General features: G+C 40.9%; 1 protein-coding gene across 1 annotated transcript; it reads right to left on the bottom strand.

The window, feature by feature from the left end:
• Positions 1 to 19,444: 19,444 nt before the first annotated feature.
• Positions 19,445 to 100,701, bottom strand: ZNF827 (zinc finger protein 827). Its single transcript, XM_059826882.1, has 14 exons — positions 100,599 to 100,701; positions 99,486 to 100,496; positions 94,519 to 94,691; positions 83,854 to 84,337; positions 71,224 to 71,457; positions 56,053 to 56,301; positions 55,289 to 55,346; positions 50,673 to 50,776; positions 30,667 to 30,804; positions 29,000 to 29,171; positions 27,373 to 27,539; positions 24,186 to 24,377; positions 23,915 to 24,092; positions 19,445 to 21,047 (listed from the first exon to the last, which is right to left on the bottom strand). The coding sequence occupies exons 1-14, from the start codon at positions 100,699 to 100,701 to the stop codon at positions 20,240 to 20,242; spliced, it is 4,071 nt and encodes a 1,356-aa protein (XP_059682865.1). The 3' UTR covers positions 19,445 to 20,239.
• Positions 100,702 to 128,175: the final 27,474 nt, after the last annotated feature.

Below are 128,175 nucleotides of genomic sequence, written 5' to 3' on the forward strand. Positions count from 1 at the left end.
AAGTGAACTAGAAGGGATATTGAATGTGTTTGAAAATGATTAGGGATCTGCACTGAATGTAGATATAAATTTTCCCCTTTTTTTTTTTTTGTCTGATCAAACCTGGCAAAGCCTGTAAAATAAGTGCAAAGAGTAAGTTTGTTGTTTCACCTTACTTCTAAACTATAAATTGTTAGTCTAACTGGACAAAGGTTCTTTAGTGACATCACAAACTGCAACAATTAATGTGCCATATGATGTCAGAAGCTTAGACTAGGAGCTTTTACTGTTACTCAGTTGCTTGTCTTTTACTTCTAGATCTAAGTAAGAAACAGCTAAGTATTTGTATACTTTTTCTGCCAAAAATGTTATGTTCCTGAGTCATCTGTAAGCTTGTGGATATTATGTGGAATAATGCCTTGTCAGTCTGCTGGTTTTCTCCTTTCCCCCCTCTCACCTCCACTACTGACTTCTCCTCTGTATCCATACTTCAGGATTCATTGATAGCTGTGAACAGCAGTACAGGTTAACATATTAAAAGGTCGGCACGTGTTTCACAAGCCTGTTATGCTCTGGTGTCCCTCCTCTTCTGAAGTTCAAAGAGAAACTCTGCTGTTCAGCTATCCCAGTCTCATAAAATTCATGGCAAGGACTAATATTGCTGTAATGGCACAATTGAGATCAGATACTCATTCCAGAAAAGGCAGCCACACAAGAAACTGGTTTCTGTCCTATGTGTCATGTCAAAAGCATGGCAAGCGTATGGTATCTGGCAGAGCTCAATCAAGTAAAATAAACCGCAAACTGGAAGGTGAATTATGTTGCAAATATTGCTATTAATTTTCTTTTTAATTGCACAAATCTTAACAAAGTGATCTACCTGGAAATCCTGACTGCTGTCTGAGACTAAGAGGAATGACTTCCCATGCCTTTGCTTGCTGAACAGAGCAAATTTTGTTCACCGAAACAGGGTTTCTTTTTTTTGAGTTGTGAATACGATTTGTCTGTCTGCAGTGAACAACAGCTGCTAATGTTTGATATCTGCAGGATTTGAAACAAGTAGCTGAGGTCACATTCTTAACTTCTGATTTACAGGAGAAGGAGGGAACTTAGGTGAAAATCAAGAAACTTCTAAAAACAGTTTTAGTAAAAGCAAAAAACTTTTTTGCTGTTTATAAGTGATGTGATGCAGAATACCTGACTGGTTCTTTCTGTGTGCAGTGGCAGTAGAACCTGAGTAGATTTGAAAATTAAGGTTTCAAACATTAGAGAAATAAAATACTGTTATCCTTCACCTTTCCTTTTAGCTGTCCATTAGAATGTGACATTCTCTTACAAGCGAAGAAGTGTCTTTAATGTGAGACTCTTTAGTGCTGTCATTTCCACATCTGCAACAACCGGGCCGACCATGCCCACTGTATAGCACTAGCACAAGTAAAAGCCACTGAATGTTTTACTTATGTAGCAAGATTAATTAGTTATTCTGAACTATGACGTGTGGAATAGGGAAGTCCCAGTTTCATGTCTTGCAGGATGCACGTGGCTTTCAGTTTAGCTGCAGACACTGCTCCATACACCTGTTTGCACTGCACACAGTTCCTTGCTGTGCACTTGCTTGTATTGGGAATGCTACCGTTTCTCCATACCCTAACATCAGGAAAGGATGGCATTTGAGCACGTACTGAAGTGTGATTGCATAGGGGTCCTAGAATACAGGCCGCCTGAGTTTTGTCCCATTAGGTGAGTCAGTTTTCCATTTTTAGGGTGGTAAATTTCATATGCAATGAGAGAGGAAATTTCAGAGGGAAACTGCAATAATTAAAATAATCTTGTTTGGTCCACTGCCAACTCTTTCATGTTAGAAAACATTGCTCTGGAGACAATCACAGATCCTGTAAATGAATCTAGTCTGGATAGCTCTCATCTAACACTTTGAACATGTATCCCTTAGTGAGCATCTAAAGTGCAAGGACATTTCCGTGGGACAGTTTGAATGGTTTTGGTTTGATAATTTTTTTTATTTATTGGCTGCTGCTTGAGACTAAGGCTGGACTCAGTGGATCATCAGGTTAGTGTGGCATTTTCTCATCCATCACCCCAAAAGAAAAGATTTTTTACAAGCAAGACTTGTATCACTTACAAAGAAAAATAATTTTGCATTGAAAAGCTGAAATAGAGATTTAAATATTGTACAGGCTGGATAGAATTAGGGCTATTCTTGGTTTTTAGTTTATAAATCTAAAAGCCATAATATTTTCTCTCCTGTGCTTAATCTAGAGTGTTTGTAGTAGAGCATACCAAGCAATGGCAACAGAGAGAAACAAATTGCTACAAATGACAAAGGTAAATCTTTTTATTCTGAAAATTATTCCTCACCCAACTTCTCAGTAACTTCATTTTCTGGATGCTTTTCGATGAAACTGTGACACACACAGAAAACAATTGCTTAGAAAGTTTTCTTAGGACGCCGCTGCTGGAAGGGCAGTGAATGTGACCGGGAACCCGAGGGCTAGCTGGGAGCAGCTGCAGTCCTTACGTCTCAGTTGCAGTACTTAGAGAGAGCCCTTAGATGGTACTGTATAGCAGCGCTCAGCCCTTCCGTACTCTGGTCGGCATCCCGGGTGGTCGCTCCTCTGCAGGGTCAAACTGCATTAGGGATGCGTTTGCCCCAGCTGAAGTTACGCTTTAATGAACTGGTAAAAGGCTTCCATAGCAACTGCCTAATTTCTTGACCCACTGATCCTGGGCTGCTGCTGATAATTAAAATTTTTTCACGAAGTTGTTGGGTAAAAGAAAATTAACTCCAAAAAGTCACATGAATAAGTTGGAGAAACAAAAGTGACCATCAGGGCCTGTGTGTTCACATCAGCATGTCCCACACAAGCCAAAGCTTTCTGCCCAGGAATAGGAAACACCCCACTTTGTTTCTGAAGTGTTATACCTGACCACTTGCTAAGTAATGCATATTCCTGTCCTTTGCTTTCTGTATATCCATGGATCCATAGCCCAGGTCTAAAATTTTGCCATAGTTCAATCTGGAGAACAGGCATAAGCTGTCTCTGGGCACTGTTAATTAAGATCAGTAAATGCGATCTGTCAGTAGAGACATATTAAATATTAAATTCAAACATGGATTTCAATAACTGCTATAATTTAATTCTTATAAAACTTGAATCATGTAATGCTTAAACATCTGTGTCAAATTTATTGCTGTCTGTCTGTCTGTAAAACAAAGTGCTTTTAAATAATAGCTAGAGTTTTTGAGGGCATTTGAGGATCATCATGATGGAAGAACAGTGTTCACCCTGGGAACTTCCTCACGTAAATATGGGTGTGGTGTTGTGGCTTTCAGGTTAAATCTTCCACGCTATGAAATTTGCTTTATTTCTGAAGAATTGGGGATGCAGATTTAGGAATTTGAGTTGTGCTGTCAATTATGAAGGAATTGAAATGGAGTTTCCTCCAGCGGGATGGGTCTCAAGCCATGAAGTAAGTTTTATTTGGAAGCTGTTGGTGAAATTATGAAATGGAGTTATTAGACAACCCTCAAATACTGTATCAGTATCTAGCCTTTTCTTTTGTAGTGAGGCAGGAGAGAAGTGAGATGTTGAAAATAAATTGATCTCTGCCCCTTAGAAAAGAGTTAAGTGATTGTTTTTTTCTAAGTTGGGAGTATAGCCTTCCTCTAGTTTTATTGTGTGCTTATTCACATTCCTGTAATTTGTAAATGGATCAGATTGTTTCCCACCTTTTACCACAATTTGAGGGGGTTAAGCCTGGGAATATTCCGCCAAAGCAAATTAAATAATTCATGTTTTCAGAATGACTTCATTTAGTCATGACTTTTATTTATTTAGAGAGAGTGAGAGAGAAAGAGCTGGTGTTGTTACAGTCTCTGCTCTATTTTTTTAATCTCTGTAACTTCCTATAACCCAACTATTTTTTTTGACCTTTGAAATGTACCAGACTGCATAAAACTTGAGTATCCAATGTGCGTTCTGCTTGTCCCAGTAATTTTCATCCTATGGTCTCTGCATGCTGTTATTTTAGGTGTATCCTTTGCCATTATGTGAGTTGTTAACATTGCTCCGAATTCTGCTGGCATGTAGGTGGGAACAAGTACTGAGCTTTTCTTTCTTGTGTGTTGAGAAACTCTGTAGCTGAAATCACTGACAAGTTAAATGTTACTAGGTAGTGACTTGTAGCCTCAAGCTAGTGGCTATAGGTTCTCACCTGGGAAAAGGGAATCTTGTAGCTCTGCTCAATATGTTCTTCCAGATGCAGCTGAATTTCTGCCGTGTTAAAATCCTTAAGCAGCTGCAGCAATCTGTCACACTGATCTGGCATTTTGCATCCTCAAAGCTCCGCTCAAATATTTGAGCCTAGTAAAGCACTCCACCGAGCTGAGAAGTACGCGAGTGTCACTGCAAATTTACAGGAAAAGAAACAGCCCCTGAGAGGTTAAAGCGACTTTCCGTCATCATGCAAGTCAATGGTGGAGCTGGAATTACAGCTCGGGAGAATCCTGGCTCATGCTACACTACAATGCTGTGGAGAAAGGTCATTTCCCAAAATAGTACAGAAGGTTCCCATTTGTTATTGATAATAGGGCAACAAAGGGCTCTAGATGTATTAATAGGTCTCTGTATAATGTCCTTAATAATACATAATTAGCAACCTTGCAAAATTGGCTACATAGCATTTTTCTGGGGCAGTATCACTTCCACAGTTAGTTTTGTCTACTGAACTCTTGATAGGTATTTTTGTTTTGGCTCTTCTAACACAACTTTATTTAAAGTAAATAGGGGCAAAGTAGGCATCAATAGCCTCCCCATTAACAGTCATGTTAAACTGCATATTCAACTCACCTCTCAGATCAGTACAGCTCCTCTGCTGTGATCAGTACATGTTTGTGGGCAGCAGCTGCAGCACTTTCCTCTGCCCCTTTGAAGCCATTGAGCAGAGCTCTGTCTGCCTGGGGAGAATATAGAGGTGATAGAGGATTTTGGTGGCAACATTTTCCCTGTGTTGTGTGAGACGCAGCCAGCAGTAGCATACCTGGGCAGTGTAGGAGCTGAGGTGCAAGCTTGGGAGCCCACAGAGGTGCCAGATTTGGTGATGGTCTTTAGGCCTTCCAGGGAGGAAGGCAAACCCCATCCTCACCCAGTGGGACAGGGGAGAGAATGCTGAATACTTGTGAAGGGGTTTTCATTGAGATTTGGTCCCAGCCATTCCTCAAATGTCCTCGGGGCTGGAGTATCTGGTAGGTATTGCTGGATCTTGTAGATTTTTTTTTTTAATCTGCCTTTTATAAAATGCTGTTGATCCCCTTTGAACGTATTGGCTTCAGCAGTGTACTTACTGAAACTTCCTGTTTCTTGTTTTACCTCTAAATGAATTATTTGAACTGCTAGATTACTTAGCAAATTCAAAATAGTTGCTGAGTAGTAAGCATGAAGCTTGGCTTTATTTTTTTACTGAGCACCTAGATCTATGCATCTGCAATTGAAAGAACAAAATGGTATTTTCTCTTAGCCAAGTCTGAAAAATTGTGGTGAATAATGGTGGGAAGAACGACATTCATGAAACAAATAGTTATCAAATCAATTTACTCAGCCCTGTTTTGGTTTGAGTTTGGCTGAAGTGTTTCCGAAGAGGCAAACACCCGGGGGGGTGTGGGGGGGAATGGAAAACAAAATGTGTAAGGAAAGTTAAGAAACCAGAGCATGTATAGCATACAGAAATGGCAAGGGTGCTGTTCTCTCATCTTTGTATCTGCAGATATATGTATTTGAATTAACAAAGCAATAGGAGCTTTATGTGCTGCATTTGCTTTTTAATGCTTGTTGGTTGAAGTAATTGGATCTATTGTTGTGGGCATTGGGAATGCCAGCTTGGCTCTTACCGTCACTGACTTGTGAACACGACCTTCTGGAGGTCAAAACACTGGAGAGCTTGCTCTGTTTAATTCTCAGAGGTACCAGTCATAATAGTTATTGCTTTGAAAAAACAATGTAGATGTTCCCTGCCTCTATCTAGTTTGTTGTTTGTACTGAATTGTGGTATGGGTTTTGGTGTTTTGTTTTTTTTTTACTAATTAATCTCTTAACTATTTTTAAGTGGATTCAGATTTTTTGAGGGTTTGTTGTTTGTTTGTTTTTTAAACTGCAATTGAGTTTTCACAACTGAAGTCAGTTAAATAACTGATCAGAGATAGAACTGTAAATGTTAGTCAGTGTTTTTGAGTGATGTTTTGGTACTTGATCAGGCATCCTGCTTCCATTCTTCCTGGTGATCAAGTCAGCCAGGCATAGTCGAACAGTCCCACATAGGAAAAACAGTGTACTTTCAGCTAGAGAGAAAAAAAAATAATCTCTTGTGATTGATGCCAAATGATTCATGGTAAATGCTGATGGCTACATAATTTCAGTGTTGAGTACATCTGCCTTCCCTACTAGGGAACTCCAGAGAGACCTGAGTAAAACATCCTACAAAATAGAGGCAAATGATCTCTTTAGAGTCTCTCAGTTCATGCTCCTGGTCTCACCGTTTGGGCAGTGCGAAGCTTGAATCCTTGTGGCAGAAAGGGAGGTTTCAAGGTCTGTGCGGTTTGTGTTTTCTGGCATCAGATGGTTTAGTGGTTCCTCTTGGTATGAATCCTTTCCAAGAGCCAGGGGAGTTGCTGTCAGTCCTCAACTTCCATCCTACAAACCTGTCAAAACATACAGTATTTTAACACCCAGCATGACATGAAACAACGCATAGATTTTTGTGATCCATCACCAGATCTGCTGGACTTATAGTAAAGCAGTCATGGCATTGGTGATTAGATCGCCTCCTGTAAGGTTCCTGGATGGTTCAGATGGGGATAGTTTTACTTCCTCAGAACTTCTTTATCTCTCCCTAAAAAACCATCACGATACAGCTCCCGTGTTGCCCCTATCAAAGATTCAATTTGAGCTGATTTGAATGTTCTTTTTTTTTTTTTTTAATCCTGGTGAATAGCCTTCTTGCACCACACTGCTCCTTAAAAATGTTCACATTACCAGCTGGAATCTGCATCTGCTATAGGGCTGTGTGGGATCTGTGGGTAGGCTTACTCTGTCTAGGTAGTAGTGATGTTTTTTCTGGAATTAGGAGAGTTTAAACCTCCTTAAAACTGGACTCCTATTTACAACAGATTTGAGTATTTTTATGTCTTGCTAGAGAGCCTTATTTTTTCTCTGCTGTTCTATGGCTTGGTCAGGGAAAGCAGCATGCTGTATATCTGCCTGCACTTGTTTGGAATCGATGCGGTGCACTGCGTGCTGTACTCAGATTTATAGCCAAGGTAAAAAGAACAACCACTTGTTACCATCTTTTTTTTCCCCCCCCTCCTCAATATGTCAAACTGCTCTCTGTTCCTTCAGAATTGTATTGGACTACTCAGAACCAGCGAAAATGTGCTAAAGAAAACAGTGAGCAGAGTCCTAAATCAATTGCCTCATGTCTCATTTTCTTCTGGGTTCTACATTTCTGACTTGTTTTTGACCAGGCCTTTTTCACTGCTTTGTGATGGGCAAGAGCTACTGAGGTTATAAAAGGTTTTGCAGCTGGAGGAGAGAAGATGCAGGGCTGGCAAGATCAAGACTCCTAGCTGTTGTGTAAATATCTTTAAGGGCATAACTTTTTTTGAGAGGCCCGTTTGTGGTTAAGTAGTTCGGGGCATTGCTATTAGTCAGGAAACCCGGGTTCTGTAGCCCCAACAGATTCAAATCCATTTGGATCCTTTCCCCAACCCCTTATTTTTCCTTGATATCATTTGTTTGCATGGTGTGGCCTTGCTAAAACTATCCATCCCTCAATTTTTCCTCCTGCTTATATTGCAAGAGTCTCATGAAGGTTGCAAGAGTCTCACGAAGCTGTATTTCTGCAGTCTTTCTGGCAGTGAATTGTACCGTGTATAGTTCCCATTTTCCTTACTTCTGTCCGTAGATGGAAAGCTCCTAGAGCCAGTGTGAAATTCATGCTACTTTTAATTACTAAGAGCAAAACCCTACTTTTGCAAAGCTCCTCTCTTCCATTTCCTTCCACATGGTATCTTTGCATCACTGTCTTCTGACTCACTTGGCAAAGGCTGACAGACCTCTCTCTAGCCTGAGAGGGCAGGTGGCAGTCCTGGAAGTAAGAGGCACCTGACAGATGCCGCCCTCTTCACCAGTGTTAGATGTGATAAGGGAAAAGGCATTTTTCAGTTGGAGTTAGAAGAGGATCTGCACTACTGCCTCACCCAAAATCCTGACCGTTTCTCTTCAAAAGATGCTGAGCTTCTATCATGCATCTGAGTGGCTGAGTCACAGTATGAAGTCTTTATTTATAGATGTATATAAACAAAAATCAATCTTCCTCTACAAATCGTCAAACTGTATTTCCCAAAAGCTGAAGAATCTGCAGTCCATTAACTCTGGAGTTAACGTGTGAGTCTGAGTCTCTAGAAAAAAGAGCACCTTTTGTTCAGAAAGACATGTTTGTTTTAATTTGGCTGCTGACATGGCTTGTCTGCAGTTTCTTCCTGGAAAAAAAAGAATAAAATACAGCTGTTAAAGTGTTTAAAAAAAAAAAAGTCACTGCGCTGTGGTAATTTAGTGTGTTTGCATTATTTCATATTTTTAGTAAAAAAAAATCCTGTATAGTTGAGGGGATATATGATATAGTGGCAGCACAGACAAAATAATATGTGCAGTCAGGGGATGAGGATGGATAATTACATAAGGTGTTCATCTTCTGACATTATTTGTGCAAGGAAGAGGGTGGATCATTGGAAGCGGGTGCCCTGAGCAGCTGGTATGGCTGTCTGCTGTTCACCTTTCCAGGACGTGGATTTAAATTATGTTGTACTGTTTGATCATAGACAGGAAAAAGGAACCGTATTTTGAATTGGAATTACCTTGAGGTTAACTTCATGCCTTATAAATTAAGAAAAACCAGTTGTTTTGCTTCAGGGCCAGCCTGTGAACCATGGTGGATGCATTCCCCATCTCCTAGTTACACTGCATTAATCTATTTTCTGACACCGCTCGTGTCCAAAATAACTTCCAGGCTCTGCCAGGGCACAGCCGTATTGAGCTTGCTAGTGAGAAAGTGTTGGTTTCGGGTCCTCCTACATCTCTTTGATTAGAGCCTCAAACTTGTGTCTCTCCGTTCCTGGAGAGTTTTATCTCAGGTGTTACCACCTGAGTCTCAGGTCCTCCCTTTAATGACCTGAAGACTGGCTGGGGTCTGGCGCATGCTTGGTTGTCCATTGGTAAGAGAAACTGTGCTCATTATCAAAAACACCACGAGATATGTCAGTGTGGGCAAATGGATGGTGTGCGGACAGGCTGCTGTCCTCTCTTGGGCTATCTCTGCCCAGTCTCCCAGATTGCCTGCTGGAGTTGAAAAGGGTGAGACTTTCTTCCCTGCAGTTTCAGAGCACGTAGCAGTTGTCTCTGGCCTGTGCCCATGGGTGGGAGGTTTCTCTGTGTTCTCCCACCTTCCCGGGAGATCTTTCGAAGACCTTTGAACAGGTGGGAGGGGATCTTTCCTCAAAGGTAGCTTTCTTCATTGGCTGTCCTATTTATTGCCAGGAATGAAAGGGGGAAACAAGGCTACCATCAGAATTCAAGTAGAATGCTTCCTTGGGATGGTGTAAGATTTTAGATTTCACTTGACTGACAATATTAATTGCATTATTGGGTGTCGCAGGTGCTTTTTCCTTTTATGTGAACAGGAAAGAAGTCTTCAGAAAGTCCCCTTACATTACTGGGCCTGTGATGAGAAGATTTGAGGGACTTGGCAGTCTTACTGTAGAAGCAGGATAATTGATTTGTGTTTGTTATGACGCTGCAACTTGTTACAACAAGTGGGCCACCCTCTGCAAGAACAGAGCAAGAGGAGACAAGGTATGTGCAATTCCCTGAGTACTGTTGCGGTGGAAGTTCTCTGGCTTTCAGTGTTTGCACAGTAAATTCAATGTCAACATAGGTACAGACAGCAGGTCTCAGAGGAGTTAGAGGTAAATAGCTTTTCTTTTTGAGGTTTCTAGAAAGAGCTGCAGAGCTAAGGGATTTTTTTTAGTTTTTGGCCTGTCATAAATTGGCAGATGACTTGGGAGGAGGTAGTCCCTGGTCGTTTGGCAGTGCCAGGAGCGAGCTTTGAACCATGCAAGCTTTTCGCAGCTAGGGAACATTCACACCAGAGACTTCAGAGTGCTGGCCTCTCTTTGGCTGCCAGTGACGTTTTTTGGTGATCTACTTTATTTTTACTTGGTCATTAAAAGTAAAAGTTAGGTGTCTAAGTTCCTGTTAGTCTAGCCCAGGAAGCTAAAAAAGTCTCATGGGAAACAAATTTTCTGAACTATACAAAAAAACCCCACCTCACACATTTTGGTTTGGCTCCCTAAATGTGGAGGTTTCTTCTACCACCAAATAAGAGCCTGGATCTTGACAAGCTATTGATTAGGTGACAAAAAACTAATGACAGCACTCATGTGACTTGTGCTGCCAATGGCAAATATAAAAGTTGAGGAACTGGCTATTACAGTGACAGAATGAAAAATCCTGATGGAAAACATCCAGTTTCTAAAGAATGCTCAGAAAAACCTCTCTGTGTAAAGGATTTTGGGAACCAGATCCAAAGCAGTCGGTCAGAACATGGCCAGTAGCACTTATCGTCAGGAACCATGAATTCTGCTGCACAGGAAATTCCTGTGTCTTTTAAAACTTGTCTGACAGCAAAACATCCCACTGGAAGAGACCTCTGAGCAATCACAATTTCTGGATTTTTATTTTTTTTTTTTTAATTCTTCCTTCTTCTGTAGTGTTAGTCAGTAGCGTTCACCCTGAGAGCAGGTTGCTGGCTGGAATTGAGGAATGAATGGGCCGATCTAGCAGGGTCAACCCTTTTACCACATATGGAAGTGAACCGTGAGCAGATCGAGCTTTTCATGTGAGTGGAGAGGGGCAGAGGAGGGTAACAGCGATGATCACAAGTACAAAGTGGCCTCTGCTTGTGGCGAGAGCAAACAGAGTGGGACTGTCCAGCTCATAAAATAGCTTGGGAAAGGCTAATCAGGAACTATTTTTGCAGTGCAAGTAGTGAGGGGGGAATTCAGTGTATCACTGCAGCAAACAAAGTACTTTTTTACATAGTGGATTTACGTATAACTTGTGGAACAACGTGGTGCTGGAGAGCTGAATAGGTTTAAAGAAAAGACCATGTTCGGTGACAACAGGTCGATCCTGCCTCTGTGTCGTAAGTACTTACGTCTCAGGCAGTTGCGTTAGGAAGACATCAGATGTGATGTACTATCGCAGCACCGAAGGGACCTTAGTTAATTAAATAGAGCTTAGAAGAAAACATGAGTGGATTCTTTTTTTCCTGTTAAATTCCTTGTTACGTGAGTTGAGCTGGGCCAGGATACTGGGAATGCCATGGGGGGGGGGGGTGTGTGTCTTTCCAGGTACTTGCGCTACCACAACTGCAACATGCCCATGAAGCAGCTGGAGCTCAGGACCAAGCGAGCGTCGGGCCATTATGTGATGTGTGGGGCCGTTGAGTGTGATGAGACCATCCACCCAGAGCCGAGTACTGCCAAACCCGTACACACTGACGGGCTCACTGTTGTAAAGCAGAGCTGCTGCAACCGAGTTAAAGAAGGTGCTTGCGAGAGCTTTACATGGTAGGTGCGCCCATGTAGATGTGTATAATAACCTTTTGCAGGGCACAGTGGCGTTGTTTTCCTGTGGAAATTGGATGTGAATTAAATTTTATTATGCAATTATTAGCTTTAATAGACTAGCCACAGGACAGTAACAATGTGTGTATCACAAAACGCATTTATCCATAAAATGTGATATCCCAATTTTGGGAAGTGATTAAGTGCACCCTTAATTATATTTCCCTGGTATGAGTGGCTGGAGGATGTTCTTCTTGGCTCTGTCTGTCTTAGAGAAATCCGTTACTTTGAATAAGAATGAAACTTGACTGGTAAAAATGCAGTCTTATCATAGTATCTCCATATAACTGTATCTTACTTATTTTTAATTGAAATGTCAACAGAAAAGATGCAGTGCATATTTTTAAATCACATTAACATTATATTTAGATCTTTCCATTAAGGTCTAGGTATGCAGTCCCATTAAAAATAGGTAGCTAGGTATAAAAACATGAAGACTTAATGCTTGCTTACTAAATATTCAGAGTGCAAACGGGCATCTCTCTGATAACACCTGCAAATAGAGCTATTCTGGTAGGTTTTAAAAGTGTCACTGGCATGAGTGACAGCCACCGATGTATGCATATTATTTCAGAATCGCACTGATGGAGGGAGCAGTCCTGCAACTATTTATCTTTACTTAGATTCCCATGCCATTTAAATTTTTTTCTCAATTTCAGGAAAAAAACCCCTGTGATTTTATTGCTAAAACAACTACTGCTTCTAACTGTAATGGAATGCAATTGTATGCTGTGTGCTGGAAGGGCTAGATATCAGGAAAGTGTTAAGCCCCACAATACAAGAAATGTAAGATATGTATAGTTTATCATAATTTATTTTGCTGGTTATAGCAAGAAATTCTGCATTAATCTACCCACACAGTTTTAGAGAAGTTAGTCCCACAAAGGAAGCCAAATGACTTTTTGCTGTTTCTCTTCAAGCAACGCTTGCTCTCAATACCCAGACGAACTTTGTGTGTTCAACGCTACACGGCGTGAGACATGTGACGGCGTGGAGGTGCCCGAGGCTGGCCCCAGCGCTGCCGGCAGGGCAGCGCTCTGCTCCAGCCCCTAGATCTGGCTTTTTGGCAAATTAGCCAGCGTTGGACATTGCACTGGTTGTGCTGCTGTTGTGGTGTTCAGGCAGAGGGGAGCAGCAAGCCCTTTCTGGGTAGGGGCTAGAGCAGGCTCCTGTGGTTATTATTTGTGGCAAAATGCTTAAGGAGGCAGTGGGAGCAAGCCGGGGGGAAACATGCTCATATTCCTTCATGCAGTTATGCATAAATAGGTTCTAAAGTCCTACTCAGCTATGCATGAGCACGTTAGTTACAGCTTTGACCCTCCCAACTGGCTTCCTGTTAAATCTGTTAAAAAGCAAATTTTTCAGTCTATCGTCTGAATGAGCATTCCAGTCTTAAATAACAGAGAAAGAATCAAGGAAGTATTTAGTATTTTTTTGACCCGTCAGAAAGCGAGGCCTATTTTTGGTTTTGGTCACATTAGGCTGTGCTGCCAACATTGGCATGAAGGTCTAGGGGCTCAGTGATGGAGAACATTTTTCTATTCTTTATTTAAACAGGCAGCTTCCCAGAAGAGTAACAATCCAAAGTTTGCAGTTCCAGTGAAATGCTGTCTGAGAAGTCCTGGAAAAAAAAAAAAAAAAGGTATGTGATAGAAACGAGAGGTTTAAAAAGTAAAAAGTAGAGCAGAACTACATGCAGACAACAGAGGATACTACAGGAACGCAAAGTCTTTTTTCGTTAACTATAGCCTAAATTGGAAGAACTGTTGCTTTTGCAAGGTTTTTTTTTTCAGAGTTGTGCCATATGTTGCATTTTAATCACGGTTGAGGGGGAGAGAAATGGAAAAATTGGAAAAAAACCCCCAACAACAACAAAACGAAGCAAAACCACCTCCTAGCATGGAATGCCCTTGTCCCCATCTTAAAGTAGGGAAGTAGGCTGCAGAGGCTTCACAAGGCTGTAGAGAAGAAGTGCCAGGGTACCACTTTGTGCTCTCCTGCTGTACAGTTGTTGGGAGTTTTTGGTTTGGGTTGGTTTGGTTTTGGCTTTTTTGTTTTAACTTAATGAAACATTTCCAGTTGATGTGTCCCCCTACCCCTGCTACTGCTCAGCTCCAGCTCTAAATTATCTGTTTTTCTTTTCTTTTTTTTTTTTTTTTTCCCCTTTTCTCTTTTAAAATGGTGGGTACTTAAGAGTCATACATGTAAATGAAGCCACTGCCGGGTTGGTCAAAGACAGCTGTTGTGCACATGTGGAAGCACAACAGCTGCAGTTCTGATGTATTGCCTGGTATCTAGCCACTGCATGGCTTCCTAGTATACATAGCGTTATGTTCCCAAGAGCTACGCAGCAATCCCAGTAAAACGCTGGTCTTTGGTTCAGATGTAACCTGTTAACTCAGCCTAGATTTACCAAGACATGGGTGATGTCTGAGCCGTCCCGGCTGGCTCGATGCCAGCAGTGCCGTACTCCAGCCGGTGCGTGCTCCTGAGAGAACAGGCAGCAGGCTGCTCCCTGCAACCTCCCACCGGCGTTTTTTAGGCCAAGCTTTTTAAAAGCGGCTAGTGGATTTGTTTGGTCAAGATGAGTTGCCTTGAAGACACTTGCCTTTTGAGGGCGGGGGCATGGAACTCAGGGCACTAAACCCACCCCATCCCTTTCCCAGGGGCTCCTGCTGGGCACCTGGGCCTCGGCTGCCCCATGTCCAAGGTTAGCTGTCACCTCTGGAGTTTTTAGATGCTTCACAGCAAGTTTCTAAAACTTTGATGCAAAAAACGATGCCTCTTCCCTTGCAGGCTGCTTGAGTGCCTCTGCGATGAGAGGGTGACAGACCACTTACTGCAGCTCCACAGACAGTGTAGTGGTTGGCAGACCTCTGGCTAGGAGTGATTGCACTGGTGTTTTATTAGCTCTCAGAAAATATATAGCAGGGAAGAGGCTGTGCAGGCTCCTGCGTGGCCTGCCTGAGTGCTGACCCTCGGGCCAGAGGCTAGATTGCTTTTACAGCCAGTACTTAACCTTGCTGCTGAGACTTGTCAACAAGAAGGCCAATTAGCAGCAGATATGATGGTGGATAATATAATGCAGAGGTCTGTTTGTTAGGAGCACAACTGATACATTTTTTTAACACAGCATGTATTTTAAAACGTGCCTCTGCATAAATGAGGCCATCCCCTGCAAAAGAAGCCCTCTTTAAAGTCAAGTGTTACAGAAAATTTTGGGGTGGTGGTTTGGGGTTTTTTTCCCCGAAGTCTCTCTTAAGCCTTGTTCTACTGGGCTTATGATGACTATGGCAGGTGTAAGATTATAAGAAATAATTCTGCTTGAAAAAAATGTCCACTTTTACGTTAATTATGCCATATATGGCATATTAAAGAAAATATACATAGCTGCAGAATGAAAAGAGGGCAGTTCTTGGTGTCCTGAGAGGGTCAATACACAAACCGAGATGTTTTCTGTCACCATGCATGTACATTGGTGTATGTATCAGAAGACAGATTAGGGAAAGTTGAGTTAATTGGTTAAAATTGTGCAGGGCTACAAGCATGTTACAGCCACCTGCTGCAGAGGACAGTGGCTCTTTCTTTGTCACATACCAGCATGTGACACTAATACCCCTATTTGGGTGCACATAGGGTTCTTCTGTCAGATGTATGGTTTCTGGTACAGCTAGAGAGGCTGATTGCAAGAGGACGGTTGATGTTTCGGTTGAGACTGGGCCTGAGCTTTTAAACAAAAGTTTACAGTAGGGCTCGAGGGCTGGAGCGACTGCAGGACTTGCACTTAACTGCGAGCTGGCTACTTACGCAGGCAGGATAATTCAGTCCTCTGCTCAGCCCCCTCCTAGAGACATCGAAGCACAGAGCGTGTCGCTTCCAGACAGCCGTGTCCCCCTTCCTCCACCAGCCAAGGTGCTCCTCGACTCCCTGCACCTTCTCTGCTTCTTTTAACTGAACGTTTGAACCTACATTGTAAACCATTGTCTCAATTAAATGAACAGTTACAAGAACTTACAACAGAACTCTAGCAATTCACGCAAGCAGAGGTCAGTTTTAAAACCATCAGGATATAATCAGGGCTTGGTAGATCGATCTCTGAAACACCTTTCAATATTAAAGAATTTGCATGATTGCTGTCTTTTAATTGCTACAATAACAATTTCTGTCTAGTGCCAGAAAACTCCACATAAGAGTATCACTGTCTATTTTCTATTACAGATGTAGTGCAAGAGGAAAGCCCACCTCTTCTTGAGCGTGAGTTACCACCCCTACGGCAAAGCTGGAGCTGCCCTCCCGTCACCTAACTAGTCAGCAACAAAAGGAGGAGCAGTGGATTCAACACGCGCTGTTAACAGCACCAGGTACTCTAACGAGGTACTGAGAGAGGCCTGAAAATTAGTCTCTACACTCCAGTAGAAATAACTGTAAGAATTTTTCAGTTAATTAGACCTTAACACTGCCCTAACTGAGGGCAAAGGGCAATCCACGTGTATTTAATGTTAACGTTAATTTATCTGAGGATAATTTTTATCTAATGGATACCCAGATTTTCTTTTTTCCTTGGTTAGTGTTTAAATACTCCTATTTCCTTTTAGGATGTTCAGTCTCTTTTCTTGCTCAGTGGAGCCAATACTACCTTTGCTTCTTGGAAATTTGTCTGCTCTTAGGGTTTCCTTCTTTAGCCTTCCCTGTGCATTTTAATTATTTCCTTCATCTTTGGGGGAAAAATGTAGCTTTTGCTAAAACGCTGACAAAATGCATACATGATATTTTTACAATTAAAAAAAAAAAATATTTCCACTACAGTCTTTTATTGCACAGTGTTGCTTTATTCACTGTGTAGCTCCTCTTTAAGGAAGGAGTTCTCCTGATTCCATTGGGGCTGCGCCCAAGCAAGCCCACCTTCACCAAACTGCTGTGTAAGGATCTGATTTTTGAGCTGCAGGGCTGAGGCGGGTAGGCTGGAGAGCTCCATCATCCTCACGCCTGAGCAGAGGCATGATCCCCCTTGCAGAACTGACCTGGCAGGTTGGTACAAGTACAGGGCCCACAGGGAGAGTCCTGGAGCCCTCCTAGGAGTGCGTGCTGTATTTCTTCATCAGTAGTGATAACCAGAGCTTTCCTTTTCAGTTTCAGCCCTTGGTAACATCTTACCTTTTTTCTTCATATCTTCTTGTCTTGTAGGAGAATCCTCTCCCCTCCCTCCAAATCAAGCCTAAATCTATTTAAGGTGAAAAAAGAGAGGAAGGAAACCCAAAAAGAAGCAGGAATATAGCCAACCTTTTTAATTAGAGTATATTGGACTTCCAAACTGGATACACTAGAAATTGGCAATGCAACATAAGATGCAAAGGAATATACCGGTTACTGTCAAAATGACCCTGTACAGCCTTATAATGCAAAAAGCTTTATACAATACAAATTTTTATTAATGTACACAAACCTTGACAGAATGATATTTGAACATAATACAAGAAGTACAAAAAAAAAAAAAAAAAGACAGAAGAAAGAAAAAAGTGCTGAGAACTTTAAGTGAATTACCGAATGGAAAAACACGCTAGCTTTCATTAAAGAATGCATAGTGAAAACCAGTATGAAATTACCTTTATGGTGGGGGGGAATTTATCAGAACTGTTGGTCATTAGTCGGTAGGGGGAACCTCTGGAGAACATTCCTTTCTTTAGCCTTGAACTGCAAACCAATTATTTTAATACGCATGAGCTCTGATAAATACTGTATTTTTTTTTCTTAAAAAAATAAAAACCTCCTAACACACTCTTCCTTACAGAGAAAACTTCTATAACTTGCCAGAAAGAATTAACTTATCCTTTCCAAAGTGCCAAACAAATTTCCCAGGTACGTTAAACATGACTATGTCAGATACTGGTGCAGTGGAACATTGTCGAACGCGTGGCGTTCGCAGCTCATTCTTGGAAGTTCCAGCCCTATTTAAACTGCTGTTTGGTTCACATAGTGTCCTACTAATATTCCTACTTCTTCCTCCTAGACAGCTGTACTTCACCTGTCGGTTTGAAAAATAAGCTTTTTGATTTGGAAGTGTTTGCTCGTCTATGGTGGGGTCAGAGATGGATGCATTGGGTGTATTTTAAAGAACTGGTATCGTTTCTGGATGCAGATTGCATATTTCTTGCTGTGGAGATACTCATTTTTTTATGCTTTGAGTATTTTGAGTACTTAACTAATACTATTTTGTCTGTGCCGCGGGGGGGCAGTTACCGGGAGTTCTAATGGAGTAAAGCATGGCAAACAGGGCCCTGAGTTAGTAGGTTGGTTACAAACGTCTATACATACTTGGGAACAGATGGCTTTTCTTTACTGCCTGAGACAGACAGAACTGCCACATGCTCGTTAGAACCAAAACTGTCTGCTGGAATGTAAACAAAATGGTGGGACTTCTCTGTCTTTAATTAATAATTCCAAATGATAACCTGCTACTATTTTGGATATTTCCCCCTTGTGAATAGCTTCCAGTGTGTTCACAGGAGTGCACAGATTAGGATGTCTTCCCGAACAGGAAGAGTTTGGTCATGACAGTGGAGAATGTTTGGCCATCTCAGTGCAAAACAAGGATAGGAAGCTTGCAACTAGGTTAAATGATGCAAGTTCTGCATCAAAAATGTGTCTAAGAGCCCTCGTGGACCAGGAATGCCTTCCTGGGCTGGGGCACTGCTTTAGTGCTGTCGGGAACAAGGGGTTGGCTCCAGCTGGCCTGTCGGCTCCCCCCCCAATCCCACAGCAACGTGCAGTAGAAGTTCCTTCAGGACAGCATGAGGGTGGGTGGATAGCACGTTAGATGTGACTCAGGGCACCTCCTACAGTGGCTTGGCCAAGGGACAGAAAGGGGACTCTGACAAAAGCTAGGTCAGACGTTTCTAATACCTGGTGAAAGACGGCGAGCTCCGAATCCAAGAGACACCATGGAAAACAATAATCCAGTAAGAAAGCATTCCTGTAAGTAAGTCACATGATGATTTTGAAATGTTTCATATTTTATACTTCCAATTTTAATGCGGAGTATTTTTAATCCTGATCTTTCTTCCTGGATATTAAGTTGTCTAAGAAACACGAATCAATTAACAGTCAGTTAGCTTCTCTTACATTAAGATCACTCTTGGCATTTTGAGATTAACAAAGGTTATACAACCAATCCGCATTTGCTTCCTCCTGCAATAAAGTGCTACATATAACATGTCATTTTAATGACCACAAGTAGGAGCGTTAAATAAGTATAAAGTTAGCTTCCTAGAAGTGTACACTCTATCCGCCATTAACAAAAAGGAATAAAGTATTACTAATAACATGGAGGGTATCGATAGGACTGTAGAATTTGCAAGTACAGTTGAAATACCAAGGGTATAAAAGAGAACTGTACGGTTCAAACGGCATCTTTTTATAGCTTTATATTTCAAAGAAGTTACTGGTACCTTTTCAAATAAACAGTCATCTTACCTTCAGCCCACAGATACTTTTTTTTTTTTGCAAGTGAGAAACAAACTAGTGCAAGATTAAAGCACTGTGCAAAACTGCCTTTTTTTTAGTCTGAGTATTTATACCCAGAATTTATCCATACCCTTTTTTTAATCCCCTTGTTGGATTTTTTTTTTCCACCATAGAATTCTAGTTATACAAGTTGTTACTGCAAACTAAAAGGTAACCACTGCATAATACAGTATATATATATATATAATATTTATATGCCCTTTTAAAACAAAAGATGTATGCTATGGCCCGGACATGGGTGTTTGTTACACCTCTGTAACAGTTAAGACTTGGGCCTGCTGTGTGGGTGTGTAGACTGCACACACTGAATATGCATGCGTGTGTGTGTGTACATACACACGCTTGTCATTGTCACACTCTCATTCTGCAGTGCTGAAAGCAACTTTTTCCTCATCAGTTCTACCCCAAATCCTCAAACCTTGACAACTGAGTACAAGGCATCAAAACAGCACCGAAATAATACATCAATCCACCCTGAACCAGGCGTTACTCCTTCCACAACTCTACAGTTCAGGGGGAGATGGAGGGAAGGGAGGGAGCAAGTGTGTGAAAAGGGGAAAAGAATAGTAATTAAATAAGCCAATACAAGGGATGTGCAAAAGCAATGTCATGGCACGCTACAGGCAGACTCTCCTTCACGCACCCGCACGCACACAAAGCCCAAAAATAAAATGCATCAATATGTAATCTTACAAGTGCTGATTGCCATTAAGGACACTCTTCTTCAGCTTAACAAGACAAAATAGTTTCTTAGATAAGAGTACTGGGAACATGCCTCTGAAGGTAGAAGTATGCAGTAGGTCACCTCCTGAAGATTTAATAAAGCAGCTTTCATGTCAATGCAATAAGTATACACACAGAGCCATTTTCTAAACCTTACTAACGATATAGTACAAGTGTTCATTACCTTTTCGGTCTACGTTTTGCAGCAATGTATACCTGCTGGGTTTGTTGGGGTATTTTTGGTACAGAATGTAACTGCCCTCAGACAGTTTCTGCCCTTTCTGTTAGTCCAAGGTAGGCAAGGAAGGAGTGTTTAGGTGAAGAGGCACCTCCCGGTGCAGTCTGAGGTCTGGGTGGATGGAATGTTAGATCATAGTGGTTTTTGGGGAAAAACATTGTTAAAGGAATAAGGTGGGCAAACTCCGAGTTCCAGTATTTATCAAAGCACAGGGAAGTGCCGTTGATGGCCAAGGCTTTCACTGCCAAGTTTGGCTCTGCCCCGCTGCCCTGCGCAGCTGACATAGCCACTGTTTGCAGAGCCTGGGAGGCAGACATAACTGAGAGGGGTGACAGGAGGTTTCTGGAGCTGTGCACTGGTAGGAGTGGACTGGCTTCCTTGGAGGTTGAATACTGGCCCTTCTTCTCCTCTTCGGAGCAGTCCCCGTTCTGGTGCTTCTTCACGTGGCGGCTGAAGACAAAAGGGTGGGTAGTCTTGAACAGGCACTCGTCGCAGCTGAAAGTCTGGCGCGGAGCATGCTTCAGTTTCTTGTGCAAGTTGAGATTGTCTTTGCGTTTGCAGCTGTAGCTGCACTGGTCACAGTGAAAAGGGCGCTCACCGGTGTGGACACGCACGTGTTCAATCAGCTTGTTGGCGGTCTTGGACAGGTAGCCACACTGGTCGCACTTGTAATGGTTGCCAAGGCGGTGTTCTCGGATGTGCATCTCCAGCTCCAGCTGATTTGCTTTCACTGTCTGGCAGATCCGACACTTGTACTCCATCTTGTAGTGAGTCTTCAGGTGGCACTCCATTGCTGCGGGGCGGTTAGTGGAGTAGATGCAGAATGGGCACCTGGCAACACAGCAAGGAAGGGCAGGGACAGAGAAAAAGAGAAGTCACTCAGCTTGAAGACCTGCGTTACTGGTTTAACCCTGTCATTCAGCCCCTCTCTGACCTGCTAAAGGGGGGAAAAAAAGGCACTTAGTCCTCCCTGTAAAGCCTCTTTAGAATATTCGGTTCACCTTGACACATCTCTACTTAGAGGAGGTTTGCCCATTTCATGGCAGTAGAGCTCACGCATTCCTAGGAAAACACTGATTCACGCTGAAGGAGCATCCCTTTAAACTTCTGGCTTACCTTGATGGGGAAGTTTCTGCAAAGCAGGCCGGGTAGTGCAGAGTGGGTGACTGATTCACAGGTACTTTGTGTAACGACATTCCTAGTGTTTGCACGAAGTCACTTTGGCCATTTTTTCCATTAAGAAGTGGTTTAAAGTGAGTGTTTACAGATGAGTATGAAAGCAGCTGTTTAAGTAAAGATGGAATAAACTTGTAATACCACATGTACAGCAAAAGCTTAGGAAATTCCTTTTATGTGACCTTGAACAATAAGCTTGCTGGGTATCCTGCTAGGAGCAGCTGAAAGCCAGTCTGTTGGGATGATTTGTAGGGATTCCCATTTCTGGGAGATGAGCTAGCCGTGCTCAAAGGGGGTGTGTGTTTGGCAGTGTTTGCCTACAGCCGCCTCTGCCACGGCAGGAATTGTTCCTGTGTGGGAACAGGATGTGGGCTCCGCTTACTCACAGCAGTAAGCGTCCGGACCGGGGTGGACGTGGCAAAGGGCCTCACCCCTGGTTCCTGGACCAGGAAGGGCTGAGAATGCTGGAGGAGGGAATCTTGAAAGCTTGGAAGAAAGCCTGAGCTGAACAGGCCTGGGCACCAACAAACCCACAACACACTCGCTTTTGCTTTATGTAGCTGAGACGAAGTTGGTGAGGACAGCTACCTTGCCCGGGATCTCTGCTGTATTAAACAAAGCACACTCCCCTCCAGATCTAACTGGTGAGCTAAAAGAGCAGGTCTAGACAAAAAGATACAACTAAGGCACCCAGCTGCTGTCTTACAGACGTCTCCACCTGCCACTGATCTGTGTTCACTGTTTAGCGGGTCTGCCAACTGTGTTCTAGCATTTCAGATAATTTCTAAGCAGAGATCCTCTCTTCCCATGTGTGTTTTCCCTTGCTACAACTGGTTGCACATACAGGTTTAATATTAATCTACCTGCTCATCAAGAGACTTTTGAGCACAGTGAGTAATACAGGAGGACAAATGGATACTAAAACATCCAGACACTTTTCCTGATGCACATCAAGTCCTCTGATCCAGAGAGGGAGCCTGGCATTGAGGCTGCTAAAGTGAGTAGCTCTATTGCAACAGAGGACTCAGCTGTCTATGCACACATACCTCTCCTGGGCTGGGTGCTCTCTGGATCAGAATCTCAGATTTTGACCTGGAGCTGGAGGAATCATGTTTTTTTCTCTTCCCCCACAGCAAACAGGAGACAGAAAAATACAATTTACTTAGATCTCTTCAGGCTCTTCTGGATGCCTTAAAAAAAAAAAAAATCAGAGCTTTTTCTTAGGTGCAGCTTGCAAGGTACCTAATTATTACTTGAGTTGGGCAGGAATAACTTATGTAGCCTGAGAAGCCCATTCTGTCAGGAAGGTCTGAGTCATAGGTCATGGTTTTCCCGTGTTAAATAGAACAGATTCTGTGCAGCTTAAACCCAAAGTGCATTAGACAACTGGTCTGTACGTCCAAGACAGACATCCCGTCGTTCTGGCACACTACTTTCTCAGTCTGGTCTTCTTCCAAGATTCAGTCGTCACATCTCAAGTGACCACAGATCCCAGTTCATGGAACTACTGAGCTGGAGACCAGACGCTGCCTGGCAAACAGAACCAGTTTTCAAAAACAGCAGTGCAAACTGATAGAGCTACTCGTGGTAACATTAAATGTGGCGTGCTCGTCACGTGACAGTTACAGTGCACTGAAAACATTAGTTTGCTTAGCAAGAGCAACAGAAGCAGGGAGTCCTGTGCTGAACCCTAGCTGAGCTCGAAGTGGTTCCAGCCGCTTTTCCTGCAGCAGCTGGAACAGAGACCAGGGACATGCATCTTGCATAACGTCGCATTGCCCACCCACAGAGAGCAAGCATATGGCCCCAGCAGTCACTCCTTCCCTCAGGGGTCTAACTTTGACATAAGGGCACGCTCATTCTCTAGAAACACCGCTCTGCACCAACAGACCTTAAAGGACACCACGTTAGCCAAAGGGCTTTTTTCTTAAAAGAGTGTATTACTCATTACACATTAATTTATACAAGAGTGATCATTCTGGGGCACGCAAACCAAAGCAGAAAGCATCAAAGTTATTAATTCTTGGAGAGGACTGACTTTGCATTAGAGTCCACAAAGATTATAACCTTTAAGGTTATAACTTCATACCTAGTTGCAGAGACTGTACAGGGTTTAGTTTCTTCGAGCCAGGTGCAGAACGGAGCCTGTGCTGTGTGCTCTCCTCTGCTCTGGTGCCTCAAAAAAACCCCCTCTTAGTTTGCCAGCGCCTCTGCGTAGTGCTGCCTCATTCTCTGTAGGACCCATCACATACTGTCTCCTATTTGACTTGAAAAGGGAAAGGACCATAGTTCGTTACAGCTCCAAGACCGGTGGATACTACATCTGCTGCTAGGTTACCGATCTGCTGTAATGATGCAAGCCTACACTAAAGGACTTGCCTTGGGTCATCTACATAAAAGGAAGCCCCAAATCTGGATTATCAGACATTTAACTAACCCTTTCTAACTGACTTCCTTTCGCCCTATCCCACAGTATTAGAGGTGCTTAACACAGTAAAAGTTTGTGTACTTGCTTTCCTTACTTGAGCCCACCGGTGGGGACAGTGTGGCATTTCTTGTGCTCCAGTAACTGTTCAGGTGTCTTCATGAACTTGTGGCACACATCACACTCAAACATCCGTGTGATCAGGTGGATTTGCAGATGGCGCTCAAACATATTTTTTGTTTTGCAGACGAAGTTACAGAAAACACATTCAAAGCCTGAAAAATAAACCAGGAAAACATATTCGTTACATCGTGGCCAGATCGACTGCATAGAAGGTGACAGTTTGTATTTATTTAACGGTGTTTTACCTTTCTCTGACTTCTCTTCAGTGTTCACTGAGGTCTGACTACCAGGCACTACAGAAATGACTAGCAGGTTGTTTGAACCCTTGTTTTTGGGGGTTATATCTGCCTCCTCTTTGCTGTTGGCAGAGTCGCTCAGTGCTGACAGCGAAGACGAAGATGGACTGTTCGATTCACTGGGTGTCTTCCTCTCTTCAGCTGAAAAACAGAAATAAAGAGCAATAACTAGTACAGCAGATTAGACGGAATCTCAATGATCCTGTTTTAAATTTCAGGAAAAATATTTAAAGTTAACTCAAACATGCTTATAAACAGGTCTGAAATTAATTGATCTGTTAAGAAATCACCGTTGCACCTCCTTCCTTTTTATTAGTGTTTACAGCAGTACATCTCTCAGTTTATCCTAGAATGGAATCTGTCTGTAACGGTAGTGGAAAGGAAGCATGCAACTCTGCCTCATTACCAGTCTGAAAAAATCTCAAGAAAACACTTTGCTTAGCTCAGAGTTCAAAAACAATGAAGAACTCGTCACTTAGAAAGAAAACAGAGCTTCTGTAGGTTTGGGGTATGGAAACCAAAAGCACCTACTGGTCCAAGCTAAACTTCCCCCACCTTTCTGTTTATGTGGGTCCAGTGGGTAAATCTGGGAGAATAATCTCACTCACTGTACTGAGGAGCATCCTCAGTAATGATTGTAAGAGCTAGTGGCATGGTCTCAAGATTTATCTGGTTTTATTAGGACCTCTTACTGAAGATAATTAATTAAAAAAAACCCCATTATTTAACTGGATCTAAAGCTGAAGCCCATCAGAGTTTCCTTATGTGTGCAATAAATGTATGAAGTTCAAATCCCAAACCCTATCACACACTAGAAATGAACAAGCGTGAGAGTTCTCATATGAGAACTGCCATGAGCCAACGAGGCAAGGGTGGGCAAATTATTACTTCTCACCTATGTCTTGGTTTAATCAGAGCTGTGTTAAAAAGAGACTTTACTAAAGCTTCATATTCTCTATGTGATAAAGTCCCCTGATGAAGGCCTCTGCAAACACCAGTACCTCTGTGCCTAGCTTTAAACTGATGAGCGGCACCTTTAAGTCTAAGATAAAAATGTAGGAATGCGCTAATGAAATCTGATGACCCGAGCTGTCAATAGGGAGGATGACTGGGATATCATATAGAAAGATTCACTGACCTTGGGGACCAGAGTAATAGAAATGGAATGAAATTTAATAGTACAGAATACAAGGTTATGACCTGAAGGGCCAGTAACAAGAATTTTTGCTACAAATGAGGAGTGCTTAAGTTGGAAACAGTAAAGGAAAACAAAAGAAGAATTTGAGCAGAACATGGGATGAATATGAGCAGTCAGTGTGGGGGAGCCTTCAAGGAAAGTAAATATGATCACAGAATGTTATTGTGTGAGCTATTCCCAGTAGCTGCTGCTGTTTTACACTGCCACCACTACTTATTTCATTTCAGCGTTGTACAGCTGTAATTGTATATGTCGAGAGCAGGGGTTCTAACAAGAACATATGCAGGGAGGGATTGGTACAGTGAGAAAACTGTGTTTCATATAAGAAAAGGCTCAATGTACACTGAGAGGGGAGAGGGTTGTTCTCCATAAATATACTAAGGGAATAAATACAGTGGAAGGAGGGAAGAAAGGTGGAGGGAGCAAGAGGTGGACTGCCATTTCAGATCAAGGACAGTTCTGGCACAAGAACAACGTGTGTGTATTCTGATTATCAGTAAAATACACAATGGAAATTTTAAAAAGGTCCCTAATCTTTAATGCAGGAAAATCTGCAGCTGCCTGTCTGTAGAAGTAGTTGGTTTAAAACAATTATACTTGTTTGAAAACATAGGCCAACATCCTTACAAACAGGCCTTTTATGACTTGGTAACATCACAGGATAAGGGACTGGAGTCTAGTGACCCAGAAAATCCATTCTATTCTTTACTCCCTGTATTTGCCATATGTGTAAGCATTTGGCTGAATTGCCTGCTGAATGGCTCAGTTTGACAGGGTGAAGGAAGAACAAGGGGGTTTTTTTGTTTTTAAAAGACAAGCAGCAGCTCCAATCTTTTAGCCACGATAGGAGGATACAGTAGAGCCCAGCTCAGTTTTGAGCTCCAATGCAAGCTTTTCACGTGGCTATGGGTGGCATTTCTCATTTGCCTTGACTTCCTATGGATGAAGTGGAGTTAGATGCAAACACCTCAGATAGCAGGGAGCAGTACTGAGAGCTATGCTGGCATAGAGTCCCTTGAGAGCTTCCCAGTAGTTTGTATTTCTGTAGTTACATTTAACTTCTGTATCTGTGAGCACAAACAACTACATTCTTCTCTCCCTTCTCCTTCTCCTCCCCTCCCTGTTTTCCCAATTTTATTCCTGGTAGGACAGGAAAAGCAATTTAGCAATGGAAAAATTGTGCTGGATGCAATTCAGGTTCAGTATTGTCAACACAATTGTTAGTAGTTTGTGGCAGCAAAATGCTTCTGCCTGGTCTTATATGAGAAATTAATTAAAAGGATTCTCATTTTCTTCTCCTTAAATTATGCCAAGACTTCATTAGTTGGACTAAGCATATGGAGCTTGTTTGAAAACTGCTATTGCTCTTATCTTTGGCTATTAAGTGAACAGGACCAGGGAGAGAACACATGAGTTGTTCTACTAATTAATATAAGGTTACATTTATGGTATTGCTGAATCACAGTGTCCACTAGACATCAGCGTGAAATTCCAAACTGATAGACTGTGGAGGCAAAAACACTGAAGAGCAAAGCTCAACGTATTGTGTATTTCAAACTTACAGCCAGGTATGCACAATTAGCACTCAAAGTCACCTTATCGTCACTGAAGTCAAACCAGGATTTTGGTGAAATAGTAAACCTGTCAGAAAAACAAACGAAGTATGCTGACTTCACCAGGGGAGGGGATTTGGGGGGATAAGAGGAACAGGAAGAAGGAGGGCGAAGTAGTCCTTCATTTATTTTGCTAAGCTTGAAAATTGATCTGCACTACCAGATTATTTGCCTGGCTGGAATCCAATTCACTTCAACTTTGAGAGATCAGGCCTTAATTAGCAAGCGTTTCAGTGAAAGTAGAGTGCTAATGGGAAGTGGGAAGGTTGCACCTAAAAAGCAAGGAAGAGAGAGATCACTGCAGCTGGGAGAGAGGGATCATCACCTGTGTGCTTGCTGCTGACATGAGCCTTCATATCTGCCTCTTCCATAGTGACAAAGTCGCATGCTGTGCAGCAAATGGAGAACATCCACTGCTCTTTATCCACGTGGAGGGACATATGACTGACAAACTGGACATTCATCTCCGTCTCAAACCCACACACATGACAGCTGCAGGCAGGAGGGAATTCAAGAGTAAGAAACGTTAAAAAACAAACCACAAACAGAAGCATATTGCCTTTCCCTGAATTTGCAAGAAAAAAAACTCACTGCACAGATTTCTTCTCTTTCTCACTACAAAATGCTTTTGTCTGCTGAACTGCCTTTGAACTGATGGCCATGCCAACGTGATTAAGGGCAGGCACAACGCAACAGTCCTGTACATGCTATAATGACGCTAAATAATCATAAAGTTAATTAAAAACTACAGATTCCAGATGCTGCGCATCACCTAGCTGATTCCTTTGGGCAATAAGAGGCATTGCAGCTTTGCCAAGATGTTTAGTACAGCTGATACACTGACAAACGGAGAGCTTGCTGCACACTCCAGGAGTTGTTTTCAAGCCCTGGAATGGTTCCCATGCCAAACTGGGATCTTGTGCAAAACTGCCTGGCAGTTTCAGTGTAAGCAAGTAAAAATGGGTTCAAACATTTCTTATGCTTGACTGGAAGACAGCAGCTATGCAAATAATTAGCAGGGATACAGATTTCACAGCCAGTGCATAAACAGAGCGATACTGAGAGGCGATGGAAAGGACCCTTTAATTTAACTTTCTTTGCAGAGTCCTCCTCTTGCTTTGATTAGGCCATTAACATTTAAAACAAGCCAAAAACATTTAAAAAGGCATATACTCTAGGGCACTGTTTTGCTTTCCCAGGGGGATGGACTAGATAATCTAATCCAGCAGGTCTCATTTATTTCTTACTTCTATGATTTTGTAATTAAATCTGCTCTTGGCACTTTGACTAAAAGTAAGAGTGATTTGGTAATCTGCTTGGGCACTGGAGTGCATATCGCAGTTTGCAGAGCGCACAACAAGGAGACTGTCCAAATATCCATTTTATCTGGGCAATTCCTTTTAATTTTTCAGGCAAATTCTCCTCAAGGTTTTCTTTTTTTTCATTGTGTTGGTCACTGAATGTATATACCTCTAGCAAATGGAGGAAATGTGTATATCGATAAAACAATTCTTATTACGCTTTACTATTTGATTTCATAGATTTGGCTGAAAACAATGAAGCTGTCAGAGGCAACTGGAAGCATAGTGCGTTAGATTTGCCGTGAATCTGTGTACACGATGGGATGTTTCCAAACACAACACTTAAACGAACACTGCATAAAAAGTTAAAGAGGCTTCTAAGAGTCCATCTGCCTCACAAAGCCATTTAAAAAAAAAAAAAAAACCCACACCAAACCCCAGAGTCTTTCCCAATGGCTAGCCAAGTCAAACAGCATGAGGCAGCCAGCTGGGTTTTGCTGCTTAGCCTAAGTCAGATATGGGCAAGACGAATACTTTTATCGCAGTTCCACCCTGCAACATCAGAAGGGTGGCCCTGTAACGTGTCCTTAGCAGGGAGATAAGACATTTGGATTCCAGCGTCTGGTGCACAGCCCTGGTCTGGGTCCTCACCTGTAGTAATAAGGGTGCTTCTTTCCATCGCTGCCTTCAGAAGTGACAGCGCTGACAATGTCCTCCGTGTCTGTACTCACCAGCTTCACAGAATGGACGGTCAGGTGCTGGTTCAGATTAGCACGGCACTTAGCAGCATAGGGGCACAAGTGGCATTTGTATTTTCTCTCTTCTGAAAAAGAAACAGAAAACTTTAAATGTATACTTCATTTTGAAGCAAACTATTTTTAAAACTGCCAGTAACCAAATACGCATTCCTTTGGGTTTCTCCAAGCAGCTTTCAGAATGAGGTACTTCGGAAGCTCGACAATTTTGGAAACGTATAGGAGTTCACAGCAATTACTCAGAAAAAAACTAATTTGGAGGTAGTCTAGGGCTAGTTTTTTTCACTTGCTCTACCATTTGTAGTCAGATAATATAAAACGTTATAAACTGGAAAACTGGGGCAACTGCTGCTCTGAGGGCTGCAGCAGAGCCAGTAGAGAAACGGGTCAACAATCTACAACTACTTCCTTTACCTAGCATCTTTTATTTGATTTTTGGGTCCAGTTATTCTTGAGGTTGCCCATGTGATCATTTGCAGAGAGTTGACGGTTGATGATTTTGTATTAAAATCTGAGGGTGGGGAGGAAAGGGAACACAAACTAAGGAAAAAACCTCACTCGAAGAACAGTTGAAGAAATGAAACAAATTGATCATGAATTTCTGATGCTTCACAACTTGAACAATTTAAAATAATTTTTATTTTAAATTAAACATTTCTAAATCCTGGCAACACATTTTTTGTACGTGCCAGGCTTTATTTTGCAAAGAGTTGATTAAAATAACCAAACATTATGTCAGCTTTTGCAACCTTTCCCTCTCAGGAGCTGCTGCTCTAAATTTGAAATATAATGCTACAAGTGTTAGGGGAAAGGCATTCAATAGAGCAGCTTAGGACTAAGAAAACCCCACAACACCTCGGAATAGAGCATTTGGACCTTTTCAACATGGGTCTACCAGACGGTACAACATATGCTGGCATTATACCAACAATATTTTTCAGCACTGCATCAGAAATTCTTGCTTTCAACTCTTATTTTGTGCAGTGCACCTCAGCAGCCTGACAAGGTGCCTCTTCCATATAAAAACTCTGCCAATCTGAGTTGATTTAAAGCTGCTTCACTTTAAGAAAGTTGGTAAAGGGTAGAACAGTTCCAGGAAGAACTGGATGATGAGAGCAAAGATGAATGACACATACTAAATTCTTTCAGTTTCACCAGATTTGAAACACCAAGGCCAAATCTTTCGTTGTTCAGTGACATTTAAAACACTTATCAGGTGAATGTCAGAAAGGCTGTGCCTTCTCTTCAGAGCTCCCATTAACAGGCTTGGTTAACCAGCTAGTATCTACAGGCTGGTCTACTGGAACCTGGACAAACTTGAATTTACACATTTTGTAAAGATAAATTACAAGTAGGCTGTAAAGTAATAAAATGTTAGTTAACTCCCTGAACACCACTGACATTCTGTCCTGTTTCTGCGCTTGGCTCTGCTCTAAGTGCAAGGAGCCGAGGATGGCTCACACACTCTTCTGCTTACCTGCTTCCCCCTCCCCTTAAACAAACCACGACGAACACACAGATTTCCTCAGTGCTGCAACAAGCAACCACAAAGCATCAGCTTACCTGTGTGCAGCGAGAGATGCCGGGACAGAGTCTGCTGTCGACCAAACACTTTTCCACACACGTCACAGGGAAAGAGCTGGTCATTAAATTTCCAAGATGGTAATCCATTTCCCACTTCCAGCCCCAGCTTTTCTGTTTCTATGCCAAAAACCACATAAACAGAAAATCGTATTTTAAGAACTCTGAGGACTTGCAGATTTCATTCAATAGAGTCCTGTAGGTGTCATATAAAATGCAACACCTCAGCCGCATGCTGTGTGATCTGGCACATGAGTTCATATAAAAAGGAAACTCCCAATGATGGAAAGGAAATTAATCTTTCATACAGCATCTTTCATACACACTCTGAAGCAGAACACTTAGTCAAAGCGTTCTAGACATAGACATAGTCAAAGAGTTAAACCAGATTATGTAAAGAGAGAAAGTTAAGAGTGAGCAGGGCAAGCATTAACCTCTAATTCTGTTTTTGTGGACACACCACTCCTTTGGCTTTTTCAATCACTCACCTTTGCCTGGTGCATGAAGAAGGCCTGGTCTGAGATGGTGGGCTATTTTACACTGGATTATTATTCACGGCTGAAGGAAGATTTCCAAACCTTTTCTATTCTACTGACGCAGGGATTTTTGCTATGTGAGCAGTCTTACATTGAAGGAGAACAGAAGATTGCTCAAACAAACCAAGAGGACACAGCACACCAATGAGTGGGTGGCATCCGGGGTAAGCTCAACCTAGCACCTGCTGTCCTCAGGCATCAAAATCCCCAGCAGCTTACCGGGCCATCCATTGAAAAACTGAGACCCAGAGCGAGCCATTATCTTTGAAGAAGTGTGTTTAATTGTTTCAGGAACAGAGAGAGTGCCATACAAAAAAGAAACTCCACACAGCATAAAACACAGACATGAAGCCACTCTGTAAGGAAGTGGAGAGAAAAGGACTGGGAATGAAGAAGAGAAGAAAAGGTACGCAGCGCTTCAAGAAGTTAAAAGCACGGCCAGTTTTGATCTGGACAGAAGGGAACAGAGAGCCGATGGGGACTGGGGATAGCAGTGATAATACTTAGCTCAATAAGAGAAACAGTATCAGCAAATCTTTATACAAAGAAATACTCTACTGTTGCCTGAGGAGAAGGGACTGCTGTTGTAAGAGGTGCACAAAACTGGAAGGGTACTCAGCAGCTTTCCAAATACAACAGCCAGTGGCGAGGGGGTTTGGTTTAAAGACTTACTTCTGGTAAAAGACCTTCTGTTTCCACTGGAATGAAAGATGCAACATGCATCTAAACCGACATCGCCTGTGGGATTGCTGCCCAGAACTAGCTCCACCAATGCACGTGTGCATGCCATGATGGAGGAAAACCATTTGGCTGGGATTTTCAGGTAAACAGTAGGAGAGGAGCTGAGGACAGGAGTACAGAAACACCTTATTGAGTGTAAGTTACTATCGTGGAGGTTGGCACAAACCAGTAAAATCTTCATCCAATGAAGCACTGAGGAATAAACACCCTCCTTGTACAGGCAGCCCCTCACTGACAGAGTCACCTACCACAGCAAATTTGGCTGCCATGTCTGAAAGAGTCTCTCCTTCACAGATAGGTATCCAGATGGCTCCACTGTGGTTTAGGCAAAGAGCTGTCAAATAGTGTAGTTAATTTAAGCAATAATAAAAACAATGCCTCATTTGGGGCAGAGATTTCACATAGCAATCTCAGCAAGTTTAGAGATGGTCATACTTGCCAGCCCCTTTTCAGCTGCTGTTACTTTCTCCTGTGACCCTGTAATATGTGCAGTATTCAGCACACTAGAGGAATTATGAGGCACCTCTGAGTGCTACCACCCAACAACACATTTTTCTTAAAAGAATTTCTAATTGGAGAACAAGTTCTGCCTATTCAAAATAGTCATTTTATTAAATTAAAAAGGGAGACCCCCCCCATCCCCTAAGGGCTGTAAGTGACCTATAACCTCCAAGAACTTCAATAAAGAATGATTCTTTTTGTTACTATCTTTGAGTTCAAAACAATGGAAAAATCTGACTCTGTACTAATGCTACAGATATTTTAGCTGAGCTTTTTGAGTACATAATCAAAACAGTGCTTCAAAAGAGGAATATGGTAATAATTATAAGAGAAGGTCACAAGGGTGTAGGTTGCTTCAATATGGTCACAACAAAAATGAATTAATTGGGACACATACCAAACAAGCAGGCTGAATTAAGTAAATAAGTCTCTTAACAATTCACTTCAGCATTAGTCATCAGCCCTCTTTTATCTCTTAAGAAGAAGAAATATAATAGCCTCTTCCCTATGGTGGATTTATAGCTATCAGTTCTGGGAAGCTCATAGGAAGCTGGAAAAATATCAGCTTTCTGATTATCTTGAGGTGGTGAAAGCTATTCCCTTGCAAAGCAGCTGCATGTTTTTCATTGATGCAAAAGAGGATACTGTAGGTGTTTTGAAAGTACTTCTATTTAAAGATTTATTCATGGAGTCTTAACTACAGTGCTTCTTTCTTCTCTTTCGACTGAGTCGTCTCTCTGTAGCAAAATGCCTTTTCTATTCAGCAAGCTGCTTAGCTTGTTCATGGCAAACCAGAGTTGGTCTCTGGTGCAACAAAAGCCTCAGCACTTTGTGGAAGATTTCTCAGCTCAAAGGGAAACCACCTACTTCCACCCACCTTACCCTCTGGGCAGCTTTGTCTGCAGCCTGGAAACTGGAGCTCTGCGTCCATACAGTGGTCCAGAAATCTTCCCAGAGCATACCCAGCAACTGACCTTGCCAGTGACCTGAAGAATTAGGTAAGTCAACATCCGCATTCAATCCTTGGGCTCTGTCTCTAATTAATGCCGGGGAAGGTGTTTTCTGTGAAGTGAGTACAAGTCCAGTGACTCTGAGACCATAATACTGGTTTGTGCACAGCATTCTCTGTGTGTCCCAAAGCACTCTACCAAGACAGTCAGCATCGTTATTCTTTAAGAATACCTTACATAGCGGCCAGGAAGAAGATGGTCCGAGACCAACTAATGTTAAATAATAAATCACCATTGTGAGAGATGTCCCACAGAAGTCCATCTTTCACCATGACATCCCTATACTAAAATGAAGAAAAAAAGAAAAAACCCAAAAGGACTTGATATAAGATTTCTGCTTTAAACGAATACTCCACAGCAAATTCCAAAACTTCTATGTTAGAAAAGCATACATGACAAAATAATATTGAAATTACTAAATAAATAATAGACTCCATTTCTGTATGGGTTTTGGAGTTTAAAACAAAATATGCTTAGTAAAAAGGAAGGCCTCCAAGTTGTAAGTAACAGAAAGATTAAGACACAGTATATTACAGGCTAGTGATAAAATTATTTTGAAATAGTTTTGCATAGAAGTCTTAAGAGCTAAAAATTTTATGTAAAGGTAAAAATTCTTAATGAAATTTAGTGAAATACATCTTTATGGACACCTTTCCTGCCCTTCTGCTTCACCTGGTATCATTCCCCTACTAGCCCCAAGTCAACTTCATAACGAGTAGCTGTGTAAAGCTGATCATCCAAGATGGGGTTAGAAACTGCTGGGACCGTCACCATCTGTTATTTTCCCTGAGATGAGGATAAGGTGGACATCAACAGCAGAAATATTGTGGCAAATATTTCTGGCAAACAAAGCCCAGCAGCTTGAGAGAGTTACTATTTACCCCTTTCCTAAGCTGTTGGGCATAATTCTGAACATGTATGTATTTTCAGTTTTCTCATTTAGTGATTAATTTTTTTTCTCTTATCCTCAAACTGGTAATATCAATATGGAGAATGCATTAACCACCCCTTCTGAAAAGCCTTTAACCTGACTTTTGTCAAGAAATGCTGAGAGGATGCCATATCTGGTTGAAGCTGTAACTGAAGAAGAGAACAAAGTGTGACCTGAATACATAAGTAACTGTCTAGAGTCACCAAATCAGCCTTGTGACTGCTAGTAGCTGTCACGCACAAAAAGTTCCCCAGGGACTGGCTTTGGACTCTGATATGTGGTACTTTGATTACTTATTTTCTTTTACTTAGCTTACATATTTTTCAATTAGTGCTTCACAGTGGTTTATACTACATCATGTTCTAATCTGTTGTTCAATGCCATGCCTACCTTTGTATCTTTATACTAATAACTGAAAGAATGAAACCACTATTTAACAGAAAAAGACAAAGCTAAGAAAACAAACAAAGTATGCTGAAGTGTCATTTAAAGAAGATAAACTCATATGTGTAACCTTTGCTGGTTTGCTGTCTGCTCTCACATCATATAACTCACTCAACCAGATGCTTCTCTGTTTCATCTTCACACCTCCATAGACCTCAGAAGCAACAAAATCCACAAGGGCAGGTCCTTATGGGCACATGGAATCCTACAGATATAAATTAAATAGCTTGTCCTTTGCAATAAGTATTCCTTAAAGAGGTGGAAGTGAGAGGTGCTGATGAGTCTTAACAAGGAAGGTCAAAATTTGTTATCTCTCCATTCTTGTGGAAGTGTATGTCATATTTATACTTTGGGTTATTCAGACAGTTTGACACCACACAGGCGGTCCAGAAGAAATCAGGTAAGTAATTTTGAAAATGAAATTAATAGAAATCCTGTGAAGGGAGAAAATAGAAAGTGGTGGTTAGACTATTTTCAGTCAATCCTGCTTGCAAGCCAAATGCGATGAAGAAAACAAGTTAGATGTCTAGAGGATCTGGTGACAGAATAGCCATCCTGGGTGAGGCTGAGAGCGAAGAGGGAGACATGGCCAAACTCATAACAGGAGGTGAACTGGGAAAAGGTAGATGATAGCTAATACAGAAAAAGAGGAAAGGAAGTGCGCAGTACCTCCCTCCTCATACTCCAGGGGATAAAACTTGATGCAAAGAATATGAGATGCAGAAGGAAGCTCCCATGGGAGAATGCATTTAAAAAATTCCACTAAACCAGAACATGAATAAACTGACTGAGAAACAGTGCTGGACAAGGTAACCAGGTTTCTATGAGCTCGTGGCAAGAGGATGAACACTACCAGTAGTGCAGATGTCTCACAGCAAGGCACCTCACTTTGCTCTGAAAGACTTAGGACATTAAATAGTTATCAGATAACTTTTGGTTACTACCAGCCTGAAATGGATTGCTGCTAGACTCTCCTTTGCGATCTTTCAAGCACCCCACATTTACCCAAAAGGTAAATATACTGTACACAGCTCTATATGAATGTCTCAAAAACTTGTTCCATTTGTAAGGTTGTTTCTGTTTTGTTATGTCTAAAAGACAAGAAGTTCAATAAAATATTTATTCAGAAACAAGGAATTCAGGTCAGGCAATCATGCAAACACTGCTTTAAAAACATTTATTTGGTCAAAAAAATTTTCTTTCCTTCTTCTGTCATAATATTCATCTATGTTATTATAATGTCTTCCTACTTTCTGCAGTGTCCCTATCATCAAAGCGGCATTTATTGCTTTGGAGCCTTCCACTTACATGTTCATCTACCACCTCTGGCAAGCACACTGTATTTAAAAATTGAGAACTGCTTTTGTGAAATATGTAATTAAGGCTCTGCTGCAAGCTTGTTTGCTGAAAGCCTGTGAAAGGCTCGCAAGCTCAAAAATATACTGACTATATGAAATTACAGTGCTCCAAATACTATATATCTTACTGCCTTCCCAACTTACTTTCACATAGGTTTTATTTGTAGCACCAGAATTCTTATTTCTAATAAGTCAGTTAAACAGTGGAATCCCTCCAGATACTGTAGTTCCCAAGTAAGATATGTCTTGCGACTTATCTAAGGTATCTGTGATCCTGAGTGGCCCTGCAGTCTTCATTTGTCACCACCAGCATCACAGCAACCTCTCTGGTCTTCTTTTAGGATGTATCTTTTACTGTAAGCAGACTCATCCGCTATTAGCCAGCGATAAGCAGCTGCTTTTCTGGCATAAAAATTTTCTGTATTCCCCACAAAAATAAAAAGTAGTAAGAAAACTTTTTAAAAAAAAAAACCAACTCAAGCTGCAGCTGAAATTGCAAGCTGGTTTGCCTAACCGCTTTGTGGTGGGTTTTTTAATGCCCTTTTGTAGCAATTAAAAGCAGTCAGTGCTGTCCCCTCTAATACCAATTCAGGGGCATCTCTCTGGACAAACCCAAGTCCCCTTGCGAGTGTGGCGGGCTGGCCAGAGGGGAGCTTGCCCCAGCCTGGGAGCCATCTAGCACTGGCAGCAGAGCCCTGTGCCAAGCTAGCGTGTTCAAAGCGTGAGCAAAGAAAGGGTCTATGTAGCCGTGCTCTCAGTCACAACATGCATCAGGTGTGAGAAGTTATTCGGAGGGATTTAATAATACTCTAATAAGAAAAAATAAAAATTAACACAAAATTATTGCTCAAAGAAAAGAACCCTAGTTCCACTTGTGAGGGGGACATGTACTTTTTGTTTCCTAAGTCCTGAAAAACTGCACATAATCAGGCAGTCTGAATGACAGAACAACTGCACAGAGGAAGCAGAGAAAGTCTCCTTGCTAAATAAAAAACTTTACCAACTAGTGCTCTTATTTTTTTCTCAAACGCTTTTGCAAATATCTAACATTACTATGCAGTATGGTAAAAAGCAGTAATGTTATGATAATTTAAAGTCCTTGATATGGAAGCAAATAGAACCCAAGTGATTTTTATGTATCAGTAGCATGGTGCATAAGTTGCTTTTTCTGAAAACATCAGCCATGAAAGTTGGAAATACTTCAATAAAGAGCTTGCATGACCCACAAAAAGAAACATTGCTATTGTGCACGGAAGTATTCCAAATGTGCAATGATGGGCAACAACACTTGAAAAGGTCACTGAGAAGTAATAAAGATGTCGAAGTTTGTGAAAAGAATAAAAACAAATAAAAGATGAACGTTAAAGATGCCTACATAGAGGAACATGCGAAAACAGTGAAGCCCACTTCACTGCTAAGACGGAACCCATTGCTCAAAAATGTCAGAAGCAGGGTGAGAAAAACAAAACCTGAGTCAGAGCAAAGACAAGGTAGGGACACACGGACTTCAGAACACGAGGCCACTCCCCACCTTCTACCTTTGTATCGAAACTAGCACCTATTTTAACTTCACTTATACAACAGAAGACTTCTGAGTAAACAGTGAGTCTTATGATGACCTTCATCTCCATTATAAAGCTTTGAGATTTGCCTTTGTTGTCTGTATTAAGCTCAAAACATAAGAAACAACCAAGAAGAGAGAAAATCCCCAGTTCAAAACTTAAATCAGACTATGTACATTCTGTGCAAGCTGGCTGGAGTTGCAGATTTCTAAGGAACCCTAAAGTTGCAATAATGTTGCAGTCATTTCTTGACAATTATTTTTAAAACACATACACTATGACATCAAGTTGAGGATAACCTTGGGCAACACCCTCTATTCCCCCCAACTGGTATTATCGACTGTGCTGCTTTAGCAAAAAGCATAAATAGGATTGTCTTGGTGCTAACTTCATTCCTTACACAATAAGAAAGAATGGAACAATGTAAAATTCCTGACATATGCAAAGTAAGGCCCTGAGCTGTGAATTTACTGGCCAAAAAGAAGTAGTCATGGAAGAGTCCCTGTAGCTCACTGCACAGGCTCCAGGAGTTCCTCAATCATTCAGTTACCACAGTGAAGAAGTTTGGTTTCATGACTATAGATGAAATAATGCAATATGGCCCAGATGGAAACTGGTTTATTTTTTTCACTGAGGGAGTTAAGACATTGCAAGAAAGGGATAGGCAGCACCAACAAATCCGCTCCCCAAAAGTGTTTTTAAAAGCTTACCTGATCATTGTTGGCCAAGAGAACAATCAGTCCTTTCAGCAGCAAAGAGCTCCATCATCATAACTCTATTTTTTTGCTTGTTTAGAAATAATAGCTACTGTAAATAAAAGTGAAATTCTGCATCTATTGTCAAAGAAAAACCTGATAATGTGCTTTCTGTTATCTTTGCACAATGTCTTTTATTTCAATATAGTGCTAGAATATCCTCCTGAAAATATCTTCATGACAACTGTAAGATGTGCTGTAATGAATTTACATAAGCTCTGTCTAATTCGCTCCCAAGCAGGTGGCCCTCACATTTAGCTCAACCATTTACGCTCCTCGTAACATTTATTTTGGCTGCTGCAACACTGAGTTCATACGAACTTATGAAAGTATAATTTGCTCCTGTTGTTATTTTTACACCACAATTAATTGATTTCCATGATGCCAATAGGTTTCTACCCTTTTAATTTCTTTCCTACGATTCTGCTTAAGACACACTTCCTAAGAAACCCTCTTAAAAAATCACTCGGAGACATTTGCGCATGTTTAGCACCACTATGGTGTATGTACAAATTTTCCTTTTTATCTTTTGGTTTTGTCACTGTGCCAATTTATCCTTGCAAGTCCACCTGAAATAGGGGATTTCTTTCATAGAGAGAAGGTAATAAGATGTCTAGGGCAGAGGCTAACACTAGTGCTTCCCCCTCCAGAATTCAGTTACAAATAAAGACAAATTGGCCTTTAGACTACATTTTTCTTTTCAGCCTTCTGCATCCTTTTTAGTGAGGCAAAAACTGCTGTACTAGAGAAACTGTAAGCTGGTGACCAGAAACCTCAGTGGGGGAATGCACAATAAAGCCCCAAATGCAGACTGAGTCCCTCTTCCTGAGCTAACTGAATTAAACCAAAAGAGTCAAAACTAGATGAAAGTAACTGCGAACATTCGCCCAGATCCACCTTTCCGTGTTTCAGCAAGCTGCCAGGGAAAGGCAGTACCCTTCACAGTACGTGGTTGCTGTTGCTGCTGTAAAAGAAAACGTTCTTACTGCTTTTATTGCAGATTCCCCAAATGATAAGCAGTGAATCTGCCATTTCCTTGACGCCCTTAACTCTTATTTTAAGAGATTTACCTCTCTCCTTGCTCTCTCTCTCTCTTATCACAAGCACACACATCTACCTGCAAACCATCCTCTCTTTCCTTCTGCACTACTCTCCCATCTGCCTTCTCCTTGGGTTGCATTTGCAGGGCACCAGGCAGCACCACGACTGCCCCAAACTCAGCTGAAACACCCAGAAACCAGTAGGGCAAATTTGTACCCTGACTGAAATCATACTGTAGAAGAAAAAAAATTTCTCCTCACCTTTGCTTAGATTAGTTTTAAACAATGGTCTTTTTGTATCTATCTATCTATATATCTCTGTCCAAATAGCCTGATGAATTTTGCATTTAATTTACTCTTAGGCAGACAAATATTGTAGAAGACAACCTTGTACAAGATAAGATAGGCGAGGACTGGATAGTCCCAAGGTAACTCTAAAAAGAAATGTCACGAATGATGTGTTCCAATTCCTTTTGCAGAGCGAGAAAAGTAATTTTAAAACCTCTCTTTCTATTTCATGTTGAGCTTGTATTTGGAAGAGTTTCATGTTCAGGAAAAAGTCTGACTCAATGCTGATGCTCACTTTAGAAAAGATTCTGATATTAAGAAAGACAAAAGAGGATATGAAACTATAGATGGGTTTGAATAAGATACAGAGTCTAAAACACGGCATGGTGAGTATTTATAAAACAAAAGCCTCATCTATCAAGTCTTTTTCAAGAGGTTATTTAATGGCCATTATAGCTTTGCTACTGAATTTATATCACAGAATTAGAGCTGGAAGGGACCTCAGGAGGCCGTCTTGTCTCTCCCTCACCCAGCGGCACACTGGCCACACACCAAACATCCCCGTCAGTCCTGACAGATGCTTGTCTAATGTATTTTTTTAAAAACCCTCCTGTGACAGAGGTTCCACGGCCTCCTGTGACAGTTGTACCAGTGCAAAACCACCCCACTGCTAGAAAGTTTTACTTGGTGTTTAACTTAAATCTCCTCTGCTGTCATTTAAGCCTGTGTTCCTTATTCTGCTCACATGAACATAGGCAAGGTTTATTCTTTTTCTCTCAAAGCCATCATTTTACATATTTGAATACCATTATCATGTCTCCCCTCTTTTCTTCTCCAGACTAAATAAACACAAATTCTTCAACCTTTATGCACAGCTCATGTTTTCTAAACCTCTGACCACCACTGTCCTCCACGTTGTTCTTGGATTACAGAGCCCAAAATTGAATTCAGGGCTCCAGCTGTAAAGCAGGATTACCACATATGCCTTACAGACAACATTCCCGACATCTCAGCCGGATGTTTGCCCTTTCTGCAATGCGTACAACGTCAGTTCTACATACAATGTCTGACCAAAACTAATCCAGATCCCCCCCTTAAATTGCGCTGCCTTGGGCATTCATCCCTCCCCTTTCTTTGTGGCACTCATCATTCCCCCAGGCACAGAATTTTGTCCTCACTAAATTGGCTAGTATTTTCCAGACTCTTTCTTCAATTCCTCAAGACAAGACTGAACTCTAATTCTGTCCTCTGAAGTCCTGATGGCACCTCCATCCATGGTGTCACCAGGACATTTAATAAACATGCTTTCTCTTCCATCATCCACGACATTAATAAAAGGACTGATTAATACCAGAGCAAGCACAGACCCTTGCAGAACCCTACGTGGTCCCTGGGGTTTGACAGCTACACTTAACCACTTAATCATAGCTGTACCTACTCTCTGCTTCCCTGCTTACTATGAACATATTGTGGGAGGCAGCGCCAAAAGACTCGCTCAACTCAAGAGGTGAAGTTTCTTTAAGGAGCTGGCAACAACTATTGTTAGGCTTCTCTCCATACAAATCTCCAAATTGGTTACAGTTGTCCTTCCTGAAGCCAACTGCTGTTATTTTGCTGTTTTCCCTTCTTCCTTCCCTAAAAACCACATTCTATCACTTCATGGTCATTCTTCACCAAGTTGCTGTCTGTCACCTGCAACAAAACACAGGTCCCAAGAACTTGCCGGACAGCCTTGTGTTGGCCTGAATTCACTTGCCAGCAGAAGACAAGGTAGGCAAAATCCCACATTTCTCATTCTGGACTTTGGATGAGTGCAGCTGCTCAGGAAGCCCTTCTTAAATTTGACCTCCACTTGTGTTACATGTTTATTTAAAAATATTGATAGCGACAATTATTTTAATTTTTAAAAAAAAACACTTGCTGTTGAATAACTATTAAAGACTCAGAAAACATATCCAAAAAATGACAGATGCCAAAACCTGCCCCGATTGAAAGGGTAAAAAACCCAATTTCTAAGTTTTATTTTTCCATGTGGGATTAAACAGTTAACTTTGGCCATTTTGCTTGGGATTTGATGTCGGTGATACTTCTTAACAGCTTTTGGTTTGCTGGGTTTAATGAATGGGGTCTAGTTTGGGTTTATTCTGAATGAAACCAGAAGGTATTTGTCCTGAGTGAAATTAATTTGTTCTTCTGTCCTTTAGCATGAGGTTGATCCTGCTTTAGGAGGAACAAACATAAAAGGGAAATGAAATAAAAATAAATATTTTTGCCTGTATGAAAAGACTGCACAGTATTAGAGGCAAAAAAAGTTACCCTGCATAAGGCAGCCCATAATACAAGGATCACAAATTTTCAGATGTCAAGTGCCTGTCAAGACAGCCATTAAACATGGACCCGAATGTGTATTTTTCTGTTTGTCTATTTTAATTAACACCTTTCATCTTGAAGGTCCTGTAAATAATTGGCAAAATAATTAGTGCAGTGACTTCACAAGGAAAAGAAGTGAACTCTGTATGCCCATAACAATTCATGCCAAGTCCTGCTCTTTAGCATGCGTTGTGTTGAGAGAGAGACTGGCCAGTTCACCAGGAGTTTCACGTGTTCCTCAGAAGGATCTGATCACATTCCCCTTAGCTGCTGTGGGAATGGCCAATAAATACTGATTGTTGAGAAAAATTAAAACATACAACTATGCACATGCTGCACACTTCACTCATTGTACTGTAGCCAAAGAATGCACCGTGCATCTTTGAGCAAGAGGCGATTTGCTGATTTGAAATGGTCTGTTCTGCATAATGATATTTTCAGTTCTGAAAGGGACTTTGTTAGTTATGAAGACTGTGTGGCTGCTCAGGACACAGTCACTATTACCATTATCACAGATCTGCAACACACATGCACTAGATGCAAACCTGTTTGGCAGCAGACTCAGAAAAAGCTGCAAGGGAAATGTAATGCTGTAATCAGTTGCAGCCGCGTTGGTTATGATCCTATTAAATGAACCAGAAATTTGGAACCTTCTGCTCGATGACTGTAGTGCAAAGCGGTTGTCAAGGCAGCTGGGTGCATAGCGAAAGAAGGCTGCACCCAGGCAGTCGATCATGGGAATCTGAAGGCAGGATGCGATAGATAAAAAACATGCTAGAGCCAGAACCACTGTCACACAGTTTAGCACTGAATTATGTTGAACAAATTCTGCAAAATCTGTCTTGCTTTGGAGAACTATGCCAAGCACGGCCCACTTCTTTAGCAGTCCAACTACCTCACCTTTCTAGAATAACTTTCCACAATGTGCTAGCTATCTGTCTTTTGCTATCAGACTTCGGAGAGCAACCACGATGGCTGACAGTCCCTAGCCTTCTAGGGAGTGCAAAGACAGAGAATGTACACCAGTCCATGTGTACCCAAAAGACATTCTTTTTCTGTGAAGAATGAAAGTAAAATGCACGTTGGAGATAAGAAACTGAAATCAGTTACTCAAATCAATCTGCCACTCTGTCACAAAAATTTTCCTATCGTCTATGAAGCTGTCATACAGGTTGGACTCTCCAGTATTCTTTTTCATGCATCTGCATGGATTTTTACACAAACATACACATGCACATACATGCATACACATACACAAAAAGAAGAGTATCTGGTTGAATCTTACCCCAGAGAGGTACTGGAAGAGGAATAAAATTGAATGGGTGCTTTTGAGGACCAAGAGAATCAGATTTTGCAAGGCTTAGCGAGTACCTACCATTGAGTTCTCCAGGCAGCGATGACAGCAGTGTGGCATCTACCTCCAGCACCGCTTTCAACAAGCACATTTCGCAGAAATACTGAGATAGAAATGAACAGCAGGAGCAAGTGCCTGATAGAGCATGCCTTGCGTAGTGAATTAAGTGCCACTCTACACTTCTCCACCCTGCCAGGAAGCCAATAGGGGTCAGGCACTCTCATCATCAAGAAACTGAAGGGGATATCTAATGTCCTGGGTGGGCAGAGCTCATAACTCAGACCAAAACTGAAAGCAAATAAAATGACTGTAAGCACTAATAATGGGATAAAGCAGGGGAAAAAAAATGCACTGTCTAAGTCAATTCACGTGCGCATGCACTCCCTCTGCAACTATATTGTCAATAAAAATTGCTGTTCCATCACAGGGACAGAAACCGCTACCATGATCTTGAAATATGCTTTTAGACTTTCAAAGAAGTCCGAAGTCTGGCAAATATGATTAAGGGATTGGAGCATCTGTCATACAAGGAGAGCCTGAGAGAGCTAGGACTGTTCAGTCTGGATAAGAGAAGGCTTGGTAGGATCTTTCCAATCTGTATAAATACCTGATGCGGGGGAATAAGAAGGTGAAGCCAGGCTCTTCTCAGTGATGCCCAGTGGAGAGGAGGCTAGGGCACAAATTATAACACAGGAAATTCCATTTAAATGTAAGACAACACTTCTTTAACTGTGAGTGTGGTCAAACACTGGCACAGGTTGCCCAGAGAGTCTCCATCCCTGGAGATGGTCAAAACCTGACTGGACACAGTCTTGAGCAACAGTCTGACTCTGCTCTGAGGAAGGGGGTAGAACTAGACTTCCTACCTCAACCATTCTGTGATTCTCTCAAAAATAATAATCCACAGGTTCTGCTGTCCTGAATGAATTAGAAATCAATTGCTTGTAATTGTGCTCTTAACCCCTAGCTTTCCTTTACAAATTCTAGCATTTAGGACTGTGAAGAAAGCCTTCCTAACGTAAACAGAGGGTTACCCACAATGTGAAGTTAGAGGCTTTTTGGCAGATGTAAGCAAACAACTACCATAAGAAGGTGTGAATTGTTCTAATTAACTCCATGGGTACATAGCTGGGAAGCTATACAAGGACAATTTAAGTGCCAGCATTTCGTTGCTGATCATAGCAGAAATTCGCAGCAGAAATCCTCAGGGCTTGTGCGTTTTACAGTCCCCTAAGGCCTAAGGGCATTTTCCAGGGTGACAGAAGTGCCAACAGTCCCCTACGCAGAAATCAAACCCTCCAGGTGTCCCTTCATTTCTGCAGTGCAGTTACAGTGGTCTCAGGGACAATGTAAGATAAGTTAAAAGTAGGAAGTCAGAGCACAGGAGACCAGAATCAAGCACAAATACTGCTGGAAAATAATATATATGAATAAGCATGTCTGCAGGTTGAACCAAAAGAGCTTTTGCTATCTACTTTCTAGATGCTTTAAGCCACACAAAATGACAACATCAAGAGGTATATTGACCTTACAGTGTCTTTAAAAAGGGAATAGGAAGGAAGACACACGCAAAATACTTCATACTAAAGAATGTGGTATCTGTGCAACATGAACAGCTTGATTATTTATCATGTTCAAGTTAAAACTCTAAACCCTCAGGAGGTATTTTTCAACTACAGTCACAGAAGAAAGTAAACAAGATTAAGCGTGGTCACAGCCACGTCAAACTCACACAAATGCTGAAATTTCACGTGGCTGAAAGATACAGCCTTGCCTTCACCCTGCTTACATCCCAACATTCCCACAAACCATTAGGAAAAAAAGATTAGTTCCCTACTTCCCCTGATCCAGCTTACAGCATGGCCACACAAATGTTAGTACTGCTGTGTTGGAGAATGTGCAAAGACGAGGCCCGGGGAGCAGGCAGATTTTCCCCTTTAAGTATATTAAAGCTACAGTGGAATTACTGCTTACAGCAAAGAAGTAGAAGGGTGTGAGTATGAACAGTAACAGGAGAAACATGTACAACTCCTGAAGAGTCCTGCAGTTCCAAACATACGGGAATCTTTGTTACACATATTACCTTAGTTCAATAAACATAAATATGGGATAATGCCACTAATTACGTCATCAATAAAAATACAACTGACAGTACCAAAATCCAAAATTTTTGCACTATGTTTCCAGTTTTCTACTGAACTAAGTATCATGCTACTGATTCAGTATTGGCTTCTGGACATTTCTGAAGAAGCCTGGCCTATCTGTCATCTTACAGGTCAGTAAAGAGTGTGGAGACAAGTGACAGAAGAGGCTTTGATGCATTTTCAAAAAGGCACTTGAGGACAGAAGCTTTATTGGCTTTATTTCATTGAAATAAATAACACTGGTAAATTTAGCTCTGGCATCAATGGACAAAATTTAAAAAGCCAGGGCTATTCATGGACTACAACTCCCCAAAACCTACATCCTCCAGTTCCAAATACTATTTTGGCCATGTGAAATTAACTTACCACAATCAAAATTACAGTTTTGCAAGTAGTAGTAAATTTTCACAAAAAGATGGAATTTTTTTTAAATTTTATTTTTAAATTTAATCTTCTACAGATGAGATTGTTTCAATATTTGGCACTGTCATATAAATGAAGGAGAATACCAGGTCCTCGTTGAATAGGAGACAAAATAATGAAATACTATTATAATACACACAGATACACATAGAGAAAAAATACTCCCAAAAACCCATGGCTGGAGTTTTCACCTATGTTAATGAACTGACCGGAAAAGGAATAGTGAATATCACTCATCTGGATTTCATGAAGGCAGGTTTGATTTACAGAATGAGGCAGTGAGATAGTAGAAAACTATTAAAACACATTAAAGATTGGCTAGGGGTCAGGAACACCAGCATAAGATCAAGTTTTAAATTTATCTAGCAATCTGGATTGAACTATATAGTCTGACATAAAACTAAACTCTATTCTGTCAAAAGAAGAGTCTCATAAAACAGAAGATAAAAATGCCCTTTTAAAGACACTGTTTAAAATGAAAATTTTCATTTCTTCTCTCTACCTTTTGCTAGGCCAAAAAAGGTCATTTTGCTATTCTTATAGGGGAAAGCTGAAATTATTGAATTGTTTTGGATATGACTTTGTATTAGATATTGCTTTGATACTATGGTAATTTTTGAGCGAAGTGTGTTTGATTGATGTGGACATCAATACTACTGTATTTTATTTCCATTTTTGAGTAAAAATGAGCTTATTTGGACAGTAATAGTAATACAAAAAAGCATACTGTAACTACAACTAACTTTGTATGGTTATTAACATAAAAAATACCTTAAAAAGGAAGGGAAACAGTTCCCCAAATCTATCTAATACTTTTGAACTACGTACTTTAGGAAACTACTTTCTTCCCTGCTCAGAATATTAAGAATTCATCACAGATTATCAGGGAGTTACCGTGACTTCTGCAGGGCTGTGACAGCTGTTGGAGATTCATTGTCATTTTCTTGGGTACCAGACGTAAAAGCTGCTGCATGAGAATCACTTCTCCTGCCTGTGATACTGCTGCTGATCAGGGTTACTTCACCTTTATTTCAGGCCAAATCCATCACTATGTCATTATTTATTTAGGGTTTTTTTTCTCCAGTAAATGCCCCGATCAGTGCATTGCTCTCACACATCTTTTAATAAGTCTTTCCTAATTATTTCATAATCCTTGGAGGATCTTATATACTCAATGCCCAAGATTGCTCTTCCTCTTAAATACCTGATCTTGCAATTTTCTTATAAACTGGCTGTGAAGAGAAGTGGTTTGTGCTGAGGAGGCCACTAAGCTGAAGTCTTAAGGACTGAACTTTGGATCAATCATATTTAAAAATCCTCTTTAATAGCTTCAACACAAAAAAAACCCCAGTATTGCATCAATGAAAGCAATATCATCAATATGCAGGAATTTCAGAATATTAAAGAAATTATCTTGAGAGCTACCGTAACAAGTGAAACAATTCAAATTACAAGGTCATGTGCCTAGAAAGTAGGAACAAGAATTTCTGTTGCATGCTGAAGTCATCAGGTGAAATTGTAAAGGAAAAGAAAAACATGTTCCTATTTGATTAGCGAATGAACTGAGAATCATCAGCATGTTGTAGTTACAAAGACTGTGATTAATCAGGAGAGGCATTTCCAATATACATGAAGAAAATTGCATGCCGCTAAAAAAGTCATTGGTAAGACCTCCTGTGAAATAGCATATATTTGCAGAAATACTCATATTTGCAGAAATTAATTTCCCTAAACAGAGGCAGAAAAAGGCTATGATGTTGGTCAGGAAATGGAAACTCTATAATACTAACAGATGTTGGCTGGCTTACTTTTCCAAAATGAAGACAAGATTGAGAGGATGTAAGATGGCACATCAGATGGTGAACATCACAAGGGAGAAGAATTATCAGAGTTGAAGGTAGAACTTGCTGTGAATAAATTCAGGCTGAAAAGAGAGCGGTCCCAGCCCTTCAAAGGGGTGAGCTTCTGAAACAGTGTCCTCATACAAATAATAAGGACAACAGGTTTAAGATGGATCTTGATAATGAATGAGATTACGTAATGTTGTTACCTATTATAGAAAAGAATTGAATTTGACATGAGATATCTTACTGTCCTATGTTCCTGTCACTTTTCGCAATTCCTCTGCAGCTAGGGTGCCAAGACGTCTGCAGACAGAAAGTTGGCAGGAAGATACAACCGCCCATATTGGTGCTCTCTTAGAAAGAAGCATTATGTACATGGGGTTCCACCAAGGCCACCCAGACCACCTGGCAGTGAAGGCTTCCTCATACCACCCTGCCTGCCTGAGTCACCCCTGGTCACAGAAAGCCAGCACAGAGCAGCAGCTCAGATCCCAGGCTTGTTCATCAGACTCTGCTAGCTGTGGTGACAGTGGCACGGAGTCATATTTTTGGATATGGGCACTGCTTAATGAACACTCTTGGCCATTAGCCGTTAATCTGCTTGGATCTCAGTTGATGACTTGAAGATGACACTGGACTGGGAATTTCCTGTCATTTTCTTATGCTGTTCTTTTCTACTTCTTACTGTCCTGTTTCAGGGATGAAGTAACCCAAAACAAATCTCAGGTGATGGCACACATACCATTTATCCATGGGACACCACATACACATTTCAACAGAATTTTGTTACATCCTGTTGACCTTTACAATTGTTTCTCACAGTTCCTTTATGCTACTCTCTGCAGGGATAAAGTTTCTTCTGAGCTATCCATAGCATTATATAGACTATTTCTTCTTGCAAGACTGAAACTAGTAGGAAATCTACCTGTGGGTATTCTGCTGTTCTTTTACATGAATATCACATTTGTAAGCGATTAAAAATTTAAATCACATTCCTAGTGCTACTGTGAAGTTGCAACTTCAAGTCCAAGAATTTATTATGAAGCTGAGAAAAATCAACATATTTGGAATGATAGGGTTGTTCCTAAAATAAAAATGAAGCAGAAACTGGCATTTTTGATTTTCAGTATACATGCTGCTATTACATATCAGAGTCTTATAATCACAGAGCAATGTGTATTACAACACACAGACCTATCAAGGTAATACTTATATTCCATAAGGCAGAATATGGAGCAACATAAACATACAAACCCCAGTTCCTCAGAAGCCATTCTAACACTCCAGAATGTCCTAACCAACTAGATACTTTACATCTTCTAAGCAGAAGATTAAAACATGTCACCAAAACCCATCCACAGTTTTAGTGGCCTCACTTAAAATGAAGTCTTACAGAGAATTAAAATTCTTATACATTCATCTTGGTGTGATGTAAGAGTATTGCTGCTAGAGGCCATGTCCTCTGAGGTATTGAGCATTGCCTGAGGAGTCTAAGAGCTCTCGTCTTTCATCTGGGTATATGAATATTCCATGTTATGCCAAGGTCAAAAGCCAGGACTGAAGTGCTAACTTGGTTTACATTTTAATACTTAAAAGCACCACACCTGATCTGGTTCTCCTCGCCCCAAGTTACAAAATCCACTACTTCCTTGCAAAAGTGCGGCTGAGGCTAGCCTGAAGACCCTTGTCCTTATGCTACAAATTTTCTTCTTCCTGCTATGCATATTTACCCTTAGACAACATCTAGCTCTTAACCTCATCTGCTACTTCACAAGTTGTCAAACGACTATTCAAACATTAAAAAAATGAAGGGTCTGTTAAGTTGTAAATTAAATGACAGTCTATAGCTGAAAATTAGCAGTAACGTGCCCAAAACTTTATTGATTGCTAAGAAAAGGTGAATAACCCCCCCTATGCTGGCTGTGTAATTACTGACCTTTAGAACCCAAGAGCTATTAATTTAAGAACAGATAGCAGTGAACTAGCAAACGAGTTATTTTGCAACAGGACAGTAAAGGCACGTATCAAGTTTTTGCACATGTTCAGTGCCACCTTGAATAGTATTGTTACATGCCTGTATTTTCCGTTTTAATGCAGAATATAACCCAAGCTAGATCTGGAGATAAACTGCCTGTCAACTAGTTCAGAAGATCAGTGGGAACGTACCCACAGATACTGAGGCCTTTCAGGACGTTTTAAGAACTCCACATCTTTCCAAAAAGGCTTCTAAATTACTGTTAAAGGCAGGAAAATTGTATTGCCAAGCTCAGCCACTCTGATACATGTACTGCAAACATTTCATCTATATTCCGAGAGATAGAGATGGAAATGGCCAGTAACAGGAGAATAGCAGACAGTAATGCAACATCAGTAAAGTTCTTTACTTACGGGAGACACACATACAAAAAACCCCACCTCTGTTAATACTGCTGAGTTTAATCTGTTATAGACTCTTGTACAATTCATGGAAATAGGAGTTTAACGACTATTAATATAAATGCTTCAGCAATATTTAATTTTTTTTTCTTTTTCTTCTTAATAATAAGCACTTACTGTGATGGAGAGATAGATGCCTTTTGACAAAGCAAACTACATTTTAAGAGCATTGGTCAAGTGGTGGAGTTTACAGTAAGAAAATTTTTAAAAAATACATTAACTGGAATTAATGAAAGAAAAAGGTATCTGACCTGGTGCAGATGTCCTTCCATGAAGGGCAGTTTCATTAGGCAGGAGATCCTTCGAGTTGGAAGTGAATGGTGATTGTCTAAATGTGTCTTCAGAAAAGAAAGGGCTATAGGAAAAAATAAGACGTCTAGCAGTTAACAGAAGAAGTAAATACGATTTTTGACCTTAACATCTTAAAATTATAACAAATACCATCTTGTTAATAGCCCTGTTTCATTTACAGAATTCATGCTGAAAGATATGCAGACCGTGAGGCAAGGTGTGGAGAAGAGGCATGCTTTAGTAAAATTGCATCTCAGAGTGAAAACTGAAGTCCTCCCAAAAGGCTTTTTTCAACATCTCAGATATGCTATATCACAATACAATATGGATCATTAAAATTAATGCTTCAAAAATTTGTATTCTACTGTCATATCTGGAGATATTAGTCAATAATCTGAGGTATATAGCAATTATTTTTAAAACAAAACTTTTCAAATTTTAGGTTAAGATGCTGAATAGTTCTCTTTTGACATGGCATTCCATGAATGAAATTAACTCCATGAGTTTGGTTTTTAAAGCAGGAAACAGTTCATATAAGCTAACTGAATGGTGAGTTCCCAAAGAGTATTAAGTGTAAAAATCATCAGTTACTTGACTCCAAAAAGCACAGCATGCTTTGGTTTTAATTAACAGGCAGTAAAAAGTAAATTTCAATAGTGAATCAGCATTTCTGTCAAAGTATTTTTTTTTCTGCTCAATTAAAGATCATAACAGAAACAAGAATTCCTTGTCTACAGTACAGACAGACATCAGTAAGAGGTACGTCAAAAAATTCAAAATGGAAGAGGACAGTCTTTCTTGGAAAACTGTTTTCTAAGGCAGTGTATTCCATCTGCATGCAAACTATCAATTTCTTCTAAACAAAACAGGAGTTACATTAAATCTGATCTTTCTCATGTTGAGAATCCTTAACAGGCTGGTGTATAGTAGGTATTTTAAAGGTGCAGGTCAGGAGACCAGCTAATTTCTGCAGCATGTTCTTATTCAGTAACAAAATCCAGGAATCTTTTCAGGATAAGGAGTGTAGTACGAGGTCTTACGAAGCGTTGCACAGCAGGTACTCCACACCTAGAGAGTATGGGCCAGCAGCACCAAGTTGACCTTACCAGTCCAGATACACAAGGTGTCAGTCTAAACACCGGCACTTGCCTAATTTTTCCCTTATAGAGTTTTTCTGCAGAGAGTGAACAAGTTGTTCTCCACTGAGTCACTTGTATTCTTAGTCAGATCTCTTCTGCCTTTGGGAAACTTGCTGAGAATTAGTTAACTTGATCAGGTAACACTTTTGGCAATCACGTTATTTACTTTCTTATTAAGTTTTTTGGCCATTATTCATTTTGTGCTGTTCCATCTGTGACAGTTAATGGGATATTTTGGTATTTCTACAGAAGTTTGAGCATAACCAGTCAACATCAGGTTGTGCTGGAGGGTAAGGCATGAATCTGCCCCAAACCTGAACAGCTCAGTGTACGCAGATAGCTGAAAAATGCATAATACTCAAGAAAACAAACGATCAGGATAAAGCAAAACAGCTCCAGCCCACATGTGCAAAAGTTGAGTTTTTCCAAGACTCACACTCCTTCTCAGGGGTGACATAATATAAAACAGACTGACACTGTATAAAAATATGGCATCATTTATTGCAACATTCCTCTCACGGGTTTAATAATTATTTGAAAGGAAAACACCAATAAAAAAAAGTTTTATTACTGTTGTAACTCTTCAAAATCTTGTAATCCACTCAGGTTTCCATGTTGACCTGCCTGCTTGTGCCTTAGATTCAGTCACTGGGACACTGCTGGTTCTAAGCAAAATGGATGATGCAGAGCTCATCTGTTTCAGGCTAGGCCACGTTATCATGAGCAGGTTGCTGTTGAAGGCTGCATTGTGTTGTGTCCCAAGGATTTCCCTCTCCACCATCGGCCTCCGGTGAATTACAGAACCATCCCTGGATACCTCTTTTCTGCCTTCCTCTAGAATGACAGTTGAGTCTTGTCAGTGTCAGCCCTGTTATTATTTTTGTGTCAGCAGATAAGTCCTCCAATTCCCAGTGCAAAGCATGGAGGGAGAAGCTCCTGCTTCATAGTTAGAAACTACATAAATTGTTCTCAATCACTGCACGAAGTCCCTTCTGATGAAAATTAAGCTTTAACATTTTTTTCTGACTGCACTTTTCCAGTTTTATGGCTACACAGTTCTCTAGATGAAAGAAACTTATCTTGGCATCTTACACTGGCGTACTCACTTCCAGATCATTTGCTTCTCCACTTTCTGTCTTCATCTCACAGATGGCAGGCTCTACCATCTCACTCAGCCATTGAACTGTGAGGAATCCTTGCCAGTTTCAGCTGCTTAAGCAAAGTCATATGGAAGTATATGCTCGCAAAGTCCAGGAATACTCACAGGAGGAATAGCAACAGATAGGCGACAGTTAGAAATGTTAATAGGGAATAAGACAGCAAAAAGTGCTTGCGTACCCCATCTTGCTGGGCTTTGCTGATTTAAGACTCTCACCAGTGACACAACTTAATGTCTCTGCTCCCCAGCTACTCACAGGTGGACAGCACTGACCTCACCTTGGCTCTCTGCAGCTGTCAGCAAACTTCACATAACAATTGTGCTTCAAATGCCTTTCTGTCATTACTCCAGATGCAGGTTTGTGAGCCAAACTGCAACACTACACGTTTTCTTAATGCAGTCTTAGTGCCTCTATCCTCCACTAGCTGCTCCACCACATTCTGGTTTGGAGAAGGCGTCATACCCTTACCAGTAAAGACTTCCAGCTGTTTGTTTGGTTTTGGGTGGGGTTTTTTTGGCAAGGTCTTTCAAGTCAATCTGAACTCGCAGGATTTAGTAGAGTGACTCATTCATGTCTTCTTCTATTGATAGATAGGCAAGATAAGAAAAGCACCCGGAAGAACTGAATCAGGCACTCAGCATTTCATGCCCTGATGGGTAGCAGCAATTATCAGGACTTCTCAGTAAAACTCAGTGCAAGTTTGATAACAGCTAACTGTGCTACCCTCTTAAAAGGTGGCAGCCAGAAGAAGAAGTTATCTTTGAACTGTCCTCAACCTTTCCAGTTTGAATTATCTCTGATAGATCCAAAAGTAGCTCTGGATTCTCACACCAGTCCTGCCGGTAACACCATGAGACATTGAAATCTATTTTCAACTACTTGTCACACCCTCCCTGCAATGCACACTGGATGGTTAATGAATAATTGGACAATATGTGCATTTATGTCTGTATGTATCTCTCAGGCTTATGCTTTTTAAGTAGTCACGGGAAGGCTATGCAGGCTGCATATCCCACAAATTCCCGAACTAGCAAATATGGAAAGCATTCACAGTAGCCAGAAGTTAAAAGCTCAATTTAATTATCTTTCAACTTGTAATATCAAAAAGTCCCTAATGTACATTTACTGAGCTGGTCAGTTTATTAAAAACAAATTATTTATTTATTAGCGTTACCACAAATGAATGGGATAGGCCTAGGAATTTAAGAACAACATATTTTAAAGAACTTCTCTTCTGCAACTGAAATGCTTTTCAATTTCTGTCTGGACAAATTTGTCTTAGTTAACAGGCACTGAACATGCTAGGAACTTCTGTAGAATGGGGCTGCAGAGGCACAGAAGGTCTCACTCTATCTTTGAAGGAACACTTTGTCACTTCTGTGTGCTCAGTCCAACCCATCCACGCTGGCTAGGGAGCTTTCAGGTAGGAAATAAATGTACCCTTGTCCCCAAGGTTTGGTGAGAGCTGAAGTGGGTATCAAAGATTTAAGTTTTAGACTTGGCAGCCAGTTCCTGCCTACTCCTCACCATGGGCGCCTACTAAGTTTTTATCAATTCTAGCTACCACTTATTACATAAGAGCTTTGAATTTTCCCATAGGGACACCTCACTTTGCTGCTCACGTATATGTAAACAACTCGTGGGCTTGTTCCCAGCCACAATAGTGTAAAATGCATATTTCTTTAACAGCACATGCTATAATTGAATCATGTTTTTAATTCCTGCATAACTTCATTTATTGTATTAATGTGACTGTAAGCTTTAACAAATGTTTCATTAGCATTGTCTTACCATCTGACTTTTAAAAATTCATCTCTAGAAGGCATTGAGATGATAGAAATACTAAACTGAAATTTTATTAAAGAAATCCAAGTTTGACAGAAGACAATCAAAATCACCTCTTCTTACATTGGTCCATGTCTTAAAATCCAGTTGTCAGTCTGTTCTTCCCTCAAGCACTGCATGTACTATGCAGTTTCTTTTAAGTTTCAGTTTTTGTAGAGAAAAAATAGAAAAAAAAATTCTTAAAATGATGTGTGAATACCTGATCAGAGGAGAACAGTCATTTTGGCCCAAAGGCCTTTTGTCTCATGAACTCTAAGCAGTCAGATCTATAGGTGTAATTTTTCAGATATAGGTTACATTACTCATGAAAATATCTTACACTTGTAATAGCAGGTCGCATTTGCAGGAGACAGACACATATGAGTTCACAAGGCAAAATGCAGCAATGCCATTTACACTACAGCTTTGCAGATAACAATAGACTGTACTCACCTGGCTGTAGTTCTGATGGCATTATCTTTATTGTGGTTGTGCTCTTTGCTCACCTTTTCTGCAGAGGAACATACATGTTCTTTTATGATTAACATACATCATATTTTCCCTATCAGGTTTTATTCGGTAGAACTATTTTAATGCTTTCTCATAACAGCATAATCCAGAGTAATTTAGGGTAAATGGTTACAGCATGATTAGAGAATGGGCATGACTTTATTTAAACTAACACCCAACAAATTTTTTCAGCTTCATATTTCAGTTTTAGTGCTCCATGCAAACCGTGCAATACAAGCATTCATTAAACACAGTGCTGATATCATTGCCTTTATGTAATAGCTTAGGTTCACCTTCTTTGTCAAGGGAAATAGACAGTGTAGCCCCAGGAGCACTGCATGCTGCAGCCACTGGCCACTTACGCCAGTAACTGCCATCTCTATGTTCCCCTGTACTCCAAGGCCTGGATCAAACAGTTGTCACAAATTATTTAATTAGCTTTCAAAAATACAGGAGTTGAACTCTGGCTTTTCCAATTCAGTTCGAATATTGTGAACCTGACCTGACTGTCACAGTGCTCTAAAGCATATGCTAACTGTGGGGAACATTTGGCAAGGCTTTTGCGTTTCAAATGTGAGGGTAGAAGGGCTCTAACTCCTATTATTTTTCAGCCTTAGCAATCTCACGCTTTCATAGCACCTTAATGGTTATACACAATCTCTTTTTGTTCTTTATATTCAACTATCGACTATTTCCACTGCTTTTACCTGATAACTGGAAGAGCAGCTCGGATGCCATCTTCACTGATATATCTTGGCTGAATAGATTTCTTTCTGGGAGCACACGACCTTCTGGTGCCTTCTGTATGTGTTCACTAATGTCTCGCCCTAATAAAGTGCTGTAGCCAACATTTTGGCTGGGTTGGCTGGGTGACACTGAAGCCTGCGAATCATGAATGTCAACTTCCATTGGTTCTTCCTTTATCTTTACCATCTGGGTTTCTTTGTAACTTTCAGCTGCAAATATGTATTTAAAAAATAAACAACGACCACAGTTATTTAATTAGGCTACAATTTTTCAGAGTACTCAAAGCAGGAATCACGATTACTAAAGTTATAATCTGTATACCATATCACTGCAAACGGTAAAGGAAGCAAGCAGCTGACTGCTACGGTATTATTCTGGGGGTATAAATAGAAGCAATGTCTTGAAAACAATTTTTCAAACTAGAGATCAGCAAACAGTTGCATATTTGTAAATATGAGAGTTATATCACTTTCTGTGCATACTGGGTGATCACACACCAGTTAGAGAAGTTTTGTTTTTATTTATTAAATGAAGTTGCAGCTACACACCAGCTCTCCAAAGGTGGGCACTGAAGATCTCTTACGAACTCTAAATTACTCTTTATCAGCAGAAGTACCAGCACAGACAGTCAGAAGTATTGGTACGGGAATAGGGGTGAAGGAGGAAACCTCATCTGCTCCTCTTCCGCACTCTTTCTCTTTTACGGAAAATTCCAGACAACTATGTGAAGAACCAGTTTGTTATACCTGCCTATGCTTTCAAGATGAGAGGAGTATTCTGGGGCCCATACTTTTCTAAAGTCTGATTTTGTAACAAGCATAGATATTCCCTCATACGTTACACGATCCAATAACCTTAATGACCAGTTTCTGTAAGTCCATATCCTTCCCTCCTTGCCTTCCTTCTCCAGTGTCCTAGGTCTAGCAAACAAAACCATAGTCTAGAAGCCAATTTGTAGTTCGCTTTCTACACTTGAGATTCCCCGTGTGCTCCTGAATGCTCTGGTTTGGCTGCAAGGTAAGTGATCATTTTTTCTTCAGAATAAAAGCTCTGAAATATCAAAATCAAGGCTCCAAGGTGATTTGCCTACCACACCCCAAATACCTATACAGCCCTTTTGATTCAGATTTTCTGCCGTGAAAAAGAGAAGTTGAAGACCTGTAGAAGACCTGTAGAATGTATTCTCAATTTATTTTCAGAGAAAGAGGATGAGGTTTTTTAATGATTTTCATTCAGAGTGCTCCTGAAAGGACACTGGTATCATGTCAGAACTGCCCAACCAGTTGTTGTCTTTGCTGGCTGGATGCTGACCAGACACTCCAGAAACAGGCAGCCTAAGACAGGCAATATGCCTGGGAGAATCAAGAAAATAATTAAATGCATGAACACAGTTAAATACCAGAAGGGCCATCCAGATAAGGAATCATTCCAACAAAAATATGTACATGGGATTTATTAATTTTGCCTAAACCTGTACACATAGTTCTGGTACAAGTCAAGACACTGAAAACCTTAAGGAAAATTGCTTCTGTTTACTCATGATTAGCACATGCCCTAAATTGTCGCCTATGCAGCCTCCACAGCTGGAGTCAAGGGAAAGTGTGAGTTTGAATTGCTCAGACATTATCAGCCAAAGGAGGAAAATGCAACCCTAGCACCTAAGGAAAGAGGCCGTGGTAGAGGGTAGGGACAGGCACACTGCAGCACACAGAGCCAGAGAAGCAGAGAGCTTAGATGCCAAGTGGATTAGGACCTCAGAGAGCAGTCTGGTCCTTGGTCCAGACTGGGGGGATGTCATCAGGTCTGTGACCATGGCCCAGCATGTTAACTGGTGCAGAGAGGGGCTGGCCATCCTGATGGCATCGGGTCACTGATGGAGGCACTCTGCACAATGAGTTTCCTCACATGGAAGTTTCCTTGTCATCTGTCAAATTTTACTTCTTAGAAGGCTCTGACAAATAAATGAACACCAGTTCGTAAGAAAAAGCCCAAACACAAACAGTATTTTCTATTAACTTTGAGTCAGAGAGAAGAAAAGAGGGAGGGGGAGTTGAATCCACTAACTTCACTTGATAAATTAATCTGTTGCTGCTCTCTCTGTTTTTCGCCTCCTCTCTAACTCACATACAAATGTGTCAGCCTCATAGATTTTATTCCAAGTGTCAATGTTTCAAACACCACCAGGCCTTTTGTTTTCAATTACCCAATATTACAATGAATCTCAGAGGCACCAAAGCATGGTTCAGTCATCCCTGGTAACACCCTCAAGCTAGTCAACTGGTTGGTGTCATCTTGTAGTCTCTAGCCAAAGACGAACAGAATCCCTTTAAGCACTCCACATGAAATTAAACTGATGTGTGTCACCAACAGAATCCCTTTAGCATTCCACATGAAATTAAACTGATGTGTGTTGCCAAGACCTTTTCATTCTCCTGGTTTCTGTCTCTCCCCACATTCCTGTTGTTCTTTAATGGAGAAAAAGTGGCTTTGCTGCCTACAGCTCTTTAAAAAAAAAAATTTAAAAAATCGAAGCCGGGAGATAAAAGCCACTTGGATATGTTCCAGGAACGATTTACATGAAGTGCTTTCTGTCTTTTCTTATGACATTTCTTGACCTTTAAAAGAAACATATAAATGTTGATAAAAATCTTTACCATCTACAATCCACCAGATAAATTTCAGACTTTGGAAATTTTCATAGTGAATTCTCAACTGAAGACAAGTCAGAAATACCATACAATGCCTTTTTTGTCCTGTTAGGCAGATTTTTCTTTTTCTCATTTTTTATTTAAAACTCCCATTAGCCTCTTATTATAAAACCACAGAACATTGCCATCTGGGTTGAAAAGTGTAAAAATAGCATGCTGTGCATTGAAAGTGAACACAGAACAGCAAAGGAACGCATCAGGTAACACTGTCAGTCAAAAGCTCAGGTAACTCAGCAAACAAATGAGTTCCTCAGTTGTCTGACACCGAGCTCTGCACCCAGCTGCCAAATTTAGGTGCAGAGTCAAGCTGACCTTTGCTGCTCTCTCTGCTTTTAAAATATTCTTTCTATTTCTGTTCCTGCTCCACACAGTTTAATTCCCTGTCCTGCACGTGCTTTTGAATCAGACAAACTGATACAACCCCAACTAAGGCAAGAGTCGAGCAATACCGATGACCTCTCCCTCACAATCAGCTAGCACTCAAATTGCCCTAACTAAATTTACATATTTGATCATTTCCTTTGACCTTTATCTTCCCAGCTGCACCCTTTCAATATGACAGAATGTCCCTGCCAAATATGAATCCTGTCATACTCTGATCCCCAAAAGCTAGCACACACAGAAGACAGAAGGAGGGTCTCTATGGTAATTTTACAAGAGCTAACGAAAGGGAAACACAGTCAGTCTGTCCCATGAGCAGCAATCACAGACATACAACCCAGCTGTACTAGATCTTCTGCTGGTGAAAGACTGTAATTAAGCTTATGCCCATACCCATCTCACCATACAGGCAGTCAAATTGTAACTTCTTGAAGATTATTTTCCCTTCTGTGCTACAGACAGTTAATTTGTGGAGTAAGGTGATACTCCTTATTTCCTTACATAGGTATCTCACACAGTCACAGCGCAGCTAAAGTTTTTCAAGTCAAGGACTGGTATACCAAAAGGTCTCCTGGTTCAAATAATTTAAATCATGATAGTTTTGGCTTTTTTCCACTTTTGCATTTCTCCTTGAGTAGATGGGCTAAGTTGAATAAACTGCGATGTATCAGAATACAAAGTGATATAATATGAGAGTAATTTTCTTCATGCCAGATTTTTATAAAAGTACAGTCATCTCATTCCTAGCAAAAATCAGTGGGGGATAAAGACTCAAGTAGCTTTAAAGTACCAAGACCACGATCTCCTAAACATGGTCTGCTATTCATTCAAAACTAACCTGGATGAAGCTCAGAACAACAGCACAGCAGTGAACATTGCTCGTCTGGCAGAAGATGAACTAAATCACCTAATACTCCTTTTTCTGCTGTTAACTTTGTGATACGGAACCAGCTTAACAAAATAAGAGAAAATTATTGCATACATGGATGTACTACCATCAAGACACAGAGATGCTGTTTCTTCACAAAGCAGTATAACTTTTAATCAGCTTATCTATAAAAGCCCCAGTGAACTTCATCCTATTCACATCGAGTGAGACAATTTTCCACATCAGATATGATAAATGCAGTATTGGACAGGCTTGTTCCAGGAGGAAGTAATTTCTTCCACAGCTTTCAGGTTCTCTGGCATTCACAAGTGCAGGGAATTGCAAAGTAGTGGCACTTGCTAAAAAAACCAAACACAACAGAAACAGAACAATACTTGTGCTACCTAAAACTCAGGGTATGGCATTCATCCCCGAAGGCTGGACAGTGTCACCTCAAGAAGACGTAGCAGTAAGAGTACCTCTGAAATTTACCCTTAGACAACGCCTCTCTACAGCCTAGCACACAGATTGCTAAGTTTTAGAAAGAGCTTATTCAAGCTACTTCTCTCAGAAAGTTGGGACTACCACAATCCAACATAAGTTGTGCACAAGTCAGCAATGTGCCCTTGTGGCAACCAAGGCCAACCATATTCTGGGCCGTGTTATCAAACCTGTAGCTATCAGGTAGAGGGAGGAGATTCTTACCCTCCATTCTGCGCTTATGAGACTGCACTTAGAGTACTGTGCCCAATTTGGGGCTCCCCAGTACAGGATAGACACCTACATCCTGGAGCATATTCAGTGGAAGTCTACCAAGATAGTTAGGGGGCTGCTGCAAGACATAAGAGGAGAACACAGCTAAGAGAACTGGGTTTGTTCAGCCTTAAGAAAACAACACTAAGGGAACATTTTATTGCTGTCGACAACTCTCTAAGGTCTAAAGGGAAGGTATAGAGAAGCTAGAGTCAGACTTCTCTCAGAAATGCACAGTGATAGCACAAGAGTTGACAGGCAAGAAAGAAGGGGTGGAGGCGTTGCACTCTACATCAAGAAATGGATAGAGTGTGAAGAGCTGTGTCTGAAGAATAGCCACAAGCAGGTTGAAAGGTTATGGATAAGAATTGGAGACCGAGGCAACAAAGGGAACCTTGTGGTTGGTGTCTACTACAGGCTGCCCAATCAAGGGGAACTTATTGACAAAGTCAATAGTAGCTGGAGTACCAGCTAGAGGAGGCATCGCGCTCGCTGGCTCTCATCCTGCTGGGGGACTTCAATCACCCCAACACCTGTTAGAAAAGTAGCATGGCGAGCTGTAGGCAATCCAGGAGGCTCCTGGAGTGCATTGAGGATAACTTCTTAAGCCAGGAAATAGACAGCCCTACCAGAGGGGATGCGATACTGGACCTGATGGTCACCAACACAAGCAACCTAATAAATGACATCAAGATTGGAGGCAGCCTGGGCTGCAGCGATCATGCACTGGTGGAGTTCCCAGTCCTGAGGGATATGGGTCAGGTGAAGAGTAAAAGTCAGGACCCTGAATTTTAAGAAAGCAAACTTCCAGCTCTTCAAGCAGTTAGTCAATAGGACCCCCTGGGAAACTACCTGCAGGGACAAGGGAGCAGAACAGTGCTGGCAGATCTTTAAGGACGCTTTCTGTAGAGCACAAGAGCTCTCAATCCCCAGGTGTAAGAAATCAGGAAAGGAAGGCAAGAGACCAGCATGGATGAGTGGAGACCTGCTGATCAAACTAAAGGGCAAAAAGGAAATGCACAGGCAGTGGAAGCAGGGACAGGTATCCTGGGAAGAGTACAGGGACACTGCCCAGTTGTGTAGGGACAGGGTCAGGAAGGCCAAGGTGTGGCTGGAGCTGAACTTGGCCAGGGACACAAAGCATAGTATGAAGGGCTTCTACAGGTATGTCAGCCAGAAAAGGAAGGCCAAAGAAAGCATACCCCCGCAATGAACATGACTGGCAAACTGGTAACAACAGATGAGGAGAAGGCTGAGGTACTCAACAACTTTTTTCCCCTCAGTCTTCACTGGCAACCTTTCTTCCCACACCTCTCGAGTGGATGGACCGCAAGACACAGACTGGGGGAGCAAAGTCCCTCCCGCTGTAAGAGAAGATCAGGTTTGTGACCACCCGAGGAACCTGAACATACACAAGTCTGTGGGACCTAACGAGATGCATCCCAGAGTCCTGATGGACTGAGTCTGGTTGGCTGATGTAGTTGCCAAGACACTCTCCACAATACTTGAAAAGTCATGGCAGTCAGGTGAAGTGCCTGGTGACTGGAAAAAGGGAAACGTTGCACCCATTTTTAAAGAGGGTAGAAAGGAGGACCCTGGGAACTACTGACCTGTCAGCCTCACCTCTGTGCCCGAGAAGATCATGGAACAGATCCTCCTAGAAGCTACGCTAAGGCACATGGAGGACAGGGAAGTGATTTGAGACAGCCAGCATGGCTTCACCAAGGGCAAGTCCTGCCTGCCCAACCTAGTGGCCTTCTATGATGGAGAGACTACATCAGTGGACAAGGGAAGAGCTACAGATGTTGTCTATCTGCAATTCTGTAAGGCCTTTGACACGGTCCGCCACAACATCCTTCTCTCAAAATTGGAGAGATATGGATTTGATGGGTGGACTGTTTGGTAGATGAGGAAGAGATTGGATGGTTGCATCCAGAGGGTAGTGGTCAACAGCTCAATGTCCAGATGGAGATCAGTGATGAGTGGTGTCCCTCAGGGGTCCACGTTGGGACAAGTACTGTTTAATATCTTCATCAATGACATAGACAGCGGGATCAAGTGCACCTTCAGCAAATTTGCAGACGACACCAAGCTGAGTGGCACGGTTGACACCTCTGAGGGACGGGATGCCATCCAGAGGGACCTGGACAAGCTCAAGAAGTGTGAACCTCATGAGGTTCAACAAGGCCAAGTGCAAGGTCCTGCACCTGGGTCAGGGCAATCCCCAGCATCAATACAGGCTGGGGGATGAAGGGATTAAGAGCAGCCCTGCTGAGAAGGACTTGGGGATACTGGTGGATGAAAAGCTGAACATGAGCCAGCAACGTGCACTCACAGCCCAGAAAGCCAACCGTATCCTGGGCTGCATCAAAAGAAGCGTGGCCAGCAGGTTGAGGGAGGTGATTCTGCCCCTCTACTCTGCTCTGGTGAGACCCCACCTGCAGTACTGCATCCAGCTCTGGAGTCCTCAGCACAGGAAAGACATGGACCTGTTGGAGCACGTCCAGAGGAGGGCCACAGAAATGATCAGAGGAATGGAACACCTCTCCTACGAAGAAAGGCTGAGAGAGTTAGGGTTTGTTCAGCCTAGAGAAGAGAAGGCTCCAGAAAGACCTTATTGCAGCCTTTCAGTACTTAGAGGGGGCTTATAAGAAAGATGGGGACAAACCTTTTAGCAGGGTCTTTTGCAATAGGACAAGGGATAATGGTTTTACATTAAAAGAGTGTAGATTTAGACTAGATATAAGGAAGAAGTGTTTTACAACGAGGATGGTGAAACACTGGAACAGGTTGCCCAGAGAGGTGGTAAATGCCCCATGCCTGGAAACATTCAAGATCAGGCTGGACGGGGCTCTGAGGAACCTGATCTAGTTGAAGATGTCCCTGCTCATTGTAGGGGGCTTGGACTAGATGACCTTCAAAGGTCTCTTCCAACCCAAACTATTCTATGATTCTATGCAGCACTCACCTGCTGTAGATGGGACACACTGAACATGCTCTTCTAATGTAGCACAGTCTGCTTTTTACTTTGTTTGAGATGAAAGTCAAAATCAAGTGCACAGATTTAATACAAAACACAAGTCATGCAGTAAATATTGGTTTTGCTGATACAATAGCTGTTCAATGCCTTTCCATTGCTGAAATCAAATTAATCCTTTTTAAATCACCCATGCTTCTTCCAACCATTTTATTTAAAACTTCACCCTGCAACTAAAATTCCAAGTTGCTCATATTTGCTGAAATGCCCATCAGCTTTACAAATGAACTTTATGAATCAACTTAGAAAAGAAAGCCTTTCCCATATGTCTCACAAATTGGACTCATGTACCAGTTTTCACAATTAAGCAGACAGGGGTAACTAGTGGGTCAACTTGTACCAACTTCAAAAGCTTTCAGCATGGAGAATCAGGCATTTTTTTATGCTAATTGTTCTGATTTGCTAGAAATAAACATGCCCTAAACCAGCTTAAATAAAACCTCAGAGGTAGGGAACAGTTGGCGAGCCCTGAAGGTTCTGCTACAGAGACACAACAAGTAACATCTGATGTTCCCAGGGCACTGTGCTTGATGCTTTATTTTGTTAGTATTTTTTTCAAACTGCTGTTTTATATAAGACAATGTCAATGGGACTTGAATCAATGTAACAGGATCCTGCATTAAAAAAAAATTATAAAACGGCTCACATTTGTTAAAGTGGAACCTCTGAACTCCCATGTTATAGAATTTGCAACTACAGGCTTATTTTCACAAAAATGCAAGCCAACGTAAAAAAAAAAAGTAGCAAATTAAAGCAATAGACTAATTTGAGTTGTGATATGCATCTGCTGCTCCTTCCATTTAAATGGTTGGATTATGGTGCTTACCTGAAAGACTCTACTTGCAGAACACAGCCAACCCGTCAAAACATAGATCAAGAAGAATTTGATATAAAAGGTCTACATGTGCAGTGAATTGTTATTTTACAACATGTTCCAATCTACACAAGTCTTGCAGTTCAAGAAGATTCTAGTCTAGCATTTCTGCAGCAAGCTGTACCTTTGCAGAGAGCCTGGCTCCAGTTCTCCTGTCTTTACAAGGTGACTCTCCAAAGGCAAGGGCGACTGCAAGAGGCCCTTCTGCAAATACTGTGCATCCACAATCCCCTGACACTTTGAAAGAAAGTGACATGCCCACTTCCCATAGCTTTGTGGCCACTCCCACCTGGCTTAACAACATCAAGGAACAGCAGTAAAGCAAAGGATCGGGGGGGTTGTTTAAACTCTTTAGTGAAAATTCCTAAAAAATAAAATAAAATAAAATAAATCCAGAACACCAAAAGAAGCACATTTGAACCACAAACATTATGATTTATTATTATTCCAAATTATCTAATCTTTTAAATTTACATGGTTTTTGTTAAGCGTCAAGATTACCCTGATATGAAAAAAAGGAAGAAGATTAATTGCAATAACTTAGAGGTATAGTATAGCATCTACTGAATTAAAAGCTAGGCTCTGTTATAAGGTACTTGTTTTTCCATGATTTTTGTTATTTTGTGGTTTGGGGTTTTTTTAAAGATCTGTAGGGGAAAAAAAAAACCTTAGACTTTGCAGACTTCTATACTTCCCACCCTATAGTCCTGTGAATGGGCAGTATTTTTTTCTCATTTTTCCTGCTTTTGGGTTTAGACATTAATGTTGTCATGAAACATGGCAAAGCCCATCAATAGGTAAGAATCCATTACAACTAGTTGAGTTCTTTTGGGATTATCTTATTATGCAGATGTCATGGAAAAGCTTATTAAACTGAATGAACATACCATGGCCTGATACGAACTTCATGTAGCACAGCATTGGCAGGAGAGTCTCAAAATCTTGAAAAAAATCTGGAACCTGACACATTGAAATAATAAATCCAGCTATCTAGAAACTTGCTTCTTTTTCTATACTGTAATTAAAACACAGCTTCACTCTAACCATTCACAATCCATTTAACATTTCTGTTTTTAAAAAAAAACAAACAAAAAAACCCCACCACACAGGATTTAATCCAGTAATGTGACTTGCCATGGCTTGCCATCTCTCTAGTTCCTACCAAGAGAAAGTCTTATTTCGGGTCACACACGTCCCGTCCCTGCTTACCTTTCTGGGCTTCTACAGAAGCATCTGCTGCTGCCCAGAGCTTCCTAATGAGCTATTTAGAGAACAAGGAACAAAAGACTTCCTTGTATTTTCACTCCTTTGCCCATTATCAAGGGTCTCTAAGCAGGGATGAAAGCACTCTTGACAGCTCCCCTGCAATCTAGGTATGGAGACTCTTACGAGATCCTGACAACAGCTATCTCCAAAGACAGCAGCCTAGCTCCATACAAGCGCTTCCCAGAACAGTCCACAAAGTTATGAAAAAGAAATATATAGGAAGGTTAGCTTCTCTGTCCCCCACCTCACCCAAAGAATGTAGTAATGTATTTTTTCTTCACCATAGTAACAACAAGCCAAAAGACTGGCAACGCAACCCACTAAACCTGAAAAGATTTTGTCCCTGCTAAGAAGAATAGCTTACTAGCCATGGATTTGTTTTTGTTGTCAATTCACATTGCTGATGACAGCCAAGCATAAAGCCACCCAAGCCTTAAAATGAGGTAAATTTGACACCAGCTGTCCAGCCATACACGCATAGATAGCACTCCTAGTTAGCAAACTTTTTAAACTGGTATTGTTATTTAGTTCCTCTGGAAGTCTGTGCTGTTGTGACTGGACTGGTTTTGGCATGAGCAAATTTAAAGCCTTCTCAGATAGTCCTTCCTCTCACTGTGCCCTAATGCACAATGTGCCGTTTTTGGAAACGGGAGTAGTATTGAGGTGTTCTTGCCTTCATCTTATGCTGGAATTGTACTATCATTCTCTTTTCTTTTTCTTCCTCTTTTTAAATAGAAGTTCTAATCCATGTGGTTTCAGTTAAATGTAAGATATAGTGTCAAAAAAATTAACTACAAGGCATGAAATAGGAAATTAGCATAAATGTTTTCAGGTGGATAAAGACTTAATGAAAAAAGGGAAAAAAACACCAAACCCTTGCAATAACCAGTTGTGCTGAGAGAGGAATTGTCATATAATTAGGTGATAATAAATGGAGTTGATCAAGAATGTTTTTGGAATCAATTGTATGCAACATTTTACTTCATGACCTTGGCACAAAAAGTAAGTATGCACTAATTGCATCTGCTGATAACCCAAAATTATGACACGTTGTTTGTACTGGGGAATTGGTGTGTTATAAGAAAAACTGTGTGAACCGAGGAATGAAGTGCAAAAAGTCCAAAGGAACTGAATAATACAAAGGTCATGCATTTGCTAGTGATAACAAGGATATCTGCAATACACAGGGAACTGATCCACTGAAAAAAAAAAAAAAAAAAAGAGAGGAGGAAAATAACCTGAGTTACTACTGAAATGCAAAATGACTACATTTCACAAATAAGATATAGCTGAAATAAAGGCAAATGTGATTCAGACAACATTTCCAGGAAAGACGGGGACATACTAATGTCATAGTTCAAGGCACCAAGGTAAAATATTACTTATAGAAGGCTAGTACCTGGAATAGATTTTATACACCTCCAGCTATGTGTTCATTTTTGGACAAGAAGGCAAAACACTATAAGCTTCTGGAAGGTAATACACATGCAAAACATATTAGCAGCATGACTATTTCAACGGAAAATGAGTTTTTAGACTCAAACATCAGCATGTAAACGCAAACATTTATTTTAAATTTCAGTCTCCTCTGAAACCTACCTTTGAATTTACAAGACTGAGCGTATAAAACTGACCAGGGATCACTGGGTGCACCACTTAATTAAACATTTTGAGAAATAAATTAGCTTTTCCATGAAAGAGAGCTGGTAAGAATGTAAAAAAACCTGGTTCAGATGTATTTGAAATACATTATTTCCATTTCTTATAAGTGATTTTGTTCAACATTTAATAGGAATTTAAAACATTGCAGGGATGGCACCCTCCCAAACAGAGATGAAAGTGATTTGCCCCACTCTGCTATCTGCTCAAATCTGTTTGCTTACCATTGGATCTAGACTCAGTCAAGACTTAGTAATGGACAGAATTCACAGCTCACCTTTGTACATTTGTAGAAAGCATGGTAGTAATTTTCTGTTCTTCTGTAAAATGTAGGTTGAAGGTCTGCACTGAGGCCCTAACTTTGCCTGTTAACCCCCAAAAACCATTTCTTCCAAATGGCATTTCATTTATTTTTAAATAGAAGATCAGTTCTTAGTGAAAATAAAATTTCTTATCTGGATGGAAATGGGTTCTGCCTAGATATGCCCAAGAGACATTAGCCTTCTTAGCTTGAATAATCCTTTGGAAGAAGTGTGACTAGGTATCAAATTTGTGAACTGTGAGGTAGAAGATCTGAATCCAAGTGGGACACAGTGGAGAAAAAAAATGGTATAAAAGGGCATAACATCTCCAGATAAGGTCCAATTCCACCAAAGTAATATTCAGGGTAAGAGCCTGACCTTAAACACTGGTTGTGGCTGCTAGAAGCATGCAAGTGTCCTGACAGCTTTTTAGCTTAATGAGAAAAGAGAGAATCTTGTGTAGTAGAACTAAAATAGACAGCTGTGGGTGTGATTTTTCTCTTGTTTCTGTTCATCTACCTCTACAATGACAACTAGTAAATGTTCTGTTAATGTTCTACCACCGTAAAATATATTTATTCTTCTAAATTTTTCTAGCTTTAGAGTAGTTTCTGAGCAGCTGACAAGTCCCTCCATTATAGGGGCTGGTGATTCGCAGCAAGTTTCTCTTACAGTATGTACCAGCTCAAACTAGGCTCCAGAGCTGGAAAGACCTTCCACTACACTGTACAAGCCCAGCTAAGAGCTAGCAACACAGCATCTCTGGGAAAAGAGATTTCCCAGTGAAAAATATAATATAAACCAGTGTATCCTTTACATGAAAGGAGACAGCAAGGTGTATGCCTAAATCACAAGAGGCTCCCATGAGGCTGCAAGAAACGGCAATATTATTGCTCAGGGGATAACAGAAGCATGTATGTCAGGAATGCAGAAAGCAAAATATTACTGTGTCGGAAATCCCTTGCTGAATTTGTATGCAGTGCAGGTTTTGGTAATTAGTATTACACAGAAGAAAGTGAAAATAACAAGGCAAGGATGTAATCCATTCAGTCTTTACCAAGAACATATAAAGTCCGGAAGGACCTGACTTAAACACAATTATATAATATATCAAATCTAATAAGGGCACTTGACTGAAGATTTCCCACAGACAATAGAACATCCAGACATACTCATTCCCTTCCTTTTTTTTTTTTTCCCCCCTCCTTCCAGTATCAGGAAAAGGAGGAAGTTTGTTCTTGTTTTCACTTTATTCTGAAGAAGTGGCTTATAATTGTTTCTAAATCACCAAAAACAGAGTGCAGATTTGCTTAAGATAAGCTGGGAAGTCAATAGCGATCTCAGAATATTCTACCAGATAAAGTAAACATTAAAAAAAACATTAAAGAGGCTATTGATCTTAGCTATTCCTCTTATATTTGTCTTACATTAAACTGTATCTTAGTGTTTTCCTCCTTTGTAGTTTCTGCCTTAGATGGTAATTCAGAAAAGTGCAAGTTGAAAACAGTGTATGTGATAGACTTGATATAACCCCACCCACTGGCTGATTCAGGAATACCAACTGCAGCAATACCAACCGAATAAATCCTAGAGTAATTCTTTACTTTCTAATCTACGGATTAACCAGAAAGACCACTATCAGCTAAAACTGCCTAATCACTGAGAGATCATAAGAGAAATGTTAAACTAGTGTATTACTTACTACAACCTTTAAAGGCTGGGATTTCCTGACAGAAGTGACTGAAGACTTGACCAAGATTTTGTACATGCCAGATTTCACTCATATGAACAGATATTTAAGGCACAAATATTCTAATATAATAGTCTGTAATAGAACTATTTAAACACAGCCTGCTAGTTCTGAATTCAAGATTCACAGTCAAGAATCCTAGTGTCTCTGAAGTACTTGAAAAATCATTAAGTTACGGAGCTCTTTCTTTATGAAAATAGTTATATAAATTTATATGCACCAAGAAAAATGAAGTCACGGGTTAACATGCATTAGGCTGTAAAGTTATGTCACCAGAACACCATACTCGAACCAGTTACTAGCAGCAACAGTGCACTATATCAATAACCAAATGGTTAGTATTGAGGAGTCTGAAAAATTGGGAAACTTCTGCTCTGATCAGCTTTTGTACCTGGGAAGCACTTTTTGCACCATTAACAGGGAAGGCTTGCAAATAAATGAATCAAATTCTTCTGCAAATTATAGTGTGCAGGTATGAACAGGAGTGAATCAATTATATGTTAGAATTTATGGGGGAGATCCTAGTCAGTTAAAGTCTTTTAGGTACAAATTTCAGCTCAAATTCAATGTTGACAGTATCCAATCAAGCCAAATAATTTCAGGTAGGTTTGGCAGGGATCTTGGAAGTTACTAAACTTGTAAGCATTTCCACTGGCACCTCTTGCGTGACTTTGGCATACTTAAAAAGTAAGTCTTGTCCAGTTTTGGAGAAGACTTAAAAACTAACTGATCCAGTTTAGGTACGGAAGTACCAAACCCAGCCTCCCAGACTGACTGTCACGTCTCAGTCCTAAAAATTGACGTCTATTAGAAGTTCAAAGCCTTTTCATCATTCGCTCAACCTGTTCCCAGCAGGGAGAATTCAACCCTTTTACTTTCCCTTAAAGTTAAACCTCGATTCTGACAGTTAGACAAAGCATAATTAGTGGAATATACATTTTTGTTTGACTCCCTCCAGCTGTAACAGTACATATGTGTATACACATGCATGCTGTCTAGTTGTCTGGCAGAAGGATGTATCACTAAGGCAATGTAGGCAAGTTCAAGTGGTCTCCCTAACAGCAGAAAGCTGGCTCAGCTTACATTATGTTTTAACAGTCTATCTTATAATTCTGAGTACAAGATACTGTCAGAAAAAAATAAAAGGCTTTAAAAGTCATCATTTATAAAGCTGTATCAGGTACAGTTCAGTACAGACACACATTCTTATGATGTTAATGAAGTGACACATGTGAATAAATTGGTACTAACATGTTTTGGTACATTTTAAAAATTACATCTAAAAGCTTTAAGGCATCATTTCTTTTGACTTATCCCACAGTCATTAATTTGAAAACCAGAGCACAGATAATTAGATACTATGGCGACGGACCAAACTGAGATGTCTTTTGTATATGAACCTGTGTAGACAGACCTTTTCAATCATTCCTTCGCTTCCTACTAAAGCTAAACATTCCTTCTGCAAGGTAACCCTGCTAGCATACATGAAAAAAAAAAATTAAGAAGTTGAATATTATTAAATTAAACATCTACCTGAGAGCTTCATAAGGAGCTCAGATGCTGCCTTGACTGACATGTCCTGCCTCATCACATTTGCCTGTGCTTCCTGTGGCTTGAGTTTCTCCTCAGGGATGTTTGGAGCTGAGGCTTCGGGTTCCTGGCTGAACACATAGCTGGACTGAGACAAGGCTGAACTTGCAGTTTCTTCATCCTTAGGCTCCTCTTTCACTTTAAATTTAGGAGTCAATGGCTCTTTTTGATTTGCAGCTGTCAAGAGAAGGAAAGAAGTGAGACTTAATGAGGTATGTAATATAAAAACATAGAGCAGCTAGTAACAGGAAGAAACCATAACCTGAGAAATGCTAGAGCAGGTACTGGAAGCAAGCATGTCAAACAGTATTCAAAGATGCTTCAAGAGGTAAACAAACTTCTGCATCTTTTGTACAAAGGGACAGTTTTGAAACACAAAAACTGCATGTACCAGAGCTCAAGAAACTATCCTCTCCTCTTACTTTTTTGCCCCTACTCCTCCTAAAAGCATTCCCCTGGTCATTGGTTTGTAGGTCTTCTATAGGCTTGATGGAAGTTTAAAACATCATTTCACATAAGGGCAAATTTGGCAAAGCCCATGGGTACTACGTTTTGAGTTCTTAGATCATGGAAAAGAGGCAAGAGACAAAGAGCAGAAAGACAGGAAACCTAAGAGGGCAGTAAAAGGGAAAAGAACAGCAAATTCTTAGGTCCTAAAAGTTGGTATTGGTTAAGAAAGAAAATAGAGGGATTTTCAGAAGACAGCTCTGCACTGGAAGATGCTATTAGAGCACTGTTCCAGGTTCTGCATCCATAAAAAAGAAAGAGCAAGTTTAAAATAATCCTTTCAGATGCTCCATATAAGCAGCTGCACAGCCTCAGAGCAGGGTACGGAGACCTTGGGGCTCCTTAAAATCTACACACTGAACAATGTTGTTCTTGAAGGGTCTTTCTGATACCCCTTGACAGCAGTAGAGCCTTTGCACTGCATTTGGTTGAAGGGATAAAACCAAGAACGCCTCTTAAACAATACTTCCAAACTCAAGCAATATAAATTCACAGGCAGACTGCTTGACAAACAGGAGGCTAAAGAAGTTGCACTATTTTTCAGCAGCTCTTGTTACAATTCTTTATGTTTGACCATTAAGAGATGCTTCCTTCCCTGTCTCTTAGTGGCTTTTTCCTATTCAAAATTTCACTTTAAATTCCCGGCAACACACAGCAGATTACTTATTCAGTGCCCCAAACCTTGATGACCTTATCCTCTTTCTCACGTCTCTAAAACTCCGTCTCCACAAACGTGAAAGATAGAGCATCATCCCCATTTTGTTATCTTTCTAAACTCTCTCACCATTTACCCCACTACCTCTCCTACATACTTTCCTCCTTCCACATGACAATCCCCTGCCTACCCTCATGACTTTTGCAGATGAGTTCTGTCAAATATCACTCAGACCACCTAAGAAGGATGTACCCCACCACCCCTTTCACAGACTGCAGCAGGGCATTAGAAGCCAACGTGCATTGCTTGCTGCAGGGAGCTGTTTGTTTTACAAACCCATTACATGAACAGGAAAAGCTGAGGAGCTGCTATATCACAGGGATGGTAATATCCAACCGAAAGGGCAGGGTACTAACAGGCCAAATCAACCCAACAAAATCTGGCAATGTTCACCTGCTTAAGCCCTTGGTCTACTTTCTCCTTCGCTTCACTGCTTCTTACCTACTCTCCAGGTCCTCGCTTCCCTGGCTTATTTCCTCAGATACTCTCCTTCTCAGCAGTTCCCCCAAAATCTGGCACCTAGAGAATCTGAAGTCCTGCATCCCACTGTGAAGTGCTCACCATCTCCCAGAGACCTCAACCCTAAAATATGGGGTACAATTGCCATCTTTATCGCAAATAGACGTCCGTTTGCTACTTCGAGCTTTGCTCATTTCCACACAATCCATTGTTTTGTGGTTTTCTTTGTGTTAGGTTTTTTTTTTATTTATTTTATTTTTTAAAGCTACTACATTACCCTGTAACACAACACTTAAATCTTTTCAGTTTATATTCCAGGGATGTTTGATTTTTCTCCTTTCGTATTGGTTGGCAAGCCATTACGAAAGAACAAGATTAAAGCAAGTGGTATAAACAGTGTGCACATAAGCAGCATGTACATACACATTGGTGCTACTCACTACTTCAGAAATTAAATTACCTTATATGTGTAATTTTTAATATGACCTAAAAGCACTTTTACCAGTATTAGGAATGGCTTTTTCCTTTTTAAAAAAAGAGCAAAAGTAGAAATATGAAACATTAAAGCATACTTTAATTCATCAAAATACAGGTTTAAGGCTCTCAAACCAATCTTAACTTTACCAAGGTACTTACAAAAGGAAAAAAAAAACCATCTATCTTCTTTATCCAGGCCTGCACCTTTCTAGCTCAGTCTATTCTGGGGTTTGACCTGGGGTGATGAATGGTCACCTAAAAAAAAAAAAACCCCACCCAAACCTTCTATGCCACACTACTTTCCGCATTCCTTCTCTTTTAAAACATGTCACTCTAGCTGCTACTGATATGAAAAATACCTCCACCAGGAGCTGAGTACAGCTGATAGAGAGCATTCTGCCTGAACTTTCAGAGAACCTGGAGAAAAAATTCTTTTGAATTTATTCATTTCAAGAAGTTATTAATTCAAATTGTCCCAGAAAATAAAGGAAACACGAGTCTGAGTGAAGAGGTAAGGAAGACCCACTGAGAACAATCATCAACCTGTGAAGCCAGCTGTGTTTCCACCCATGAACCAGGGCAGAAAAAGAACCAGGTAGAGGAAGCACTGTAGACCAGGTTAGCATAAACTTTTACCATTTAAAATACAGAGGTGATATTAAACTCACATACATAGATCAGTGTAAGTTTGCAACCATACACCGTAGTCCATTACAAGCCAGGTTAAGAACAATGTAAAAACAACCATACACAAATAGAATCACTAACAAAACTCATATAATATCACAGCCTTAAACTAGGAACTTTTTTCAGAGTCAGGCGCTATAGTATGCAGTGGCAGATGCCTTATGGATTCCCCTGCCACAAGAAGGAGGATCAAAGGGGGCGCTTTTGGGAGAAATTAGCATTTATTAAACCCTTTTATCACCAAGCCAAAACTCAACAGCCAATTTGACCCAATCCAAGGGCAGGTGTCAAGTGGTACCTCTGTGCTCTTCATTCCAGAGTATTCTCAAACTCTACTGAGATGAAGCCAAGTTCTAATAGCTCAGAGAACCAAAAATTCGAGGTAGGTCACATCAGAGTTTAAATAGTTTCATGATAGCGACACACACAGAATGACTTGAGCAGGGCATCCATCATCAAGTTTCCCTCCTTTCCTATGTCTCACTTTCCCTTTCTCTCCCAACCCCACGCATTAGCTCTCCTACTGTGACAGCACATGCTGCTATAAGCCACTGCTCCCTCACACTTCTGAGCCACCACCCACGACAACAATGGTAAAACTATGTTGAAAACAAATCTACTAGCACAACATCAGCCATAATCTAAACGAGCTCTTCATGAGATCTGTATACTCAGTTTGTCCCCGTGTGTCTACAAGACATCACCTATCAGAAATATAATCCATGGTCAGGGTCCCACAATCCAGAAGAAGTCCTGAAGATGTGCATTTGGCAGTATTACATGAAGGGGAAAAGAAACCCAGGCTACTGTTCTTACCTATGTTGCTGGTTCTGCCTACTCTAGCCACTTTGCTTTGGACAGAAGATAGAATTAATAAATTAGGAAAGAAGGGGTGTTTATTTCTTTAATTAACTGACAGCACATTCTTTGAACTGACCACGCTTTCCAAAAATCAAACATTTTAATTGTAGACAAATCACAAAAATAGAAGAGTTATTTACCTCATTTTTCTTCCCCCAGAAAACAAAAAGAAATAAAATCAGACCACTATTGGGTTGGTTTCAACCCAATTTCTTCAGTTAATGGGGCTTTTGCTTCAATTAATGGGGCTTTTACTCTTTCTTGAAATATACTAAAGCAGATTCCAAGGTAAACGAAGCCTAAATAGAAGGACAAATTAAAAAAGCGGGAGGTTGTCCAGTCTATCAGATCCATACATTAAAGCTAGAGGAAAAAAAACCCCATCCAAACCCCAAAAAACAAATGACCCCAAAACCAAGAAAAATCCCCACCACTCTTGCCTCTGTCCCATCTTGGATCCACAATTATGGGCAAAATTGCTAACACATGGGAAACAGCAACTATAATGCATCCATTAGTCATATTAGGGAGAACAATAAACAGATGTAAGAGAAAACATCACAAATAAGGGAAATAAAAGTTGACTCAGACCAGTTTTTAAAAAACCCTATGATTGAGGATTCTTTTAAAAATTAGAACTAGACAAGGATTAAAAAGATCATGTTGAAGTCTGTTAAAGTATATTTGAACTACAAAATTATTACTCTCCAGAAGGAACAACATCTTCTATCTGCATACAAAAATAGATACACATACATATATACTTAATTTGTATTTAATTTACATTCATTCTGAACTGCAATGAGAACAGGCTGAAGGATGTGTTGCCTGCAGACTGAATCCAAAAAACCCAGCAATTTAATTTTGAAATACACAGCGAGGAAAAAAAAAAAACCCACCCAGCAAACAGAACCAACAGACAGCAGTCTCTCAAGCAGGGTTGATAATTCTCCATTTGTTCCATTCCATATCCAGAAAAAAACAGATCAAAGAAGATTCCAGACTGCTGATTTTTATCTTCCTGGCAACTGGAATAATTTGATCCATTTGGCAAAAGTAGATAATGAAAGTTATAACACTTTCCTCAAACTGCCAAATGCCACAAGAAAACCTTTGGGCATCTGCCACTAACCTGAAACACTCTGATAGAAGCTGCTAACTGCATCAGTCTACTTACGAGGATTTCTAAATGCTCAAGATGTTTATAATTGAAAGAGGAAAAATGGGCTGATTACTTCAAGCAAAGCTCCATGTTACAAGTCACAATCAGCAAGGAGTTGGTCACCGTTCCATCTGTCTGAGCAAAGAACATGAGAAAGAAAAAAGAATCCACAACAAAAATACTGCCACAAAAGAGGCCACGAGAAAAAGCATCTACAGAGTCTGGGTCAAAAGGAACTGTGATGAAAATACCACAGTACATCACTGCACCATCATAATATTTTACAAGCGATGCCTAACTACAGCTACAAAGATGAGAGAGAGCAAGCCAGTCATTGGCTGAGGGTAAAGGGGAAAGTGAGGACACATTCCAAAAGGCAGTGCAAATTGAACTGGTCTCCTTGAGATCTTGCAGGAAAATCTCCCTTTTTGATTCTCCTCAGAGCCACCACAGCAAGAGAACCATGGCATGACTTCTACCTGAACAAGAAAGGGCAGTGTTTTATCTGGGTCCTACTGGAGCTAGAGCATCCGAATGACACAGGGAGCCTTCCATTCCAGGTGGTAACTTGTGAGCTGTGGTGGTTAAAAGAAACCAAGGACCTTTGACAGATCAGTTCCACAGTATTTGGAAGACACATTTCCCCAACGCTGGGCATCATCACCCTGAAGGCAGCTGCAGTCAATAGAAGGTATGACTTGAGTCTTCTGCTATTTTCACTCCAGTAATTGAAATGTGCAGGTAGGTGTTGGCATTCTGCATGGAGACTATGGCTTATATTTGATGACATTCAAGAACTGAGCAAGGGGTACAAACACTGCAGAAGAAGCCACCGGTGAGCTAATTGCTTTGCAAGAAAAATCTATGCAACCTGTTGGAGAATCTCCAGACTAAAATCCAATTGGGCTGATAAATTATGTTCAACTTACTAAACATAGAGGCTGTCTGCACTGTAAGTGGCCCAAAAGGAGAAATACCATTCTTCTGGCAGGACAGTCTAGCTGGTCTCTCATTTCTTTTTAGTGCCTTCTGCCCTGGAGTATTAATCTGTCCCTGAGCACCTCATGCTACCTAATCCTCCTGAGTGTGCTAACTCAATTACAACTCATTTTCAAAGCCCTCTACTCTGCCCTCAGCTAAATAAACTAACCTATAGGGCTCCAAGGAAGAGGATGGGAACTATCAATGAAAAAGCTACTTATGACTCAAGGGCACTCAGTATTAAAACATTTCTTTTTATCAAAGCAGTGGAGCGGCAGAATAGACAATCATGAGAAGTATGACGATGCCAAGACTTTCCACCTCCGGGCTTCCAAAGATGACTTAAAATATAAGGTCTTCCAAACCATCTTGCTTAAGTATGTTAAAAATGCGTAAGCAGAGGTTAAGAATAGGCCAGCTAACTATCCTGCTCTTCTCTAAAGCTGCTTTGCATTTAAGGAGCTGCAGTCAAGCAAAATGAGACACAGCACTGGAGAACAACCAGTCCTGCTACTGCCCCCTCAAAATTTCACAATGTTCTAGTCCAAGTGGAATGGAGGAATTAGGCAAATTGCTAAGGCACCTGTAGGACCACACATCCTCCCCATGCCCCAAGGCATCTGTTATACAACCAAAGTCCCACCTGCTAAACAAGGTTGTAATATCTGCCAAGACCATCTTCTCCTTTCTGGGTAAAAATCAAAATAACAGCAGAATAGGTAAAATTCTGGGGGAGGACAGTGAAAGGAGCAGAGGGAAATTTGTTGCCGATAGGAAAGAATTGTTTGTAGCATGGAAATTTCTTCTCTCTACAAAGGAACAGAAACAGAGAAGGAGAGAAACACCACCAGACTGACCTTTATATTTGTTTAAGAAAACAACAAACAAAAAAACAATCAGAGATGACTGAACTAACAATGTCTTCAATTCCCATTTTGGATAGACGTGACAGAAAGGCTCATGAGCTAGGACTTCTGCTCAGAGTAATGGTGTAATCAGGGAAGCAAAAGAGACATCAGTCTAGTCTAGTCTTATACTCCAAGTACAAGAGTTTGTGCAGATATTAAAACTAAATTGTAAGCACAGAGCTGGTCCAGAATCATATTCATGTCTTCTTTTAAGTTGCCTAGGGCTGAGCACACAAAAAAGCAGTTTGTTATCCTGCATTTTAAATGACTGAATTAGAACAGAGTTTACACTACTTTATCTTGCTAAATTCTACGTATTCCTTCAAGGTGTAAACCACGATGGGTAAGATTTTAAGGATGTGGGGAAATTGTGGATGTAAGACTAGCAGTTGCTGAAAAGAGATTATAAGGGTGGTGATATATCAGTGGCAAAGATTACTACAAGCTTTTATTTGCCCAAGTTTGAATTAGCCATGCTATTTGCCCCTTCTCAGTTTTATTTTAAATTAAAGGTCTATATGGAAATTATGAAAATGTGAATCTGGAGAGACACTTCAAAGAGACATCTTGATGAAATCAGGGGTATTTACACTGACAGCAGCATTATGGAATTCACAGTATTTTTAAATTAAGGATATGGCTCAATAATTGCCAGTCCTGTGCGCTTACATATTCTAATTGAAATTATACATTCTGGCATAAACTATGAATCCTAACTATAGGCAGCATGGTCTTTTCTTTGGAAGTTGCTACACATATACATCAATTATGCCAATTTAATTGGACATGCTTTTAATTTATTAAAAACAACTGTTTGAAGAGTTCAAGCCAGTCAGTTCAGCACTGTCAATGGCAAATGTGAAAAAATTTCAGATTACTTGTGTTACCTTTAAGGAATGCAGTAATTTTCAAGAGCCAAACAGAACAAATCATCTAAGTGATTACTTACCTTATCTACTAATATTTTGTATGTAGCTGTCTGATGATTTACTATTTCATTATTCCATTAATGGAATCAGCTAATAAAACATGAATGCAAAGTCCAAGTACTTCGGACAGTCACCAAAATCTCATGGTGGCATTATTTTCCAAAATAAAGATTTGTCTCCTTACACAATAGTGACAGCAGATACGACTTGAACTGGGAGAAAACATAGTTTCTCATTTGTTTATCAGGGCCAGCCCCAAACCCTCAGCATGTTATCTCTCCTTCCTCCTCTCTATTTTAAAGTTTTTCCATGAAAGTAACTTGGGGAACATAAAAAGAACTGCAGAAGCAGGGCACACTTGATAATATACACTGTCACAAGATGAAGAGCTGTGCTTTCTAGAGTAATGCACTTGGTGAACATGGAGAGGTGGGGGAGAGAGGCCAGCAATGAAGTATGCTTTACAATTACTGTTTCCACACAGAATTCCTTTGAGATCAATAGTGCAAGAATCCCATTCATTTTGATGGGATTCATTTATTTTCGAATGTTATGAAAAGTAACTGCAGCACATAACATAGGCACAGTAATAACTTCACTAGAGTATACCAGCCATTGTAATTTAGATCACTGTGAAAGCTGGTTTTTATTACAAAAGAAAACAAGCCTTAGAAGTGGGTAGAAGGATATCAGTATTTAAAGACATATGTTGTATAATGTCTGCCACTGAAACCTTTGAAATAGGAAAAGCAAATACTCTGCAAATTAAGATATGAATGCAGTTACAAAGTTTCAATGTGGAATTAATGGACTGGGGGAAGAAAATATTCTGGCAAAGCACTGATCCAACAAAGTACTCGGGCAACTTAAAGCATACAAGCAGTCCTACTGAAATAAGAGGGGGAAGATTTGAAGGTAAAAACATGCCCATGCTTAAATATTCTTCTGTTTATATGTGAAGAGTCATCTGCTAATTGTCTTTACAAACAATAACCCTTTCCGAATTTAAATAAAATTTCAGAGAACCCTTCTAAATTTCTTGTGAATTTAAAAGCATCTCCTACATTAAACTAGGACCTAGAGAATGGAATGTGGAAAAAATTTCAAGATTTGTTCTTATTTTTAGATTTACATTTGGTGATTTGTGTTATGCCTTATTTCATAAAACATGTAACTAACAATCTTTCTGGCAAGCAATGGCACAAAATTAAGGCTGAAGGGATCTCAAAACGTCACCCACACCAACATTTCTCAACCTCTTTAAATCTAAAGCTCCCCTAAGCCTTTTTGAAAAAAATTCAAAGGCCATTTTGAGGAGTGTCATCACAATTCATTTCTGGCCCATTCGAAATCAGGTCTCACTTTGAACATCTGTAAATTTTTTCCCCACTTTGCTTCTCTACAGCTCGCTGCTTGTTTTTGTTCAGCTGAAATTTCTTACAACTGCTTCTGATGTCCTATGGTTTACTGACTGAGATACACAGATCTAGTCCATCCTACTGCCTAATATGTGATCAACCGTATCTGACAGGTAGTTACCTAACCTGTTTTTAAAGGCATCTCCAGTGCCTCTGGCACTGGATGCCAGATGCCTCTGGCATCTCCAGTGCCAGAGATGCCACAATTTCTCCAGCCAAACTATCATAAAGGTTTAACTACTTCAAATTTTGGAAAGATTTTCCTAATGCCAACTTAAACCCTACAGCGATATAAACCTGTTATTTTTTGTCCTAATTATGGTTAATCACCAACAGATTATTTCCTTCTCCCCACGACAAACTTTTAAATGCATTAAAGGCTTATTAATGACGCTCCTTAGTCTTCCCTATAGGCTTCACAACCTCACTCCCTTTTATCCATCCTCACTGGACATGTTTTCTAAACCTCCAGTCATGTCTGCTGCTCTCCTTTGAAGTCTTTCCAACTGCCCGCACTCTTCATAAACAACAGTGCCAAAACCTTGGACTTCAGCAAGACTGAGAAGTGCAGGACTGTTTCTCTCTGTATACATTCCAGTACAATGACCGCCTTTTTAGCACCACTATGACATTGTTAACTCCTGTTCCTTTCCCACAGAACTGTTACCTACCTAGTTGTTGCAGGTTTTGTATTTATGACTGTGAACTACTTTCAATGTACTGTTGTCCAACCATCTGATATCCACTTCATCTAGACTAGAAAGGTACTGCATTGCACAATCAGAAATAATACTGAGAGTCAAGATTATATAAATGCTTATTAAGATTCAATTTTAAAATTCATAATAGTTAATAAACACCAATTTTGTACTTTCACCCTAGGTGCAACTGTTAAACTTCTGGAAACTGTAACTCTTAGGTCTGAAGGGAGACAAGCACTCCTCTGAGTCAAAACCTTGGAAAAAGAAAAGGCTGAAACTGCACAGAAATGAAAACCATCAGGTCCTGAGGTCTCCCATGAAACTGAAAGCATACAAACTGACACCAACCAAGAAGAAAAGGAGCAATAAACATTTGCAAGCAAAAATAAATGTTCATTGACACCATCAATATTCAATAAGAATAAATGCCAAATTCTAAAAGTCTATGTATCTATCTACTGCTTCTTTCTTAGCCACAAGGCCTGTCAGAGAAGAAAATTAGATTGTTTTGACATAATTTGGTCTCGACAAATCTGTGTTGGCTGTTACAATTGGCATATACAATTTGAGATGTCAAAAGATTTATATCATTGAAAAGGTAGGGCCAATAATTGAAGTTCTGATGGGCCTAACAAGAGAGTGTCGTAATAAAGAAATCACTCAAAGGAACTTGGTTCAGCACAGCAAGCAGTCAAAAAAATGCAGCTAATACTTAGCCAACTTGCTAAGAGAGAATCACTTCTACTCTAAATTTATGCACACTGTATGGAGGAAAGCACGAGCTAAATGTATATAACACAATATAAATCTCAGGAGAAAAGAAATTCCTTTCCTTTTAACATTGCTCTTCTTGTATAGTAAACTTGGTGACTGGCAGTACATTTTCATCCAAATATGCACACATACAAAATTACAGATACATCTCACTCCCCCAGTGACTTTATAGCATGTTGCTAGGTAACAGTGCATACAAGTCAGGTTTCAAGACCTTTAGTAAGTCACCATAAAATAACTGCATAGGCCTTTTGCATGAATAATGTACATTTGTATCCTTTTTCTGAAGCCAATAGATCAGACATAGAAAACATGACCGTCTGCCAAACTGTAAAGAGGTCCCCATCAGCTGCTACCTGAAAAACAACACATGAAAATGTTGTATGTTTTCTCAGCTTTCAGGCTTTCCCCCCCTTCTCCTGCTTTCTCCTTTCATTCTTGATACATGCAGCCGTCATGAGCACTACCACCTACCAGGTCAGTACAGTCGGTCTGTAGAGCCACTTAGTACACACTTAGTGCAAGCCATATTTAAGATAGACATCAGAATGACAACATATACGGGACAGCTGTCAGACAACATAAAAAATGGATTTCATATAGAGTCCAAATTTGAAACGCAAATAAAAAAATGTACAAGTGATAAACTGTACAAGCAAATCAAAACAGACTCATTCTCATTAATTTTTTGTTGGTCATAATAATAAATTATATAATTTTTTATTATTTTTTTTTTTTAAGGGGAGGTTTCTGTGGCTTCTTCCAACTCGCACAGCAAACCATTTGTGCCAGCCCATTTCATCTCCTGCTTGTCCTCAGCTCTTTTCCATTTTCCTGGTTGGCTCCATGAAGCCTCAGGCTTGATTTTTTGTGTTTAACCATACTACCCAATTCCCCACAGAACTGCGATTCCAGAGATACAAAGGTCTGGGCAGATGAGGACAGCAAGCCTTTCCAAAATAAATGGCTGCAGTTTCACCAAGGCAATGTCATTAGGACACAGCTAATTCCTTAGTTCACCTGACAATAACATTTGCTAAAATGCAACTTATATTCCATTTAACGGAAAAAGGTGACCAATTATTCTCTATTGAAAAGGGTATCTTCTATATCAAAAGTCTAAAACTTGTCATATGGACTGCCATCTCCTTGTGAAACAGAAGTTTCTTCAGTGACATTTTTCCTGACTTCTTTCTCTTTAAAAATTAAAGGCTAATTTTGAAAAAGTTTACTATAGAACATTCCCCCAGCATGTCCACAGTTCTGAAGCGTTCACTCAAATCAATAAAAGAGCACATAAAATATAACAGATTCACCCTAAACACATCCTCCGCTTCAGAGTCTCACGTATGAATATCATTCTTACAGCAATAATCTGATAGTGAAGGAAAACACAATAAACACATGCTTTGCATTAGATAAGGATTTCAATTAAAATAGTAAAAAAATTTAAAAGCTGTTCATGAATCTCTAGGACTACCTTTTTTTTTTTTAAGTGTTAAGAAACGCGGTAACATTCATACTTCACAAATATTTACTAGTTAGACCTCAAATACTACTCTGAAAGGATGGTGACCAATGCTTTATTGGTCTTATTTAATAGATGGGTAAAGGCAGAGAACTTAAGAGCTGAATTTTCTAACATACTGGGCACTTGCGACCCTCTGTGATTTCAAACCACAACTACAGGTATTCAGCATGCCTGGAAAGCACACCAAATGAGATTTGTGAAGGTAATTGTCAGTGAACACGAAAGCCTGGATAAAAAGTTCTCACTCCCAATCCCAGCAATTAAACAGCAAAATCCCTCTCTTTTCTCACCATTTCCCCTCTTCCCTCCATCACGCACCTCTCCTTATCAAAAGAAACAAGAAATTGTGAGTTAAGAAGTTGCAATGTTTTTCTCCATGCAATCCATGACTTAGCAAACCCAAGGCAAAGTGTTTCTTAGCCCATAAAGGAGCAGCTGATGCTGCTGCTTGCTGCTCAATTACCTGATAGCTTCATAAGAAAATCTGATGCCATCTTCACCGAGATGTCTTGGCTGAATAGTGCTGATGCTGTATTAGCCACAAAGTCAGAGGAGTCTTTCAGCTTTGTGTTGTTGGGGGCTCTGTCAACAGTGCTAAGAGCAAAAGGTGCAGCTGAGATGCCATTGTCATCTTTGGGCTCTTCTTTCACTAGTAAAGGTGGAATACCTCCACTAGGCTGCCCAGCCACATCAGGTGTTTTAGATACAGATGCTGATCCTGTAAGGTCAGGTCCACCTCCTTCCCTCTGTGGTCCCGGGCAGGAGTCACTATTTAACTGTGGTGAACCCTTCACCTCAGTTTCTGGTATTTCCTCCTTCACTTTGGATTCTGTCCTGAGGAAATGTTGATGGCAACGCATGTGGAGTTTCAGGCTAAAGTGGCGGGAGGAGGTAAAAGGGCATAGCTGACATTGAAAGGTCTCACCCCTGTCTTGGTGCTGATGAACCTGGTTCAAGAGGTGAAAGATAAAAGCATATATTAAGCAAAACAGTTTACTAGCATTATAGAAATCTCAACTCTACACTTCTCACACCATTTAAAAAAAAAGAAAAGTTAATTAATGGGTGAACTCTTCATTCTGAGCACTTGGAAAGAGAAGAGGTCAGGCACTAAGAACAGTAGGATTCTTTCACACGTAAGTCAAAGAACAAACATCAGACTCAACAAAAAAAAAATTCACAAACATTTGTTTCTGCAGCGTGGAAATTATGAAGTCTGCTTTGGATCAAACAGTCCTCACAACTGGACCCTGATGACGTGTCAGTGCATAAAAAGACTTCCAAGCTACAACTAGTAGCTTTCTTGAGTAAAAAACAAACAAACAAAAAAACCCGCTATCTATTACGTGTTCTGTAAGCATGATCATTCTGTGCAACCTCATAAATAACATTTGCTCAGAGCAACCCAGCAAAACACCAACCTGCATAGCAACGTCCGTCATCAATTCATGTATCATTAGAGTAAAAACACAGCACCTGGCAATACCAAGGCACTATTGAAACAGTTTGTTGCAAATTAATTCTACCAGAAAATAAATAGCTCTGTTTTGATAAAACAGAAACATGGAGAGATGGTGTTTGCCATTTATTCTATTTTATCAGTCAATCATTAGATCACAGTTAATCTTACTGTCATCATATTTTGACTACAGGCTTTTTCTCATAGAGACTACATGTTCCAGTATGACTACAATGCCTAGTACCATCAGGCCTGGTCCTATTTACCTTTTAAAGAGAACTCTACCCATCCATCCATATGTAATGGTTTACGTATTATTTAGACAGACTCATTAATATAAACTATATACATTATACAATCTCTTGTTTAACACAGTACTCGCGAAAGAGAAGGAATAATTGAGCCCAGAATAATAGTGGCAGGTATATTGAAAAGTTTTTTCCCTATAGCTTTGTAAATGAATTTTAAATCCTGACAGTAGCACTCTGGGCTACTCCCTGCAGAAAGACTGGCAAATACATACATTTTTTCCTTACTAATTGATGAACATACGATCAGAACAAACTGGCACCAGACTGAGCTCCACACATTCATTTTCACTTGTGACTCGAGTTGGTTGGAAACATTTCAGTGAGACAGATTTTTGTTAGAAAATGGCAATTTGTTGAACACAAAATATTTCACCTGAAACATGGAGAGGTTTGATGAACTCTTGGCAAATGAGGCATGATTCCCCTACCCTACTGAGTGGCACTCTACCCCCTGCTCCCTGGGCTTGGCTCAGAAGCAGCCAGCTGTGCCAGGGATCCAAGGCTCACTGCTGTAGCCTGGGAGTCCAAAAGCCCTTAGAGCTCCAACTCTAATCAAAGCTCAGCTCTACACCAGGGAGCCTGGAAAACCTTGCTTTAGCTAAGGCTTTCAGCACTTTCCAGTTTCCTGCAGAGCTGAGATCGAGATCCCGAGAGTCCTGATGCAGATGCTGCAGAGCTCTGAGTTAACAGTAGCATTTCCCAAACAGACGTTTGTCAAAATTCGGGCTGGAGTTTCCCATGGTTGTAGATTTGGCCAGATTCATTTTTCCATATAGTAAGAGGAACTCAGTCCCAAGCTCCTATCCAGCATTCCCAGCTCTACATACACAGGACCTGAATTCAGGTCTGCTAAAATGGGAAGCTGGGAGACGTCCCTCTTTTAGCCCTTTTTACATTCAGTGAAGACATATTTCATTAGTGCTGTATAACTTTTCATTCAGTAGTTCTTCAAGGGCTCTGGAGATTAGGTATTAAACAAACAGATAGCAAGAGAGAATTTCTCTTGGCCAGCTTCTTTACAGAATGACATTCTCAGTATCGTATAAACATGACATTTACAGACAAAGTAATTGTGGAATCTTAAAATTGCAGCTGATAACAAAAAAAAAAATTGGAAGCTAATGTTAACCTAAGACAGTTTTAAAACAACAACGTTGCAGAAGAATAGCAGCACAATGAATTCTAAATATTAACAGGTGACAGCAGAAATGCCAACCAGATTGCCTGTCTACGCTACTGGAAACAGGATGGTCTGTGAGCACAGCAGTATGTAAGCAGTCTTCTTCATGAAGAGCACCAAGATGTACTAATGGTAGCAAGCACTCTCACCATGGCAACTTTATCTCTCACACCCACTGAGATTCTGTGTGCCAGGGTTTCTCTCCAGGATCCCCTTCAATCAACATTTCCCTGCCTACATATTTAACCACTTCTTCTAGAGGGCCCTTATCACAATCATCAATATGATGCCTTCTGAAGGCTGTCACTGCTGCAGTTGGGTGGCAAAGTGTGTGGGAGCCCACCTTCTCTTCCCAGGAGCACGGCATGCTACCCCTGCAATATCTTTTGAGAATGGATGAGAATAGCAGGACCGATTCATCAGATTTGGATTTTTCTCCTGCCCAAAGACAACAGCAGCATCACTAATGGATTTCTCATAAAATAAAGTACGTTTATAACTTCCAGCCAAGGAATGACAGAATTCAAACCCACATATTTAGAGTTTTGAAAGAAAGAATTTTAGATCTACCAAAAAAAAAAAAAATATATATATATGAAACAACATGAAACCCAATATTTAGCTCCCAATGTCCTGGGTCCAGTCCCACCATAAGACTGTTTTTCTTTTTAATTCTCAAAAATAAACAACAATATTTATTTAAAAATTTGAACAGTATTAGAAATTAAGAATTAAAGTCCCTTTAAAGAAAAACTATCGCTTATTTTCTCATTCGACAGCAGCTGGAAGAGCCAAGTATTGCCATTCTATGCTATTCGGAGAGAAAAGTCAAGGCAGCAACTACTTGCTGCAGAAAAAGAAACAAGAAACCCTGTAGAGCTACACAGAAAGCCACAGGGGAGATCCAGGTCACGCAATGTTACAAGTCCAAAAAGCTGCCTTCTCCCTCCATGAGACAGGGAATGGCTCTTACACTATGCTAGTGCTACCCAAGCCATCAGATGTCCTCTTTAGACTCAACTAGGGCTGTCACTGCAAGAACCACAGGCAGGAGGAGACAAGAGGGCAGCTGACAGGTTTTCTCCGAAGTCCCACCCTGAGCCAGCTGCTGCTAGATTTGGATCTCTCTGAATTATGCTGCAACAAACCACAGTGCACAACCTGTTCATAGAGAATGGTTCTTTCAAAATCCCATAAAACTACTGTTTGACTTATGTCAGAAACATTTAAGGACTTCTACCTTCTGAGTTTATTTCATTTAACCATGGATATTCTCCTTGACCGTGCAAAGTATTTGTATCATCTTTATTTTAACCCTACAGTCTTCCCACTCTCAAACAATATTTCGTGGCTCTACAGTTTTTCCAGTGTGTGCTTGGCATGACATACGCAATAATTTTCAACAGAACTATTCACTCCTTACAAACTTTAGGCCTAGTTTGAGGACTTGGGTACAAATTATCTATTGGTCGAATTATTTTTTTTTTATTTGTTTCTTTCAGTTTATTTTGCTGCCTCCTCGTTCTTACGTTACAAGAAAGGAAAAAAGAAGCCGTTCAATTTATCTTATCACATGCGTTATTTTGGTCACACCTCCTTTCTATACCTGGCAGTCCCATTCTTTTCAGCTTCTTTCTTCAAAGGGAGCTCTTGCCATCCCACACTAATCATTTTCATTGCCAGCTTTTAAAATCCCTTCTATTTCAGATACATCTTTTTGATGCTGTGACCAGAAGTGAATATTTTAAGTGGCAGCATATTGTATGTTAATAATAATGTTATAATATTTTCAGTGTTATTTCTGTTTTATTCTACAGACATTCAAATATCTAATGTACTTTTTAACCACTGCTGTGCATGCCAAGAAAAGATTTTCATTGAACTGCCTACAATGATGCTCAGATACGTTCTCTGAGTAGTTACAGTTCATTATATCAGACAGCCAGGTGCATAATTAGACTCTTGTTTCCAAGGTGCAGTACCTTGTATTTGTCAACAATAACTTCATTTGCCCCCTTGTTTATCTGTCAGCCAGCCTCTTTTTACTCCCTTTCAAGCTTTGCCTTTTCTAATCTTGCTTCATGCACGTAAGGTTGTATTGTCTACTATTCTCTTACCCACAGTCATAATTTTGTGCAGATCACATTTGCTAAAATATGCACAATTCCACTTTTAGTAATGGAATACCCCTCTGTTAGCCTTTTGTCATGCTTAAAATTGCTAATTCCTTCCTACCCTTTGTTTTACTGTCTCTTGGTGAATTTCTAATTTGCCATAGCACATCACAATCCGTAATTTATTTGGCAGCTTCTCAGTGAGAAGTTTTGCCAAAGGCTTTTTTAAAGACCCAAATAAATTTCAACTAATTCATAAGTCCATGATTTTTCTGACATGCTCAAAACATTTTAGTAGAAGAACACATGATTTTCTTTTACAGAAACCACGTCCCTATTGTATCACATCATTCATATCATTGTATTGTTTTCTGTTACATTTTTTGTTGACATACTAACATTTCTGGTATCATAAGCAGTTTCTTAAATCATCTTTTCATACTTAAAAGCAACATCCCTGCTGACTTACCAGCCAATTTAAGTCATGGGAAGTACACACTGGCCCGTACAGAGGTACCACAGTGACAAATACAAGTGATACCACCTAAGAGGGTACAATGGGGAGTAGGGGTGAGGGAAACAGTGCCACAGGTATGTCCTGCAATTTTGTAGTACTGGTGAGGTAGATCTTTTCTTTTCCCCTTCCTTAAAGTTGGGGTAATGCTTTGCATCGACTCTCCCTTCTAGCTATGAGGCACCGGAAGGGAAGGATTGGCATTCACCTTTCTTTTGTGGGACTTAACAGGTTTTTTTGGTTATTATTTTTCAAACACTCAGAATAAAAGGAAATGTTTTTTCTGAGAACCTTCATCCCTAAGCAAAATCAGAACATAAGGGGGTTGGGGTGCTGAATCCGTTCACTGCTATATTTGCTTCTGGCTACTCAATCTTTACTTACTTTCTGTGACATAATTATCACTTTTTTCTTTGCCTACTATAGGTTTTATTTTTCTCACCAACTTTCAAGGGGATTAACATTTCAATGAGGGGCATCTGTTTAAGCAACTACCACAACCAACAACTACTACAACCTGGCCATTGAGCCATACCTGCCTACCCACTGATATTTTCTGTTTGGGTTTGTTGTTTGTTTTTTTTTTTTAAATCTCTTTTAGTAAAATACCACCTTCTGCAGCTGCATTTGAGTACACTTGAGAGGTCTCCATTTTGCATCTATCATGTCCCCTCTGCTTTTTCATTTCATGCTCTTTTCTGACAAGTCCCCTCACTTTTAAAATGTTGCACTTTCAAAAGTTTAGTGCTACAGTGCTAGTTTTGATATGAACCGCCCCCTCAGGACATGTACATTATTTGTACAGTGTTTTCTTTTTGAAACTATTTCCTTGCTTTGCTTGAAAGCAAAGGAAAAAAAAAAAAAGCTTCTCTGCAGGGCTGGACTGGACTAGGTGTTCTAAAGAAAATACTTTCTTTTTTTCTTTAAGGTTTAAGGTATCAATGTATTTCCTGTCTTATCCTTGTCTCATATGCAAAAAGTGACAAGATTAAAAGGCAGATATTTGAAGTCGCTTGTGGTACCTGTCTGAGACTCAGGGCACAGATTTCGCTTGTTGAAAAGCTGTGCAAGTTTGCACTACCTCCCCTTGGCTGAGGGAATCACAGGCAGCTCCCAGGGCTCTTTAAGGTTAGCTTAAATCAAACTAAACAAAACACCCTCCCATAAAACACAGTCAACCTCCTTCTCCCAATATGGTGAAGACGGTCTAAAACAACCTGTCTTATACTTCTCCAAAATGGATTAGGAATGCTTATTCAGTTGTCTGACCCTAGCTGAGGAAGAAAGAGGGAAAAGCAAATCACAAAGGGGTAGTGAGCCCCTGGCTACATTCTTCAGGGCCTTTCCTTATTCCCACTATCATGTAATTAATAGCCTCTCCCTAATCAGGAGGCTGATTATAATCCTCTTCATATTACACAGGAATATTAATCTGAGATCTCACTACATGGTCCCTCTTCATAAGCAACAGAAGCAGGAAGATCCCGTGGTTGAGTATCACATGGCCTGCCTGCCATTTCATCTAACTTTTCTGTTAAGCTTAATCTTCCCTTTCCTCTTTTTCTGTCATACCATCATTCTTCAGCACATGTTCACAATGCCAACCTTCTTTTCCACTGCTAGAAGAGCTGGCTCACCCATTTCTGCCTTATGTCTATATAGCAGCTCAAGGAACATTTACAGATATTATTTTTGGCCATATGCTCCTCTTCCTCATTCCCCCTTCCAAGTGCTCAGGCTAATATCCCGTTGCTTTCTTGGAACATATCTGTATGATCTCACAGCCTATCTGTCCACCAATTGCTGAGGAATATATGTGCATGATCCAAAGACACCAATTGGCCAAAGTCTGACTGATGCTTGTGGTATTGCTCTGAGGTAAATTTAATCCCTCTTTCCCTACCAGGAAAACCAGAAAAGCCTGAATACATCTTGCTGAATTACACCACCCCTTTCCATTGCTTTCTGCAGAAGTAGCACATAAGATACTCTCTCTCTCAAGAAGAAAACAACATATTCCAACTGAATATATGTTTAGATAAACCAAGAGAAGGACTCAAGCATAACCTTGCTACCCCCAGATTCCTGGGAATAAGGGCCAAAACTTGTGGTTATGCATGTCCTACAATTTGTCTCCAAAACAGACTAATAAAACTCCGTACTGTGTCTATTTTAGGATTTTTCTAAGGTGCCTGTCCCTGTGGAAGCTAAATGCCATATAACAATTGCAGATAACACTGTGTGTCTTAAAAGGCGGTGTACTCAGCCTCCCTTGTTCATTGTGTGTCTGTGTGGAAACTTTCCTTCTGCTTCCCTTCTTGCCTTTCACTTCCTTGCCTCCAGTTGTGAGTTGGTCCTGGCAAAGTGCCCTTACTGGAAGAACACTTCATCAACATGGTGGGTAGCACATGAAGATCTGAATATGGTCAGGACGGGAATCAATCCAGCTCTCTATTAAGATTTTCTCTAGCAGGGGACAAGACACCAAAAATGTTGGCAATGTTGTATTGTTTGATATGTTATAATTACCATAAACTTACACAGTATTTATATTATATAGTTATTATTCGTTAACCTAAAGATACACACAATAAGGAAGGCCCATATGGACACACACAAACCACTTATGGAAATTAAATCTCTAAATAACCAGTTTCAATGGAAAATGCCTACAAGAACCTAGAAAAAAGAGGAGGTGCTTCAGCGCATGGCTATGCTGCCTAGGAGGAAACAAAGACAACACTATTAGATTTTGAGGACTGCAGCCGGACAAAACAGCTCAGCAGGTTTTGCCTGTCATCCTTATCAATAGAACACAAAACCTGAAAACCGAAGAGTAGCATAAAGGAAAAAAGCTTGGCTTGTGATAGCATCCTAGAATAAAAATTGGCTTATAATGAATGACAAACACCAGCCTAGTACCCTAATTTTGAGTAGTCTTTTTGGATTTGAAAAACGTGTCTTCACCTGTAGCCGCAGTTGACTCATGGGGAGGGTGAGAGGGGTGGAGAGCTAGAGGCAGCTCTACCTTCGTGGGTTTTCTGCCAGGAAGGAGATAAGGCCAGGTAGCTCCCAAAGGATCCTAGGACAACGAAGAGAACTGAAACATCCAACTGGCATAACCAGAACGCTGCATTCTAAGTAGCTCCCAGCTGTGCTGTACCATTTCTGATGTGTATTCATTCAATTTTGAACACTGTTGGCTTATATAAGTGTCAGTTATTATAATCTCATACTTATTTACATACAGATTTAAAAGCAGCACTTTTTTTACAATGAGAAAATAAATCCGATATTTCTTCTTTTCAATCTTGTTATCAATTTGTATTTTCACCAAAGGGAATTCAAATTATGTCTGACACTGTTGGACACAGGACTAACATGCCCCTACCTCATTCACCTGCTTCAATTTTGATGTGATAGAAAATATTTTTGTGAACAGCCTACTCAATTGAGAAAAGTGTATGAAACCCACTGAAATTAAGGTAAAACAATATCTTGCAGATTCTTGTGCTTGTGATTCTTTACATCTATCTATAAGACTATAACAAGGACAAAAAGACCAAATACATGCCATCTAGTTTTGTAAGACAATTGCCTTCATCTTAAATAGGGAGCCATTTTACCAGCAAAGACCACTGAGTCCATCATGACCTGCATGACCGGACTGCATTGACTGAGGAGACTTCAGATCTTATCTCCATAGTAAGGCTAAAGGAGGCTGTAATCTCTTAAGTTGTGTCAAGCAGCTCTGGGTCCGACTATGACCTCAATGATGTCTAACTGAACATTACTTGGTAATAATTACTATATTACAAAATAATTAACACTATATGTTACATGTTTGTACAAGGGAACTGTTTTAAGATGACATGGGCTCAGTTAATGAAGGGGTTTATGTTAGGTGGGAAGCAGAAAAGAGCACAAGGGCTTCAGATAGCCATCAATTTGATAGCACACACAGACAGTGAAGAAGTCCCTAATTTTCTCCAACATCCTACCTGTGACCACCTATGGAAATAACTATGCCAAAAAGGAAGCGATAAGCCCTCAACCTGCAAATAATAATTCCAAAAAGGCGAAAAAAAGCAGCGAACAAGAAATTCTGCAAGGAATAATAGGGATGTCCTTTACAAAGCAGGGGACAACAACAGGTTTTTGCCAGGGAATAGAAAGCTTTTAGGTGATGCATGCTTCTGTGCAGGCTATCAACAACCGAAAACAAAAAACCTTTCTTATCATGCTGTGTTCCCATTCTTTCTACTCATCTACTTGGGATGGTCATTTGTGCCCTCTAGTCAACATGGAACACCCAGTCCTAAAAGAAAGAGCCATAAACACCAAACCTACTTGTACCTGATAAGGATTAGCATGATACACCAAGGATGCCTAGGAATAGGGCATTGATCCACAGCAGGAGTGTTAAGGGAGGAGCCTTCAGACTTTAGGGGGATGATTTCAGACTAGCAAAGACCTGAAATACAGCAAGATCTACTGTTGTAATCAGTGGAATCACCTGAATCATTTACACTGAAGTGAATAGTTACTTGGGTGTAAGCAAGGTTAGACTCCTGTCTCGTGATCCCAGATTCTGCAATAGCATATATAAAAGCTGAACAGGCAGTTCTGTCCCCCTCCACACCAGTCTGGTACTCTGTTACACACATTTGTATAAAACAGACAACATACTAACTATAATAAATCATTTCACTGTTATTATAAAACTCAACTGCATTAACAAGGGAAACTTTTTGCATTTCAACTTCTTCATCCATGGGCTAATGGGACAAGGTACCATTTTTACTTCACCAAGCATGTTCTACAGTTTGCAAGACCAGGCAGCAGGCACTTTGTATGTTGCAACAACGTAGTACTTCAGCTAAGCAGACAGAGAGTTTCTTTACATTTTTGTATTTCCATATCAACACAGATGTTGCTTCCTTCAAAAGGTCATCTTCAGTTTGAGCCTAAAACTTAGGCACGCTTTAAACTTAATGGAAACACTTGAAAACAAAACATTACAGTATAATCTGTCATTCATTTTGGTTTGGATGCTTCACTGCTGAAGTGCCTGCAGTTAAAAACCACAGCAAGAAAAAAGTTAAAACTGCAGGCCTGTCTGTAGAAAGTAATGGAGAGATCCCTGCTAGTGCTGGCCGAGCTGGTATGCCCACCTAGGGTGATGCAATGGCATGCAGAAATACTAGCTGGCATCCTGAAAAGCAGCACTGCTGTGTTTGCATGGTGTCGCATCTCGGCTAAGGTCCCTGCTTCTGGTGGTTCCAGGTCCAGAACTAAATCAGTCATCGACAGCTTCTGCTGCACCAAGTTGACATAATCCAAGGCACTTTCCACATTGCATAAAATGGAAAGGCAAGCAAGGGAAAAAAGTTATTTCTTTCTCTTTTTATGGTCTCTTTATTTAAATAAAGGCATCATTAGTAGTACAACTAGAGAAATTTTGTTCTTGCAAATGCAAAAGGTTTGTTACACTATCATTTTTTGATTGATGATTCAAGTGTTTTGATTGTCAGTAAACACTTCCCTTACCTTCATGTGTGATTTGAGATTGTCCTTGCGTGCACAGCGAAATGGACAGAGTGGACACTGATGACTTTTCAAACCTGTATGAATCACCATGTGCCGTTTCCAGTAACTCTTCCTCTTTATAACCAAACCACAGATCGGACACTGGAAAGGTTTTCCTCCCTCTTCTTCTGAGGCTTAGCAGAAGGGGGAAGAAAAAGAGAGGATCCTTTACAGCCACTTGTCGAATACTTTCCCCTTGTAAACATACTCAAGATACCATTTTTCAATGCTAGAATTTCATCTGCAAAGAGACACATCAGTTAAACAACAACATGTACCAAAAATTTCAGTTCCGTTCCCCGCCCCCCCTGCCAAGTATCCCTTTTCCCCTTAATCTAGTTATTCTCCCTCTAAGAAAGGTCACCATAATTTATAAAGGTTAATGTCCCAAACATCCTTTGGCTAATCAGTAGGGAATGCTACTCTACCTCACCTGGTCCTAACGTTCCTTATAATTTAACTGAACTGAGATGGATGTCTCTCATAATCATCACTTTGCAGCTTCATTTCCTATCAAAGGCTGGTTGTAGTAGGGTATGGAAAATATGCTTAACTGTTAAAAAATGATCCATTTCCATATCTGATGGTTAGCCAGAAGGGGAGCAGGATAGAAAGCATATCCACAACCTAATTGAAAAGCATGCTGGTATTGCATATCAGATATATTTAACTCCAGAAGTGAATAACTTCAGAACTTCTGCTGCTGAAATTGTTTAGTTATGGCTTGAGCAGATGCTGCTGCAACTTCAGCCATCGCGGGTCTTTGAGTCGTGGGTTTCCTTCTCTAGTTGCCAGAGCTTTAAATCTACTGCCTTCCTAAATGTTTGCACTCTGCTTTACTGCCCAATTCACCTAAGATAAGAAAAGGATTTGGTGGCTTTTATCAGACAAATATGGTTAGTCTACTGAGTGTGGAACCATCGCAAGATTAAGGAAAGAGAAACTCCTTGCTGCTGACTTTACACAACTAACCATCCATTCATCCTCTCACCACTATTTCCTCTGCTTATTATAAAGAAAGGCCTAGTATTACCGTGGAATTGGAAGCCTTTTTTGTCACTGTAAAAGACAGACTATTTTCAAATATCCAGAGCTCAGCAATGTGCATCCTGCTATTTAAAAATTCTCTCAAAATATTTAATCTCATTATTATCAGTTATTTCCTACTGATAAGGATATAGTAAACATCAAATTCCCTTGATGAGGAACTAAGTGATAAAAACCACCAGAAAGATTTGTCATATCCTAAAATATAATCTTTGCTATTAGGTAGGAAACAAAACCACCATAATTCAACTGATTAGGTAGTCATTATGTAAGTACAAAAAAGGACACATTGTCAAAGCATGCACTTCTGCAAATTCAGAAATTCTCCTTGTGAAATATTCTATCACACTCAACATATTATCAAATTGTGCCCCTCTAAACAGTAAGCCAAAACCAATGCTATAATTGCTATAATAATAATATATAATACATAATAATATATAATTGTGTTTCAGTTTTTAAATATCTTTACTTACTTCTTCAGAAAAGGCAGGAGAGAGACAAACCACAGAAAAAAATATATTGGTAGCATTTTTACCTATCATTTCTTTTCTTTCTATCAAATCTTTTCTCCAGCCTCTGGTTATCATCACAAAGGATCCAGAAAAGAAATGAGTAATAAGCCGTTACCTGTTTTCCACCCCACTAAAAATAAATCTGCAAACAAGATGGATCAATAGTAATTTAGCACATTACAAAATATGCAAAGAACTGGACTGAATGCATGTGACTTCGCCAATAACAATGACAATTAATGGTACACAGGAATTATGTCTCCAAAGCTGAACTATGTTAGCTCTTTACTACACTACATAAACCTCAGCATAAGAAAGAAAATTATGGGCTTCAGCTTTCCTTCATTTATACTGATGTCAATTTTATGTCACATGGTGTCAATTAGTTGGAAAGAGTGACTCCAGTGAGGAGACAATCAGCCAGTGCTTCCCAAAGAAGCTTCAGGAACAAAATTGCAAGCATCACAGGCAAAAGGTTACACCAAACAAGGATTCAGTCTTCTTTTAGTAAGAAGGGTCTGCCACCCACGCTCTTTCAAAAACGGTATCAGAACTTTAACACGTTTCATCCGAAACGTGATGCGCGAGCATTTTATAAAATTGGCAATATTAACAGATTGATAGAAAAGTTGTACAGTCTTCTACAGTCTTCTCTGTACCACTTTACTATAACCTATGCAAGTAACGATTAGGTCCACCAAACCTGACATGCAGTTTCAGAGGTGATTACGCTCTGATAAGCCATGGCTCCAGCTTCTTGCCTGAAATAATTCTGAGCAAATAGCCCAATATGGTGGACAAAAGAGCAGCAGACACACTCTTGTTATTAACTTATTCCCCCTTAAATAGCCTCCATCTTTGCTGTTCCTTACTTGTCGACATCTAATTAATCTCACTGAGTATTGATCTCATAACCAAAGCTAGATGTTGCTGGTGGGTAAGTGAATCAGGTTCGTAACAACAAAGCAAACTCACCAGTGCCTTAAAAGTTCAAAGTGTGAGAGAGGGAAAAAAACACCTCTCAAGCTATGCCTACTGGAAAAAGATGTCTCGCTCTGGGAACAAGACAAAAAAAAAAAAAGTCTCAAGGAGCAATCAGACAGACACAAAAAGATAAAACATTATAAAATGAAATACTATTTTTTGCCTTTAGTGCCATAATGTCGTAGGTGCAAAAGGAATCAGGAATGTGTGACATTTATTTTCATGGCAAATATACATGCTCAGCTGCCCTACTCAACTTCTACAGAAGCAAAGTCTTCAATCAAAGGTCACTAAACAGTGACCTGTTTTTGCAAGCTGCATTTCTCTATGGCTGAAGGAATCCAGGATTCTGGCTATCCATAATCAACATCCAGATATGCTAACCAACAGCTTGCTTTTTATTTTCAGTTGGTTAATTATTTAGAAAGGAAAAACTTAATAGCATATCAGAAAATGGACTTAAAGAACTTTTGTTATGAAGATTGCACTGTAAAGTTTGCTTGGATGCCAACTGGCATTGGCCCAGTGCGTATGAACTGAAAGGAAACACCCTTCCTCTTGGGATACTAGTCCCATATATTATAAAAAATGAATAGTTATTCCTTGGTTACCAAGGACCTGAGGCAGTCAGCCCCCATTGTTATCTTTTAGCAGCACAGTATGCTTGGCCTTCAGTGAAGAGAATAGTTGCTAGGAATTTGCTGCATCAGAGCTAGTTTATAAAGTGCCAGTACTACCAGCAGACTTGCGTGCTGGTACAGAGCACTCCCCTAGTACAAGCTGCACAGACAAATCCCACAGTTTGTTGGTCAAATGCAGAACCTGGATTTTACTACAACCATTTACTTCTCCCCAGGAAAAACTTATGATGTGAACAGCTTTTTCTCCAGCAGGAAAGAAACTAATAACTTCAAATAAATTTTAACCTTACTCCTTTTCTATACATTGCTGCCTTTCTTATATGAAGGGCAGTCTTCATAGTCTTCTACATTAAATTAACACCACAGTCACACTGGTGTGGCCAGGGTGGGTACTCCTATTCCCACACAAAAGGACCTTTTCTTGGTTTAGCTTATGTTACTCCAAAAAGGACTTCATCTAAACTAATGAAAACCTTAGGCCAGACCCATGCCAAGAATAGACTGCCACTTTAATTGCCTTGGCAAAACACACCAGCAAAGCATTTGTAGAACACATGTAACTCAGAGCAAAAAACTGGTACCAGCTGCACCTCATCACATCCCTCCCCCTCCTCTTCCGAGGGAGGAACAAGCATGGCTGTCCATCCAATAGCTATGAGGTTTTACCAAGACCTGCACAGGGACAGATCAGACCTCATAATATCCCTAAACAAAGAGGCTAGGTCAGAAAGAAGGCAGTGCAATTATACAACATCCATGTCAGGCTTCACGTCTGTAAACTGGCTTGCTACACCTGTACAGTCAAGCTAGTATTCCTGATAAAACCCAGCCTGATAAAGCTGAAATAAATACTGAACCACTTCGTGCATCTTGTGGAGATAGCTGACATGCTTCCTTCCCCTCTGCAGCAGAACACCACTCCAGGGAGAACACTGACGACACCTGAAGCTGTATGTTCTACCAGAAATGTGAACTTTTTATAGAAAGAGATGAAAGAAACCTTATTTTTCCTTAGTTTGAAGATGGATCATTTAAATTTCCCTGCATGGCTTGCCAGTTCTTGAAAGCTTTTGTTACCCAGATTGTTTCTTCTTATTCCCTGTAAGCCTGATTCCTTGACTGCCGACAGCTGGAACTGGTGGAGGGAAGTCAGGAGTGTAAAATGGTTCTTGTTGAGCAAATCAGAAAAATGCAGTTCGCTCTTTTTTTTAATGACAAAGGATTGTAAAATACCGAACTGCTGCAAAAAATTTTAATGAAAAGTGGCAACATAATAATATACTCTGGTAAATTAGGACAGGGTAGTAAGCGATTATACAAAAGTCCATTTGTGACAGAGACAGCAGGAGGGAGAATTCTCCCTTGTCCAGTATTTCAAAAGCACTAGTTTTATACATGCTCACTGATACCATGAGCTCCCTAACAGGGATTCTTTGATCTTCTCCATTAAATATTTTTTGTGGACTTATTCTGAACTTGGTAAGAAGGAAAAATACCACTGTATGGAATTAAAAAAAAAAGTACTGAACTATACACTTGTATCTTTCAAATATGGAAACATTTGTGACAGTTTGGTCTTCAAGTGGTATTTTAAAAAGCTCTTCTGTTGTTTACCTAAAGTACTTATTTCTTATTCTTGTAATACATGGAATCAAACCAAATCCAGACCCATTGAAGAGATATTATATAAGCCTATAGCAAAACAAATCATTCTACTTAGTGGATGAAACTGTAGCCATACCTGTACTAGTGGGTTTGGACGCTCTTCCCTTAGGGACTGGCAGTAACAATAATTCCAAAGACTGTGGTGGAGTTGCTTTCTCTTGCTTCATCTCTGAAAGCTGCAGGGGTTCCTCTGCAACCAGTGATTTCTTCTTCTCAGCCAACAGGCTGCCTGCAGCCCTTGCAGCAACCTCCTTGAGAAGGGCAGCTGAAGAGGTCATAGAAGCCAGAGAAAGGAAAGAACTAGCCGGAGGCAGGTGCTCCTGCCCAGGAGTCATGCTTCTTTCACTCACTTTCTTAGATAAAGCTGCTAACGTGGAGCTGGCTGACTGAGAACTAAAAGGTGAGGAAAAGGATTCAAATCTTATAGTGTCTTCAGTCCTTGAAAGAGATTTGTCCTGCAGAACAGCATTGGCTGCAGCTTTCAGTTTCAGGATAGCTGAATCAGGGGACAAACCACAGGTGGTGGTTGAGTTTGGCAACCACTTACCTTGATTCCATATAAAGTGACTACCTGCATTGTATTGGTCACTTTGTTCCTGTTTCTCAGCAAGCTTTCTGGCAAGAACACTTAGCTGCTGGGCATGATGAGCAGGTGGAGAGAAGGAGATATTTGAGCCAAGATTTACGGGGGACTCGACTCTGCCATTGACTGTAACAGCAGCATCCAGCTTGAGGGAGCCAGCCTCCAGTAGCCGCCTCAGGTTACTACTCAGTGGCTTATTTGGACCAGGAGGTTCTTCTTCACACAGAGATGACACATCAGGAGAAAGGTGCTCTTTGCTCTGTAATGTGTCTCTTAGTGCCTCATTTTCAATGGATCCCAGCTCCACTGTGTTACTGCTAGGAGTTGCACTTCCCAAAGAAGTATCTGGGGAAGTGGACTGCTCTTGGATCCTGTCCTCAAGAGACAACTTAAAGTTCTCCTGGACTTCGCCATATGACGCTTCTGAAGGAGTTTCTGAAGAATTTCCAAACCAGCGCTCTTCTTCACTGAGTTCACCTTCCACTTCTTCCTGTCTGGTACCATCTGTGTGGAACCAAGAACAACACTATTATTCCCAAATCTGCATAAAATAAATTCTTAGCATGAAGTATGCCTGGCCTCTGCATGACCCTCCTGAATAGTCACCTAACATCCCCCTGGAGTGCATGGACTTGGCATCAGCCTGGACTGAGTGACCAGGAAAAGGTTTTTTGAAAATGAATAAGTCTTTCTTTGAAGGCAAAATCATGACAAGTCTGTCATCTTTCAGTCAGCATAAATAAACCAGCTAAAAATGCAACAATACAAGTACACATAATATATATTCATATATTGCAAATATTTCATTATCAGTATAGTCTGGACATCCTGAAAAATATTATAAACTCTGTGGTATAAAGCAGGGATTTAACAGGCCCAGAAATCACTGGATGCTTGTGTCTTTGTACAGCTAGCACAGGCAAGCCTTCAAAAGCGGATCAGGTGTGTAACTACTCAAAGTAGTTTCTTCCAGTGACTTTAAATCTCAGCCCAATCCTGCAGTGACCCCTATCTAAAATAAAATAAAATTTGTACTGATAATACACAATTCATTCCCAAATAGCTGAAATGACTAATACATGAATACAGGCTAAAGCTCTCATCTCTCCAACTATTTGGGAAAGGAATATCATACACACAAAACTAATCTTCGGGTTTTTTTCTTCTTATATAGACACTACTTGCTTGCCATTTGCTTTTCAGTCTTCATTAATGATAAAGTTTTAAAGACCATCCTAAACTAAACTCAGTTTAGCTGAAAAGAAAAAACAAACAAAGCATTTGTCTGAACACAGTTAGTTACATTTTCTCCTCTCCAGAAACTGCAACACATCTAGTGTCTCCTGAGACCTAACTGATAGTGTTTAAAGCACTGTGACCCTAGATTGCTCTTCTTCCCGATAGGTATTCAAAGTCATACAGACATGACCAAGACTTTTTTTTCAGATCTTGCTGGCCAATCAGAACGTAGTTAAGAACAACAGCAATGCTAGAATTAAATTCATGTTATCTTCTCTTGCCAGATACCTCTCACATTCCTTGCTTTTAGACTCAATGTTCCAAGCTACAAAAGAATCTTTGTAATCATACCACAGCAAACAAAAAGATTTAATATAACCCTCCACTGACATTCTTGAAATAAGCCTACATGATATGTACTGTATCTATGATCATGTATTATCCCCAGATTCCCTATTTAATTCCAGCAAATTACAAAACTTGGAGAGAAGTTGATTAATAAAAACTTAGATTTATATTATTGCTTTGATCCAATGAATTTAAGGAGGAAAAACCCAGCCAAATGTATCATGAGTGTAGAGATACAAACATATGCTCTGAAAGCAATGATTTTTTTGTGTGTGTGTGTTGTACAGAATATGAGGAATAGTCTCTCACAGTAAGTTCCTTTTACTCAAAACCCTTTGGAAAAAAATCACCAAGGTTTTATGAGCCCACAATAAAACCACTCAGTTATCTTAGAGTAGTAATTCAAGCAGAAGAGGGCTAGCATCTTTCCTATTCAAAACAAACAAAACCCACGCAAAACACAAAGCACTTATCTAAAATTATTTTGATATTATCCAAGTTCACATCACAGACACAGCAAGATTAACAATAACATGTGCATAATGGCCTATACTACGCACATTCAAATAAAGAAGATACATGCTAATCAGTTGAGCCAGCACTTATGCAGGTTAAAGGAGAACTGAAAGTATTCCCTTTTCACCCTGTGAACATTAAAAAGTAACTTAAGGCATGTCTGTACAGTTGGGTGCACTCAGACGAAAGATCTGTCCACTCATCCCCGATGCAAGCAAGTTCTGGACTGGAAGCCAAAAAAGCATCTTACTGGCACTTTGCCTGAACTGATACACCAAGAGCAGGTCACATCCTCTGGGACACAGCCTAGAGTTGACACCACTACACAGCTTCTGAGCCAGAGCTAGCCTGCATCTTACCACCTACATCCATATGTCTGCTTACATCCGTCTGTGTTAAAACAACCCCTTCTCTCCCCTGCAAACCCTACTTTCTGTGTCTCTGCTCCCCCCATCCATAAATAGGGAGGGATAATTGCATTTCCCTTCACTCAGCAAGTCATCCAAAAATTACAGTTTGAGAGATATTTAAGTGTAAATGGTCACAAGAGGAAATGGGAACCCCCAAACTTCTCTGTTCCTTGTCGTGTACCTCAATTTCTTAATATTGATACATTTCCTAGTCGCAACCAGCCTTTAAAATACTAGTTAAATAATGCTGTTTTACAAATCTCTCAATCTTGTTCATCCTACTTGCACTGGAAATGAATTATTCCTTCTCACCTGCACCAGTTTTTGCTCTAATGATAAAAGTAATGTCCCGCATGTATTTTCACTATCTATCCCTCCTCTCTAAAGCTGACATCTCAGCGAACACTCATAGCTGAGTGTAGGTGTAGCTGAGGAACAGGACAATGGTATTTGAAGTTGATGTTAAGGATGCGGGGAAAGAAACTACACCTGCTATGGCATAGCTGCAATACAGCTTTCTTTGACAGTAACACAACTACACTATGCCTGGAACCAAAAAAAAAAGGTAGCAATAGTAGGAGAGATAGAAACAGGACATGGATTGCCTTGCTTTTTCCAGACACGCACATTCTCCATTGGTCTTGCGTATATGAAGAGCAGTCACCAACATTTTATTGACAGGGAGCAGCAGGAGTGCAGCACTCTTCATTTAAAGGCTTGCTACCAAGTCCAGAATTTCCCTCCTCTTTGGGTAACGCAGTGAGAGCTCCCCCTCCTGTTGCTAGTCTACCTGTAACCACACAAGCACTCTCAAATCTCCAAGCGGTCTCCATAACAAAGGGCAAATTTCCTTTGCAGCATCTCTATCCCAAAAGCCAGATGGATTTTTTTTCCACCAGTGCAGTTTCTTTCTGTACCCAGAAACCAGACCTCTAACTGCTGACATGGTTCTAATTTTCCTCTTCTCAGTAATTCCCTCAGTTGCTGCAGTATCAAGTCTGCTGCATTTTAAGGCTGTAAGGCTAATGCTGAAAAAGCCAGCATCAGTGCCTTATCATGAGCTCAGTCAAGCCTTCTTTTAAACAGTAGTGCATTGGTTTAGAAGCGTAACGGTGAAGCCTGGCAATTTCATTTCTAAGCAAAGTTCCCATTCAAGGCCTTCAGGGCAGGATTTTAATCCACATTGACTTATGAGCCTGTGAGTTTGAATAAGCTTGAGGACTCCAGGAGAAATCAGCCAATCCACCAACTTTCCTGTGATTTCAAATGAAATAAAACCTTCCCTCAGAACTCAGAGGATTCATGGGACACCCAGACCAGGTTTGTCTGAAACAGGAGCCAACCTCCGTGGAGAAATTTCAGCCGTATTTCACATCTGTGGCAGAAGATCTGCATGACATGTTTTTCCATTCTCTCGCAACACAGCTAAGGAGCTCCAGTGAGAAGCCCTTGAAAGCTAGGAATAGAAATGTAATACCACATTTAAATTTCTTCTCTCCACCACAAACATACCATAGTTTGTTATTACATAATTACTTATGAACGTTAAGCTACTGGCATTTCATTTCTATTGCAGCCTGAAATGCTAAACATGGCTAAGAAACAACAAGGAAGTTGCAAAGCAGGAAGGGGTAACTTCAGAATTAGAGGCAAATTCTCACTGACTTCATTTGCAACAAGACCTGGCTGGGAATCTCGCCAATTTTTACCAAGTAACCACTCATCAGATTGCCTCTTCTCAACATGATTCAAGAGTCAAGACTTGTCAATGCTTCTCCTTCCTGATTTCCATGGCAGTTCTGGAAGGAGAACTGCTTCCCAAACCATTTGCCACTGGCAGAGGCTAGTGGAAGTTACAGGTGTCCTACATGCTTTGGGACTACCCCATCACACAGCGCCCAGGAGCCTCACACAAGTACTTCCCACTCCTGTCAGCGAAGACAGAAGGCACCAACGTGCTGTTGGGCGACTGCTGCCACTGATGTAGCCCAAAATCAAACAACCTCTGGCAAAATCACAAATGTGTGCAGAAGCACTGTTTGAAGAAGTGCCAGTTTCCCTCGCTCGCCCACCCATCTGCTTGTTTTCAAATATGGAGAAGTTCTGTTTCCTCTTCAAGAGATCTGTTTGACAGACAAATCTTCTTGATCCCAAAGTATGTTATTTCACTTTGTGAGCATCCGCCCTTTTACTTAGATTAGTGATTAGAATTTGACCCTGATATCAACAAAAATGTAAATATTAACTTGCCCAAACTACTTATATCTGAAAACTGAAAAAGACAAACATGTTTGTCGATTTATATACTGAGCCACCCAATTCAAATGCTGGAAATTTTAACTGTACGCAATGTAATGTACACATGTCATTCCTGAAAATGGCAAGTGGGACATGATCCACAGTTCCACTTTGTAGGACTTGGAGTGGAGAAATATGAATGTAGCAGGCTAGATCTAGAAACAGTCTGTGCAGCACACGGAGAAGGGAAGAGTCTCCAAGTTGCGGCACTGACTGACAAAACACGGGCAGTGAAAACATGATCGAAAGAACAACATCTGGACCACCAGAGATTACCTGAGAAGAGGCTACAGCTAAGGAACCCACCGCAAAGAGACTGAATTTTCATGCTAAGAGGGACAAAATTTCACTTTAATCATTCAGTGCAATGAGTAAATTAAAGAACTTCAATACAGAATTAATATTGCAAATCCATATGTTACAGTGATATAAAACATATGGAAATTGCAGTTATGGGGTTACAGAATGAAAATTAAAACAAATACAAAAGTAGGCAGAAGTCAAATCATTTCAAAGAAATGCACACAGGAAAATTGTTGATAAGATAAATTAGGTAAGATTGCCCTAACTTTAGCAGTTACATTTCAAGAAAAATCTGGGAATCTACAGGACCAGGATTTAAAGGGATAGGAGAGCCAAACCTCATTTTTAGTATCTTGATATCAAGTATCTTGATCTATATAAGGATTTCAGATATGATCATTCAAGTTTGTGTCAGTCTAAATAAAGTTACAATTGCATTTGTTGGCTATTTGGCACCCAGGTCATCTTCCTAATTTGTTGCCCCAACAACTTACATTATTCCATCTCTAACACCTATCATAAACAATTCTCTGTATTATCTTATACTAAACACTATACCTAAGCCTACTGAAAGAGCTAGGATTAAGTGATAGGTTTACACCAGGGAACTGAGGAGCTCTGCAAAGATACCTAAAGAATTTAAAAGGATGCATTAAACTTAAATGAAGCAGTAAGCCATCCATAAAGAGTTCTGAGGAAACACAAACTGACTCAGATGAGCAATCAGTTTAAGACCAAGTAAATAGGCAGATGCATCAAAAATAAGGCAGAGGCAACACCTGAGCAACCTAGAACTTAGCCTCATGTGACTTTTATCAAAAATAGCAGGAAAAAGGGGAGTGAATGAAGAGAAGCAGCAGCTGACAACTGAGAAGGCATGGACAACTGTAAAGGCATTTAACTAGTCATGGCCAAGGAAGAGGTGAGACAGATTGTAAACTCGTGCGCTCATATTTGGCCTCCAGGATGGCTTCCCATGTCCTACTCCCTCCTGTCGGCTTTCTTGGAACCTTCAAACAAGGATTAGGGATCAGGCCACAGGCCAAAATTCGCTCTTCTGGCAGTCCGTTTCAGAATACCCTCTCTTTACAGGTGCTGTAACCCAGGTTCTATCATGACTGTTACCATCAGCATCATATCCGAATAAGAGGAGTTTGCCATCACATGATGCCTGCACATTCAAGAAGAGAACACAGGCGCACGTCGTCTCCATCTTAGCACTGTGACAGTCAGCCAACTTATGCCCTTTAGAACTGGAATACAGAAGGATGCTCACCTCCTTCAGCCAAACCCAGTAAGTACCACTGGCACAGAAGCCTTGAAATTTGCCAGAGACTGGTTGCTAGCCACCCTGGGCAGAACAGTTTTAGTGGAACAAAGAAAGCAGAAGCCATACTGGAGAAGCTCCAGGATGAAATTAGAGGAGAGGAACTTGAAGTCCTAACTGTAAAAGGTACATTCAGTGCGAACTACCAGCCACAAAAGTGTCACATCAGAATTTAGTGCAGACCAGATAGTACAGAGGAGAAAAGAATGAAGGAGCTAAGGACTGAATACAGTAGGTACACAGTGTACATAAGTTTACCTAAAGGTACGTGCCTCATTTTAGCAATGGTAAAAAATAATTACAAGAGATCACTTGCTAGTATCACATCACTTTCTAATTCCCATTGTCTCTGGGTGTCACCTTCACACAAACCCTTGCTGGTTCCACAACCAGGTACTATAGAAAGCAGCATGCACAGGCCTAAAATTGGCAGTCATATCTGGGAAGTCTATTCCATGATATCCTATATAAATTGCTCAGTCTAGCTGCCTACAAACTACCCTTTTTGTATTCAGGCTGGTTTTTAAGTTTTTAAAATAAAAAAGAGTGAATGCCATTTCCTTGGGTTGAACAACCTTTGCAGGTACCCACGCCCACCAGACCATGTGGACGTGTGTGCTGTAAGACTGCCCCAGAGAAGCTCTGCACACCGTGGACTGACACCCCACAGGCTCTACCTCTAAAGAGCACTTACAGCCACATCTGATTAGACTATACATCCAGAGCCACAGCAATGCTGATTTTCCCATAGGGATGCTTGCAAGAAAATCATGATTTTAATAAAGACACAAAGGCCTGTCTTAACTCCTTTTATTATATCAACAGCAGCAAATAAAACTTAAAAGTCACAGTTACATAAACAGTCATGTGCTAGAACGCCCTCAGTCCCCCGTTTTCCCTTCATGATTTCTGTGACCTATAATAGGTAAGCAGCACAGGAAGTCACTGTCCTCTTTGAATGGAATTTCTGGCTCGCTCACTTATCAACGGGATGATTATTCAACTCTTGACCTCCTCACAAAATGGTTTAGCAGTGTTGCTGGTGCTTGAACCGAATTTCTCTACTGCAGGCTGACCTAGAGAGAGCAGCACAGCTGCAAGAAGAAACTGCCAAAAAGCCATAGCTCTTCTGTTCTGTCCTTCTCCCCTGTGTTTAAGATGTGTGAAAATACTCACACAATTAGACAGGCAAAGAAGCCCTAGGTAGGAGCCTGTATTTCATCTCCACATTTTCTAAAATAATGATTTTCCTAACTGGAGGGAAGGAGAAGAGGGGAAAAGAAAAGCACTGCTTTTAAAGACAAGGCATATATCCTTTACTTTTATCCCTAACTTAAAGTGACTTTGAAAAAATCCACTTTACAAGAAAACCCCAGAATATTCAACTAGCAATTTCTCCAGTACTGCCTTTTTTAAAAAAGGGCTCCAAGATGAACAAGATTAGAGAAAGTTAATTACCTTGTGGTAACTGTAACTCTTCAAGATGCTTTGCCCATATGCACAAACAACTGTGAATGTGCAGAAGTACCATGCATTCAGGTTTGCCAACTGCTAAACAACCACAGAAGGTCAAAATGCATGTAGAGCACCTCAGTTTCCTCTCAAAGGCAAAATACAGGTGTGATGGACTCTTCCAAGGAAGAAGGAAGCAGGATGGATTACTGAAAAAGCTTGTGACAGACAATATAAAACTGCCTTTATTTCCTTTCCCTCAAAGAGGAAGAATTTTGTGGTAGATGGGAAACAGAGACAATGGCCTTTTATTTTCAGCCACAAGCCCCAGAATAAATGTGTCAAGTGGGTTTCACTACCTGTCAGAAAGATCCTCCTTTTACTAGCTAAGTGTCCATGCAAGAGGACAGAAATACCTGGTTTCTCCTCAGGTGAGCTGTCACTACTTGATGAAGGTTCTCAGGGCTGTTGACGGACCACAAGACAGCACCTTATAGTGACAACAAGTCTGATCTCCCCCAAAACACATTCTTCAAAAGATAACTCCTAGTACAATGGATGTTTGACATCTTGCCTCCAAGAAAGGTTAACTATTATTCTGTCCTAGGCAAGACGTTATAGTTAGTAACTGTGGGATCAGTGTTTGAGGAGTGTTGCTTCCACTGGGACTCAGAGATTTTAAGCACCGAATGAACAGGCATTGCCTCAGAGTGCAATTAGAAGACACTGTTAAGATGACAAAAGCTCAAGACCGACAGAAGTGGTGGTCCTGTGCCCTCACTTCTATTTGCTCTGTTTTTTGGCTGCTTGGTGAGCCAATTTCAACTCACTAATCTGGCAGAAAACTACTCGCTCTGCCAAGAAATCAGAACAAAACTGATGTGAAGGAGGCAGGAACGGGGAAGCACAAGGAGTCAACAATCTGAGCCATCTATCTCCTGAGGTCTTTTGGGGTGCAGAGCATATCACATCTTGTCAATGAAAAACACCAGAGGATTCTCCCTCCCATCCCAAACCTCAACAAAGTACTACACCTCTCAGGGAAGAGCTGACTCTTGCAGTCAGGATGGCCACAGCAGTCAATATCACGCAGGCTGCTTTAGAAACCTTATCTGGGACATCTGTGGCTGGATTGGCCACCATAGACTCTTCTGATACTAATTAAAAAAACCCTTCTCTAGAATTGGTTGGCAGCGTCTTCCTGGGAAAAGAAAAGTCCTAAAGACCCAGAAATATTATCTTAACAGTGAGGCCCAGTAATCAGCAATCCTGAAAAGTAGGTGGGCAGAGCAGTGTGTCTTACAGTGTAATGTGTATGCATAACAATGTTATATTGTTAACTATATATAGTTAACATATATACACACACTATATATATACATATATATAGTATATGCATATAATAATATATGTATAACATTTGTCTCACTACAATTCAGAATTACTTTGTTCTAGCTGGATTTTGCCACTGTTTGAGGCTCAGTGAGCTGAAGTACTTGAGGTATGTGCATGAAACAGAATGGAACATACACGGCCTTAGAGGAGGGAAATATTTTTGAAGACCATTTCTCAAGCAGTACACCACAAAAGAGCATCCTACACAAAAAGTTTTCATCAGCTGACTTCACCAATACCTAGAACTCCTGGAGAGAAGCTAGACAAACACAGTTGATTTTTATGATTGAGGTTTTCAGAAGAAACAAATATTGCTGAAGTCAGCTTATGCTACAAAGGCTCGAGAGTAGCCCCAAGACAGATTCATGAAGCACATAAAGTGTCAGTATAACAATAGAAAATCATGTTCCTTACAAAACATATTTTATGGTACCGATGTTTTTTTTGTAACACTTTTATGGAGACTGAGCCATAGCCTGCCTTATTGAAAGTTTTTTCCACAGGCCCTCATGAACATCCTATAATAACGTATAGTTGAGTTTGGGCACACCTTTCATAAAGCACAAGATAGTGATCAGACTGATTTATACACTAAAGGAATATGGCCAATTGAAAACCTGAAATCTGTACATTAACATATCAAAGGAGTACACCTCTTTTGCCTGATGAAAACAGAGAATACGATAAACCATTTGCTATAAAACCAAACACTTCTTTAGGCAGCAACTTCTGAGCCAGATTCAAGTCCCTTATCAGGAATTTCAGGCTCCTCTGGGGCTTTTAAAACCAGCTATGATATCAGATTAAGACTCTGATAGAGTATTACAAATTTAAGGACAAACTAAACATGCGGGAGATCAACTGTTACTCCCACAGCTCTATTTGAAATGGGAATCAGCTTTAACAATCTTTGATGGTTCAAGTGGTCCATATGCAAGTCTAACCCGGAGAGATTCCCTGCCCCTGGAGTGGTAGTGTATCATTTACATCGGCGCACATTTATCACTGTGGGCTCACTTACATGTTAAGTTCAGTACAGTGATTAGAAATTCTACCTTTTCTTAGTGTTATAAGGAAGTTTTAAAACTCCTTAAAATGAACTTTGCTTATTCATTTGTTTTGCGCTAGATAGACGTCTATGGCAATAGGCCGTTGTGGTGAGAAAGTATCAAATACCAAAAGGTAATAGGGATGCTGGCACCTCCAACTTATGAAGAGTTAAACATTATTCTCAAGACTTCTATTATCCTTAGCATACAGAGTCAAGACCTATCATCTCAGCCTACTTCATAAAAGAGGGGAAATATTTTAAGATTTCCCACCATGGGCCTTCATTAGAAATTAAACCCTCAACAATTCTAGCAAACAATTTGGAAAAGCTGGCTACAGCCGGAAGATGTCTAAATGAAGGAACTTAGTTTCCAATCTAGATCACATCATTGTGGGAGATAATGACATGAATACCAAGTGGTCAATACAGGATTCCATAATATTTTAAAGCCATTCTTGAATGACAATTAAATCCACAAATGAGATGTTATTCCTTTGGCAGGTCATTAATGAAATCTTCTTTGAAAAGTTGCTTACAGAACACAGAACTAGTGTCTCTATTAGGAAATTCTAAGCAGAAATACAAAACTGCCTTATCTTAAACATAGTCTATCTGCAAACCAGAGGCTCAATTACTCATTTTCAAATGGCTACTTGCTTTGCAGTAGTTCAACTCTAGGTCATAGTCTTCTATTGTATATTTGAGGTAGAAGATATCAAAATACAGATTTTTTTATTTTTTTTTCTGATGAGATCTCAGGCTGCAATTATCCCTGACTTACAAAAGAAAAAGACAGAAGGAAGGAAAACTATGGTCAGACTAGACAATCACTATGAGCTCAAGCAGTGAAGTAACTCAGTACTCTCAATCTATCATCATACAATTCTGTTTAGGTGTTATGGAAGGCAAGATCCATTCACTTGGACAATTCTGCTTGAGAAAATGGAAAGATCATAGTATGTTATTAAGAGATCTAAAAGAAAAAAGCAGAATAACAACCTCAGTTCTTTATACCTTTCATCCCTTAAAAGGCAACAGATTTCAAGAAAGGAGGTGGGCACATGTGAATGATCATGGAACTAGACAAAAATTTGACCTATGACCTGGAATAAAAGGCTCAGAAATAAAGGAAAATTATCCATTTTCACAGAGGTAAGCCTCTGCCTTGAACAGCTCAAGTAAGACCAGCAGAATTTCTTTTGGCGTAGCCTACAATGGATTTTGGTGCTGTGATGATCAGTCTCCAAGACAAAGACTAAGCATAAGACATGGTTTAGAGAATCTATCTGCTGACTGGATGGCTCAAGGTATTTTAAAGTGATTACATTCTTCTTGGATGTCAGTGGTATCCACAAGGCTTTGGCAGACACCAGAAGAAAATTGGGAGAAGCACCCTTAACGGTATCACTTTTATGTAGCGAACACTCCCCAAGAAAAGAAGCCTCCATAGCAAGACTGAAGTAAGGCATTAAGCATGAATAGTACGATTTCTTATATCCCATTTTGTATGATCTAGGTGCCAAAAAAGGCAGGAAAGCTTTGCTTTCTAATCTTCATTTAACTTGGTAACAAATAAAATTGGTGGTCCACTCTATTTTGTATACCTATATTCTCTGTTTTTCAGCTACATCTATAAACTGCCTGCTCTTATTCAATGCCTTCATAAGCTAACAATTCATCTTAATTAAGGCCTGCACCTGACCTGCCACCTCCCCAGAACTGGCTGCAGTGATAGCTGTCTCAACTCTTTACTGCAACAAAATGCATCTTCATTACCTGAAATGCACTGCAAGCCTCAGCACAGTCACAACCCCAACAGTAAAAAGTAGGCACAAGAATCCTCACATGTTCCTCACAATTTACAGCAGCCAAGAATAAAGTGATCTGTTTATGCTATAGATTATTGTAACACTGATTTACCCTCAATACATGCAACTCATTTTAGTGTGGCTAGTCATTTAAAACTGACAGGGTCACCACAGCAACATGGTTTTAGTCCCCCTTGCAGTTGGAAAGGAAGCAGATGAGAAGTTGCAAGTGTCAATTCAGCTGGCAAAAGGGGCTGACTAAAGTGAGAAAAGTGTTCAAACATGCCACTTTGTTGCATACACACAATTTGCAATAAAAATAAATAACTCCCTGATCACAATTGCAATTCAGCATTATGGCCTGGGAGTGGCCGTAAGTTTACAAAAACTTCTCACATTACCTGAAAGACTGAAATTGATCTAAAATCTCCAGGAAAGAGCCATAAATCACCTATGCTCTGAGCTGTGCTGTGCAGGACAATTCCAAACTTTCCTAGGGGACAAACCACTGACCAAAAGGCTTATCAAGACACCAAAACCAGGATCGTGCCCTTAAGCAATCCAGAGTAAATTTACCATAGCTACCACGATGTATCAGAAAAAATTGTCTGCTGAGGTTGATAAATCGGTCAATTACCTGCTTTCTTGACTTTTATTCTTATGTAAATGTTTTCATCCTTACATTACCAGTACCTATGAGAAGACGATTTGTACATTGCCAAAACCAACTATTTAAATTACTAGCAAATCTTTCATTACTATATAAAAGATTACAATAGGTTTATTTAAAGAAGGTTTCTAAAGACCAAAGTGATAGCTCCAGAAAATAAAGCTCCCTTGCTGTCTGTCATTATTTGAGGCCGCTGTCTCCATGTTTACTCTTGCTCTGTGCACGACTCTCAGTGCTCCCTCAGCCCACCTGAATGCCACAGCAAGAGTACCTGCTGTCCTTCCATTGATACCCCCTGCACGGCTGAGCATATACACAGGGCATGAAGTTCTCAGCCTCCCCTTGGCTCCTCCTATGAAGTCCAAACCACCTTCCTCCCCAAGGCACGCCCTCCTCCCTCCCCCCCCAAAAAATAGGAAGAAATCATTAACATACAGAGGAAGGTAAAGACAAGCAAATACTGACTTCATCTTCAAGGTGGAGATGCTTTAGTGCCCCTGGTGGGAATCTAAAGAACAGCCCAATCCTCACAGGTGCCAGGAGAGGATGGGAAAACCACAGAAGGCCGTCGTCCTTGCCCGTGAGCTTGTTTGGGCTCAAAATGGAATATCAAATCTATGGCAAGGTCGATGCGCATGATCTCAGGTAAAATTTCCCTTTCCATGCTTCCTCTTTCACTGGTAATAGCAAGAGATCTCCAGAAAAGGAGAACATAAAATACCTGACTAAACACAGAAGCTGAAACCAAAAGGATGCTATACCATCCTTCTTTCTCTACACACAGAAGTTATTAAATACAAAGGACTGTGCAATAGATCTGGTTTCCTGTATCTCTTCAAAGGCATAGTCAAATTTTGGAATTGAGCAGTGGAGAATTCCCACTAGGGTTTGTACAGGGACAGACTAATGTAAGCCCAGCATAGCTTCAATACTTGAGGAAAGCTCATTAGAAGGTTTCAGCAGCACTGTAAAAACATACAGCAACACCCAGCACATATCTAGTCACTTCAAGGAGCATGTTTTCCATCTTTTTCCCGCTTACCTCTGTTCCTCTGAGGGACAACTGCTCTACAGATGCACAACCTCAACCATTGTTACCTTGGTTTCCCTGAGAAACTGCCAAGTGCATCTTTCCTACCAGACATCTAATTAGAATACAGGCTCTCTTTCAGGCTGAAACTATCTTTTCGTTGGGTCACACATGCCAAGGCAGCAGACTGACTCCCTGGCTTGTACTGTTATGCACTATACAAAAACAATCAAGGAGAAGGAAACAATATTTCCTTGTCTCTCTCATGCACAAGGTAATCCTTGAGAGCACTTTCTGATGTCTAATCACTACTGTAGAAAACAGAAGTCCAGGAAACACTCAGCTGAAAGAGTAATCAGAAGTCCTACAGAAGAACACGGTATTTCTGATCTGCTTTTTCCATGACTACTGGCTCTAATTTCCCAAGCCAGGCCAACCATGTCAGAGATAACACAAATGGCAACCTTCACTTTTCCTCTTCTCTCCAATGGATTAAAGGCATGCTGTGTCTTCTCTTGAACCAGTTCCAAATAATTTCTCATTCTATTAACTTCTGAAACTGCCAGTAGTCTTCAGGGAGTGACATTGATAAAGTAGTGATGTTACCAAAATGAAAAATGGATACTTCTCTACTTTCCTACCTTTCCTGACCAACCTTCTCCAGCTGGTCTAGAAAACTTACCATAAATACTGACTGGCAAAGGGTGAAAAAACAGAAGAATTATCAATGATAAAAGCAGTGATTACATCACAAGTAGTTTTGAGAGAAAGAGAAAAAGGAAGAAAACTAGTCCTTATCAGTATAGTAGCATTACACAAGGATTAAAGCTGAAAAAAAAGCTGTCTGAGAAGCTCTCCCAATAGGTGTGAAGAATCTCAGACGAGAACTTCCTGTTGAGCCACAGGAAAAAAGAAAAAAACAGAACTCAAAAAAGCCGGAGATTTCACATCTTTAAACTGTCCTGCCGAGCCTCCAAGCATCCCCACAAACATCATACAACCCCAACAGCTCTGTCATTGCAGTCTAGAACTCTCGGACTCAAAAACTGTTCCAAGGAACACAGTTGCAACTTACAGCACCAGTAAAATAGCAAGAGAAAAATTCGTGCTTGCCAAAGGGAGGTTTTCATCTCCTGAGCACAAAGTTAACCCAGCTAGCTTCTAAGGAAGGAAGGAAGAACACAGCCTCTCTCTCTATCTCTCTGTCTCTTTATTGGTGCAGGAGGCTGGCTGGCTGCTTTTCTTATAAAGCACATATTGGAGATTGAAAAACTGTCAAAAGTGGTTGCATTTGCCTGTCTTGATGATATGATGTACTGTTGTACATTCTGACCTATGCTTACTTCGACTTTTTTGGTCAGCTCGTTATTTCCTTCTCTGAGCACGAGTAAGACATCTCAAGTTCCCAACAGCCTCAGTGGCATTCTGGCAAACGCAATTCATTCCACTCAATTTGGAAGAATTGCTACCGCTACATATTCAATAATCCAGACACTTCTGTTCAGTTTATGCATAAGGCCAGGTTCTCTCTTGTGTGACGTGAGCATTTGGCAAAGGAGGAACACAGCATGAACCTTTACAGCACTCCGATTCTCCCTCGTGTTTTCTAACTTAGACTCAGCCTGGAGACTGGCTTATCAGCAGCAGCTGGAAATGGCTGTTAACTAGTAATAACTAGATCTGAGTGTGTTCCAGCTGTGGCTTCATCTCTGACCCTTTCCATCTCTGATTCACAGTCTATTCTAAGTTGCAGTGATACAAAGATGTATGAAACAACAGTATTACTTCTCTCCTAGGAACATCCCCATGCAATGAGAATCCCTGTCTGGGAAGGCCAAGGCAATTTCCATAACATTTGCATCACCCTAGCAGCACAAGGGAGATCAGAGGAAGGCTGCAAAGCTGGCCCATTGCTGACAATAAACATTAAGTCCTAGTTTAACAACAATGTTAAGTGGAACTCAGTGAAGTCATCTTAAATTATTCTAAATATTGAAGTTGGAAAGGTAGTGACAGCAAATACTGTGAACTTTCTTTCCCTTTCATTAAAATACAGAAAGAGAAAACCCCACACTAACCACTCAAAACATTGATTCTTAGAAAAAAACCTTTAAAATATATGGAATTGTTGCTTCAGAACACATTTATGAAGGTTGTTCCAGTGATCAGTAAAGTAAAAGAAACAACAAAATCAACTAGAAATCCCTATATCACCCTAATATGTAGGCTGCAATAAACAAAACATGGGAAACCAGATCAAGCTGCTACAGTGCCTTTAATTATCCCTATTGTGTTTACAACCTCTATCAAGGAGTCACAAAGTGAAGGGAGGAGCTCACAAACCATATGTATGGCAATATTCAACCATAGCAGGTGACATCAGACCAGCGTACCTACTTTAACAAAGATCTCCTTTGTTTTTGACTAGTTTCTATTTATTTTTACTATATGCAGCTTCTCCTGCTCTATTTGTGGTAAATAATGTGCTCCTGATTTACCATTTTACTCTGCCCCATTACTCAACTGAGGTGGTTTACGCACATTAGCTTTCCAACTGCCTCAGAAACAAAAGGTTTAGGTTTCAGACACTGAAATTATTCCTTCCTATAAGTGTCACAGGAATCTAGTTCCCTATAATTTAATTTTTTCCTCTCTCCCAAAGTCAGATTAAAACATGGCAAATTATATTCTCTGTGTTTCTAATTCCTCCCACAAGGACGATATTATGGTAATGTATCTAAGGGAAGCTTCAAGAAATGTTTGTTTTGTCGTGCTGTGTTTGCTACCAAAGACAGCTGCTTTTTCTGCCCCTGAGAGGATTGCTTGGGGTTAACAAGCAAAGCCAAATAAGAGAGGATTAGGAAGTTACTCTTAGAGGTAGGCGAACACAGGGAAGCAGACCTTTCCATGTGGAACAGGCACCCTTCACTCCTAGACACACTGTTTAAGGCACTGCTTGAGCTTTCAACCTTAAGAAAAGTCAGAGGTCACATAATTAATGTGCAAGCACTGAATAAAAAGTAGACATTCCTCAAACCTTATCATATTTTAAAGAGGTTTAGGATTCTGTGCCAAGCTCCTGGTACAAGAAACTAATGCTATGGATACTTAGGGCACAGACACAGGATAAATGACAGCAACCTGTTTCTACATTCTGCCTAAAAATCCACCTAAAATTCAGATGCAGAGGAATAGCTAGAAGCAAAGGGGAAGTTTCATGTTCGTGTCCACTCCATTGCTGGTTTTTCTGCTGAACAAACAAACAAGTGTGCCAAAGGCAGTGGGATTTGATTTTATTTTTTCAAAGTGCATTTCTTGGCTGAAAATTCTGTGGGCTTTACCAACACTTTTTATGCAGGCCAGTAAATGTCTTCAAAGACAACAACTCTGATTCTCATGAGAATATGTCTATACTAAATAACGCAGTGCTATGTAGTGATATCTGAGCCAGCTTGAGTATACCCACAAGTATTATAGCTGAATTAACCTGGGTAGACTGCTGTGATAACTGCCTCCAGTACACAAGGTAGCTTATTTAGAGCTTGCTTTGTTATCTCAATGTGGCACAGCACTGTGCAGGAAGACAATATAAACAATTATGGTGAAGTCTATTTAGACCTTATGGGCAATGTAAAAGTACCTCAAGGTGGGCAGAAGAGCCCCCTTCAGAGTTATTCACTGTGCAAAGAACTCCCTTTGGCAACGCAGAATTGACAAAAGGATTATGTCAGCCCTTCCTTTCCAGAGCAAGGAGCAGGGGGAGAGCCTGGGGGCAACAGAAATTAGAGCAGCTCTAAGCTGTTATGCTTACACTGGTGCCCGAGAAGGGCTCTTCATGGGCTCAAAGTGCTAGGTAGATAAGGGGAGGTTCGGCGCCAAACACAGGTAAAGAAATGGGTCCTCAGTCACTAGTTGCCAGGTCTAGATTTGGCACCGTGGTCTATAAGGGGAGAGACTCTGGCCGTGCTTCAGGAAAGCAAGCAAACACAAACAGCTACACCACCAGCTGCTATCTAAATCCACTGCCTGCCACCCTCTCTGTTCCTTACTTAATTTTCACTGCATGATCATCTAGCTGTGAAGATCTGTTCTGATTTTAATTTTTGAGGGTTTTTTTTTTTTGAGATGAGTAATTATTTGTACTACTACACAAGTCAAAGTGATGTCTAGAAGTAAATTGTAAAGAATTTATGTTCATTAATGAAGTCACATGTGGGGATCACTCATTAAGCTAAATACACACTTGTTAAAGCCATCAAGACTTTTAATGCATTTTTCTAAAACTTACTTGCTATTTATTTTTAAGAATTCACCAGAATTCTCATTTTTGCCCTGATATAGCACCTTATAAATTTCTAACAGGCACCAAAATTCAGGATATGTCCAAAACATTCACTTAAAATAGGAAGCTGTAATTTTAAAGTAAGCTTGTCCCAAATCTTCTCCCTTACAGAAACTTTCAGATAAAACTTAAGACCGTGCAGGGAAGAATTCTTTGTACCTGCATAGAAAGCCCCGCAATAGAGGAAAACCACATGCAAACCCCAGGTGAGGGCCAGCAGAGCTACAAACCCTTCCTGAGGAAGGGAATCCCTAGAGGTAGCACCACGCAGAATTCAAATGGATGATGACAGTAGCTTGCTCTGAGTTGCTTCAAAAATTTTATTTCTACCCTAGTGAGAGAGCATCCCAAATAAAAGAAATTAAACAGTGCAGATGTTTGGAACCTAATTTCGCTTTCTGAAACTCCTGATTAAACTACTCATTACAAGACCTCTACCACCTGGTAACCCTTTCATTTTTAACACAATTTATTCTAAACAGCAGCTAAATTATCAGTCTTGCATAAAAACATCTCTCTCAGTCTACTGTACTATCAACACTAGTCATTCTTCCCCCCCAGCTTCCATCCCTACTGCCTAAGTACCGAAAAGAACAAGGGAAAGGACTATTTATGCAGCCCAGGTTTTCTCTCCTTACTCAAAAGGATGTTTCTCAAAAAAATCCCCTATAACTCTTTCATGGTTCCAAATTAATCAAACTTGGACTCTGTGAATTCTTAACCTGTAAAACAGAACAGGCTTCTCTTAGAGTTAGGCTTAACTTGGGATTCTACTACTCGGTGTAATTACACCACAAGCAGGAAATCCCTTGAAAGGCAGGAGAAACTTTAAGGAATAGAGCTAACTAGTAAGCCGACAGGTTCAGATTGAGCCTGCAAAATATTTGGAGTCTAGACCAAAGAGGACACCAGCCTGTAAACGCTACTGAAGGTACGTGAGGAAAAAAGAAATTGCCTTTGGGAGCATAACACGTCCATAATTGTGACCCTAAGTTAGTCTGTAAAAAAGAAAAACTAAAAGACAAGCTCTCATGTGAACTTATGGATACATATTGCTGAATCTTTCATTAAAGTAGCCACAATGCAGTCTGTATGTGCAGAACCAATACTGACTGTACCCTGCAGCACACATCCTTTCAACTGAAGTATGGGTCAAGTCTGAGTTTTATTATTTAACTACATTTTTTAAAAAAATCCTTGGAGAAAGAGATATTATCCCCCTTTTTGAGGTGTGTTCTTTTTTTCCTTAAGCTCAATATCATTTATTATCCTTCATGCCCATATCATTTATTATTCTTCATAGAAAACATTTTTTTAGAGTGGAATAAAAAGTTTTACTTTGGGGGCAGAAAGAGAGAGGAAGAGAATCCTCCCCACCCCCTTGAAAACTGGATTCTATTACATACTGCTAGCTACTTTGTCGTCCAGACTTTTTGCTATTATTACTTTTGTAAAACACGTGATACTTTACCCTCCACGCATCCTGAAGGGTTTTGTACACACAAACCTAAATGATACAAATCACGTACCATGAATAGCAAACTACGCAACAAAAAAATGGTATACTAGAAACAGGTCAAAACATTATTTAGAAGATACACTCTTCAAGCATGACTCTGGAGTAGTTTAACAGCTGTAACAGTCAAAGGATTCCAGGCATAAGCCATATTAGCTCTCCCTAACCATCGAACTAATGTCTATATTATGATTTCTTTGCAATGTGAAAAGAAAAAAGTCCTCTATACGGTGCTTTACGACAAATCATGCCTTGTGAAGCTTCATGTTAGAAACCCTTTTAACTTCCAAAAAGTCCTCTTTTGTAGGTCATGCTCTCATTATCTTGCTCTGGGATCTGGTCTGATTAAATTATAGGAAATTACTAATACTTCACTTTGAACAGCCAGCTCCTCCTGGCTCTTCTTTTTTTTTCTAAACTTAATTCCTCCTACTCCTGCCTTCTTACATATGAAAAAGACAACAATCACTCTGTTACAAAGATTAAGTCATACTCTTTCTTCATCCGTTTTAAAATTCAAAAGTAAAAATGCATTCTGTCTGTATGTTCTTACATTTCCCATTCCACTGCTCTACCTGCACGTTTTCCTGTTTCGCCAACTAAAAAGTTTGTGGTTTTGTTCTACAATCTTTTGCACCCCCCATTCCCTCTAAAATCTAATTCAAAAGATCCTAAAGACTTAAATAGCTTAATGAGCACAACACTTACTCTTTGGGAGTCTGATTTAGACTCCAGTGTGATTTGTTCATATTTTGTACTATCAGACAACACTAAGACATAGTCTACCACGGAATGGCTTTAGACATTGATCATTGAATGATTTATACAAGTGACTTAGTTTGTATAATGCAAAAAAAAAAAAAAAAAAAAAGCCATAGACATTTAAAGAGGCAGAGACTTTACATGTCAGAAAGAATCCCCATAAAGGGAGAAGGTATTTCTGAAAAGTCTATGACGACTTTGCTATCATAAGAGGGACAAAATAAGAACAGTGTTTTCAGGTGGAGTAATGTGGATGCTACTCCATCCACCAAAAGGCTGCTGTTCATTTGAGAGGTTCATTACAGTACCACCAGGACAACCGTGATGATAGCAATGAAATTATTAACCTAATCATACTAAGAATCGTAATTTTCCCTACATGGATCCTCTTGTTGACAATGAGCTATATCATGATCCCCGCAGTGGTAAGAGGTTAAAAATAGTAAATAGAAAATATGTTAAAAGCTTCCCCTTGTACATGCAATGTCTGCTAGTAAGGTAATAAACTCTACTAAAAGAGAAAGACTCCTGTTCCTGGCAAAAGCCTTTTGTCTTTGAGGCAACTCTTGAATGCCGAATGATGGTAAAGGCTTTTCTGACATTGGAAAGTCTTTTGAAAAACCCATCCAACACATCCTCTTTTGCTATCAGAAAGTATCAAATGAAGCAAGCTGCAGAAATAAAAAAAGAAAGAAGCTCTAAATCACTGTTAATTTACTTGTTTGACAGCATATTCTTTACACTCTGATGATATAATCCAGCAATAAAAAACAATATAATAAAAAGCTTCACAGAGTTTAAGGGGTTTTTTTACTGTATAGAAACAGCTGAACACTTCAACACAGTATCTGGAATACCTAACACTATACCTGACCATGAAAGCAAGAAGAGTTATGCTCCCTCATTGTCACATATCTAGCTTTTGATATTGAAACTAATATTGTATCAATTCTGTATCTCCCCCTTTAACAAAATAAATCCAACAGAAAATACCATTGCAGTTTGTCCTACATTAAACACATTCTTCAGAAAGTAGTAGTACTTCAAACTTCTCAATGTAGCATTAATTCTGCGTGATACTATATAACAAATGCAAGCCTTGTATAAATGGTATTGTGGCATTCATTCATTACAAGCCTCTGAGACAGAATCAAACCCCAAGGAGTATTGATTACTACACTTAAGGCAATGTAGTGGTCTAGATCTTAAACATTTACTTGAGTGCCTCAAAACTTCCCAAAACTTTTGCTTTTCAGGCTGAACTCTTCCACGTCACATTTATGCAGTTCAGAGGAAACAGACTTTCAGGAAATCTCAGAAAATAAAATAATAGTGTGAGGTAGAATGGAACGTAAGGCAACAAGGAGAAGAAAAACAGAGTAAAATTGTATTTATACATGCATTTTTAAAGATGCTGATGCTAATTGAATAGACAAGAAAAAAAAAAATCTAAGCACTGACGTAGCTGAAGGGGGGGGAAACCCAAACACATACAAAGGAATGAGCAAAATTCCTTTAAACATTCCAGTGAAAATTAATTGACTTGTCAGAGTTAGTCGCATCCAAAAGTAATCATAAGACATATGTACGCTGGGAAAATTTTTAACTTATGGACCTAACTCTGTTGTTGTAAACTGAGTCTGCACTGCCGTGGTATTTAATTTGGGTATGAACAAGCCATTGTCTCTCCAGGAACTCCTAAAGGCCTTTCCTCATTCACTTGTATCTTAAATTAAAAAGGGTGCACTTTCTCTTGTATTTCACAGAGTGTGAGTGAAGACATTCTGCTGGCATCTGTGAGTAAACAGTTCCTAGAAACTGACTTCCTTACACAGGGAAACTCCACTTACAATATATCTTAATATGGGAGTCTCAAAGGGCCCATCCACCTGATTGAACCCTGAGGTTCGTCCTGCTTTGAGCAGGGGTTTAGGCCAGATCACCTCCAAAGGACCCTTCCAAACTTAATTATGTTGTAAACAACTCCAGTGACTGGAAGCTCAACCTTAACTCTGCCCTTTTAAGCAGATGCCACCAAAACACAGTGTTACTGCATCTAATAATATCAATCCTTTTTTTCCTTCAACTGAAGTGTCAGTATCTAGCGACTCCCTTGAAACCAAATTAAATTGTTGCAACAGCCTGATACATCTCCGGCAAACTCTTGTACAAAGAACTTCTTCACCATAGCACACATTTTGGCAGTGCAGTCTTCTCCTGTGAAATTACCTCTAAAGTGACACGAGGGCTGTCCAATGAAGTCAATGGACAGAAGTATAAAATCAGGGCCCTGGTCAGCAGCAGCTGTAGCCTGTCACTTCAATGAGCGTGACAGTGTTCATCAGGTGCACTTCAGGGTATGTAACAACTTATAAGAAATTAAGTAAGGCCCAGAGATGCTGAGAACACAGCTTCCTACCTAAGCTATGCTAGAGTCCACAGGACTGGCCAGACTAAGTTACATTTGCTCAGTTACATTGTAACACTGGTAATTAGTCTGTGTATCAACATCTTACTCTTTATTTCCCAAACAATTGCAACAGAATCCAAAATATCACAGAGAGGCTCAGTAAGATGCTACATCAGTTAGGGGCACTGGAAAGCACCCATGCGCCGGCAGCAACCTGAAACATAGCTTAGGAGTGAATCATGCCCACAATGGGGCAGAGTTAAGGTTGAATACAGTATTAGCCATCTTCTTTCTAGATGCACATGGTGCACTTTACATTCTTCTGCCATCATTAATACTTCAAAATGAAATACACCCACTGTTCCTCTAAGAAACGTATTGCTAAAAGCAGCAGAAATTGTAGAATAAAAACATATTTTACACTGAGTACCCATTAAAGCAACATGTTGCTAAAAAAAAATAAATCACTATTTACAGCATTTGCACACCAAATGCAATGGATTCCAAAGGATTTTCTGAATCTGCAGGACTGCAGGCTAGAACAGTATTCCTGCAATTCTTCCTGAATTATCTAATGTATTCTTGTTGTTATTATTATTGTTGTCAAATAATAGCTTTTAATCCAATGCAATCTAGTTGTAAAAAAGAAAAAAAATATCCCATTAAAAAGTAGCATTCGTGTGGGACATGTAGTATGTGCGTGTTTCACACATCAGGAAAAAAACTCTCATGAATTGAACTAAAAAATGAATCTGAAGGAATTGCAAATTAGGCCGTGCATTAAAAAAAAAAAAACAACCCAACCCAAACAAAAAACCAAATAACACACGCACAACTCGAGTTGCACAATGAAGGCAATTGTTCCTTGGCCCAGAAAAAGCCGTGACTTCCCCCGGCGCGGGCGGTCAGGAGGTCGGGGCCGAGGGGAGCCTCAGGCGCAACCCGGAGGCAGGGGCAGACAAGAGCCCGGCGCCGGAGCCGAGACCCGCCGCCGCGCACGGGAGCGGCACGCCCGAGCGAGCTAAAATGGAGCCCAGGTTTGATGTCAGCCCGAGAGGCAGGCGGAGGGCAGCCGCACCGGGGCGGGGGCGAGGGCAAGGTCAGCCGCCGGGCCGGCCGCAGCGCCCGCCCCGCCGCCTCCTCCCGCCCCGAGAGCCCCTTTTCGCCTCCCCGCTCCCGCAGGGCTTCTGCCGAACCGGGGCGGCGGCGCCGCCCGCCCCCCGGCCCCGAAACGCCCCTCCACGGCCACGCAAGGCCCTGCGCGCCCGGGCTTGGCCCCTGCCCCCGCCCGCCGCGCCGGGGCCGGGGCGCTGCAGAGGCGGGCGCCGCGCTCCCGCCGCCCCCCCCCGCCCCGCCGTGCCAGCCGCCCCGGCCGGCTCTCTGCGCGGGGAATTAGCGCCGGGGCTGCCGGCTCGGCTCCTCTAGCGGGCGGACGGCGAAAGGGCTGCGCGGGGGCAAACGGCGAGAGGAGGGGAAGGGCGGGGGGGGGAACCCACCGAAAAAGCCGCAAGCAAACCCCACCACAACTCAAGCCCTTGACTCGACTCCGGCGGGAAGGAAAAGGAGAGAGAAATATTTGCAGCGCTGCGTGTGCCACCCCCTGCCCCCATCCCGTCGTCGTCCCCCCCCCCCGCCCCGTGTGCCGGTGCTGGAAGGGCGGAGGGGAGCGCTGCCCCAGCCCCTTCGCCCGCATAGCGGAGGAGGGGGGACGGGCCGCGCTCCGCCCGCAGCGGCGCCCCCCCCGGGCAGGGGCCGGGGCCGCCCCGGTGAACCCCCGGTGACCGAGCCCGGTTCCGGCACCGGCGGCTCAGCTCTCGCCCTGCCCCGAGCCCGGCGCGGAGTGGCTGCAGGCACGCTCCGAGCAGATGTGCCGGAGACAGACAAATGACCCCTCCATCCACCCCCCGCTCTCCTTAAACCGACCCTGGGGCCAAGCAGGGGCAGGGTATTTTTAGGTCCCTTCCCCTCCCCTCCGCCTCCCTCTCAATAGCTGCCGAGCGCTTGATACAAGGAGAGGGGGGAGAGCGAGCGGGAGAAAAGTTAACTGTTTTGCAAAGAGGGGAGAAAATAGGCAGGGAGGGGGGAGGGAGCGAGAAGGAGCCGAGCAGGGTGAGCTGTGTCAGGGGGTGCGTGTGTGTGTGCGAGTGTGCCTGCGCACGGGGTGCCCGCAGGCGGAGGATCGGGATGCACTTTAGCCCTGTGCTCTGCTGCTCTCGTCTGGGGCAGCGCCGCCGAAGCCCGAGGCTCGCCTGGCTCGCCTGACCCTTCATTTCACTGCGGCCAGGAGGAGCCCCGAGCCCGCCGCCGCCGCCTCTCCCTGCTCTGCAGGGACCTCGCCTGCCACGGTCTGCCTCCCCGCCGCCCCCTCCCCCGCCGCCGCCGGCGGCCCGGGCCCCCTGCGGGGTGGCCGTGGGGTCGGCGTGGGGTGCTCCCGCCGCCGGCCCCCTCCGCGGCCGCTGCCAGCCTCCCCCCGCTCCCGGGCCGCCCAGCCCCGCCGCAACCTTTAGCCGGGGACGGACCTCTCGGCTGGTTCCGCGCAAGACGCCAGCAACCGCTTCCCCTCTCGCCGCCCTCCCCTCCGGTGCTAGCCCCCCTCCCCACCCCAATAAAACAGACCCCCCCCTCCCTCCGGCCCCAAAGAGAAACCCACACCGCCCCCCCCCCCAGCACAAATGCACAATCACGGGCGAGGGGAGGGAGAGGGAGGAAAGGGCGAGAGACGCGAAGAAAGAAGGGGGGAAAGGAGAGAGAGAGGAAAAATTAAAAGGGCACAAGGCTGTTCATCACCAACATGGCTGCCTTAGCTCAGACCTAAAAGAGGAATAACCCAGGCTGTGTCTTTGTCAGTTTCACCTCTGTAACCCTAAACTAATGCACGAAACGACGGAGGCGGCTGCAGAGGGGAAGGAGACGGGGAGAGGAGGAAGGAGAAAATGGCAAAAAGAGGGGGCACTTACGTGAAGAGAGGCGCTTGGGCTGCTCCTGCTTCCTCCTGGGCATTTTCCCCCTTTTTTCACATTCTCCTCCTTGGTTTAACGGGAGATCAAATAAGACCGGGAGGGGGGGGCACAGACAGGCACAAAGCCGGGGCCCCCGGGGGAGCTGCTAACCGGGGCGGGTTTTCCCTCTTCGCCGGGGGAAAGGGGGCTGAAGCCGGTTTTCCCGGAGCCACCGCGAAGGGCTCCCTCTCCCCCTCTTTCTTTTTCCTCTCCCCCCACCCCCCCCCCCCCCCAACCCGGTCGTGCACCTGGCTTGTCCCCGGTCGCAGTATCCCTCAGCGGCCGGGGATGTGTTCCCGGCGGGCGAGCGGGCGCCGGGCGCCGTGCCGGGGCGAGGGCTGGAGCGGCGGTGCCGAGGGCTGCGCCCCGCGCGCCTCCCGGCCCCTAACTAACACTAACGCCGGGATCAAAGGGCAGCGGCGGCGGCGCTCACGGCTCGCCCGCGGGCGGCAGGCGGGCGGGCAGCGAGAGGCAGACAGGGACACACACACACACACACACCCCGGCGGGCGGGCACACGCGCGCACACACACACGCGCGCCCGGGAAGAGCAAAGGGGAAGGTGCCCCCGCTCCCCCGCTGCGCTCCGGGCGCGGCGCGGCGCTGCGCGCCGGCGGGGCTGAGGCGGAGGATGCACTGCCCCGGTCCTGCACCCGCTCCTAATTCGCTCTTTAAAAAAAAAAAAAAAAGGGGGGGGGGAAGATGATTTGTGGGTCTCGACCATTCGCACCGTAATTCCCTCATTTCTGGTGGGAAACAAAATAATAACAACAACCCTGTTTTTACATCAAGACGTTTTGTCTTGTGTGTTAGGAAAGGAAAATTGCCCTAGTGCAAAGCTAACCCCACAGAATTTCCTGGAAGTGTTCAGCTATTCCTGCACAAAGCACAGGGGCCGGAGGGGCTTACTGGAACTGAACTTCAGTATGGGGGGAGAGGGTGATTAGACACAACTCCCTCCACACCAAATTAAGTGTACAAAATAAGCAAGAAGGGAAGGTGGGAAAGTTATTTTGTGGATACGCTGTTCCAGTACCAGGTTCTAACAATTTCTAGTGCAGGTCTTAAAGCAGAAAGAATGCAAGCAGCGTGAACATCCCAACTCCTTGAGAAGTGTGTGTGTGTATGTGGAAGGGGGAGGAAATCAAGATTAGGTCACCCCTAATGGTTGATTTAACTGCTACGTGATACTCCTGCAGTGCACACAGCAATCTGGACTTCTGAAATTTACTTTTTTTCCTGCTGTAATGCAGGTATATAAAGCTTTATCCTGAAGCAATTCCAGCGTGCATTATGAAGCCAGGATGGCAGTTTTCATTAACTGATACCTACTTTCATTACTTCACAAATCACACATCTTTCTTCAAAGACAGACATGAAGGTGGGGGGAAAAAAATAGAAGAGGGATTGGGTCTCAGGCACAAAAGGTACTTCGTGAAAGAGAAGTGCGCTCTTTGTGACTTGCAGTCATTTGGATAAAAGTTCACACAGAGGTTGTTAATGATTTAAACTCTAAAACCTGTTACTACAATCAAAGTAAAATGGTTTGAAGCACGGTTGTTTCATATAGCTCTCTCTTTGTGTAAGGAAACTTTGAACTTGGCAGAATACATAATCGAAATCATGAGTCAGATGTTGCAAAAATATAAAAATGCATTATTCTAGCATGTATACCTGTGAGAATTTTTTTTGCTTTTGACAACCTGACTCATCATTTTATCATATCATTTTTTATCCTAACTTCAAAATACTTTAAAAAAAAAATAAACTGTCCAGGAAAACACAAAACAGCAGACTTGCAACCTAAATCTTTTAAACAGTCAACTTATACTCTTAATCATCTCAAGTTAAAATGGTTTCAAATAATATTATACCCATTTTACAGCCACGATTATCTTTTCTGCAGGGAAAAAAAAAAAAAACTAAAGACTTAAAGATTTTATATATATGAGAATCTGAGGTTCACTAGCATGCATGTGCAATTCTAAGTTTTAAAACCACATGTAGAGAGAACACTTCTACTGAGACAAAATAGACTCCTCCTGACTTCAGCTGGTTTATCATCTCACAGCTAAAATAATTCATTTTCATGGAGGTATTTCCTTATTTTTAATCCAGAAGTAAAAACCAAAGTGTATAACTGACAGAAACAGGGCTGGAGATGAATCCAAACAGCTACCTTACACTTACTCGTGATCAAGAGTGCCAGAGTCAGAATTCCCTCAGAATATTTAGGTCCTGTCTTTTCCTTCAGTTCTCCAGATTATGCTGGTTTTGGAGATCTGTACAGCATTAGTAATGATAACC

This window comes from Gavia stellata, chromosome 19 (assembly GCF_030936135.1).
Source record: "Gavia stellata isolate bGavSte3 chromosome 19, bGavSte3.hap2, whole genome shotgun sequence".
Classification (NCBI taxonomy): Eukaryota; Metazoa; Chordata; class Aves; order Gaviiformes; family Gaviidae; genus Gavia; species Gavia stellata.

Excerpts from the sequence above, each read along its gene's own strand:
- ZNF827 (XM_059826882.1), bottom strand. The coding sequence starts at position 100,701 with ATGATTTTGCCTTCAAAGAAAGACTTATTCATTTTCAAAAAACCTTTT. Across the intron at positions 56,302-71,223 it reads GCTCCTTATGAAGCTCTCAG|CTGAAAGTTACAAAGAAACC; the intron begins GTAGATGTTTAA and ends ACATATTTGCAG. Across the intron at positions 55,347-56,052 it reads GCTGCTCTTCCAGTTATCAG|AAAAGGTGAGCAAAGAGCAC; the intron begins GTAAAAGCAGTG and ends GTTCCTCTGCAG.